This window comes from Lepisma saccharinum, chromosome 15, assembly GCF_977018435.1.
Source record: "Lepisma saccharinum chromosome 15, izLepSacc3.1, whole genome shotgun sequence".
In the NCBI taxonomy this organism is placed as follows: Eukaryota; Metazoa; Arthropoda; class Insecta; order Zygentoma; family Lepismatidae; genus Lepisma; species Lepisma saccharinum.
In genome coordinates this window covers 20,562,149-20,706,327 of record NC_139243.1, presented here as the reverse complement: position 1 = coordinate 20,706,327, position 144,179 = coordinate 20,562,149, and the positions used below count along the sequence as shown (strand labels likewise).

Sequence of the window (144,179 nt, the reverse complement as noted above, 5' to 3'; positions counted from 1 at the left end):
ATAACATTACAGTCAGAGTGTTCAAAACGAGGCAGCAAACACATCATGTTTACATTTGTTCGTTCTTGGATTTCCGCTATCTGACGTGTCTCTTGCAATTGTTGATATTGCATGATACACTAAACGCTTCGTGGTGATGTGGTTAGCACAGCTCGCTTCGGCGCCAGGTGTCTCGGGTTTAAATCCTGGCCTCGACATTGGTGTCATTTGTTACTTCATCATATCATCCTCATCTTCACGATTAGCCAAAGGTGGCAGAAAAGCGAATTAAAATAAACCAAATCAATCAATCAATTATGGAGATATTTTAGAATGAGTAATCTTGAATTTCAGTCTGCCCATTATTTGTCTTGGTCTGTTTATAAATATTGTGAATTACAACATCGGAAGTATAACATTAATGTTTTGGATTTTGCTCAGGCAAGACTCCCAAGTTGTTGTTCTCAAGTCGTCTCTCTTGACGAGGAACGCTAGTGGCAACCTTGCCACGTGCTCCTGGTAGTTATGTCAGAGCAAGCGTTTGCTGTGTTGGGTTGCATACGTACCGGATAGATTTTAAGCGCTTATAGCGTAGAAACCAAGCTCTTTCGAGGTAAACTTTATAGGAAAAAGTTACTTGTTTTTGTGATACCTACCAGCACCCAAGCATTATTGAAAGAGTTTTGCGACAACCTGTATATATATATATATTGAATACTATTACGAAAAAGTGAAACATAAATCTGCATTGGTGAACGTTATAAAAATTGGCAAGTGCATGCTCCCAAATTTACTGCAACACTAGTATTGCAATGAAATTAACGCCAGTCTCTGTCCTGTCTGTTTAAAACTCGTGAGAGATGGTCAGTAATCTCTCACTGAGTGAAATTATTTTCTAATATTATGAAATAAAATACTAATAATAAATCCATAAATATTTTAATATATTTACTCGAATCATTCAACCATAAAAGCAAATCACTTTCTTCAAGAATTGACTTTTCTCTGCCAGCTCTGCTAAATTTTCACTTTCCATCTACTGATTCATACGAGGGGCAGTGGTCAGAAGTAGCGAGCTACTTGTAGCGTCGCAGGAGGTTCATAAAGACAGTCTATTACATGGACATACAGATTATCTAGATTGTAAATTATAGATATCTGCGTAATTTATTTAATTAGTATCTGAATAATTCAGATATCCAGATAACTAACAGCTACGTTTTTTTAGCTGCATCGCTATTTTGGGGAGAAACATGCCTCGTTTGCTGCACCACTGAGAAAAAAGTGCCTCGTTTGCGTCACCCCTGGAACAAATCCTGTGGATATTCCTGGTGTAAGAGACACCAAAATGTCATTAATTGCTGTGTAAGACACAACTTGCAGTGCAAAAATGAGCGATGGATTTTCCACTGCACTGACAAGGGAATAGTGCCAGCAATAAATGGCTCAGTACGTTAACAGCATTGATCATCGTCAGTATGTAGGATCTCACCAGCAAGAAATTATTGTTACAAGAATGAAAGAATTTCTGGAATTACAATTATTTTTGCGATAGTATTTGTTCACAAATTTTAAAATTACAATATGTCTAGAACACTCAGGTTTACACGACAGTTTCCTCAATAATTTTATCATATTTCAAAAAGTATGTACGAGTTATTGACTTTTCTGCAGAAATTACAATTTTCTTTAGTTAATATACGTACATAGTTTTCAAATTTATGCATTTATCCTCCTTTTGCGTCACTTTTCTGTAACTTTTTCTGATCATGACATCATCATGATCATCATCCTTCGCCATTTCCTGCCTCTGGCAGGGTCGGCATAGAAGTCAAGCCTCTCCATTTTTTCCTGGTCTATCACCACTCCTCTCTTTCCACAGTGTTCCAATCTTGTCCTCTTCTCCTAACACTCTCCACTATCTGCTCTTTCCACTGACATCTTGGTCTCCCTCTTAGCCTGATTCCCACTCCTTGTGCATTGTAAGCTCTTACTGGCAGTCTATCTGCACCCACCCTCTTCATGTGTCCGAACCATCTCGTCTGTGCCTGATCTATTCTGTCCTGAAGCTTCACTACACCCACTGTCTGTCGGATCTCCTCATTCCTTATTCTATCCCTTCTAGTCTTCCTCAAAAGACTTAAAAATTTAATCTCCATTGCCTCCATCTTTTTTTGTCTCTCTCTGTCATTGTCCAAGTCTCTGCTCCATACGTAATTATTGGCACATAGTATGTGTTATACGTATATTACCTTCTTGCATTTCATAGGTACATCCTTGTTCCATATTAATCTTCGAACGCTTTGAAATAGTCCACCACCCATTTGCCCTCTTCTGTTTACCTCCTCATCTATTCTTCCACTTCTCTCAATCATGACAATGAGGATGAATGGTTTATTTAATTATTCTCTTATCTATAGTCGCTTTCTGCCACTTTCGGCTAATTGTGAGACGAGGAAGAATGATGAATGATGAGCAAGCAGTGTGGGGAATGGAGGAGCAGGAGGATCCCATCCTCCCAACTTGGCGTCTTTCTTAGTTTTTGTTATGAGTCCATTTTATACATAGATAAGCTGATCGAGACTGGATTTGAGCCACTATGTACCTCCGCTGGGTATCGAACCTGGGGCCCTTTTGTAGTCAAAGGGCTCCAGGTACTTTTCACTCAAAATGCTGTCTTCATATCAGTCTATAACAAATTAAATATTTGTTCTCAAGAAAAATATATTGATGTGAACATAAATACTTAATCCTACAAAATTTTATTTGTGTATAGTTGTAATCATTAATTTGGGTAACACCCTAATTGCAATATTCATATATCAAATTTGAATTGATAAATCACTTGCATAGGTGATTATAGTAAAAATAAATAACTGAAGTAACACAGCTATCAAAATTATCGAATGACTGGAATCATGATAATAAATAACATAATCTATTTACCAGTAGTAGGGGATGTTTAATACTCATATGGTTGTTTTATTTTTTATGCAGAAGTAGCGCAAAAAGTAGCGAAGTAGCGAGTAGGAGTAGCGTAGCGAGCTACTTTTTGGTAAATGTAGTTGTAGCTGTAGCGAAGCTACATTTTGGAAGAGTAGCTGTAGCTAAGCTACTTTTAAAATGTAGAGTTCTGATCACTGACGAGGGGTGGCCAGAAAGTAATTTCCAATTAGTAGGGACATTGATTTTCGCAAACGCGAAAACAGTGAAAAATGGTAATTGCTGCAAAGTTGTGTTTATGAATGTGCAGTTATGTCTGGACATATTTTACGCCCGTTCGAAATATTGAAATAATGTGAATTTGGCATAAAATGCGAATTGTTGGCGTTTTTAGCGATTTTTTTAAAAAATGTCCTAAAACAACGAAAAATTCCATGAAATCCAATAGTAAAAAATAAAAAATTCACAAATTTGAAAAAAATAACAAAAAATCAAGGTCCCTACCGATTAGGCATAAATAAAACAAGAATGTCAGTTGTAATTTATTGCATTAGTAACAGTGAGTCCTAACCTAATTTTCGGCATAATCACCACAGTTGTTCTGGCATTTCTCGTAGCATGGCACTAAATTTTGTATGCCTATGGCATATGTGTCTTACAGCAAAGACTGGAGCTATCTCTACCGCAGTGTAGCTGTCAAATCCTTGTCCTGTCAGAAACCTCTTCCGTTGAACAAAGAGTTGACAGTCGGTACATGCAAGGCCAGGGCTGTACAGGGAGTGGTTCAAGATCTCTCACCTGAAGTGATGCAAAGGGCTCAGCTGTATGGGGTTGTGCACATTTGACTGGCCTTCTGTGAATTGTCTGACCATACTATCAATCACGACGTCCGGTCTGCACCCCTCACACGTTGCTGGTGGCTCTGTGCCAAAGTCTGAGCATGCAAAAATCTGATTACTACACATAGGCTACATCACAGTCGGTGGGAAACTCTATGAGAGCTGCAATCTTTAACCTAGAACTGTCCTAAAACAACTGTACCAGATTACAGCTGCATGCCACTTCTTCATGCCCCCATGTGTGTCTGTCTCCGACCACTAGTGCTGCGTATAGGCACCATTGGAGCTTTTTTCAGGATGCTCCTCGTATATGAACTTTTAGAAGCTGTTATTAACAAAGTGTTCCTGTTTTAATGTGTGGTTAGCTAAATCAAGTACCTATACAATGCAATTCTATAAATTCCTTGCGTTAAATTTCTAATACCTACATAGCCTTTTCATCAGCAATAAAGGTATAACTGCATGTTATCAGTTGCACAGTACTTCACTTGGATATACTGTACTGAAGCAGAAATCCCATTGATAATGTAAGGAAATATGACACTTTCTTTTGTACAATTCAATTGTTTCACTTATATGCAAGAGTTAAGTTGTTTGCTTTACAGAAAGGAGAGAAGTTCCTTTATGCATCAAAAAATGAGTCCGCACTCATGGTTCTTGGAAGCAGAGGGTTCCAAACCTCAGTGGAAATATCAACATATAATACCGAGAATGTATAAGGAGGCTGAAAATTACAAATTGTATTTCTTAATCACTCTTATCTCATTTAGTCGTAACTTTAAAAATAATCAAGTATTTTATTTGAAACTTACTGCATATGATAAAATTCCCTAATCCTTCCCTTGCTTGTGAATTGTAGCTAATTTTCCAAATTCACTATCTTGCTGTTTGAATTCAAATCATAGAGAATAGAGAAATTAAGTCAATTAGAAGATAATATTGGTACTTAACAAATTCATACCTGGATCTGTATGAGTTTATTATTTCATTTGCAAAAACATCGATTTAGTTTAGTTTGTAATTGTCAGGGAAAAATGTAAATTTTGTTCTGGAGAATCTGGAAAAGTCAGGGAATTTCATTTCTGCTTGTTTGTAGCCACCCTATTTAGGCTGAGTCTTGATTAGATTTATACTGGGTGTTTCATAAATAATTGAGGGGTTACAAGAATTTATTGCAAGTAAAGTATTGAACTACGTTAATGAAACCAGTCCACAACGATCGAGGAATGCAAACAGTTTGTGCATGGATGTTTTGTTAAGCTTAGAGTTCATATCCCTGCTGCTAGGCGACACTCAAATCACCCACGTCACTTATGGTGTTTTTTGCAATGTTTTGGTCCCCAAGATCACCAGACCTTACACCGTGTGACTTCTTTTTGTGGGGTTTCATGAAAGGCAGGGTATTTGTCTCACCTATGCTGCGTGATATCGCAGCCCTAAAGGAGCGTATCATCGTAGCAATAGGCAGGGTATTTGTCTCTCACCTATGTTGCATGATATGAAACATCCGGTATATTGGGGAACCGAAACCAATATTACAATTCCTTCATATTCTAAATAAATGCGTGAAGCCATGGTAGTCTGGAGATTTTTCCATTGCTGTTCTTGCGTGAAGAGCTATGGGGTTTCACTAAGCCTCTCCATAGTACAACATACGACCTTTCTGATTTTTTGTTTAGGTATAGAGTTGAACCTGAATTCATGTATCTCACGGTGAAGGGAAAATAATATGTATAACTGAGAATTACTTACAAATCAGATTTAGATGTAGCATAGTCATATAATTAAAATACTGTAATTGTATCTATTTTGAGGAACAAGATATAGTACAGGTTATTTCTGTCATAAAGTGGTAAATTAACGGATCTAAAAGTTTGATTAATTACAGGTAAACAGCTCTTTTTTCCAAATCTGCATATTTTCCCTCTTGGCAGCTGCATTTTGTTCATTAACTACCAAATTTAAAAAAATCGTCTAAAATAACATTTCTTTTACTGATGACTGTGCAAAGTGTGGCGTAAGTGATGCCTAATTCTGCAGCTATTTCAGTTTTATGTTATCGCTATTAATATATGTGATTGTGACATTCACCAAAAAATTCATCATTGACATAAGTCACAAAACATGCATTCTCTTTGTAGTCCAAATTTTGAATCACTTCAGTCCTTTCTCAGTATTTCGATATATACATTGTTTTATCAATGGATATGTCAATTCCAATTTTCCTTTAATGAAGGGCGAGGTTCATTCTGCGGCTGTTCTGCCACCTAACCCCATGTATGTTCATATGTATACTAATGAACAAAAGAGACAGAACTGAAATATTGTGTGTAGTTTTCAAGAAATGGCACGTTAATTGCTACCACGTGGTGCTTGGATATGTATATCCCATCCGTATCGTATCCGTAAGTTAATCATGTGTGTAATCAGATGACTGTAATGGAGTTTGCCATTGAAAAAAAAGTTACAGATTTAGACATTTACTTCACAAAACCTGGACACATGAAGTTCAAAATTTAAATAAAATTACAGAATTTTTTGCAGTAAATTACAGGCAATTTATAGATTATCTGAATGGTAAAATGATCAATAATATTACTGATTGGTTGGTTGATACTGATAGAGTACTGATTATTTTGTCCCATCCCTACTTCAGTGAAATATGGGGAATTTTGTACCAAAAAATTGACATTGTAACTATTGTCTTCAATCAAGGATCTTTTTTACCAGGAATATTCCAATATCTACTGAAAATAATGTGTCAAGATTAAAGAAGCCTATGTTCAATCTACAATGGAAGCAGCATATGCAGCATAATGAGGGATACTTGGATTGCACACAATTGGTAGATGATTTGAAGAAGAAGCCAACTTCTTGTCCTGTATGTGCAGTAGGATTTAAAACTGAACCAGAAGTAGTGCGGCATCTACATAGCCACCCCAAGGTTCAATTCTTCTATTGTCAAATTTGTGGGGAAGATTTTCTTGTGCATTTGGATTTAATGCAACATATTACATCACATGAAATGGCAAAAGGTAAGCGTGGGATGTGTTCAGAGTGTAAATTGTCAATACCTCAGCATTTGGTGAAAAGTCATCGCCGATGCCATTATTTGTTTGATTTTATAAAGTGTGAGCGTGATGATGCTTGAAGATGGCCAAAGTAGTACGTTAATAATGCATTGAAATGCAGATTCAATTAAAAATGGAGATGATTTTGTGAGGAAATTCCATTCTTAAAATATACAAGTTCAAGTATACAATCCTAATTACCATAAAACTGCAATTGTCTAGATGAATAGGGTGAATCTTTTTTATATACACAGAATATTTGTGTGTGATATTTTTTAAATAAGAATAAGGAACATTTTGTTTTCCTTTTAACCATATTGAGGTTTGCAAGCCTTGTTTTATATATATATATATATATATATATATATATATATATATATATATATATATATATATATATATATAAAAATCAAATAAGGTAAAAGGAAACACTCACCGGACAGTAGGAAAATTCAAAATTTTCGCTAATTTATAGCATCATCGGTGTGAGAAGAAACAGAAGACGGAAGACACTTCCGGTTCCGTCTTCTGTTTCTTCTCACACCGATGATGCTATAAATTAGCGAAAATTTTGAATTTTCCTACTGTCCGGTGAGTGTTTCCTTTTACCTTATTTGATTTTTACTTAGCCCTTTTGGCCCTCCTTGCTTTTATCCAATATATATATATATATATATATATATATATATATATATATATATATATATATATATAGTTAATATTCCTTTGCACAAATGGGTACAGAAGCAAGTAAAGTATTTTATTGCTAGGCATGATGTGCACACAATATAAGGATGCACTGTTTGTTTTTTAATATGCATGTCTTTTGTTAAATCACTAAAGGTCATTTCATCTCTGATCATTCACCATTTTGGATCATGACTTTCCACAAGATACTCACAAAAATATTGCCCATTGTGATTGCACCACCTTCAACCACAATAACTGAAGAATAATCGCAAACAGTTTTTGATATAACATTTCAGGAGAATTTATGTTCCCTTCATCAGATATTTATTCTTAATTTGATTAATGATTACTGATGAAGGGAGCGTGTGTTCTCCTGAAACGTATCAAAAATTCTTGCAAGAAACATAGAGTACAAGAGAAATAATAATGATACAAGCAATACATACACACAATAAAAATTTAAGATGTGGTTCTAGAAAATATAATTCATTTAAAAAACATCAAAATATGAATTTTCATTTTTTACGAACACATTTTTAGATAACATTAAAAATTGGGATAAAAATAATATTTCAAATAGTTAATCCTCGCCCTGTAATTTTTAAAATTTTGTATTTTTGTTATTAAATCTATACTTCATGGGGATTTTTAAATTGTATGAATAAGCTTTCAGATATTAAAAAGAAAGTATACTTGGGTTTTAATTCTCAACAGGAAGGAAAATATTTTGTTTTTGGGTACATGTATCTTTACCACATATTTTCATCAGCTGAACTTATAATTTTGAAATCACACATTTGTTATTCACTTGTATGATTTGAGATGAAATTGCTGAAATTGTAAGTGGTTTTGCTTAATATTTACTTGTATTGTTCATTCGTATAATTTTTAATAGAAGCTTATGAACATATTCAAGTGTAGTTTTACAGATGCACTTTTTTATGCTCTGCAGTGTGTTTATGTGGGTATGAACAACATGGTGCTACAAAAAGAATGTGTGATTACGGATAATATACATTTTGTTATTAATTATATTTCTGTGCTCCGTCCATTGTACTCACCTGTATGATTGAGTTGAGGGCCAAACGATAAGTTATTAAATCATAAGTGCAATAATACATGTATGTATTGTAGATTTTTGTGTAACACTGCAAAGTCAAATTGATTATATGTAATTGTTAATAGAATATATACAATTCACTGTGGCATGTAGAGTTTTACAAATGCATTTTTTTCTGAAGTGTTCTATTTTTATATATAAACAACACTGAATATATGAAACAGAATGTGCAATTATACATACACATTCATATTAAATTCTTGTAATAATATACAAGATTATCAATAAAAATTATGAAAGCTTATAATTTATCTTTTCCTCCCCAAAGGTCCAAGAAATCTGTCTCTTGGAAATGTTGAAAAGGACTTGAGGGATTAATTTGACAATATGCAAAGTTGACAACACTTATTTATGACTATTTTAAAGCATTATAGAGTGGTCTGACACATTATTCTAAGTACCTGAAAAACATGCAAGAACAAACACGATGAAGTTTCCATGCCTTACTAGAATTTGAACTTGCCATCACTGATTTTGTAGCACACTAATAATTCCACCATGAGAGCTAGTATCTTTACTCAGATAAACTGTGATTCTTCTACTTAAAGATCCATTGGTTTTGGCAATCACTGGATCATTTACAATCTCCCATTACTATAAAAATACTTAAATCTTATAATTTCCACTCACCTGTCCAATAAATTAACAATGTTGAGTATCAAATACCTTCCGAACCTGTCAGCTTCTGCAACTTCTCAAATGCTCTTGTCCTTACGAACTCTTGAGGGTCTTGCTAACTTTCACTTCAAGAGGGTGTCTACCGGTCATGAAAGCCAAGAAGTCAATAAAAAAATCAAGAAATTATACTTGTGGTCAAGAATTTTTGCTATCACAATGACTGACTGACTTGTTTTATTTAATTCACTTTTCTGCCCTTTCTGGCTAATTGCAAAGATGAGGAAGAATGGTGGTAAAATAAGATGGATATATATATATATATATATATATATATATATATATATATATATATATATATATATATATAGGGACAGCAACATAAGATTATATGGCTGCTAGTCTACCAAATGCAGACCAGGATTTGTTAATTGACTAATTATCTTGTTAAATACAGCTTGAATTTTCATTTTAGCTGGCCTTTTTGTAGCGGTTTTTCATGAAGGATTTATTTTCTTAGAAAAACGAAAAAAATTGTCAAGAATTTTGGTTTTGTTATTTTGGTAGACACAGTGTTCAAGCCACCACATGTCTACAAGTTATTCATGATTCAAGCCATCTGATATATAACATCTGTTGGGAGATTCATAACTAATATTAGGCTCATCCAGAAAGTAAGTTTCCCTGTGGTCGTGCACAAAAAGGAAACATTATTTCATTCAATGATTTATTGCCACAGATACAGCACTTGTCCAGTTACTTGTCAACATAATTCCCGCCAGAATTCAGGCACTTGTCATAGAGTGGGACCAACTTCTGTATACCTGCGTCGTAGAATTCCAGCGCCGAACCTCTTCGTCGCTGTGAAAATGTTGACCGGACAGGAACTTTTTCAGGTGCAAGAACAGGTGGTAATCACTGGGAGCGAGATCCGGGCTGTACGATGGAAGATCGAACACCTCCCAACCGAACCTGTCCAGAAGGGCTGCGGTGTGCCTAGTCATATGCGGCTTCGCATTGTCGAGCAGCAAGAACACCCCGGCTCTGAGATTACTGCGTCGCTTATTCTGAATGGCTCATCGCAATGTCCCCAGTCTTTCACAGTAACAGTTAGTGTTCACAGTCTCACCTCTGGGCAGAAACTCTAGAGCAGAATGCCTTGTCTATCCCAGAACACCGTGAACATCATGTTTCGCGCCAACACAGTCTGTTTGAACTTCATCCTGCATGGAGATCCAATGCATGGGCTGCTGCTTGCTTTCTGGGGTGCTGTATGCAACCCACGTTTCATCCCCTGTGATGATCTGGTTGAGAAAATCGTCATCGTCATGGTAATACTGCAGAAATGTCAGCACCGTGCCCATGCATTTTCCTTTGTGTTTGGGTGTCAGTTTTTGCAGCACCCACCGGGCACACAATTTCCAGAAAGAGGCATTTGGTAACAATGCCGTGCAACAACGACCGAGAAATCTGCGGGAAATGGCTGCTGAGTTCCGTGATCGTGACGATCCTCCAATATGCGCTGCTGCACCTGCTCCACAAGCTCATCCATAACGGCCGCCCACTCCGCTCGTCGTCATGCACATTTTGCCGGTCTTCAGTAAATGTCCTGCTCATGACGTCTGGCCCACACACCTGGCACAGCTGACGATGAATTTCGATCGGCTGTATGTTTCGTGCATTCAAGAACTTGATCACCGAACGAACCTCGCACACGTATGCGGCGGGAGATTGAATAAGAGCCACTATGTTTCATCGCTGCTGCGACGGTACCGAGGACTTTCGGGAGGCATCTTCTAGGACATTCACTAGCCAGGGCATTTGCCTCTCACACATGCCAAAACCGGTTTCAATATGCATGGCTTGCCACCTGTGGGCGAGTGGGAAACTTACTTTCTGGATGCGCCTAATATATATGAGGATGTTTGCTTCGGCCATGTGGATTATTGAGAGAGAGTTTTTGTAAAAATAAAAGATTAAAACCAACAACTATTCAAAGCCACCTCCACCATGTTTTGGTATTCATAACAAAAGTGCATTTCAAAATATGACATGCTACAATCAATCCACTCAGATGTTTTGATTGTAATGTTAAAGAACTACCACACATAAAACTCTGCAAAATGCACCCTTGTCAACAGAGAATTTTTCTAAAGCAGTTTCACTCATTATAGTTTATACACTTAGAATATGGTATCTGTCACCACGAGCAGCAAAAATTTCTTACCAGTTACCTGTTTATAGAAATAAGATTTGTTTCATATTTCACCTACTAGAGCTTTTTTGTTTATATGTATGTTATCTTGAGTATCTACAGTTATAGCACAAGGTACAAACAACACGATCACATTTCACATACAAATTTAAACAAACTCTGTACCTGAGATTCCAGTGATCATAGTGACACCACCAGTGTGCGAATTAACATGGGGGATGCCAGGGATCCCCCCCCCCAATTAATCTTATCGCTGCCAGGGATGTTTTTATCCCCCTTAAAGAAAGTGGAATGATAGGCATACATTTCTTAACTGTACCAAACACAACTGAAAAATTATTCGTGTCCATTGATTGTCAATATATCAAAGATTTCCATTAAATGAGGACTATTCTGCAACTGATCAACATCAAAAAATGTTCATTTCAAGAAATTTCAGTCACTTATAGTGCAGAAAGTATCAAGAATTAGCCTCTTTTAAATAAGATCCTTTGGAATTTCTCGGCTGTTCGGGATTAGGAGAAGTCGGGATCTGACCTCGATAATTCACACCAGTCATTTCCAATTATTATTTTTTATTTTACGGTAAGCCTACCCTTCCGCATATAAAAACATGGATCAGAGGTACCATGAAGGGCAGTAGATTAAGTGATATCTGTTTGATATCTGTGCTTTGTGAAAAAGTACAAAATGACAAAGAACTGTTCATCAACAAAATGGTAGATGTTTATGGAAAGAAGTAAGGCTAATCCAGTTTCTATTTAGATAGAAGAAGTCTCTGAACTTATATACACCACCAAAGTATTTTAAATTCAATTTGAATTCAATTGATTTGTTAAGTAATAAATATAATAGCAATAATAATAACAAAAAACAACAATAATACAAGTTTCTATGACTGAAGGGCAAGATATGAAACCTTACTCTCCAGAAAAAAATCCTGTGGGAGGTCTTGGAGTGGGCATCCCCCCACCCCAAAAAAAGCAAAAAGTTTAATTCTCACAGTGGGCACCACCACCACACAAATTGATGATTGTGTAATCTGGAAGTTTTTACATCGTTAATTATTATCATTTCACAACAAACATTCCAATTTACATTTCATTGTAGCTCCCCAATGATTTTGATTTTGCAACCCAAAAAGGTCGGAAATGTGGTGAAAAGTAAAATTTTAGGTATCTTCTAATCCTTTCATTCGTAAGTAAAAGAAACTTAATATGACTGTGTTAAAAAAAACAAAAAAACAGCACTATTGCCAACAGAATATATATCGATGTAATCAACAGTATAGATCAGGCTTTAATGTTATGGTTCACTAGGTAGAAGAAAAGTTAAAAAATCATAAAAATGTGTTTGTTCCTAGTTTTTCCAATACTTTAGAGTTGGAAGTGGTATGTACGTATTTGTCAGTATGTTATTAACTAATACAAAAATCATGTGCTATGTTCTAACCCACCAAGGATGTGCAAATTTCCATTCCAACAATAAAACGGAGAGAATTGTCATAAACTTTTTAAATCCATTTAAAAAACTGCATACTATATGTCACACACACATACACACACATTTTCTCTCTCCATTCCCCCCCCCCCCCCCCCCCCTGGGCAGCATGATGTGTATCCGATGCTCATTTGTTTTATCCCGCCAGGAACTGATCGCTGATCATTTGTTTCCCAGCCACCAGTTGGAATTGAGAGTGGTATAAATATTCCTGAAAGCTGAGCTTGCATGAATTCATAGTTGTAGGTGAACAATCATCAGCAGAAAGTCTTCATAGTAAGAATTTTAACAGTGACATGCAGTTTCAAGTGCTCTGTAGATGAACATACAGCAGAATCTGTGGTTATGCATTGTATTGTAGCAAGGAGTCTGCCATATGTTTGCAGTATAATATAGTTAGTAAAGATACATGTGTGTCTATTCTCATCTCAGTGTACAAGAGGGCCTCTCTGATGGCACAGCGATTGGGTCGTCGCCTTGTAATCCAGGGGTCCGGATCCCACTTTAACTGTAGGTCCAATTCCAATTAGCCTTACTGTGCATAAAGTGGACTTAAAACACCAACTCAATCAATCAGTGTACAAGACCCAAGCAAATTTCGGAAGTATTCGGAGCAGTGTAGCCTAGTAGCCAGTTTGCAGTACACCAATATGAATACATATATTGACCAGTACAGAAAAGAGCAATTGGTACTCTATCAGCCACATTATAACGTGTTTGTTAGAACCTGTCCTGTTTCCCGTGCTAGTGATGGCTCGACAGTTTTGGTGCCAATGAGAAACTAGGAAAAAGTCATCTGCTGGGCAGCGAGGAGCGAATGGAAGGCAGAAGAGAGGCGCTTACGGAGACGATGTTGCCACTTTGCAGTCTAACTCACGTGTTTTGTGTATGTTTTGTTGAAGAAGCTTGTTTTGTAAGTGTGGTGCTGATTAGTGTGCGTTTTAAAATAACCAGGATGGAATTTATTCTGGTGATATTTGCTTGTGTCCTTTTTGTGTTTAGTGTCATCCTAGCTGGAATGTTCAAGAAGGGGAATTGTGTATATTTGTGCATTTCCGCATATTTTATTCACAGCCTGGCTTTGGCTTTCCCCAGCACGGAGTTCACGTGGTCTGCAGCGGCAATGCCACGTGGTTTCTGCTAGAGAAGCCAGCGATCAGCAAGCGCGGGAAGCAGGACAGGTTGTAACAAACACGGTATAGGCATGTCTATTTATCAGTAAAATTATAGTGCAAAATTCTGGATTTTGTTTTCGTAGGAATGTAATGTCGAAATAAGTAGCTTCTCTTTCAAAAGCCAAACTCACTGCAGTCACCTGGTAAAAAAATAATTCAGATGTTAAATGAACCATTCATGTTCTTCAGCAAAAATTTCCAACTTTATATTGGTACCAGCACAAATTTTATATCAGTCCATCCCTAGCCTCATTCTAGTGAAGCATTCTTGCTAGAGTGGCTTTCTAGGTTTCCTGAGTCTCTATGCATCACAAAAGCATGAATCACATAAAAGTATCTCATCTTCACGTTAAATATGCATCCAAGTATCACTAAATAAATAAAACTAACACTCCCTTATACTTTAACCATTCATGTACGCTCAACCCTATAAACGCAAGTAATTTTTACAAAATCTTCACCTCTTGTGTTGATGTCTGTAGTGGAAATTCAGGAGGCACTTTCGAGGGAAACCTCTCCCGCAGACATTGCACACGAAAGGCTTCTGCCCTGTATGCTGGTGCAGATGGTCCTGCAAGGAAATTTTCTGCGTAAACGTCCGTCCACATATTTTGCAAGCATATGGCTTGAACCCAGAGTGAATTCGTAAGTGTGCGGCCAAGTTTCGCTTATACCTTAGCTTCTTATTGCACAATGGGCAATTAAATGGTTCATCTGATTTTCTCTGCCTGTCACTTTCCGAGAGGAATACATCCAAATTCCCAACTTGATTTGTAAATGTCTGAATATCGTTATGCGACAATTTAGACAGATACTCGGTAGCATTTCCGAAACTGGATTGCATAGCAGATCTGCAAAATTCAGAAAAGCATATACATAAATTAAAAATTCACACGACCTTGAATAAAACCATGCAATACTCATATAGATAAGAAAAATACTAAAAAAAAAGTACTTACAAGTGGTTCTCTTTCCAAAATATGGTGCTTTCACCCTCTTGCTAATTCCTTCTTCAGGCCAATGAGTTTAAAACAACATGACACAACCAAACGTGTCAACCATGGCCGTATTTAGAGGGGACCCCCCCCCCCCTCCAAAACATCCGACATGATGGATTAATAGCAGTTCAGAAACCAAAATCTGAACTCATTTTCAATTATTTTTTTTTGAAGCATCACAATAATACAAGGAGACAATGTTTAAACGATCAAGCTAGAATTTTCATACATTTGGAATTCTGAAACTTGAGTGAAACAGGATTTATTCTCGGAATCGCAGCCCACCCGTGGCCCCTCCATTTTCACTTCTGCTGTCCTCTTTCCAGTGTTGTTCCTGTGTCACAAGGAATATAGACTGAAAATTTACTTATGATTGTCCCAAAATTCCCTTTCCAACTTTTAAATTCCCTGTCAGATAAAGTCGAAAATCCCCCTTGATAGGAGTTCAAACCTAGGTTCTCCAGTTTCATAGCGCATTACGTTCCCGATTGAGGTTACAATCCATGCACCAGGCTACGTTTTTAAAGAGAATAACTGGTTCCACACTTTTCCAAATTCCAAAAATTAAGTTTTAAGGTCAAAGAACAAAAACTTTATGACTAAAATTTTCATCTAAATTTTAGAGCTTTTTTCTTGAAGGTATCTAAAAATTTAATAACAAAGTATAATAATTGCGCATTTCAGTACACACTATGAAACGTAAAGAAGAAAAAAAAGAAACCTTGTGCAGGATATTCACTCATCTGCTGGATTGAGTAAGCCCCCTTAATGATATAATAATGTTAATAGGAATAAAATGGTTTTATTATTATGTAATTGTAATTATTATTGTATAATTATTGTTATTATTTCTATTATTCAAATTTCTGGCATCGCCTATGGGAACAATTATAAATGAACCCTCCCCGAAAATGTTTCCTGCCTATGGCCATGGTGTTAACCATTCGGAGGGCGACCCTCATGAGGGCAGGCCTCACCATCCGAAAGAGGTTGAGGGTATATGAGGGTGAGCCATAAAGTTAAGGGCACGTAAGAGTGAGAGCAAGAACAAGTTGCAAGAGCGGGTGTGAGAAAGATTGATTGAAAATGAACACCTCCGCTCACAACATTTGTTAAGAAAGATTTAACAAATAAGCTTGAATATTGGCTGCACACTAAGGAAAGCTCTGTCATAAACGACCCTGGGTAAAACTTGTTTCCAGCTGTGTGACTGACGTTACTACCACCTCAAATTGCTGCCAGCGTTCAGTCTACTCTTTTCAAGCTTTTAAACATTTTACCCTTCAACCAATGTAGTGCGTCTTTTTAATATTTTAAAATCCTTGGAGAGTCTGAAGAAGGATTTGAAAACAGAGCCACAACATTGTATTTCGGAAAGATATCCATTGCAAATACTTTTAAAATATTTTTCTTATTGTGTAATAATGGTTAAGCAAGCATTCAAGAAAGTGTTCACATAGAATGCAACAAAGTGCAGATAGAAATAGCTTTTCATTACATAACACTGTCCAACAATGGTTTTGTTAAAAGTAAAATTTCAATGGTTCTTTATGTTTTGTCACCTGAGGATTCCGAAAATGAAGTCAGAAATTGTCAATCACCCACCATTTTTTTGTAACAATAAAAATATAATTCTGCATTATTATTGCATCATGCAGTCCATAATAAGCTGATTGGTAGGTAATATTTAATGTTTTTTTATGTCTTTGCTCCAACAATACACTAGTAACTTTAGGCCATTGATGTCTGCATGAATGACAACAATTAAACTAGTTAAACAATCCAACTGAAAAATTTGACAATAATTATCTTTTCAACACAATGCTGTGATTTAACTGTCATATCTACTTCTCATATCAGTAGCAAGTTGTCTGGAGGAAAGAAGCTTTTCCTGAGTGTTTTTCAGTTCCAGTGAGTGTTTTGAAGCAAAGACAGAATCATGTCAAGAAGTTGCATAAACAACATGAACAATTTCTGTTATATCTGTGCTGAGTTGACCTTAAAAGCAAATAGGAGAACATTTACTCCTCGTGTAAAAAGAGCTTATGAGTGGTACTTTGACAATAAGATAGACGATTTTTGATTGATTGATTGAGTTTTTACATGGCTAATTTGCAAAGATGGGTATGAGTGATGAAAATGAATGGACATTCACAAACAACCAAGCCTGAGCGGGTTTCGAACCCGGGACCCTTGGTGTCGTAGCGCGATGTCCTAACCTCTCGGCCACAGGATCCGGCAATAAGATAGACGAAAACAAGAAATGGGCCCCTGATATATGTTGTGCGAACTGTGTAACGCTTTCAAGTGGTTGGCTGAAAGGTTCTCGTCATATGCCTTTTGGAGTTCCTATGATATTGAGGGAACCTAAGGATCATATAACAGACTGCTATTTTTGCTTGACAAATATATCTGGTATAAATTCTAAATCAAGGCATACAGTAAAATATCCATCACTAGAATCAGCAACTCGACTGGTGCCTCATGGACCTGGAGTTCCCATACCTGCTCCACCAGATGACGTAAGTATAACGGAAGAAAGTGAAAGTGTTCCTAACAAATTTAGTGAATTGCATAATGATCCTGATCCTTAATAACTCAAGAGGATCTTAACGTTTTAGTTCGAGATCTAGAGTTAAGTTTTTAGATATGTATGCTGAAGATAAGGACCTTGTTTTCTGTTGTAACATCGATGGTCTATTAGTGTCACTAGGTGATGTCCATAAAAGTCAAGAATGGCGTTTGTGTTTAGACTCTCCGAAAACAAGTTTGAAAGGAGTGCTACTGCACAATGGAAATAAATATCCAAGTATTCCCATAGCATATTCCTATGGCATGAAGGAACGTTATGAAAACATGAAACTATTATTAACAAATATCTAGTACTGTAAATACTCTTGGCAGATATGTGGAGATTTAAAAGTTATTGCTTTCCTCTTAGGATTGCAACTAGGTTACACCAAATTTTGCTGTTTCCTGTGTAAATGGGACAGCAGAGATAGAAAAAATCATTATGTTAAAAGGAACTGGCCGAAGAGAGAGTCACTCATCGCAGGACAGGAGAATGTTGTTCATCCACCACTTGTAAGTACAGACAAAATCTTACTGCCTCCTCTTCACATAAAGCTTGGTCTGATGAAGAATTTTGTAAAAGGAATGGACCGTGAGGGTAGTGGATTTATGTTTCTCAAAGAGAAGTTTCCGCAAATTACTGAGGCGAAACTAAAAGAGGGAATATTTGTTGGCTCTCAAATCAGGAGACTAATGAAAGACAATGATTTTGAAAAGAGCCTAAATGAGCTGGAATTGGCTGCTTGGCAATCTTTCAAGGAAGTTTGCATAAATTTCCTCGGAAACTACAAGTCAGAAAATTACAGAGAACTTGTCAGTAATTTGATTCAGAACTATCATGCTCTGGGGTGTAATATGTCTCTGAAGATACACTTTTTAGACTCCCACCTCGATTTCTTCCCGCAAAACATTGGGACAATGAGCGACGAACATGGAGAACGTTTCCACCAGGAAATTGGTGAAATGGAAAGGTGCTACCAGGAAAAATGGACTCCAAATATGTTGGCAGATTATTGCTGGACACTAAAAAGAGATGTTCCTCAAGCAAAGTACAGCCTAAAATCAAGTTCGAAGACATTCTAGATATGCCATTGTAAATAATATTGCATCGTATCACTATGAGGCTATATAAGACTTGTATGTATCTGATATTTTGTATGTACCCTGTTACTCAAACTTCATGGGTGATGGAAAAATTCTGTAATTAGATTTGAAATCAGCACATCAAATTCAATTAGAATCACCCCCAACTTTTCTTTTAACAGACAAAAACTTCAATTTTGTTGGACAGTGTAATTATCCATAATAAATCAAGTAATTATGCTGTATAAAAAAATTACCATTTAATATTAAACAGTGCATTGTTATGACACAACCTGGGGCATAGCCACGACTTCTTTCTCAGGTGGGACTCAACAGTTCAATGTGATTGAAAAATGTTAGGGGACTCCAGTGAATAGCCTACTGAATTAATAAATTCATATTTCTGCCAGAATGTTTTGAATATATTACACTCGCATAGCAAAAAATGTATTTAAATTTATTGAATTTGCCTCAAATATGGTGTTGTCACTTTAACCAAATAATCAATGTTTTTTGTGTTGTTACGATAGTGAAAATTAATAATATTTACATGACTACATTCTGCAAAATAAATTTGTTTATATTTTTATTTTATTTTACGTCTATCCATGCAGACAAATTTTATGCAATGTGAACAGAACATTTTTCATGTGAAAATAACACTTGAGTAGGTGGTACGTTTCACAACATAGTTCTTTGCAAAATGGTACATTGAGCATACTTCAACTCTGCTAATAACTTTCTTGAAGCTTCACATTTAGTTCCACATTTATTTGTGGTACTCCAAAAAACGTTCTATTCTTCTACATGTATAAAACTGCAAAAGTCCTTACAAATTCGAACCGTGATCAAATATCTTCCAATGAAAGGGAGGTAACGGTAAAGTTCCCCATGCACATTGCCTTTTAGACACATATAGGGGGATGTAAAGGTGGGACCTCAAACATTCTCAATCTCAGCCATTTGTGGAGATGATGTGATCAGCAACATGCTTCAGCCACCTTTACCCTGCAGGGTTGCCCTATGCAGGAAAAATTCCGACCATAGACCACCCAACTTGTGAATCAACTGAGGTCTCATGAATGTCAGTCAGATGGTTTACCAACTGGACCACAGCAGCTCCCTTCAGAAGGATACCAACAGCACATGGTGCTCCCAGATGGTCACCCATTCAAGTAATAACTAATCCTGGTGCCAGGCCCGGATTTCCCAATAGGACTCATACGCCCTGGCATAGAATGGCACTTTGGTAGGGGTGGCACGATTGTTTGTTTTAAATTTATAAGAAATACCTAATTCTCGGATTGCCTCTTTTTTTCTCTCCGGACACACGAATGGAATGACTTAATGTAGTTGTATTGTAAATATAAGTAAACAAAGAATATTTCTTAAGAGAGAAAGGCTAGCAGGGCTCGGAACTAGTTTACTAATTTTTTGTTTTAATTACAGATGTTGTTGTTTCGAATGTACAGTAGGTGTCCGGTAAAAATGGCAAACGGAAAAAATGGCCAAAGTGAAAATTGGAAATGGAAAAATGGCGAAAGTAGAAATCACAAACAGAAAGCAAATGATAAATAATTGATATAAATAATTCATATGTAAATTGTAAAGAACAAAAATATTGATGCTGTGTTTAACAAAATCTATTTTTCCTTTGATTTCGTCACTTCACAATACTGTATTTAATCAGAACAATATTTATTCACCTTTGATTTCGTCACTTTACAATACTGTATTTAATCAGGACAATATTTATTCATCTTTTATATCGTCACTTTACATGCATTTCAACTTTAGGTTATGTGTTACTCCTCGTAAGAAATCCTGCATTGTTCATTTGTTAGCACTGTCGGTATAAATTATCCTAGTTTTCTTCTTTGGCAGTTGTCAAGTATATTGTATGAAATGTTCACTTATACCGTCCAAAATCAAATCATCTAGAGTTTTACGTTCACTTGGATTGCACGGATGTTGGTTTCGAATCTTCATATCATTAGGACACTTTGCTATTGTTACAGCATCGTAATCAGGTGGATGATTATGGTCGTAGGAACACACGTGATTTTGTTTCAATAAATTTGTTTTTAGAATTCGGAGATTTAACAATTTTCATTTTGACAAAGTAAACAATTTCGTCTTTCTGAGAGAAATCAGTGATACAAATTAGTGGGAGGGGGTGGCTAAGGGCTGGCTTGAAGTCTTACTAGTAACAAACACGTGTTATTGGTCAGCAGGTGTACGCAAGGCATAAACTTGTTTTCAGTCAAGATGAAAACCCATGCTATGCTGCACCCCCCGCCCCTTAAGTTTCATGAATCACACATGTTTTGAATTATTTTCAAAGGTTACCTTTTATTAACATGTGATTCTATAGCGACAGTAACTTCTGCCAGAAGAAGTAAAGAAAAAAATGACATGATAATTATTTTTGGAAACATCAAAGAAAATGTATCCATTCAAAGACAAATTAGTGTTAAAAGACACCAAATTATATTAACTTTTAATTTCAAACTGTGAAATGCAAGACATAATTTCTCAAGTTTCATATAAAATCATAATATATTGTATTTGCCATTTTTATTCTCGCCTTTTCTACCGTTGCCATTTTTTCCGATGCCATTTTTACCTAATTTGTACAGTATTGTGCTGAGCCAGGTCGGCGATTGTGGCAAGAACGTGGAGCCTGCTGCTTGCTTTTGAAAGACAACACCGGCTTGGCTGCGTTCCAGGAACGCCGTTCCTTGTTACTGCCGGCATTGGTTGCATATCAAAAGCATGTGATTCACGTTGAATTGTTGAGAATGAACTGTCGGCGCAAGCATTATTAAAGGGGTTTCCCATTGTACTATTCTACTGTTAGTTGCTCGACAATATTATTCAAGAAGTAGGTGCTGCGTCGCATCTCGGGTGTGTCTGTGTCCGACGTGCATTTGTTGGGGTAAGTTTAGAACGTCATTACGCTCATTATGAGTGATCAAATAGCAAGACTAAGTGGGTCACAATACAAAAAGTGAAAGGCAGGAAGCATATCTGAAGAAGGTTCCGAAAATCAGTTCTTTCTTTATACAGAAATGTAATCAGGTAAAAAGTGAGGAAAGTGCCGTTGATGAGCTCAGTGTGTGTTCTGTCCTATCACTTAAATGAAGTAAAAATAAGTCTTCTCTGAAAAATAAGGTAAATGTTAAAATGTAATTTATATAATTTATGTCATATCGCTTTGTTACATTTTTTGTATGTAACTATCATTTAATTAATACTGTATGCCGTTAATAGTAAAAATAGCAATACAGAAAATAATGATCTTTTTTCATTCTTGATAAATGGTATGGGGGGCAGCAGAGCTTATTTGGCCTAGGGGCGGCAAAGAGGCAAATCCGGTCCTGCCTAGTGCTGTTTCACTTTAGTGATCAGACGTGAACCAGTATATTCAGCATGGTGTTTTCATTGGCAACATAAGGTATGTACATATAAATAATCCATGGTGCAACAGCCCTTGAGGGCCTGGGCCTACCTACAGACTGCCAGCCTCTCCCCACATGCCTCAGCAGTGGTGGGCAATCATCCAACCAGTTCCGGGGTGACATGTGGTCAATACAACAAACCCCCAGTCCTTGTAGGTTTCAATAACCGGCTTGCTCATTCATAGCTCTCCAATTTCATCATGATCAGGGCTCGAAATATCCCGGTCGCCATGGCGACTAAAAATTTCAGCTTGGCAACTGTGATCTTTTGCTGTAATATTGCCGTTTTTTAAGTTTCAGTGTACGAAACTTTGAAGATTCTAAGTTCAAAGTTAGCAAATGATTTTTTTATCAACGTTGTGAACATTCCACAGAATAAGTAACTCTTTGTCCCCCAACCTCCCATTTCCCGCTTAATTTAGGGATGTTTTGAATACGGTGATGCTCAGCTTATAGACTGATTCATTTGCTTTATTTTGCTTCACTTTTTGTGCCACTTTTAGCTAATTTTCAAAGATGGTGATGAATAAAGATATGATGAAATTGATGAATGGACACTCAGAAACATCCAAGCTCAATCCGGGACCCCTGGCATCGTAGTGCAATGTGCTAACCACTCCGCCACAGAGGCTGGCTCAGCTTCTTATACTATCCACAATTACTTGGTTTCCTGGCACTTGATTTTCAGAGCTGGCGCCTAGCTCTGAAGAAGATTTTTCGAGCACTGCTCATGATGGTAGAAGGCCACCAATCCTACACACTGGTCGAAATTCCAGGAAAAGTTGTTACGCTTCCCCTGCAAGACTAGAACTTCCACGCATCCCGTAGTCGGACCCCCACACCTTGCACCTTAGACCACACAGGCACTCTGCGGAACATAAGATATGTGTTACATAAAATATATCTGTATGGATAGACATAAAATAAAGCTATATAAACATCATTTTCAGAATTAGCGCAAATTATAATAATGTATTAATTACTACTTACTCCTTTGCTTCCTTTCCATTTAACTGTGAGTCCTCTTCTGACAGACCAAGATCTTCAATATTTTGTCCAGTGCTTTCATTGACACTTGGTAACACATCATCATCTGAATCGTCTGACAAAAATACCAAATCAACCACTTTCACATGTGTACTTTGTGAATTGTCATTAGTTGACACTGGTCCACAATCGAGGTTTCTGGATAAACGTGAAGTTTCACTGCAATAATCACTACTATTTGATTCACTCATATTCGTGCAATTCTCATAATCATAATTATTCTCGACCTTAATCTTGGAAACATCTCCTGTCTCTTCACTACTGCCAATCAACATATTTTGCTTAATATCCCCAACAGAAGTTAATCCTTCTCTACTATTATTATGTATCGTTGAACATAAATACGAAAAAGTATCACCTTGGTTTTCACTTTTATCATTTAAAGATTCACAAAAACCCTCACCAGATTCTTCATCTGACTGATACCTCCTGTCATTTATTAATTTCCGCAACATATTTTTAACCACTCCTTTCTTGAACGAAACGCTATTCACATCACTGCTCGGAACAGGTTTTTTCTTCTTCCTTTCTGATGCTACAGACACAGTAACATCTTTCCCTACATTCAGGATGGTCTGTGAAGGGTTTGGAGATGAAAATTGTACACTGCTGTGTACTGTATTGGTTGTTTTTTCTTTGAGCCTTTGTAATTTCGCAACAGAAAGATCCTTATGTGCCAACAAATGAGTTATTGTATTTTCATTGTTGGTGGACAATGGCTTGTTATTACTCTCAGATTTGATACTGTAGTTGTTTCTTTCCAGTGTCACATCAACTACATCATTTTGAGTTTCCCTTTTGTTCCCATTAACCTAAAATAAAGCAATAAAAACAAAGCATTACAAATCTTCTGAACGAACCATGCAAAAATGTCACACATCAAGCTGATCTGCTCACATCAATCCAACAGTGTCAATTCAGAAATCTGAAGAATTAGTACAAAAAAATAAAATGGTATCAGTTTCATACATCGGAGACACATTTTTACAAAAGAAACTACTTATGGAAATGAGTTTCTCAAAGGTTTCCAACGTTTGTCGAGGTATTTTCTTTCATCGTGGTTTCTATTTGACCGGGAAATCATGTCAGTGTTTCCAACCCCTCTTTTTTTTAAACTATGCTTGCCTAAACTAACCTAACCTTATCGGAATGGTTCGTGGGGCTATCCGTCAGCTACCCGTGTATAATGTACAATTTGCATAGTTGACGAACACGATAGTAGGTATTTTTCGGTGAAGAAGGTTGGAAACACTGATATTCGAAAACAAAACAAGCGATATCATTCGCAAAGTAAGTGATGTCACACCGTTACCAGCGTTCGGTAGCACTTATAAAAATGTGTTATTTTAGTAGAAAAAGTGTGTGTTTTCATGTAAAAAGCATAATGGCACCTTGAACTATGTTCCGCAATACACAATTGGTAAGTACGAACCATGCGAAACACAAAATATCCGATTTTAATGTGTCTCCGATCTATGAAACTGGTACCTAATAAAATAGTTAATATGCAAGTTGAATGAAAAATATCAAGTTACTGACTGAACAAGGTTATAATCAAGTCTCTGCTCTCTTCCGGTCTTCAAAGAATGAAGACCATAAAATTTCACTTGCTTTGTAAATTTTTTAGTGATTAAGCAGACTTTTAGAAATAACATTAAAGCACAAGACAATGGCTATAAGAAAGAAGACATAGCGATATATTTTTCTAACTGGTCAAAAATTGTGCAAAAAAAAAAATGCACACCTTGTTCGTTCGTTGATTTGTTTATTTTACTTCGCATTTTTGGCTAATGGCGAAGATATGATGAAATTGATGCAAGGACACTCGCATAGAACACCCACACTTGGATTGAACCCGAGACCCCTGTCTTGTTCTTTAAACTGACAATTAATCTGAGTAATCTTTCAAGTTTAAAATCTACTTTTGGCCATTTCTGTATGGAGTACGAGAGTTTTAGAGTGCCTATTGCAAGGATAGCTTCCATCTGAGTATTACTTTTGGTACATTTGTGCCTGCCTATTTTGAGAGTTATTAGTGCATTGGTCCTCAGCCTACTCTCTAGACAAATGTTCTTAACTTTTCATTTACTGTCAACCCATATGACTTATCACAATACAGAAGGTTGCCCACGATAAAAATAGTCGACTTTGACTGGACATCGCGAACGACGCATTGAACTGTTATGTCCCGATACAGAGCTGGCTACACTGAGGGCTGTACTAGATAACAGTATCGGTTGAGCATGATCCGTGGAACGATGAAGGTAAAAATTTGTGAACTTTCCGCCGCCCATTATAGTCACTCGGCAATAGTGAAACGGTGCAAAGAAGAGGGTTTAATCGTCAGCAAAGCTGGTGTGGCTCTCATCACCCGACTATGTGCGGTACGTGGTACATGGTCGGCCGGAAATTGTGAGATCACGGCCCCAGCCCACTCGAACCCCCAATACAGTACGCGCCATTAGGACATGAGTGAGACATGACAATCTCCAACGCAGAGAAGTTTGGCTATACGCCAAGGTATCTCAAAAGGCACAGTTTCCAACATCATCCGGAAGCATGTCACAAAGCACACGCGGACACCGCCTCACAGAGCGCCACATCCAGGAGAGGTTCACAAAGGCCAGAAAACTGTATGAAACATACCTTGCAGAGGACAAGTGGAAATGGGTGTGTACCCTGGATGAGGGGTGGCTCTACCTCGATAAGACCAACAGAGTTCGATCCATTTTCTACCGTCCAACAGACCAGAAGAGCAGTTCTGATTTTGTGCTGCAGTGCACGGAAAAGTTTTCCAAGGGATTTCTGGTGGTGGCCGGATACTGCAGTCGGGGAATGCTGCCACTCGTCAAAGTGCCTTGCAACACCAAAGTCAACGCAGCTTCCACGAGAATGTTATGGCCCCTCTGTATGACACACACATCCCCCACCTGTACGGGGACGAAACCACACATGTATGGATCCACATGGACTAGGCCTCCAGCCATACTGCTCGAGCATCCCAGGAAGGAAGGAAGGCAGAAGAGACAGGAATTCGAGTGATCCCATTTTCGTCCATCCCTGTGAAATCCCCGGACGCCTGACCAATGGACTACTGTGGGTTTGGACTCCTCAAACAGGCACTTGCTCGATGCCGTCTCCGTACCTGGCAGGGTCTTGGGAAAGTTGCCAAAGAGGTATGGCGAGACATTCCCCTTCCCATTCTACACAGGAGTTTGCTACAGTGGAAAGTACGCTGTCGGGCGATCGTTCAGGCCCGTGGCCTTCACATCGAACACAATCGGTGGTGGCGCAAAGGCATTTACTAGCCAGTTGCTAGGTTCAAAGTTGACTATTTTTATCATGGGCAACCTTCTGTATTTGAAATCTTAAGTTCATCAAATATTTATTAAAGTTCTCAAGCAAGGTTTATCACTAGAGGTTGGAAGTTGATGAAAAACATTTTTTTGTGAGCCTTAAAAAACAATGCTAAACCTGACATCAGTCCGTCTCCCTTCAGTTAGAACCAGAAAACACTGTTTTTATTTTGCATCTTTTGGTCTTTTTCAGCATTTTTGAGGATTATTTTTCTCATCCCCTGTTGTTTCGTAAATTTTAAATGCATTTACTAGCAAAACTTCCATTTCTAAATTTCCTGACATTGTCCTTTTAGCACGTTCGCCATCAATCAAAAATACGGTCAATGGAAAAGCACAATATTATTCTGAACTGAAATGTTTGGCAATGGATTAAAATATTTTGCATGAAGCCTACTTTGAGTTTTCTTTGCTGAACACTATTATCGCTTTAATCTGTGGTTCTTAAGTAAAATTAATGACAACATTGAAAAAAAAATTATACTCTGGTGTACTCGAAACACAACTGTATTTTCAGATGCTGACTGACTACAGTATCGTGGAAGGGCCCACTCTGAAAGGATATGTATCATTCATACAGAAAAACCTTATAGTGTATTTTATGTAGTGAAGTAATAGAAAAGAAAATTGCATTAGCACTTAATTGCTTATTTTCCTTTGCTTCAGTAGTTTAAACCACCAAAGAATGTGCTTTATCAAATTATTCAACTACTCTCTTTTAATTTATGAAAAAATCAAGCTTTCATTTCCAGAGCAAAAATTATTTTTGGGTCATTTTTCAATAATTTTAATGTCATCTTTTGACATTTTTTAGGTCATCAATTTCCAAGCCATAGTTATTACAATTATGCAATACATTTTATCATAACATTTTTATTGAAATAATAATAAATTATTCAAAGTGATAAATACATCGCATGTACTGCATTGGATTGTGTATTAGCACTTGCTGATTTGTGTTTACACAAAATAAAAAAAATATATAAATCCACACACACACCCAACACAGTGGATGGCTAGACTCTACTTTAAGTCCTTATTGCCTTTTGGTGGTAACAGAGTTAACAACACTGCAGGCTCGTCTTTGTGTTCACATTGTGAATGTGTGTGCTTTGCTCGTTTGCATTCTGTGTGGTGATTGCTTCTTTGCGTTCACGGTGCGTGTGTATGGTGCCCAAAACTTATAGATAGTGTAAAATAAGTTTATCCCCAGTAATAATTTAGTACATCGTTCAAAACCGTGCTTGCAGACAGCCGGCATTTCTTCGGGTAAGTACCTTTTCCTTTTTTCACTTTCTGTTCACGAGCCCCACAAACCATTCACGTTAGCACCAAAAACCATACACGGGTAGCCCCACAAACCATTCACATTAGCTCCAAAAACCATGTACATGTAGCCCCACATACCATTCACGTTAGCTCCAGAAACCATGCACGGGTAGCCCCACGAACCATTCACGATAGCCCCACGAACCATTCACGGGGACGAGGTATGCCTACGAGGTTAGGTTAGGTTCCATTAGCACTCATTTCACCCCTAAATATGTGCTTCATCATCGAAAAATTTCATCAGTACATTCAATTACGCATATCCGGACAACATCGGTTTTTATCGATTTGCTCCTCCAGGTGGCCACGGTGGTTCAGTCGGTAACGCATCTGACTACCATGCTCAAGGTCCCGGGTTCGATCCCCGGCCGGTTCAAATCCGGGAACTTTTCTAACGATGGAAGCGGCCCCGGCGCCCACCCAGCGTCGAATAACGGGTACCTGGGGGAAACCCTGGGGGGTAAAGGTGGTCAGGGGCGTGATGCTGATCATATCACCCCCACTCACGACCGGATCAAGAAAGTGTGGGGCGTTACCCCCATACCCCCTATACGCCTTCATGGCGTGGTGCTAAGCACAGGGGAACACTTTACTTTTTTTTTCTTTTTTTTTTTTTAGGTAATTTTTCCTCGCTTTGGGATTTACGTTGTTGAATTCCTTATATAATAACCTTTCCAACGATATATGACACGTATTCCTTAGGAAAAGGACGTAAAGTAGAGTCTTACCCAGTGGACCACATTGAAAAAAGTAATACTTACCACAGTAGGTTTTTCACTACTGAGGGACATTTCTGTTAAAGATAGCAGCTGAATCAACATGCTTTCTGACTTGTGGCACATATCTCGAAAATCTTGAAAATCTGTTAATTTCTCTTCACAAGACAGACAAATGTTTTTTGGGAGACTGTCATCTTCAGAAATCTGGAAGTAAAATTAATAATTATCCCAATAATAATATGAAAGACAAATACTAAAAGTAGCTGAACTTTCACTAATCAAATGTGTCATGCACAACATTAAGGTGACCAGACGTAATCAGGGTGTCTACCATTTCATGAAAACAAAATTACCCAACTTTTCCAGATTTTCCAAACCACGAAGCAAAATTTTACAATCCAAGTCATTAGGACAATTCTTGTATTTAAATATGTGTATAAGATGGTCACTATAGTTTAGCTTAGAATTCCACTTAACCAAGTCATTAAAAATACTCACTTCACATGTTACAAATAATAACGAGAAGGAAAACTTAACAGAAATTGACTGTATCATAGGAGTATCAGGAGTGAGCTTTTGCAAAATGCTTGCCACATATTGACTAATGGTTAACAGAGATTCAATTTCTGTAAAAAATCAAAACAATTATAGCATAAATAACACATACTAAATAAAAACATAGGGTACCAGTTTCATAGATCGGAGACACATTAAAATCGCATATTTTGTGTTTCGCATGGTTTGTACTTACCAATTGTGTATTGCGGAACATAGTTCAAGGTACCATTATGCTTTTTACATGATAACAAACACAATTTTTAACATTCTGAGTGCTTTTTTTATTCCTTTCTTCGCTTCCGGAAAACACAATATGGCGGACACATCTTGACTCACGTTGTGGGTATGCAGTGTTTCAACCTTCTTCACCGTAAAATACCTACTATCGTGTTAGTCACCGGTGGAAATTATACATTATGCACAGGTAGCTGATGGATAGCCCCACGAAGCATTATGCACGGTAGCTTACCGATTACCCCACGAACCATCTCCGATAAGATTAGGTTAGGTTTGGTTACATTAGGCAAGCATAGTAAAAAAAAGGGGGGTTGAAACACTGACAGGGGCTTACATCATCAAGCATATGCAGCATCTGGTTGTCGTAGGGTAAGCAAATGAAAGCAATGGTAATTGTGCGTCGGTGAGATATTTCTCTTGAAAAATACATGATTTCCAGGTCAAATATATTCCACGATAAAAGAAAATACCTCAAAAAACGTTGTAAACCTTGGAGAAACTCATATCCATAAGTAGTTTCTTGTGTAAAATTGAAGAAATGTGTCTCCGATGTATGAAACTGTTACCAAACATAGTAAAATTTAGTAATATATGTATTAATCCTAATATCTACTAAACACAACCCAAAAATTGCAATAAGAAGATGGTAAAATTGTAAAAAAAAATGAAAATTCCAATAACCACTTAGAATAATAGATTTCTATTAGTTCAAAACATGACCCCTTTTCCTAGAGTATTTACTACAAAATTTTTACTGTAACTACTGGTAATACTCAGTATATCAAACTGAAGTATAGTTTGCCCACAACCAATTTGAAACTTCTTGATTGTTCTATTTTTCTTTGCTGAAAGACCTACTCTTAGTGTTTGGTGCACTACTACTAAAATGTTCATTTTTCCAGAAAAATAGAATTTCGCTGATAAGGTTTTCCAGACAGACAGACACCCTGGTAATGTAAGTCTCTGTCCTGGATTTTTTAAATGTAAAATGGGACTTCAAAATGTTCCTTTTTGTGACAAGGGATAGTAACACTCAGTCATTCACATCTGAATACAGCACAGTTTATATTAGAGGTCTGTATGGTTTCACTGCAGTGGCCCAATAAAAAAAAAAGAAAAAAAGAGAAGGTCAAAGATAGGAAAAGATGGCAAAATGAGGGCTGAAAAAGTACATAATCCCGGCCCCCTTTCGAAAATCCTTAGCACGCCGTTGGACTAAAGTGTCAACTTTCATCGCTCTGTGCACTGGTAAGAAGAAACAGATGGCCAAACAGTTTTTATATTAAAATGTGAACATTTTGCCGTTTCGTTTTGACCAGTGCTTTTCTTTTCGAAAATATGAAAAATGTTCTGCTTTGTTGTTTTAAAAATCTCGTCACCTTATACAATATACAGTGGAATTTCGATTTTAAGTTTTTCAGTGGTCCAAGCTGGAAAAGCTTAAAATGCCAGAACAGCGTGGTCCCTCTAAGACCTTGATAAAATTCAAGTATAATTCCACGTTTTCAAGGTGAACTTTCCAAAAATTCAAGGGTACAAGCACATGATTTTTCTATTTCAGCCTTGCTTATAACCGCCTCTCACCACCCACACACATAAAAAATTCTAATGGAAATCAATTAAACAATATATATACATACATACATAATTTAAGATGTGGAGTTTACATTTTGTTCCGCAACACTCCACCCTTACCGGGCTGCTTCTGGCAGGAAAAACCCAAATAAACAACTAAATAGGCTCGTTAGTCCTGGGTTCCCATCCCGTTCCTCACCAGAGTGCTCGGAACCAAAGAATCGATCATAGGCAAGAACTTACTGAATTAATGTTGCTGGGGGATTGCTGAAAACTCGCAGAAATGGGCTTTATACATTTATTTACAATTTAACAAAACAAGGCTCGGATTCTTCCAATAATTCTCTAATTTACATTATTTACATTCCTCTAACTTGAGCCCCACGGCAGAACTGCCAAGTGGAAGCTAAGCATTGGCAGAACTGCCTCGGGATGCTTTTTCTCATGGGATGCCATGGGGAGGGCTGAAAGTTCAAACCTTATTGGCTCTTTTAAACTACACAGAACCATGGAAGAAACCCAAGCATACAAAATCATACACAATCACAAAAAAGAAACAAAAAAACAAATACTGTTTGTAACAGTATTATACTCCCCTCACCAAAAAAAAAAAAGGCTTACCCAGGTAAGTCTGTGTGTCCAATGTCCTGGTGAGGTTTTACCTGAAATTAAAAATAAACACTAACACCGTCCACTTCACTTCACTGACTTTACACTTTCCGGAATAAGTCTCTCCGAATGTTCCTCACTGCATCCTGTGATCTCTGGAACCGGTGACATCCTAATTCATCATCGTGAAGTCCATTTCCAGGTGTGGCGGTTTGACAATCCATGGCAAGGACGTCCTCTTCCAGGCTGCTTCCTTCTTGTGAGGTTCTGGGATCGAACCTCTTCCCATCCACTCCTAGGGTAGGAGTAATATCCAGCACGTGAATTCGCGGCACTTCTCTGCTTAATTACTACAGAAAGTGCAAACACTCGCAAGTAAATATGTGCCTCCGAATAAAAAGAAACTTTTTACTAATGGAGATTTCTATTAGAACTGTCCCTTTAAAGAAACTATTTTCTAAGGGATACGGCAAAGGAGATAAGACTAATTTGTTATGGTCTACCCAGCTGTTTCCCCCGAAACTCCATGGGGTGTGTCTGGGTCAGCTGAGCGTTCTTCCCGGTGCCTTTCGTTTCCACCAGAAACCGTACGTCACGCTTCGGGCATCTTTTCACCTGGTTGTTCGCTGCTAATGCGATCGAATCCAAGTTTTCTGACCACTTGCTTTGCTCCGTGCAAAACTTGGCTATCGCTCTCTTACCGTCTTAATTGCTGCTTCTGCGAGATCTGCTTGTGGGCGGTATGGATTAATGTACACGGGTTTGCAGTTGATGGTTTTCAGTACTTGACGAAACATGCGGCCACGAAACACACTTCGATTATCACTGGTAAATATCGATGGGAATCCGTAAAGGTGACAATATTTCAATAAAGCATTGGAAATTGTCCTAGCTGTCACTGTTGTCAAAGGTGCCAAGAATATGTGTCTCGTGAAAGAATCTTCAATGAGAAATACGTAGCGATAACGCCCCCTAGAACTGGTCGGAAATGGTCCAAACAAATCTCTGTACAATTTCACTCCTGGGCGTGGCTGATTGCGACTTCTCATGAATCCCATCTTTTTAGAAGAATCTGGATTGTATCTCAAACATTTGAGGCATGATCTGCAGTAATCTCTAACATCAGAGTAAACATTTTTCCACGTAAACTGTTCGAAAATCTTGAACAGAGTCTTAGCTGCTCCTGGATGTGCGGTGTGAACTTCGTCATGGGATATTCGCAGCACTTCCGGTTTCAAGGAATCCAGTGTCCAAACGCGGGAAACATCCCCTTCCCTTCTTCTATGTTTCTGTAGAGAATCCCATCTTCATTCAGGTAAGAAGTGCTCAGATGAAAATCGAAAACATTCTTGTTCAATTTCCCATCCAATTGAACTTCCTCTCCCTTAAGGCACGCAATTAACAAAGACAAATATGGGTCCTTCTGTTGCTCTCTTGCCCATAATCACTTATCTTCCAAGTTTATATTGCCGGCTGTTATTTCGTTTACTTCCAAGTTGCTTGCATTAGGTTCTATATATCACCACGGAGTTCAACAGAAGCGGTGTCAGGGTTGTCTCTCAAAAGATGTTAAAGAAAACAGAGCAATACAATTCTTCATCTTCGCTGTTCCGTCTATCATCACCCGAATTAGCTAGTGCCATTACATCTTCCTTAATGTCAACGAAGGTTACTCTCTCTCGTTCCGTTCCCTGCGCAGCCCAAGTACTGGGACTCGAACCAGAGTCCTCTCTTCCCAGGCAAGTAGGCTTCTTTCTCTTCCTCTTTTCCTGGAACTTGCTGAATTTCTCATTCACATCCTTCTCGAATTCGTGGTGATATTTATATCCACCATCCGGGCATTCAAAACGGAGATAACCTTCATCCTTCAGGTCGCTAATCGGAATATGATCTGCTATTCCTTTTGCTTCCCTCGGTGGTAACCTTTTCTTTTTCCTGACTTTTTCGGCTTTGGGGGTTTGCAACACTTCTTTCTTGCGGTTCTTTTCTATGAGAATGATGGTGAAAGACAAGTTATTACTAGTTTTCTTCTCTTTCTTCCCAACTGTATCAAAAGGAATAATATTGTCCCTTTCATTCAGAAAAGCCCAACCGTTCAACGCAGGTGCAATTAAAATCTTCGCCCTGGCCATAAAATTTCTACCAGCGATCAGGTCATGCTGGGGATTCTCCAAAACAAATAATTTCTCTCTGACCCGTTGACCATAGAAAGTAACATTGAAAAATACGTGTCCCACAGTTGTTGTTTTCCCTTCAGCTAACTGTACATTCAGCTTACTATGACATAATTTCGCCCCCTTTTCTTCCAATTTCCGAAATAAAGACAAACTCATGCAGGATATATTAGCGCCGGTATCCATACACATATGGATGTGAATTCCATTTATTTCTCCAAAAACGAAAGGTTCATGAATTTTACTATTTGACATCTTTATTGTCGAACTACAGACGCGTCTAACTGTCGTGCCCTGTCCATGACGTTCTTTTGACTCCGAAACATTATATTTCCTCGAAGCTTTGTGGAAACTTGCCAGATGTGCAGTTGATTGACAAACGTAACACTTGAGTTCTTTGCCAGACATTCTTGGGTGGTCAGTAGTCTCTTTTGTCTCCCTCGAAACAGCAGGGGTTTCCTTCCCTAACCTAGAATATTTCGCAGGGTCCAGAACACACAACAGATCCTCCCCCGCGGCGCTACTCGCCCCTCTAATGGCCACCAGTCCCTCGGACTGAGGAGATGTGGTGCCTCTCAAGGCAAAGTTAATGATTTCCTGTTCTGTCTCATACTGACGAAACGTAGTGTTTTCCAACATCTCTCCCTGTAGCTTCAAAGCATACTCATGAAGATCTTCCATGCTGTTGAAATTCTCACATCTTAATCTCTCACGATACACAGGATTACATTTACGCCGAATAAAATTAACCTTCTCCTCAACTGTAGCAGTGGATTTTGCCCTCTCGAACCATCTATCTATCTTGCGAATATAGACTGCCAATGACTCGCTCTTTAGCTGAAAGCGAGAATCCAAGAATCGCTCTAATTCTCGTTCGTGATCCAACCCATGAGCAACAAATCCCTGAATTGCACATCTCTTTCAAACAGGTTTGCAAAATGAAAGAAGTCCTTCGCCTCTCCTTTTAATGCTAACGGAAGGTGATACAGCAATAATTCCTCTTCATTTATGCCCAAAAGATCCCTGTATGCATCCAGTTCATCCAAAAAGCTATAAACTTCCATCCCTTTTGTTTCCCCATTAAAAGTCAGTAACTGTACTCTAATGTCGTCTGGAAGAATCCTCAGCCTGTTTGTTACTGTAGCATTGTCTTCTGTACCCATTGTTAGCATAGAACTCGTTTCCCCAATAGCAGACGACAACGTAGACTGAGCCCTTGTCAGCATTTTCACCCTTATTCAGCAACCGTTATTCAGTTTCCCTTTCTTTGCATGTGTCCTTTCACACAAAAAATCCAAGGACGAGACCCCAATAATTCTCTGTTCCGCAACACTCCAGCCTTACCGGGCCACTTCTGGTAGGAAAACCCCAATAAACAACTAAATAGGCTCGTTAGTCCTGGGTTCCCATCCCGTTCCTCACCAGAGCACTCGGAACCAAAGAATCAATCACAGCCAAGAACTTACTGAATTAATGTTGCAGGGTGATTGCTGAAAACTCGCAGAAATGGGCTTTATACATTTATTTACAATTTAACAAAACAAGGCTCGGATTCTTCCAGTAATTCTCTAATTTACGTTATTTACATTCCTCTAACTTGAGCCCCACGGCAGAACTGCCAAGAGGAAGCTAAGCATCGGCAGAACTGCCTCGGGATGCTATTTCTCATGGGAGGCCACTGGAGCCTGAAGATCGCTCTCCCTTCCGCTATCCAGTTCCTAAACACACTCTCCCTGTCCTCTGTCAGAGGCCATATTTATACTTCCTCCCACGTCGCATAGGGGAGGGCTGAAAGTTCAAACCTTATTGGCTCTTTTAAACTACACAGGACCATGGAAGAAACCCAAGCATACAAAACCATACACAATCACAAAAAAACAAATACTGTTTGTAACAATTTGCCATTTCACATACTCAGACTCGAAATGCAGCTACAAACATAAGTCACAAATGTTAAGGGATATACGTATTAATCTACGAAAAATGGCCGAATCAACTTCAAGATATAATATCGTGCAAGAATCTTCCATCTGTCAGATAGATTGTTATGGAAAGGACTGACTGAGAGGTTTCTGGCTTATTTTCCACGCACCTTTCTTTTCCTTCCTCGATGCTAAACTGCAAACAACTTGCCTCAAAGCATTAATAAACATGTATAAATTCACTGGGTTGCAATTTTTCTCGTCTACAGAGAAAAATTCACGTAGAATTCACGCATAATTCCCAGAGCCAATAATGCAAGCATAATTCCCGGTGAGTAGCCAACCTGCAGAAAATATTATAACATCTTGCTATATTAGGACCACTGAGTTTATAATATTGGAAAAATGTAAAATCAATGATACCACTGTGCTCCCATTGTGAAATTCTCGACTTTTCAACGATACCAGCTGACTCCCTCAAGAATAGGAAAAGATTTAAAAGCTTACATTACATTAATACAACGCTCTGGCTTAATATTGATTTTCTGGATGTAGCACATGAGGATAAAATACTGGAGATGAGTATGAAAGTAAGTCTGCAGTAAGATTGCGGAAACAAATTAGGATGTTTGTAAATAGCAGAAAGCATTAATTTACAAAGAATTACATCCAGAAATTCTGTTTGTACAACTGTCCTCCGAAATCTTGAAACATATTGGCAGCAAACGAAAAAATTCAGGGACATAATATTTCTTCACAGCTTACGTCACATGATGTAGTAGCAGCAGTAGTCTGTATCCAAGACAGTAAACAAAATGGGTGCTGGCAAACAAAATATGCACATAGGAGTATACAGAAGGAAAAGTAATTTTCTGTAAAATTTGCAATAAGCATCTGAAGTGTGTGTTAGGAGACATACACAGAAATCAAACAATGTAAAAAAAAATGCTTGTGTATAATAATTAGTTCACAAATAAAAACTCAGTGGCCGCGGTGGCTCAGTCAGTAACGCGTCTGACTACCATGCTAAAGGTCCCGGGTTCGATCCCCGGCCGGTTCAAATCCGGGAACTTTTCTAACGTTGGAAGTGGCCCCGGTGCCCACCCAGCGTCGAATAACATGGGTACCTGGTGGAAACCCTGGGGGGTAAAAGTGGTCAGGGACATGATGTTGATCACATCACCCCCACTCATGACCGGATCAAGAAAGTGTGGGGCGTTACCCCCACACCTTTACAAATAAATACTCAAAACTTTTCATTCTGCAAGAAGATCACTGAAACTGCACAATTGAATCTGTTGCCTTTTTCTAGATGGCAGAACAAAACAGCCACACAGTGTGAAGCATTAATATGGAAAAATATGCAGCAGATAAGTTGTTTTCCAGCTTTGACATGTGCGCTCTGTCCTGTCCATCATCAATAAGATCCAATCCATAATCTTAATTAGGTCCACTTTCCTTTTGTTTTATTGCAATTTCACCATGCTACGAATGCAATTTTTACATGGTTCGATTTCGATCTAGTTCTGTTAACACATACTGCGAAGTTTTAGTGATTACTTAAGATTTTGTTCAATATATAATTTTGTAGTTACGTTAGACAGGTCAGGTTTCGTTCTCTTAGCATTAAATTAAAGTCCCTAAATGCATTCTACTAAGGTTCCGATGTACTTGTACATTCATTCCCACGAGTCTACCATAACTGTCGCTTGTCCATGGGAAGCGCGCATGTATGCGTAAGGTAATTTTTAAGTTGTTTTTTTTTTTTTCAACATAAATAACTTTTTTTCGATTCCAAACAGTGCTCATTACTTTAAGGAAGGAGTAACAGTTTGTTATATCGGAGACACATTAAAATCGGATATTTTGTGTTTTGCATGGTTCGTACTTACAAATTGTGTATTGCGGAACATAGTTCAAGGTGTCATTATGCTTTTTACACAAAAACAAACACAATTTTACACATAGAGAGTAGTTTTTGTTATTCCTTTTTTTGCTTCCGTAACACAATATGCCGGGCACATGTTGACTAGCGTTGTAGGTATGCAGTGTTTCCAACCTTCTTCACCAAAAATACCTACTATCATGTTAGTCACGTGTGCAAATTGTACATTATGCACGGGTAGCTGATGGATAGTCCCACGAATCATTCACAGATAGCCCCACAAACAATTTCCGATAAGGTTAGGTTAGGTTTGGTTAGGCAAGCATAGTTTAAAAAAAGGGGGGTTGGAAACACTGACAGAGGGTTACATCATCAAACGTATGCAGCATCCAGTTCACGTAGCGAAAGCAATGGCACTTGTGCATCGGTGAGATATTTCTCTTGAGAAATACATGATTTCCCAGTGAAATAGATTCCACAATGAAAGAAAATACCTCGACGAACGTTGGAAACAATAGAGAAACTCATTTCCGTAAGTAGTTTCTACTATAAAAATGAAGAAATGTGTCTTCGATATAACGAACTGTTACCAAGAAAGGTAAAACTATCAAAGCCGGGAAACGTCTGTAACTCGATTATTCTGTAATTTTTGACATTCGTACTTACCTATTCTGCATTGCGAAAGATTGTTTAACAAGGAGTTTCGCTTTTTTAACGAAATTATTATCTATTGTCGACACAGCGAGTAATTATTGTTAGTTCTTTTATGCTTCCTGAACACGCAAAATGTCGGGCAAATCTTGACTAGCATTGTCGATATGCTGTGTTTCAAACGGCAAAGCAGTGTTTCAACCTTCTTAACGGAAAAAATTTCGCATAGCCCCAAAAACCATTCTGGATCGTAAAACCATCCACGAATAGCCCCACGCACCATCACCGTAAGGTTAGGTTGGGCAATATAGTGAAAAAAAAAAACTACCCCAAAAACCATTCACGATAGCCCCACGCACCATCACGGTAAGGTTTGAGGTTTGGTTAGGTTGTTTAAGGTTGGACAATATAGTGATAAAACTGTGTGTTTGGAAACACTTACCGGGGATTACGTCATCAGATGCTCACAACATCCGGTTCAAGTACATGGATGGAAATTCAAGCAACAGCTTTCGTGCATCGGACGGACATTATTATAGAAAAATACATGAATTAGCTGCCAAATACATTGAAAAATGCGCGAAAACACTTCTACGACCTTCCGAAATTCCACAGAAACTGAAGTCCGTATAAGTACTTTCTCCTGTAAATTTGAAGAAATCCGTTTCACGGCTTTGAAATTTTTACCAAAAACGGGGCAAAAAAAATAAAAGCAAACAGGGACCAAAAAAACACTGCCACGACTAGCAAAAGTAAATTCCAGAGTAACAGCCTACATATCGCAACATTTCATGTTTGTTCTAAACCATCAGTAAATCCATGTAGTAAATCATTTGAACACTTACTATGAGAGAGAGACAGTTTAATGTTTTCTGGAGAATATCTTCAGATCGACGTCCCTCACAAAATATATGCAACTTTGTTCTACTGTTCACTAAAGGTTTTAAACAAAACCGGCATAACATGGTTAAATTTTCTCGCAACGGCAGTAAACCTGTCACTTGGGTTTGCATGATGACAAGAAGCAATGAACACAAAATATATTATGTCAGCTCTTATCTTCTCATCATCGCTGTGTTTGGTTCCAGAGAAAAGCTTCTTCTGAATTCTGCCATAGGAAACAAAATAACTTATTGCCAATGCATGAAAGTTATAAAATTCCATGTATGCCAGTGTCAATCGTCTGGATCGTCTGTCTGCCAGAAAAAAACATAAACAATTTTTTATCTTCTTCGATGCATGTAAACAATTGAGCACTTATTCGTTTTTGTACAACGTCTTTATGTAAACCATAAAGAGTAAATAGGTGCGAGATCCAGAAAAGTAAATACCGTTTCGATCCCGACGTTTGGAAATATTTTACCGGTTCTTCGGGATACCGAACAGTCGGGAAATTCCAAATGATCGTGTTAAAAATGTAGGGTGTGCGGGATCCCGAAAAGGCGGGAAATTTTCGGGACGGGAAATGTTCAAAATTTCCAAAGGCTCTAGAAATCTTGAAATCTACACGTGATTTTCACTTTGACATTGTTTTTGCATTTCTGGTACAAAAACTAACAATTTCCGATAAATTCCAGACATTTACAATGAAAAAAAGTCGAGAATTTTGAACATTTCCCGTCCCGAAAGTCGAGATTTAAAAAATTTCCCGTCCCGATGTTTCCTTCACTATACGTATCTGGAATTTCTTGAAAATAGCAATCTTTATTCCAGAATGCAAAAGCGGGGATGAAATTTAGGGGTATGTGGGATCCCAAAAAGTCGAGACCGGGACCGGGAAAAATATTTATCGTCCCGACTTTTCGGGATCCCGAGCAGTCGGGAAATACCGAATGGTAATATTTAAAAGTCGTAAATTCTCGACGTTTTCTGCATTGTGTGTGTCTGAAACTTATCGGAAATCGTTAGTTTTTGTTCAAGAAATGCAAAAACAATCACTTAAGTGATTCTGGAAATTTCGAACACTTCCCGTTCCGAAAAAGTCGGGAAATGGCGAATTTTTCCCGTACAGAATGTCGGGATTTTAAAAAAATTCCCGTTCCGACACAAAAAATTCTGTCACGCACACCCCTAGTGAAATTTGACCCACAAGTGATTTCCACAGGCTAGAAGTAATTACTCAGTGATCAGTACAAATTAGCCGATCAAGTATCCAAAAGAACATATATAAAAAGTTACCATTTTGGCATACCGGACAGAGGGAGTATGTGATTTCCCTTCCCATCCCGAATATTTCTCGATCGAAGTCAGGGGCGAATTTGTTCCGTCCCAAACAGAGATTTCTAAAATTTTTCGTCCCGGAAATTTTACCAAGTTTTTGCATTTGATTTTACTATCCTACATCATCCTCAATGACGAGACTAGAATGACGCTTGAAGGGGAACAAGGGGGCAACTTCCCTACTTATGTCATAAGAAAGTATAACAAATCTAAATTCAAACTTACTTTCTTTTAAAAGTTGCAAATGTCGAAAGATGGGGACATAAAACATCAGTTAACTTTTAAAAAATGAAGAAAAAAATACCAAATTTTCTGGGCGACTTGTCTATAGCTCCTGATACTTGAAAACATTTGAGGATTAGTAAAATGCATGCACGGAATCAGTGGCGTACGCAAGGGGGGGTTATTGGGTTTAAACCCCTCCTTGAGCTTTTGAAATATTATGGAAAATGTTGTAGAAAAATTAAAAATGGCTAATTTATCACAGTCAAAGATCTGCGACAGTAATAATAATAATAATTTGAATTATTATTCCAATGTAGAATGGAGAAAAACAACATTCCAAACACAATCTAAGCGGCCACAAAGTTCAATTCTGCAATTCTTTTGCAAAAAGTCGCGCAGTCTCTCGGGAGAATTGTGAAAATTCCTTGCTTCGTCGCAGTGTGCCTACGTTATTGCAAACGTTCTTCCCGGTACTGATTTTGCATCCCCTTGTGAACTCTCAAGTTATGCTGAGTCTACATCCACATCATTAAATAATGTTGAAGAAGTGCTTTGTGAATCACCTAGAAGTGATAAATGTGTTGGAATGTCTATAAACGTACTTTTGAACGAAAACATATACTCAGTGGAATTTAGCAACATCATCCTGGGTGAGTTCCATAGGTAAAGGTATTGTAAATTTCCCCGTGCATATAGCACCGTGCCATGAAGGCACATGTAGTGGTGTGCTGGGGCCCACACATTCTCGATCTCTGCCATTTTGCAGGGGATGTGATCAGCACCATGCTCCGGCAGCCTTTATCCCCAGTGTTGCTCTCAGGTACCCATTGATATGAGGCTGGGTGCGGAGACAAGGCTGGATAAATTCCAACCAATTCCTGGAATCGAACCCGGATCTCTCACGAGGTCGTCAGACTAGACCACCGCGGACCCTTGAATGAGTTTCATATTTTGATTATTTGAATAAATTTCATATATTTGCTTGTTTTTATGGATTTTCTTTACACTTATAATGTCTCACCTATACAAATAACAGTTTACTAGACAATTATTTCGTAACAAAGAAACAAAAAGAAATGTAACTTTGTTCTATTGCTTTCATAAATATATTTATGAAGATCTCTACTACTTAATAATAGTAGTGATATAAGTAGTAACAGCAGCTGCATTAGTAGTATTATTAGTAGTAATTAAACTAATTAATTAATTGTACGTATTATTAATTATTATTACTAATTAATTATTAATTAATTAAAGTGTAATAAAACAATGGTAATGTGAATTTGTAGAAAGGTTTCGAAATAACCCCCCCCCTGATGAAATCCTGCGTACGCTACTGCACGGAATTACAGTGTTAAGTGGGAGAGCGACTGACACCACCAGCTAACCAAATTTATGCTAAAAATCTCCCTCTTTTCTCTTAACATAAAAAATAATAAGAGCACCACTCAGATAGACTCAAGTCAAGATTCAAGCTAACAATTCCCATTTATTTGATTTATTATGCATCCAATGACTACAGGTTTTGTACAATAAGGTACATCAGTGTAGGACATATCATACTAAATATTTGTAACATAATAATAGAATACATATGATTTTATATATATACATACATGGGTGTATGATAACCCTTTTCAAACACTATGATATAATAATTATTAAATTTTAACACTTCAGCTGCCATGGGCATTTTAGTGAATTGCCTATAGCATGCACAGTTGTACCACCAGCGATGAGTGTTCAATTCTCACAATCTAGCTGGAAAAATTCCCAAGTCTAGTTGTCTTGTCCTTCATTGATCTTATTAACCTCGTTTCATAATATTTAGGCATGCTTGCTATTGCTGTTACTCCTGCGCACTAATTTTGCCACCCAGTGATGTAGAAAGTTATACTAATCAGACTACTTTCTAAATTTTGGATGGTCCTTATAACTGAAGTACTTTAGAATAAAAAAAATATTTGTGTAGTTGTAATGAGCTGGAAAGCTGTCACATAAATGATACTGACAAATATGAAATTAATATTTTAATTGTTGATACTAGTAAGATGATATTATTAATCGCACAGAGAATAAATGATTAAATGAAAAAGTTGCACTTCAAATGAATTATTATTACTAATATTATTTGAATTACAAAAGATGATTCCACATCAGGTCAATGTTGAGTCAAAACATTTAGATTGTAATGATAGAATTGTATGTACATATCTTAATCAGTGTCCTCATCCATTCCGCTCGCGCTGCTGCTCCCAGAACTGTCAGATGCTGGTATGGTGGAACTGCCCCTTCTTTGGAGACCGGATGAAAGCAGACCTAGAACTGCTGGTGACAGTGCTCCGGACTTCTTGATTGGGAGTTTTCGGCGCGATGATATTACCGGAGGACGCAAGCAGAATGTGCAGCAAATCATTATTTGTTGCTATGACCTTCCCTGAACTTCCTAATGTCCTTATGTCTTACCTCCTGTACGTCCTCTGACAGCTGCCCGATAGGCAGGATGCAAGACCGAATAATGTCTGCACCATGTACTAAAATCTTGTGAACTGTGACAATTCTCCTTGACTTTGGCTCCGCACTGGATCTACAACTGCCTTGTTCTTCGTCCTTGGGCCACTCTCCTGGAACAACTTCGTAGGATGACCTGGACCACATCCACTGGACGTACCAGGAACACATCCGTATACCTCTGGTGGAAAACTGATTTGATCATTGAGCCACTGTGCGTTACCTCACAAAAATCTGTCTTTATGCCTGTTACTTTTCAACGATCGGGCCCTAATTTTCACACAATACAGTTTAATTACACTGACAATGCGTTCTTCGACTTCTGGAGTACAATCTTGTATCCCCAATCTATCCACAACAAATCTGTACAGTTCTTCGCTTCTGTTTTGGGGAGAAGACTACAGCCATACATCAAACAACTCCCACCTGAACAGGGTGCACTGCGCAATAAAACTATACACTGTTGTAAATCGCGCACCTACGCGCACGTAGTGTTAACCTTTTATGCAAGCGGGAAGTTCGTTACGCAACATGTGCAAATTACACGGGTGTACTATATGGTACTTTTTTTGTAATCCTTTGTCAAGTTTTGACAGGGAATAACATAATACTTTTGTAGCACCATTTTTCACTTAACATTATTGCAAAGAGTACTTATGATATGGCTACACAAACACCCCACACAAACACAGCAGAGATACCCACGTTACCACTACAATGAACGCAGTGAGTTACGAACAATAAATAACAATACAGCACGCGTCTAAACATGAGCTACTCCACGTGCGAACTAAATTCCTCTGCGCGTGGTGCCTAGTGACACGAGATTCATGACCATCTAAACATAACTTCCGGTTCAAAGTCAAATGAAAAACAATCATCACAATTACCCCTGGACATTTCCTAACAGACCTGTGTAGCAGTTAGCCGTGAATACAAGATTCGAAAAATGATTTTTTTCCAGCTAGATTGCGAGAATTGAACACTGTGCAGCAGTTCAAGTGTGTGTATTCTCAAGAGGCCAGTTGGCCTGCTGCCAGTAAAGTGGCCGTTAAATTTGAATTTGCTATATTTTGTAAGGCACTCTGGGCAGATAATTGTAGTCAATTTGGCCTGATGGGATAGTATTTTCATTTACAAGCCCAATATTTATATTATTATTGTTATTTATTCATTTTATTTATTATATTTCATGATTATTGATCATTGTTTCCATAAATGAATTATTTCTATTTTTCTTACAAGAGAGCCGTTGTGGTCTCGTTGTCGACATCCGTGGCAAAGTGGTTAGCAGCACAGCTTAATACAATGCCAGGGGTCCGGGTTCAAACATGGATATTTGTGTTTCAACAAAAATCCAGAGAATTGAGGAAAATGTGAAAACAGGAGACACTAACACTTAGGGGTATTCCTTTTACCCCAAAAAGTTGGTATGGCACCTGACTGCAACGTGGGACACCCAGGTTCGATTCCCCGAGTTGGGTGATCTAAAGTTGGAATTTTTCAGACCTTGTCCACGTATAAAGCGACTACGGAGCTCACCAAGCCGCAAATCAATGGGTACCTGAGGGCAAACCTGGGGGATAAAGGTGGCCAAAGCGTTTTACTGATCACATCACCTCCAAATGGCCGAGATCAAGAATATGTGGGACCATACACCCACATCCTCTAAACGTGCTTTCCTGGCAAGGTGCTACATGCACGGGGAAATTTGCCTTTTTACCTTACCTATTTTTTCTTATATTTATTTGCTTGAATTGGTGTTTTAAGTCCACTTTATGCACAGTAAGGCTAATCGGGACCCTACAGTTTAAAGTGGGATCCGAACCACTATGTGCCTCTACCAGGTATCGAACTTATATTTGTTTGCATATTTACGTATCTTTTATTTATCACATATTTATATAACATTATTCTCATTCATTTAATATTATTTATTGAGCCATAACTTTGTGGTATTGTTAACTCTGCAACAATTAAAGTTAGGTGAAAACAAATGTCACAGTTGTTTTCCTGGTGAAATTCTAGCCCATTTTGATGTCGCACGACCCCCTTCCCATTTACATTTCTGAAGTTGAATTCAAGATGGCTGCCGACCATGTGGGTGACGTCAATGTGGTTCCCCCTTGGCCAGTCAACGATTGGTCATCACCATTTTCACGTTCCATGCCGCAGTGGCCTTGTACTGGGGGTGTTAAGTGACTTATTGAGCCATAACTTTGTGGTATTGTTAACTCTGCAACAATTAAAGTTAGGTGAAAACAAATGTCACAGTTGTTTTCCTGGTGAAATTCTAGCCCATTTTGATATGTCGCACGACCCCTTCCCATTTAAATTTCTGAAGTTGAATTCAAGATGGCGGACATCAAGATGGCTGCCGACCATGCGGGTGACGTCAATGTGGTTCCCCCTTGGCCAGTCAACGATTGGTCATCGCCATTTTCACGTTCCATGCCGCAGTGGCCTTGTACTGAGGGTGTTAAGTGACTTATTGAGCCACCCTGTATATTACAATGAACATTACAGCATAAACTTATTACACACAAAATACTTTTCATGGGGTTTTCTTCCACTTTTTATCACAATATGAATTGTGCAATGCTTCTAATAATTATACAATACTATCTGTTAATAGATTTAATACAATGCTGTAAATAAAATTACAGAAAAAAATAGCATAGTATTTTGATAGGCTTAATTGAGTTTCTGAATCAAATTCTGCACCTTGAACAAACGAGTGACATCATTATGTTCTTCATTTGCAAATTGCCAAGTATGTAGTAACAAAAAAATACAGGAAAACAATAAAAGGAGTAAGTGGTGACAACACTGACGCATCAAATGAAAGCAATTGTAATAATACTACTGTTGATAAATCGCCTCTATGAATGTTCCAGCACATGAAACATTTCAACAATGATAAGCAGGTATCAATCCCTTGAACCGCTGGCTGTCATGTTGGCCTCACGTGGATCAATTAATGGTAGAGTCAAAGAAAAAATTCAATTATCAGACATATTATTGTCAATAATTGGTCATGCATGTACTTACAGGAAATAAGGAAGTAAATAAGACTCCATTACTGAAGAAGAAATGTTGGCCTCCTGGGTACGCCCAGGCGGAGCGTCCATGTAAGCCGTGTAAGCCGGGCTTACACTTCATTAGTTCTAGTAAAATGTATGTAATTATCTGGCAAAAAATTCGTAAACAATTTCAAAGTTCAAATCGGGTCGACACCAGTATTCGAGATCCTGTTTGTTAGATTGCAACACTTCAGCGGCATATGGGATCTCCCGCCTTCTGCTTCTGGAAAGCTGTAAGCCTTCTGAATTTTGCCTTACAAATTTCTGACCGCGAACCAGCAGTGCCTACCGTATCTGGATGGAGAAGAGCAAGGAATATAGGAAGAAGAGCGGCCAAAACCATAGGTCTGTAAACCTACGGCCAGAGGCTTACAGCAGCGTTGCTAACCTCATGTTTAGAAAAAGTGTTGTTCATGGATGTCCACAGTATTTCTTTCCACGAGGGAGGATTAAGCATAATACTTTTTCCAGGGGTGGGGGTAGCTAGGTATATTACCCCATAATAAAGTTGCCTCCTCAAAAGATACAAATTCAACATTTTTATGCAACGCCCTTACAATAATTAACATAATTTGATGCGACTGAAATGAAATTATATGTGTGAAATATATTATTTTATGGTTGACATTCATTTTCCAGGAAAGGCTTCCTCCCCTTGCCCCTTCTGGACATCCAGGTGTCGTTTAAACTCCGTAATTATGCTACATACTACTAAATTATTCTGCGATCTACATATTATTAATATTAATTTGTAACAAAACATAAATATAAATTCGAATGGTTCAACCAACGGGATGAGTTTGACGTTATACGTGAAAAGTTTGAGAAAATTCAACTACCACGAACAGCAGATCCTCTTGTTTTATTTACATCCACAACTTCCAAACGACTTTTTAAACTTGTGCGAGATTTAGCACCATTATGCTTGGGTTGGCTTCACTAGCTAACCGTGAATACGCGCCAGCGAGACCCCGGTCCTGCAAGAGGAGGGAGCTCCAGCGTTCAGCTTTGTCGGGTATGAATGAATGGTTGTTGCCTGCAAAGGAAATTTGAGCCAGTGGTGTTTGAAGGAAGGTTTTTTCAAGGAACAGGGAATTCTGAAGCAAGAAACTAACAGGAAGGGGAAAATGGAGAAACACCTAAAATTGAGCGAGAAACGGTAAAATTAGATATACATTATATGCCAAACGCTTGTTTCTGTTTTTCGCTTGTAGGAGAGCATAAACATTGGAAATATTAAGATCTCTGTTTTTCGTTTATATTTGAACTCAGCTGGTAGTAATTGAGCTAAAGAGTGCAATAACTTTTTCAAAAATTAAAATGTTAGATCAAAACTGAATATGAACCAGTTTTACAAATCTCATATCAAATGTGAAGAAAATATTATTAATTACATTTAATTACATAGTCCGTGGTTTAAACACTCTTCGAACAACGTACGAAAAGCCTGTTTATGGTCTTTCAGGTGCAAGATTTTCTTTTACACTACCCTAAGAAAGCACTTACATCTCCTTTCACAGAAATTTCTGGATAAATCCTTAGAATTAGCGATCATGTGTTTTATATTTTATCTTCTCGTTCCTTTTTTACGAAATATAAGGGAATTTTAAGGCAAGAGAAGGAATTTATTTATGTGCAAAAGGGATATTCCCCTCCAAGTCCGAAACATCAGTGCTTTGAGCAGTGACCGCTTTTGGATATGATTTTTTTCCCCCCTCTTTCATGTGTTGTGTGCGTGGTTAAAGTCTCGCGGTATTTCTTTGCAACTTCCATCCATTGAAAAGCGGGCTGTCGTCCCTCTGATGTGGTGTGATAGTGAACAACAACAACAACTGCATTACGAAAGAAAACGAGTGTGATTGTGTGGTGGGGTGGAGAACTTGTTGAAGACGCCGTTTTCCAGCAAAGGATTTTGCTGCCAAGAAGAAACTAGTGGATGTAGGTAGGCCCACGACTTCTCTAGCAGGCACGGGAACAGAAACAAAAAATAAAGTGCGCCGATTTTGTGATTCGTGGTACAAACTGATACTTGGTTATGCTGTTGTTGGTTGGTTGGTTGATTTGGTGTTTTAAGTACACTTTATGCACAGTAAGGGTAATCGGGACTGGACCTACATTTTAAAGTGGAATCCGAACCACTACGTTCCTCCACCGGGTATCGAACCCGGGACCGGTTATGCTGTTGTAAAAAGTATTCAGAACTTTTCTGTTTCTTCCTGTTTTAGTTTCTTTATTTTTCATTATTCTTCATTTTATCTAACTTTGCATTTTTTTTATGGTTACGTTACTCATTGTGATAGGAATAAAACTGACGTAATTATCAGTTGAAATGTAGGAGATATACAGCCTAGCAAAGAAAACACCAGGCTCAGGGATTTATCCAGAATATTTCATCTGATGTAGTGTAACTTCGTTTTTATGGACTGTAAGGTGAAATTTAGTGCCAAAATTAGGGTTTTGTGAAAAAGTTCAGGGAAGTGTTCTAAAAAAATGGGGGGGGGGGGTCGATGTGTGTGGATAAATCACTGACCCAGCCAAAAAATAAGCACAACGGGAAGTAGCCTTCATAGGATTACACTGTTGGAAATGTCACGCTCCGCCACTGGGTACGCCAACCAAAAAATCTGCTGGTTTGCTAGTAAAGCATATGCTTGTACCACCGGCGGTACATATGGCAGCTAAAGTGTTGATTCAATTGGAAATATTTTCTTAACTTCAATTGTAAGAAATATAAACATGGACAGCAGAATTCACAACCAGCATATTGTTGTATAACCCTCTTGCCATTCCATACGCAGGAGGCAACAGATTGTCATACGTTGACTTTATAACACTGATACCGTGCCAAATTGGTTTAATTTTAAATTCGATCACACCACTCTCATCGTAGTCACAATCATGTTGCCATTCAGTTCACAGCTGTAAAAGCAGTTTCTTTAATTACGTCAAAATTTCAAGACTGATATCCCTAGAGCACCCAAATGGTCCCTCATCATATTCATTCATTTTAGTCCGATTAGTCAAGTTCAAGGATATATGGACACCAATAGTACAAAAAATTGTACTGGTAGTGCTAATGTTCAATTATAAAACATAGATTGCCCAAAGTGGACCAATACGATGAGCAATTTGAGTACATGCATCTTTGAACTTGCCAGTACAATGTGAAAATAAAGAAAATAATGAAATCAATCAACAAACCTTGTAAATAAATTAATTTAGTGTTGGAAAATTTCCATCCACAACCAAAACTACAGGGTGTCAACAAATATTCCCCTCAGTTATTTATCCACACACACCCGCAACCTTTTCCAATTTTCTGTCACTTATGTCCAAGGCATAAGTTTAAGTATATGCTTAGCCTAATTGTTAGCACTCTCACCTTCGGTATGAATGGTCCCAGTGGTGTGGCATGACTTTTTCAAAAGTGTTACCAGCCATCAGACATTATCATCTCCACCCTACCCTGCACCCCCCCCCAAATAAAAACAAGCCTTTGATCTAGATTTTTGTTCATTTCGTTCTTTTTTTGCAATCTGCTCAATGATTTAGCCACAATCACTCCTAGAAAGGACTACCACTCATGAGAGAGTTACCGCAAAAATCCAGTGAATAATGGTCAAACCTTGTCAACCATCTGTTTCTTTGCAAAGAGGTGTAAAGGTGAAGAACCACCACACATTTCTCGGATCAGTTTGACGTTTGAGCAGTGAGGAGATGACAGAATTCCCCTCCTCCAGCAGTGGTAGGGAAGTCCAGATGTATGTACTACTGTGACCAACTTGGTTTTTTGGAGCAAGGTTTGTCCAAATCACGAATCGCATCAAGTACTTATCTTCTCGTCTATTACGTAAATGGTCTCAGTTGTAGTTAAATCCAGCTTTGGCTTTGCAGTCTAGCTCTTGTTGCTTTAGACAAATAGTGTCCCGTTTTAGGCGGGATTTAGTTCTTTTCTGAAAATCCAATGTAACAACACTTGCTGATCCGGTAGGCAGAGTGGCAACTAGGACCCTAAACAAGCATATGAATAACCCCCTAGCACACTTGCCCCAAAGTCTTTTCCCTTGTTCCCTTGCATTGGCACCCTTTCCTCTTGTTCTCTCGAGGGTAGTGGAACGGCCTGCCTCTTCGCCTTTGTCGGCTGCAGAAAAAATGTCCTCTGCAATATACTTTTTTAATTTATTTACATTTTGCTGTTACCTGCGGTAACACCAGTTACGTATTTGCCATGCCTCTGAATGGTCCTGAACCAGCATCGTGAGGACTTGAAAGCCACGGTGGAAGGCTCGGGTTTCGGAAGTCAGAAAACAGCAACTTAGCAGGCTCTGGTCTTCAACATGGTGTTTGCACCATTCTCTTTACCCTTTGTACCCCACAGATGGGAATGCACCTTTCCTCCAGAACAAATAATTCGAACAGGCATTCAATATGACAATTCACGCACCATGGCAGTGCGGTCTAAGGTGTCATGCTTTGGGCTCCAGTTTCGAGTCTCCTGGGGGAAGTGTAACAACTTTTCTCCTGAGATTTCGGCCTGTGTATGGGACCGGTGGCTACCCACCATCATGAGGAAATTGGGGAGATACAAATGAGTAGCATAACACTGTCATGAAAACCTACGACGAATAGGGGTTCGTCGTGCTGCCCACACGTCACCCCCTGACTGGTTGGATGATCGCCCACCTCGGGTGAATGAGCGAATAGGATCACGTGGGAGTGAAGCCAGCAGTCGGTAGGTAGGCTCAATGGGCTGTTGTGCCATGGGTTATTATTCAATACGACAAGACTCATTTCATGCAGCAAACATCAAGGCAATATAACCATCATAGTTTACGGGGGGAACGAAGTAGTGAGTCCCTTTGTTTTTACTTCGCATCCCTGCCCATCCAGTGTGACGTCAACCACAGATAGTTACGCGAAATTCTGCTCTTCAAGGCAGGAAGTATTACATTCTCTTTGGTTCAAGGAGTATACAGTTATTGCAGATCCAAAACCAATGAACTGTCCGAAAACTAACCTGCTCTGTTTCACGTATCAAAAGTGAACTGGTTCCGAATGGGTGTGTTCTTGAAGAAATGAAATTTCGTCACCACACACAAAGCTAAAGCAACATTTTTTTAAGCAAGAAATTCTAAGGATGGATGGTGCGGCAGCTTTCCTCTTGAGTAGCTTGTTCTGTAAGGAAAAATCTCATGCCTCTTTACCACAATTGCCTAAGCATCTGCATCAATTATAACTAACAAGTCCATCTGGATGGATATGCTGGAGTGTGCAATGAGAGGGTATATCGATTTGATATTCACCATGTGACATCATACGTTGCACATGAGATAAACGTAACAATGCTCCTTATGGAGACACCAACCTTTTTATAATCACAAACACCATTTGTAAGCACCCTGTATGAAAGAAAAGTGAATCCCTCAAAATGTTGCAATGTTGGTATATATCAAGTGCACCTTTCCACAAGTCAATTAACTTTATTTAGGGCAATTAAAAAAGAACAGAAAACAATAAAACACCCATATTAATCTGTATACAATTTATTTCCACCAACTGTTTGTAAAATGGACCAGCCATATAAAATTTAAAGTAACTCTGTAAGCTTCTAACAGTTGCCATCCAACACAGTAACAAGGAATGTGATAGGAATCTTAAAAAGTTCATACATACATTATTTATGCTTGTTGCAAGAATATTCCATACAAACCTAAAAAGTGAAATACAAAAATTCATAAATTTTTGTGTTGTAGTGAAAGGCAAGATTTGAAAAACAAAGTGATGCTTTTGTCTGTCTGCAATGGGGAACGGTCCTTACCCTTTTGGTCCTGATTTTATTCTCTCCAAGCGAAAAACCTCAAATAACATTGTATCCAAAGTATCTTAACCAAACTTACACAAATTTCATTCACTGCGTATCATACAAAGCCATGTCATGTATATGATTTTGAACAAATTGAGTTTCAGCACGACTAACAAAATTATAAACATTGGTGCTGGCCTAATTTTTATGTACACAGCTGAAACAGACAATACTTTAAAGCAAATTTGTTCCACCAGACAAAAATTTATTCAATTTACAAGTGCCTATTTTCCATCTGTACAGTAGTAGCAGTTCTAGAAATTATATTAAAAAGGAGCAATCCCCCCCCCCCCTTTTTTTGGCCTTGCATATCTTTGTTTCTCTAATTTCGATGGACATTAGTCACCTGATAGATGTAACCCTCATGATCATTATTAAGAGCTACATGTTTTTTTAAAAAAAAACTTAGCGTCATAACATGGGGCCTGCGGTCAGTTCACCGCTGGAAACAGAGTTTTTGGGAGAAAACTCCTTGTTCATTTCTGTTTCTGTGCTGTGTTGGTAAGAGGCAGTGTTGATATATGAAGGGAAATTTCCTTCGGTGAAGGAAAATCCAGGTCCAATTTTCAGTGAAAAACAAAATTTTATATCAAAATTGCCAGAATTTTTTTTGTCAAGACTTTTGTTTTTTAATTGTTGCTTGCATCTCACCTGGACTCTTGGTCTTGCATGCTTTTCCACAGACCAGATGGGACCCATGTTGCTTGTCACTTGTGGTTTGCCACTTCAGTCTAAAAGCTCCCTAACAGAATTGTTTTGTTACTGAGCACTCGTGGTCCTAACCTTTGTTTTCATTCTTGAACTCCACGTTGTATAAAACTAAGTGTGGGAGCATGGTGATGGGAGAACTGACCTACTACCATCTTTGTAAGTTGGCACTTACTGCTTGTTTTGAACAGATATAAAGTAGGAATGCATAAATATGAAGAACGGTAAGATCCAATCAGGGTTTTATGATAAAAAAAAAATCTTTAGTCCATTTGCCTTAGCAGGGCTGACTGGACGAGTCCAGTGAGAAAATATGGGTGGAATGGATAAGGAAAGCAGGTTCCGTGAAAATCGTCTGTTGCTGGAACAACACTGAAGTTTCACACACACAATAAAGGCACTGGCAAATTACACTAAGAGGGAAGTTAGGAGTTGTAAAAGTAATCACAAACACAAGAGTGAGCGATAATAAAGAAAACAAGTGAATCCATATAAACAAAATACAGATCTGAAACTTAAGTGTTGTTTCGTGGATACTTCTAACTTCTTCCCTTATTGCATGAGGATTCGTCCTCTCCAGCTCGCCTTATCTTCCACGGTTGGACAGTACTTGCTTGTGGAGCATGATGTTGGTCTGGGTTATACCCCACTTCTAAACTCATTCCCAACAAGGAATAGAATATTTCCTTCCCTCTCATGCTATCATAAATATTTTTAATTAATAACCATTTCCAGGATTACAATTTAATTCTAGTGAGAAAGTGATGACTACATTACTGGCATGGCAGATCTTTGCAAAGGAATGTAAATTCTGGAACTGCCATACAAAATTGTACATTTTAATAAAATCTCTCTGCATCTTGTAATAAATATACTTTAAATAGTAGACTTTGTTGCTGTTGTTACTGGAATGACACACTTTGAATTAATTCCTTCAGAGACTGGTTTTACCTCAACTTCCCATTTTGACCAATGTTACCATGAAAAGATGGTAACCCATAGTACAGACTAAAACGAGAAGCTAACTCCTCCTTTAAAAAAAATCCTGCACAAAGTTCCATTCCAATTACACTGGTCTGAACTACAACATTCAGGACTCTTCCCCACTGCCTACAGATGTTGATCTATACACATTGAGAGAACACATGTACATAATATGCTATATAAAACTGCCTATACAAGTGGTTCTCAACCTTTGTGAGACAGCAACCTGATACATTCTTTTTTTAAAAAAGTCAATCTGTGATTGAGAAATCAACAATAGTCGTTAAATCTTTTTTAACTTTATGCATTTATTAATGTGTACTCTGGAAATTAAATATCAATAAATAAATTATAGCATAGTCATAAAGAGTAATAGTTTGATTATAGCTAGGTTTGTTGACAAATATAAAATTAGGTTGAGATTAGTTGTGAATCACTGGATGTACTGAACCTCTCTTGTAGTGGTGTGCCCAAGATTTTCAAAACGGCACTGGCTTACATATACCTTATTTGGTAGTCAGCCCACATTTTGCCATATTCCCTGTATTTGTTCTTTTTTTAGGAATACTTGGCCAAAGGGCCCACCAAGCTCCCCTTTGCTCATGGCTTGGTGTGATTGATGTCAGGGCCCAGTACTGGGTTGCAGCCTGGTGGTTGAGAAACACTTGTCTACACAAGATTGCTTAAACATCCATATTTGTACAACTATAAAAAAACTATACTATAATGTATGAGACAATATATGTGCAATTTAACTAGCGAAAAGGAAGGAATGACATAAGTACTGGTAAACTATACTCTCACGTATAGTGGCAGAACAGCCTCTGCACATAAAATTACTGAATGGTGTGTTTCATTGTACATGTTAGCATTGATCCATAAATGTGTGACCATCATTCAATCTATCGATACAATTATTATACATTGACACTTTTAATATTGTTGTTTTGATAACAAAAACTAGTTTTTCACAAACATGTTTGACAGAATACCACTTTTTTCCCAAAATAATACCAGTACTCTTGTAGATTTGTTATTCAATACAAGGTTTGCACTCTTCATGTTCAATTTAGTACTAGTGAATTAAAAATGGTCAACATGTACTGTTTTGTAAACCAAATATATGAGGTAAAATGGAAGCACAATATCTGTTATGAAAGCAAATGTTATTCCTGGCAAATTTGTGCATACTTTTTGTTATCAGTTTGCTTGTTTTGGGAGAGACTATTTTATATTGTAAAAATATCTTCTAGGAGCATAATTGGAATCTGCTTTGGACATCTGTTAGTTTTGAACAATTTCCACATAAAGGGTGTCCCAAAATTAACGCAGGATTTAAATTGTGCACCATTTTTTCCCCCTGCAGGATTGGCACCATTTGAGGTCCCATGTTGTAGTAAAAACGTTGCTGTTAGTCAATATGGAGCGCTACATGACATGTAAAATTCATTACAAGTGGGCAAATTACCTGACATTTTCGGTAGAAGTGTCCAGAATGAAAGAACTGTGCGACCTCACATCGTGCAATTTTTTTTTCCTCTGGCGATTCATTAAGTCCAAAGTTTATATAACGATAAGAACGATTCCTGAATTTTAGGTGGAAATTCAACGAGTTATTGACGGCATTGAGTTGCAGGTATGCGAAAATGTGATCCAGAATTTTGTCAAAAGAATTCAAGTGTGTCAAATGCATCGTGGATAACATTTGTCAGATATCCTCTTTCACATTTAATAGCAATGTTTACCCTTTCAAATAATGTAACAACTTTGCCAACTAATAAATATATAAAATGTTTTTTTCTTGAATTAAATCTTGTGTTTCTTTTGGGACACCCTTGACATAACATAAATCTATCTGTACGATTGTTAACAGAGTATGAAAACCAAGAATTATGGAAAGATTGATGCAAAAAACGTTGCCAGTACTAACACCTACATAAAAGTTATCAATATTTTACTGATCTGATATATGTGAACTGTTGAGTTAATCCACCTACTTAATCAAAGTTAGTAACGAGCAACTATAATAGGTTTTGCTTTAAAATAACTGCATAGGCATATGCTTCATTTACAAAACTAGGGAACATGAATTGCGACTTTATATTTGAAAAGAAAAAAACACAATGGCTAAGTTTTCCACTAATTACAAATTGTTTATAAAAATACCAGCTGGTTAAATTACCATACAATATTACCAATACACTGTGTCTATGGATTAATCTGTCCTCCCCTCTACTAATAATCAAACAATGGAAGTATGCATGAGATGGTAACATTGTTTCATAGCATATAAGATGGCTAATGTTACTTTTATTATTACAGTATTTATTTCTTGAGAGGATGGACTAGCATGTACTGAAAGGACAAAAATAGTGAACTTTTCAAGTTATAGTTTCATATTATATGCTTTGCTTTTGGCTTGTTTCAAGGTTCAGTTTGTGCTCAGATAGGTTAATCGGGACTGGACACCCAGTTCAAAGTGGGATCCGAGCGACTGCCAAATATGTATCCATCCACCGGGGATTGAACTGAGGGCCTCAATTCATTGAATACATGAATCATCATCATGACTTTAACCCCAAAAATAGTTATTTTTACAACATGACTTATTTCTGGTTTTCCACCAAAAAACTTATTTCTAGAAATTGGCGATAAAATATGAATAATAGTCAATGACATATACAAATATCAATGCTGCAGATGAGTCTTACTGTTAATTATTATTAAATAATAACAATTTCACGAAAGTTGTAATATTACGTGCATGTTCAGGATAAACACAAAGTTGTAAGCAACTTTGTGTATCGTGAGGCATAAAAAATATGTTCCTGAGAATTTTATTTCTCCACACTTTCAGTTCGTTCACTTCAAACAGAAGAGTGTGGATGTCACAAAACATTTACGGCAAGATGTAGAAAAAATATTACCTGCATAATAGCTGAATGATCAAGAAGCGTGAAAACATCAACTTCAAGATTAAATTATATTTGTAACAAGATATACATATATGTTGCAAGTACAATGGTGGGGAAACTACAAATTCAGTGCAATATGATTTGCAAAGCTAGTCTCAGATATTTCATTACAATTAACATAACAAAACACCTGCATTAACAAAAAACTCAGTGCATGAAAAAACAAAGAAATCTACAGTGTACCCTTCAACAAGTCAAACTGCATGTCCCAATGATTTACGAAAAAAAACAAAAACATTTTGCACTAATCCCATATTTGAATAATTTTATTTATCTTTCATGTATCATCAGTAAGTACTGGCTTTGCACATATATTATGAAGTGTCTAAAACATTCTGCTACATACTGTACTCTAAATTACAACTTTTATATTCTATATATATTTCTGAGTTGCTAACTATAAATGTACATAAAAAACTTAATTATGAACATAGTATTCAATATTGGCACTGTTCCACATAAGCATAAGATTTCATAAATTCATTCTTTATTAATTATCGAGTACTCCTTCTTTACATTTCTATATTTCATATATACATATATGTGTAAAAAATGGGACCGAAAATAGGTACATTATGAAATATATATAAAATACACAAATTTGATCTGCAAGTTGTAAAACTTTGGAGACAGGATTTACAAGAAAGAAAAAAAGAATGGCAGTAACATGCAAGTTACTAGCTGAATGTATTTCTATTTCTCACACTTCTACTAACATGCTGTTTGCTTTTTAAACAAGTATAACCCACACAATATTTTAACGAACTTTCTTTTTTTAAAAAAAAAATATTTCACACAGTGCTTTTCACATATGTAACATTCAGTAAGAAAAATGCTGTCTCCGGCACATACTTGTGAAGAAGTTGCAATTTTACTTGAGGGATTTTTTCTCATGCAGGAATGTAACGTGTAAGTTAAAATCTTACACTGATTTTCTATGGTGTACAAAAAGAATTCATATGAATATAGTTAAAACTGAGGTACACGTTTAAAAAAATGTTCAGATGAGATTCAGTATCAAATGCTACTGAGAAAATAGTGCATAATAGAATAGGAATAGAAAACAGACTGTCCCATAGGCTCCTCCAAAAATAATAATTAAGTTACTCAGTGCTTTGTATCTCCTGGCTTTTCTTCAATATTCTTCTTTGAATATAGGAAAAGAGAAACAAACATGTTTTTATAACCACACATATTTTATGCAAATAATACCTTACATACTACCCACATAAAATCATATTGATAAATATTAGCTAAAGTTCAAATCACCAACCCTGAGACCTTCTGTAAACAAAACCACGAGCATGCAGAAAGCATTGCAAACTCATAGAAGTAAAATAATCCACACGAAAATCCAGCGTTGTTACAGGATTCATTACGTAAGGTAAAACAACGGCTAATTTGTAGTATGGGATATGCTGCAGCAAATGACGTTACTTTAACCCAATGTTCTTTCTTTTGTACTTATTGCTTCACCTTTATGGTTAACTCTTTGCACCAGTAATCATTCCCCATAAATTTGGCTTCTTTCTTGCATGTGAATTCAATATATTTTACTTGCATTTTTTAGACAAAATCATATAACATGGTAATGTATATTTCTAAGGTTTGATATAGATAGGAGTGTATTCCAAATTTGTTTGTAGATTTTATGTAAATTGTATCTTATGTAAATAAAATATATAATGGGCATAAACAGCCATATGCAATGCTGTAAGTCCAATAAATATATTGATGATGATGATCAAAACAAGACAAAGAAAGTTCGTAAATTTATTGCGGTTGGAAACATTGACAAGCATCCTAATAACGATTTTTGTTCTGCCAAATATAGTGCACTTTGTAAAATAACTTGGTGACATGGCAAGGCAAGATAAGTGTGAACATTTTGTAGGAATGTGCATTCTAACTTTCAATGAGCTTCGAGATTTGTGTACATAATGATATTTTATAACATTGGTTATTTTCTAAAAATAATCATGTGAACAGCAAGGAAGTAGTGCCACTTACTATATTGCCTGACTTGTCCTTAGAAAAATAACATGGCGAGTTCTATGAATGCAGGAAGGTCTCAGTGTTCTCCCAGCTTGTTTTCAAAGCACCAAAGGAGCAAGAAACAGATTCTACTCAATATTTATGTGACGTTCTGTCAGTGGTATCCTGAGAAACCAGTAAAAGAAGTGGTTAAGTTGGTATCCAAGTGCAGCAGTGTGTCAGTGTCTGCAGTTTTAAGGGTTATGAAAGAGAGAATGACCGGGAGAGTAACAATGTATGCGGCTGCATATTCGCCTGATGTTTTGAGAGCGGGTTCTCACATTCAGAGGATCTTATATAAAATGAATAGGTGAGGCGAACTATGAGTGTAACAGCAGATGATTGCGGTCATGAATCAGCTGACGCGGAGTGATACATCGAATCGGTGAGAAGGTTTGTTTACAGAAGGTCTCAGGGTTGGTGATTTACACTTTACATACACAACTCTTTACCAAAGATATTTATATCACACAATAAATGATACACTGTAATTACTTTGTATAAATTAATTATTACATGTCATGTCTCACCTCTGAGTCAGTGCTTGAAGCAGGAATTGTTAGGTGGGGAAATGTTTGCTCGAAACTTGAGGGTGGGGGTTTCCTATGTATTAGTATGTTTGACAATGAGACAGGCTGATGCTTTGAAATTGTTTTGCCAGTTGGGGGATACTGCCCTCTCCCCTTCTCCCCACACTTCAAGCACTGTCTCAAATTTCAAAATATAAGTATCACACAAGAAATGGAAACATAATATAAGTATCACACAAGAAATGAAAACATAATATAAGTATCACACAAGAAATGAAAATAATATAAGTAGCACACAAGAAATAAAAACATAATAAACAAAACAATACGAATGGATCAAATGCAAACTAAACACAGGATTCTTAGGACATTTTTATAATACAGTGGACTGCTTTTAATTTGAACTTCAATGAGCATGAAAAAGGTTTGAATTATCCAAAATCATGACATAATTAAAGATGATTTCAAGAGGAATAAAATTATGTTCAAATTACTGAGTACTTTGAATTATCCACGTTTGAATTAAAAAGAGTTCACTGTAATAATTCTCTCACTGAGTATTTCTTTTTCATCTCACCCTTTTTCACTGTCACCAGGCAAACGGAACAGAATAACAGAATGTAATGGAGGTAAAAATACATCACACACTAAATAATTATATGTTCTGTCTGAAAACACTGATTCTACAGAGAAAAGAAATTCATATTTGGATTTCATGTGAACACAGTTAAGTATCAGTATTTACGAATCCCTACTTTTGTAGAATCTTGTCTCATAGTGGCAAGGTTGTAAAATCGGCAAATAAGATAAGAGGAAGCAATTTTTCAATATTTTTTTCACTTAATGTGTGTCATATAAAGACCAGATTTGTATCGATGTAGAAGCAGAGATGTCTCATTGGATATCTTGTTTCAATTTTTGAATGTCAAACTAAATAAACATGGGCTATTGGATGTACTATCTTTGTTATACAAATGTTAACTTATTTTGCAAATAAAGAGTACCAATAAAAAATTTACCCATTTTACATCACACAGTGCACTGATTTTATACATATAGCAAACATTTTATGAAAAACTGCTGACAGCTGCATGTCAGTATTTAAATATACAATATAAATAACAAAAAATTTGGTTCTACTGGGTTTTGCTTTGAAAATCTATTTTGAAATTTCACAGATTCCTATAATAAATACAAAAATTACAGAATTGCGTACTTCAGTGTTTCCCAAAGTTTCTTGTTTCACAGTGCCCTTAGTGTTAGGTTGCTTGCCTTAAGTAATAAAAGAAACATACGTAGGTTAAGTCATGGCAACTATTTTTTCTGTCGCAAACAGGGGACAATACGAAAAATCTAAAATCTACGTTTGAAAGTGTATGGAATGTACTTTCGAAAGAAACCACCAGATGGTGTATGTGAACAACGGTGGGGTAGTAAGCACGCACAGTGAGTGACAACGTTCGAAAATGGAGGTCGTGAAGCAGGAGAACGTTCGTACATTAAAATAACAGTTCTCCGCAGCAGAAATACACGGGAATGCCATACAGAGATACAAGAAGCTCTGGGTGTGCTGCCTCATAATAAAACACTGTTGTCCAATATCCTGTGTTCTGCCTCTTCCCTACGACAGTCTCCTGCATCCAGACTTCATCTGGTGTCTTCATTCAAAGGTACATTCCATACACTTTCAAACGTACATCTGAGATTTTTCGTGTTGTCCCCTGTTTGCGAGAAAAAAAAATAGTTGCCATGACTTATGACTTAACCCTCGTACATTTTAAATTCAGAAACATTTTATGTGTAAAAAATAAGGACATTTGGAACAATCATATCATTGATTGTGAATTTTAGTGAAAATATTGGAACATTTCATGGTGCCCCTGCAGGCCAGCCATGGCACCCCCGGGTGACACAGCGCACACTTTGGGAACCACTAACGTACTTAACAAGTTTATGTAGCGAATAATCATGTGGTGAAAAAACATTTCAGTCATATGCAGTTTTTGAAATATAGTGGTAAAGTTATTAGTCAGGTCACTTGTCATGAATAAAACTCTAATTTCAGCCAGTATTACAAATCTGCAGTCATAATTGTTCACCTACTGTCATCTTTATGATAACAATGGGATCAGCATTAGAAATATTGGCTCAAATTTAATCACCAATACCAACATAATATGGCATTTGGGTAACATTTTGGCATGATCCAAATTTCCTGTAAATTATGCAAAGATTGCAATTTTTCATTGCATATACGTCATCACCGTAATGGAAATGGTGTATTTTGCGACTGAATGATGACTGTCGTATTCTGAGTAATGATGTATGCCAGACCTAATTACTGTGTGATATCTATCGTTATTCCATTGTCTCTATTTTTCTCACGTTAATTGTCAATTTATGTCATTGTCCAGATGAAATGGACATAAGTTAATGTATTCTTATTCTGTTAGAAATTACACACTTATAAGGAACTTTTCTCGAGTTACTTCCTACCTTCCCTCTGTGGGACATTAACGAACCTTGCACTCAACAGTGGCGAGGAAGATGGTGGAATCATCAGTTTCTACATACAGTAAAACCTCATTATTCCGGACCCCGATAAGCCAGACTTCACTTAATCCAGACATGCAAAAGGAGGAAGAAAAGAAAAGCAGAATGCAAGGTTTTAAATGTGGCTAGAAGTCAACAAGAGAACTTCCCAAAGAAAAGGCAGTCAACCACTGATTAAATTCTGTTTCCCGCAGAACTTGTACTGTACTGTATAGAGTATTTAGTCCTATGCACTTTTGTTTTGTTGCTATAAATGGAGTTTTAATGCACTTTCTACTGCTTTTTAGGTTATTTCAGTTAATCCGGACTTCCGTTAAACCGGATTAACGAGGTTTTACTGTATTTCCTGAAGCTAACATAAAAGTAAAAGATGAGACCTGGATAGTTTAGAGTTTACTTGCTGAAGCTGGCAAAGAGTTCTTGCAAATCAACAAGAAATAAAAAAACGCTGAAAGAATTACATGAGAAGGACAATGTTATTGTTCAATTGGAAGAGCAAGTGGAAGTTGACAAAGAGCTAATTGTTTTTCAGACGTGTCTCTATAAAATAAAAAAAAAAGTTTCAGTGAAGTAGTGAAGAAAAGTATAAGGAGATTGAAAGATTAAATGTAGCTATTGCACAACCCCAACCACATCTGCAGCTCAGTAGCTTTCAGAGCTTGGCTTTTGTTCTCACTGTTCATTTTCCTCAATGTTTGTTTAAGGGGTTCATTTTCCTCCATTAAGTATTTATCTTCATCTTCCAAAGAAGCAATTCTATCAGACTCATCTTCAGAATCATCATCTTCATCACTGATCTCTCCTCTAGTATTATGATATGCAAGAGCAACATGGAAAGTGTAAGAAAACATGTTGATTTCGATCTAGATGGGAACGATGCTTCAATGGATGACATACAGGATGGGCGGAAACTCCCTTTATACTCCAATAAAATAATATAAAGTTACTTTATCTGGTTGTATATCATCTTATCGGACAATCACACTTACCTTTCGTACAACCTTCCCCAAGCTATGCCTGCTGCCACTGACTACCGTGCTGCCTCCTGGTGGCAGAAAAAAAACATGATTGTGGACACAAGTGGCTTGTGTGTGGATACATGAACATGGAACCACCGGGAAAACATTACAGGATGTAATGAACAACTTTGAGGTTCGTTTTGGCAAACCATCGCTGTCAAGGCCAACATTATTCGGATGGGAGAAGGTGGTGTTTGCTACGGCAAGTGTTCTTGATGCTCCTCGCACTCGAGGCAAACTTGTGCCGCTGTGGAGGCATCGATTGAACGATCACCAATGAAATCAACATGCAAATGTTCTGCAGAGTTAGGCATCCCAAGAACAACAATGCAAAATAATATGAAAAAGGAGTTAAAAGTGAAATGTTTTCATCCTGTGTAACTGGACTTTCCACAAGCAGAAAGAGATGCCAAAACTGGCAACATTATTTTGCAATTTTTCATTGTACAGTAAAATCTCGTTAATCAGGACTAATGGGGGGTATAAGTTGACCGGTTTAACAAAAGTCCAGATTAACTGAAATAACCTAAAAGAACAGTAGAAAGTGTATTAAAACTCAGTTTATAGCAACAAAACACGTTTATTATGGTGTATTTAAAGGGCATAGGCCTAAATACACTATACAGTACAGTATAAAGTCTGCGGGAAACAGAATTTCATCAGAAATTAACTGCCTTTTCTTTGTGAAGTTCTCTTCTTGACTTCTAGCTAAATTTAAAACCTTGCATTTTTTTTTTTTTTGCCTGTCCGGATTAAGTCCAACTTATTGGGGTCCGGAATCACGAGGTTTTACTGTATATACATCATCATTGTAATGTAAATTATGTATTTTGTGAATATTTCATATGGCAAGGTTAAGAGTTTATTTTAGGCCCAATTTTTTTGCTCAGATGTGCAAATAGCAGGGATCGAACATGGGACTTCTTCATTACAAAGCGACAGAGTTATCACTGATGAGGCCTGAATATCCCACATGCAGACTTATTACCATTTTGAAGTAAAGCTTGGATAAATTATTTGGTACAGTAACAATGGAATACTTGTATGTTAACATTTGTAAATACTTTGAATAACTTTACAATTTTTGCAGGTTATCCATATTGGTGGGAATTGCTAGCATATTGAGAATGGCAACATTCAATCCTACTACCATCCTACAAACTTGGTTTGAAGGATGATGATAATCCCTATTGAGACATTTCCTTTACAAAACTAGTACATTATATGTTTAAAGTCATCAAAATAAAATTGAATATGGTTTAATTTTGCACTAAATTATAGAGTGTTTAAAGAAAGATAACATTAGTAATATTATAGATTATTTTACAAATATTCCAATATGTCTACACTGACTGATACTGATCGGTTACTGATTGATCAATCCCATACCTGTCATGAGAGTATGAAATCAGAAATACCAGTCTGTTCTTTTGTGAGTGACAAATTGTACCTTTACTTGCATCAAATGACACATCTCTAGTAAGTACTTGCAAAAAATGTTTTTCCTGAATACATTTCCCTTCAACCATAATACAATATGTAATTATATGATGTTTATTGCACTGATTCTTAGCAGAAATAAAATATTAATATTTAGTGAGCAATAACATTTTACAATATCTTCAGTAGCTGACAAAAATATTTTATGAGTATTAATAATATTTTCTTGTACATTATGAAGTTGCAATATATTATTTACAAGCTTAAATTCTTCTGTTTTTTTTAATGCTTTCCCATTGGCACATAGCTAATATACTATTCTCTGCCATTTAAAATATAACATCGTAATGTTTATATAAAATTACATCTACAGAATTATATTAATACATGGTTCTTATTTGTAACATGATTTACATGGATATGGCATCTGATAGTCAATGTTGGACAAGCCATCAGGTCAGAAAATATTACTGAATACTTACATTAATTATCGCTATATTTCATGGACTAAAGATATTTTAAGTGGTACAATGCAGCCCACCTCTATCATTCTAAATGCTACATTTCCAAATAATAAAGTTTTAGCTAAACTTGTAGTTGATTTTTGTCATGTTTGTATACAAAATAAAATGATAAATTATGTTCCAGGTTAGCAATGATGATACTGATGACTACTAGCTTAAATGGAAGTTTATGTTAGTCAAGTTTCCATACTGGGTACAATGAAGTGATCTACAATCTTTGAGTGAAAAATACTCTCGCCTTTGGTGCGGAGAGTCCTATGTTTGATTCCTGGTAGCAGCTGCAAAAATTTCATTGTAGAGCCAGCATATTGGCAGAAGTGAAGGGCTCTGATTTAGAAAAGCTGTTAAAAGCAGCAATAATAGGACTAAAATAAAATTGCTTGGTAGGTTCTTGGTCTTTGGAGTGCGGAGTGTTTTCTGAGTGGTAGTCTGAAGTAACGGTTTCAGAAATACATGTGTTTTTCCATTCATTTTCCGCCACCTTTTCACTAACTGCAGCAGTTAGGATGAATGATTAGATGAATTCAGGAATTGAACCAAGGATCTTCAGAAGCAAGAGCATCAGTTGACCACTGAACATGCTCATCTACAGGGGTCACTAGATCGACTAAACATTTTTAAAAAAATGATTTCTTTTTTGATTTTAGGACCAATGCTTCTTAGCAAGAATTGTGACATGACATAAGTTTAGAAAGTTCAGAGAGCACCCACCTGAGAAGAGGATATAAACATTTAATATTTATTTATTTTCTTGTAACTTCTCCAATTACAAGTTTCCCTTGAAGAATAGCTTAGAAAACGGTATAGAGATCAGGAAAATTTACACAAAAATCTTGCTCTTAAATACTTGACCAACACAAACTACACTGTGATAAAATGACTGATGGACATTACATATTATGCAAGGTGCTCTCATCTGATGAAATAACTTCTTACAAATTGATATAAACATGGGATTGAAATACTCATCTTCATCACCTTATGAATATTTAACGAAATAAAATGAAAGCACTCAAAATAAAAGTTAACCATAGGACATACCTCAAAACTACAGCACAAACATGTAGTACTAATTGAAAAACCTAGATATTCTATTAATAATAGTATCTGTGCCACTATTAATGCAAATGCACTACGTTTGTTCAAATTTGGCAAGTAATTATTTTAGACTCGTAGTTCATACTACTCCCTCCTAACAATAAATTCCGAATTGTTATCTCGCAAACAATAAACACCAAAGTACAAATAATTATGCAATACAATGCATCTTTGTAAGCAGCTACTGACTATTATTTTGATAATCCAACTACAGCCTTGAGAAACGTGCAGACACAAGCTATTGCCACCTCGCAAATATTCTCAGAAAATTTTATCTAATATACCTTGCTGGTATCTTAAGTTACATAAACGATCCATGTAGGAACTTTCTGTTTAATACACTCACTCACTCACTCACTCTCTCTCTCTCTCTCTCAACACAATTGACTAGCATGTTCAGTCAGATGCCAGAAACACTGGCATTAACATTTCCATAAAGAAAATAACAAGTAAAAATAGAATTAAAACTCGGTGTGGAAAGCAAAAAAATATAGTCAACAATGAAAACTATGAGATTCTAAATTATACAGAATATACAATAATGAAATGTTTGTACAGACAATATAATATATATATTGCACCGTTGTATCTTAAGATCTTAATGTACAATGAGCAAATTTCCAAAACCATTCTTAGAGTATGCAAGACGAACTCAATGAATTCTTTGGCCATAAAGAGAACCGTTATCCTGCTGTGCTGATTTGAGTATGTACACACGGACAACCCATTATTTGAATCCAGAGCAACAGCGGTGCCATTTTGGTGTAAGTAGTGTGAATAGAGAAGCTTACCTGAAGCTCATGAGAAATAACACCACATACCAAGTCGACGCTTCACAGTCCTGTGTACTGAGGTGACCGTTCAACGCTGGTCTCATTGCGTGATGAGCTCAACCTTGAGAAAGGGTTTCGCGATCGTGGTCTCTTAATGCGAGTACGGTCATCTGTGTTGCTCACCTCCCTGGAACATAATAAGCTAGTCACATCTTACTCATTACCAGAGTTCAAAGGTTGATGACGTAAAAAATTCCCAAAAATTAACATGCTTTTAGACATTAAAAATAAAAACGTCGCATAATTGTGAACGAACTGAAATAGGTCAACAATAAGTTTGGTAGTGTAAATAATTGCAGCTGAGCAAGAGGGAAAATGCCAGCTCACTTTTTCTTTAACTTTAGCCAATTTATAGGATGGATTTTCTGACTACGGCTGAGCAGATACTACTTTCAACTGATAACGATACTGACCCTCTTACAGATTTCCACTTATTTCAATACCAATTCAAAGCAGTTCAGCATAGTTGTAAATTTTTTAAGTATTAAGCATATACAGATTTCATTCAAACCATATCATAGCAATCTACCAGTGTTGCTTTAACATTCTCTTAATTTCACATGACATAATCATTTTATCGCAAAATCCACTTCTCAGCACAATGTTGTTGCAAACAAAATTTAAAATATGAGTTTTTCATAATTTCCATGATTATTATTTCTTACAATACCTCTTACAATATTATTTTGCCCCCTCCTGACCCCCTTCCTGTCTTGCAGCCCTATTTCAGACATAATACTCTGGAAGAACTTAAAATGCAAATTACAATGAAAATTTAAAAAATCGAGAAATGGTCTACTATTACGTTTAGCATCATCTTCAAGGTCCTGATAAAAGATGACTCTTCTTAACAACTTCTGAACACTGCCTACACAATGAAAGACTGCCTACACAATGAAAGAAACTTCTTAACACAAAAAATATGTAAATTACCTTGCAATAAGGTTCCATGCTGAGGGAATCTAGGTACTGTCAACGTCATCAGTGTTTCAAAAGCAACAGATCACGTTGCAGAGACAATACCACAGTAAAAGAGTGACAGTGAAAAATCAGGCAAAGCCAGGGCTGGCTCTGTTGGTAGAGCAATGGCACGGCATGCCAAAGACCAGCATTTGAGTCCTGGTCAAACTTGCACAGTACATCTCCTGCATGCACCAAATCAAGGTACAAAATATGTTACAAAGCAACTTTCTGTTGCAAGACTGGTAGCAAATTGTGCATCTACTACATCATGTTTTTGTACACACGAGTGATACACCAATGCAGAAACATAGTGACAAATGCAGGCTTGACCATGACTTGAAACTGAGTCTCTGACATAACATCCCACTGCTCTATGGAGGAACTCGGCCAGTCCCGTTATCTCTTGATTTTCATGACATTGACATTGCAACAGCATTTGCTTTGTGCAGTGACATGGCAATGTCAATGCCAAATGTAACAGATCCGGTTGCAATGTCACTGGCAGATGTACTTTCCACACAGGTAAAATAAACTAAATGAAGACACAAGAGATGCCAGGAATGGTTCAGTAGCTCAGTTGGTAACACACCAACATGCTATACCAGGAGACCTCGGCTCAAGTCCCATTGAGATCGCATTTTCTGTTACACACAGCAACTGTTTGTACAAATTAATTTTATTATAATATCTAACATTATTATTATTTTCAATCAAGCCAATATCTAAAATGCACATACGAACACATACATGCAAACTGATAACTTCTTTCAATAAATGTATCATCACATTTTATTGGGGTTTCTGGCACACAACACTTTCTTAAATCAATATTTTGACTATTTCAAATACATTTTACCTAAGGATGTTAAGTCATGTGCTACAATGCCTGAGTGTAAAAGCAAGTGTTATGTTCCAGAACCAGATGTAAGTTATGCTTTAATTTTGAAAAAGTAATTTTTCTTACTCGAAGAATGGCATGAGATTTATAAGTAGATCCTTATCTGGAGATAGGGCCAAGTCTGGATTGCTCTGGACTAAGTGATTGACAACACACCTCAAGTAGTGTTGCAATCTCCGTCTTCTTTCCTCCACGAATCTAGCATCCTGTGGGAATACAATTAACAGGAATTCAGTTTCAATTAGACACAAGTGTCTAATTACCCTTAATTTAAAGCTACTATATTACAAAATAATACAATAAATGTTACTTTTAAAGTGTTTGATTTCTTGTAAGAACATTTTGGTCTTGTTCCCTGGAACTTATCCACTCTTAAACTACTATGAATATACACAACCTTACATAGCTAGTCAATGAGCGACTAGTGTACAGCTAGTCACGTAAGGTTGAGTGTGTATTTTGGGGATAGACCAATGTGAACCAATAAAGTATCAACATAAAATTTTACAGATACAAATAACCAATGTTTTACTGATCTGGTAAAAAATTGCAAACATTGCATGAACAGTATCAGTGATTCATTAACCTCAAGGTGGCTGCATGGGTTATACCTTTGAAAGCAAACCATGTTTGACTTTTATTATTTAGCATTACTTCTCTGACACTTTTGGCTAATTGTGATAAGAAGAGTGATGATATGTAGAATCTGATGAAGGGATATTCATGCAGAACACACATGCCCAGACCAGGATTCAAACTCAGGACCCCTGGCATAACCACCCTGCCACGGAAGTTGGCAGTAAACTGCATATTTAGACTTTACAAAAGCTAGATACCGTATTTACCCATGTATAATGTGCACTTTTTTCCTAAATTTTTGCTCCCAAGAACTGTGGTGCGTATTATACACGGAATAATTCGGACAGCCAACATGAAACCATACAGGGTAATTCCATGATTTTGTGACACTTGCATTGATTTTTCACGTTTACAGAACCCTATCATGTTACATATCGTCGTACAGTTTAAATTATGTAGTTTCTGAACATGGCAACAGTATTCCATTCAAAATGGTGACCCTAATGTACAATGCAATTGAAATAAGCTCATCACAAAATGAAGGAACGTTCTGATTTTTATGATATTTTGGATGAAAGAAAAGATAAGGAAAAAGAAAATAATAATTAAAATGTATTACTGGCCAAATAATATGACACATATGGAGTGTGTAAATGCCTCAATGGAAGAAATGTTGTGCTGCTAACTGCTGGTTTGAGGGTCCTGAATGTGCATCTTATAAATGTTACGTTAGTCATGGAAAATATATACATTTTGAATTTTGTTTAGAAAAATAGAGAGGAAATTAGCAAAACCACATAAAATTTTAAAAGCCATTTTCCATAATTTTTCACTCTGTAATGTAATGTTCTGCAACACCAAGAAAAAGCAGTGCTGTTCTGGCAGAATTCAAGCATGCACCTACGTGCTTCCATCACATGAGATGCATATCAGCAGTATTTGTTGGGCGAGAAATAATAGAAAATAACTTCCTGAGCATTGAAAATCCATAATATAATTTTGATCTCGCTCTCTACTCTTACAGAATAAATAAGGTGGTTAAAGAGTGAAAGCTTTGGGATGCTAAACACAGTGGAGGGAGAGAGGGGAGGTGGCATGGGTTGGTGACCTATATTCTCCTCGTGGTCCACATAGCAACAAGTGACTCATTGAATAGGTATGATGTCATTCACTTTTAATCGGCATAGCAACAGCTTTACAACCTACAACTAAGAAAGCCATTTCTGGAACCTGGATTATACTGCGCATTATGTACGAGATATAATTTTTTGTCACTTTTCTCCATCAAAAACCACATTAGACACGCACGTGCATTATACACATGTAAATACGGTAAATGAATTATATGTTTACATTCACAAAACCAATAACATATTGGCAGAATTTTGTAAGAAATTTCATGCTATTTAAACATATATCGATGTGGTAAAATTATCGATAATTTTAATGATAAACTAATATGACTATATTGGCCAATACAGATACAGTACCAATTAATCTGTTCCATTCCTAGTAATTTAGTTAGGGTACAGTGAATAGCCAAGTCAGGTTGGGTGTATTTATATATTAGTAGGGGAAGGTTGAAAAAGATGCGACAAAAAGTTGCTACAAGTATAAAAATCACTTAATATTCTAGTATTATTTTGTAATATACAACAGTGGTTATGAAAACTTTTAAGAAGAAAAATTGAGCTACTTGTACTAACAGTTTTTATTTCAATACAAGAGGAGAACCATTAAAGTTTCTTGCAGCTATATTTCATATTTATTTGAGGAGCTTTCATGAGGCTGAATGATTTTATGATGATTGTAATATTATAAACTGTAATATTAAGCTACTGAAAGCTACACACAAAAAAATATATTTGCCTATTTATACTGAAACAAAAATGCTAAAGAGTATGAAGCAATGTACATGAAAGCTACTATATTATTGCTGCTATCACATTAATTTATTAATTTGTTGCTTACAGTGCAGGCCTGATGTCTAATGAGGTAATGGAGTACTTGAAACCTTCACACACAACTACATGTGGCAACCTAAAGTAAACTTGATAAAAGATAAAGACGGTGATTTTCTAGCTGACCCAAGCGATATTCTAAATAGATGGAAGAACTACTTTAATGACCTTTTAAATGTCCATGTAGGAGATAAATCAGAAGTAAATGAAGTACACACAGCAGAACCTTTAGTTCCAGAACCTAACTTGACTGAAGTTACAGATGCCATTAAAAGGCTAAAGAATAACAAAGCACCTGGCATTGATTTAATACCAGCTGAGTTAATTAAATATGGTGGAAATTCATTAATATGTCACATTCATAAATTAATTTGTTTAATATGGAATAAAGAAGAAATCCCTCAACAGTGGAAAGAATCCATAATTGTTCCTGTGTTTAAAAAAGGTGATAAAATGAACTGCAGTAATTACCGTGGAATTTCTCTACTCTCAACAACATATAAAATATTATCTAACATTCTTTTAACAAGACTAACCCCATATGCTAATGAAATTATAGGTGATTATCAATGTGGATTTAAACGTAACAGATCAACTACAGATCAAATTTTCCACATCAGACAGACACTTGAAAAAAAGTGGGAATATAATCAAAATGTCCATCAGCTATTCATTGATTTCAAAAAAGCATATAATTTGGTCAAAAGAGATAAATTATATAATATATTAGTAGAGTTTGGAATACCTAAGAAGCTTGTTAGTATGATAAAAATATGCACCAGTGAAACAGAAAGTAAAATTCGTGTGGGTATTAATATGTCTGACAAATTTACAATTCATGATGGGTTAAAACAAGGAGATGCATTATCTCCATTGCTCTTTAATTTTGCCTTAGAATATGCTGTTAGGAAGGTAAAAGAAACTAAAGAAGGACTAAAATTAAATGGTGTGACTCAGTTGTTAGCATATGCAGATGATGTAGACTTACTGGGGGATGATGTGAATACAATTAAGAATAATGTTAAAATATTTTTCAAAACTGCTAAAGAGATAGGTTTGGAAGTTAACGAAGAGAAAACTAAATACAGAAAATCCTCGTTATTACGATATTGGTTAATACGAAGTACCCTTTCATCCGAAGTTCTTCCCATTCCCCAGCCGATAAGATAGGATTTATAATGTATTGCAGTATGGATAAATCGAAATACGGATAATTTTTAATATGAAGTTGTTTACAAGACCCTTCCGCAAAACTGGTTTCCCTTAATTCGAAGTAGACACCTGCGTAAGTCGACGAGAGAAGATCGAATGTGGAGAGAGCTTGGACGTTATTTTAACTTGACCTTGACATGTTTCCTTGTCCTAAGAGCTGCTGACAACTCGAGGGAAGCAGCCGGAAATGCCCACTGGACATTGACATTCTTTGTCAATGTGCATGGGAGGTCAAGCTTTTTCCCGGTGAATGCGCCACCTTGGAAATATTCACCAGTGCTAGATGAGAAATGAGAGATAAGATCGCAGGAATGTTCCAAATGTCACGTACACAAACTGCATTGCTATTCTTTGCAATAAAGAACCATAGATGGCAGCATGCAAAAGGAACAACGGTTATATGAGGTGATGCATAAAGCAGTTTAGAAAGTGGTTAAGAGATGGCACCACCCAGAACTTATACGATTGTAAATAGAGATAACGGAAAGAGCAGATATGATGAAATAGTGATTGTATATATTAATACTAATTATGAAGAAATAAATAAATAAATTTAACATAATAACAAGATATAAATAAGGAGAAAAAGGGAATTATCATTCAGTATAGGCATAAGTTATTAATATACAAAAGTAAAGAAGTCGAATGGTAATTTCGATTTTGTGTTTTTTTTTCGGTTCCCACAAACTTAGAGTTTCGTGTGGCTTTTGGTTGTTATTTCCCAGGTGTAGCGCCATCTCACGGCAGCACCCAAGCACATTTGGAAGCGCATACACCGTAGCTCCAAGTTAAGGTTAGCGCCGGCTAGGCGGCGATCTTTAACTAACCCCTTTCTCTTTGTTTGTCTGGGGGATTGATTTTATTTCCGTCAATTTGGATCGACAAAGAAAAGGAAGAAGAAATATTATTGATTACAAGAAAGAGAAGCCTTAGCGATTATAAGAAGAAGAAGCCTTATTAATTGCATGAAGAAGGCACCTTAAGAAGAAGATGATATATTAATTAAGAGGCTATAAGAAGAAGATGCCATCTTAAGAAGAAGATGTCATATTAATTATAAGAAGAAGATGCCATATTAATTATAAGAAGAAGATGCCACATTAATTATAAGAAGAAGATGCCATATTAATTATAAGAAGAAGATGCCATATTAATTAAGAGGCCATAAGAAGAAGATGCCATAAGAAGAAGAGGCTGTATTGATTACAAGAAGAAGAAGCATAAAGAAGATTAGCCACAATAGAAGAATAATATTGTATAAAAGGATTTACAAAGATATCAACACTTGTATATAATTATTCAAGAATATAGTACGAATTGTACCCTCCGTAGTGGGTTAAATCTGTTGTTTCTTTTCATATATTCTTAGCGTTAGTAACCTTGGTCTGTGTCCAGAGGTATCTCATTGTCTCTACCCTGTGCTAAGCTGGTAGATGCTTACGTGAGAGGACGTGGCATTGATTAATGGCGACCAACGTGTGGGGCTCGATACAGACCAGAGGTTGAAATAACGCAAAGAATAAGATTTTGGAAAGATAAGTAAAGCGAAAATGGAAGAAGGAAAATATATATGTTGTGGCGAAGAAGGAAATAAGGAAGAAATAATACAGTGTAAGATATGTGAAGAAATGAAACACTGGTTATGTGAAGGAATCCGGAAAGAAAAATATGAGAAGATATGTGAAAGAGGAGAAGGATACGAATGCAAGGAATGCAGGAAAGTAAAGTTAAAGGAAAAGGAAGGAAAGAAAGAAGAACAAAACACGGTGGAGATGTTGATGAAAATGACGATGGAAATAAAAGAAAGTCAAGATCACAACAGCAGAAGGTTGGAAGAGAAAATGGAAGAAAACAGCAAAGAAGTTAAAGAAAGGTTGGAAGAGAAAATAGAAGAAAACAGCAAAGAAGTTAAAGAAAGGTTGGAAGAGAAAATAGAAGAAAACAGCAAAGAAGTTAAAGAAAGGTTGGAAGAGAAAATAGAAGAAAACAGCAAAGAAGTTAAAGAAAGGTTGGAAGAGAAAATGGAAGAAAACAGCAAAGAAGTTAAAGAAAGGTTAGAAGAAAATAATCGAAAAATAGAAGAGATGGCAGAAGTATGTGAAGAAAACAGGAAAGCATTGGAGAGAAAGATAGAAGATATGATAAGGATGTCAGATGAACGACATGAAGAAACCAATAGAAAGATAGAAAAGGAAGTTTCAAGAGTGAATGAAGAATGCCAGCAGAGGAGTACAGGTTTAGAAAACAAAATTTTGGCAAATAAGAAGCAGATAGATATTAACATCTCTAAAATAGATGAAGTGGAAAACAGAGTAGAAGAAATGAAAATTGTGACAGAAGAAACAATAGTAAAAGAAACCTTGAAATTCAGAGAAATGATAATTAGAGAACGACAAGAAGTTAGGGAAGAATTAGAGGAGAGTAATAAGAAGATGCAAACCCTCGAAGGTAAGATCGACAAAGGAAAGCAAGAGAATAAAGTACAATGGAGAGAAATAATACATAAAATAGAGGATATGAGAATACAAGATAAGACAATAGGTTTCAATCGAGAAGGAAATGACGGAAAGGAAGAGTATAAAAAGATCAGAATAAAAAAGGAAAGTAGTAGAGGAAATAATGCATAAAAGGAATCATCAGAGGAAGAAAAGGAAATGGAAAAGTAGTGAAGAAGGGAGCGATAATGGAAGATGGTTGGACAAAATAAACGGAAGTAATTTGGAAGAGGGAAAATATAAAACAAGAATCCCTAAGCCTAATGAGTTACAACACTTGCCCAAGTTTAATGGAAATATATCGGACAAGTGTCCACGAAAATTCCTGAAGGAACTAACAACTAACGTAAAGCTAATGAGGATACCAGGAAATATGATACTGGACCTAATCGACGGATGTTTTGAAAAGTCTGCAGCAGGCTGGTATCAGTTAAATCAGCACAAGTTTGGAACATTCGAAGAGTTTAGTAAAAGATTTTTGGAATATTATTGTAGTGAGGAAATTAAGAAAAGGCAATTGGAGACATTGAAAAGAAAATATATAGATTGGTCCAAGGTTGAGAGTTTGGAAGCACACACATGGGAAACGTTAAGGAGCTTCAGAAATTTGAATGAAAAATGGAACGAGGAAGAGTTGGTTAGACAAGTGATACAAACGCTACCAATATGGACACAAAGAGCGGTGGCTGTAGTAAAAATAAGAAAGGTGGAAGACTTGATAGACTACCTCAGAACAGATGACATGCTGAAGAAGACTCAAAGGTCATGGGATAAGGAAAAGGAAGGTAGATATTATCCTAAGAGGCATCATCCTGAAGAGGAACAACGTCCAGAGCAGAAATTCCGGAAACAAGAATTCGGGATTAGGAACATAGAAGTCAGAAGTGCATATAGAGGCAGAGGAAGAGGATTCTTAGAAGATAACGGAAACGGCAGAAGGCAGAATAATGTTCAGGAAGAGCAAAGAAATTATGATAGAAGGAATACAGGACCGTGGAGAGGAAACCGCGGATATAGAGGAAGAAATGATTATTGGCAAAATGTGAATCGAGGAAACTCAGAAAGAGGGATGGAGATAGAAGAAAGGCAACCTAGAGGAAACAATTACAATTACAGGAACGAGAGGGGAAATCCTGAGATAAATGAAGAGCGAAGAGAAGCAGTGGAATTAGTCAGAAGCCAGGTGCAGAACGAAGTAGGAAATGCTGGATGGCAGCAGTTAAATGAGGAATCGAGGAATGTGGAATCGGTCGAGAGGCTAAACTTGTAGAGCTCTCGCAGCAACTCCCAGGTGTGAGAGCAAAGGAAAATTATGAATATATGAAGGGAGAACATAAGATAAATGAAGAAGGAATTCTGAAGTTATTTTTAATTGGAGAGCCGAGTTTTGAAAACCTAAAACCTGGAAGATCATTGTATGTGGAAGCAGAAATAATTGAAATTAAGGTTAAATGCCTGATCGATTGTGGGAGTGTCGTCGAAGTAATGAGCTATAAATTTTGGCAGAGAATTAAAGAGAAATACCCACAAGCAAAATTAGACGCTTCTGAAAAAGACAAAGTCAGATTAGTTATGGCTGCGGGAAATGAAGACTACAAAATTCAGGGCACGGTACGCATCATGATGAGCATCAGAGGAGCGAATTTCGAAGTAAAATTTCTGGTGATAAAGGGTTTGAGGTGTGATATAATCCTAGGAGTACCTTTCTTAGAAAACTACAATGGGCACATACACATAAAAGAAAAACGGCTAAATCTAGAATCAATGGAGAACATGAAAGTAGATATCCCTATGGAGGATGAAATAAAAGGTTCCGAGAGTGAAATAGGCATTAGGAAGCAAAGTCTTGTATATCAGAAACATGATGCAGTGTATAAGAAGAAAGACTACGATGATATAATGGAAAATGAAAATGTAAAATGTGAATATGAAAAAGAGGTCGAAATAGAGGACCATAAATACAAGGCATCGAAAGAAGAAATACAAGCCAAAGTGGATGAGTGTCATTGGATCTCGGAAAAGGAAAAAGAAAATTTAAGATATATTTTGTTGAGACATAGGGGAATATTTAGCCAACGCCCAGGAGTGACGGATGTATACACCTATAGGATTGAGGTAGACACAGCGAGTCCAATAGTGTCAAAGCAATATCCTATACCCTTTGCAAAGAGAGAAGCTGTAGAAAAGGAATTGAAGAAATGGTTAAGTTGGGGGATAATAGAGAACTCCAATAGCGTACATGTAAGCCCAATGCACGTGGTAGACAAACCGGACGGAGGTGTGAGGCCCGTACTGGATTTAAGGGAGCTAAATAAACACGTGCTACTTCCCAGAAATCAAGTAGAAAGAATAAATGAATTACTACACACTTTTTCAGGCAGCATATACTTCACATCGTTTGATATGACTTTGGGATACTTTCAGGTAGAAATAGAAGAAGAGTCTAGAAAATATACAGCGTTTCGATATGGATCAAGGTTATTTCAATTTAGAAGGCTTCCATATGGTTTAAATTTGTCAGTATCAGCTTTTATGACGGCTCTCAACAGAATATTTAGTATAGAAACAATAGAATGGCTTGCTATATATGTGGATGATATGTGTATACATACAAAAGATTGGGAGACACACATAGAAAAAATAGATTGGGTATTAAGTAAATTGGCAGAAGCAGGATTAACTGTCAAATTGGAAAAATGCTCTTTTGCAAGGAAGGAAATACGTTTCCTAGGTCATGTGGTATCTGGAGGTGAAATAAAGATGTGCCCAGACAAAAATGACGCTATAAGCAAGTTCCCAAGACCAAACACAAGGAAACAACTCCAAAGATTCCTGGGAGTATGTAATTGGCGATCGAAATTTATACACAATTTCGCAAGCAAAGCCAAGCCATTATATGAACTCCTCAGAAAACATATAAAATGGAAATGGGAAGAAGACGAAGAGGAGGCTTTCCAAAGACTTAAGCAAGACCTTATACAAGCACCAGCTATAAGCCAACCTGATTTCGGGAAAATGTTCTTTTTAGGTACCGACGGATCAAACATTGGATTGGGAGCATATCTATTTCAGAAAAACGAATCCAATGAAGATAATGTAATACAATATGCTAGCAGAAGCTTGAAGAACTTTGAAAGAGCGTATACTATAAGTGAGCTAGAGTGTTTGGCGATAATATTTGGAATAGAAAAGTTTTCTGCATATCTGAAAGGCAGGAGATTCAAGGTGGTATGTGATCACAAGAGTCTAGTTTGGCTAAATTCTGCAAGACAGTGGAATGCAAGGCTTACGAGATGGGCGATCTTACTGCAACAGTACAGTTTTGATGTTATAGATATAAAAGGAAAGGAAAACCATGTTGCAGATACTCTAAGCAGAGCACCTTTAAAGGGAAATCAGGAACCAGAGGAAGTGATTAGCCTAGAAATCAACACTATCGCTGAGGAAGAAGTGAATGGTATTAAAGAAGAGGAATGGCGAGTTGGAACAGAGGAAGATGAGGAACTAAGGGAGATTATCAAAGTGTTGGAAGGAGAGGAAGGAAACAAGAAAACAAGGATGTCTAAGATAAAGAAAAGATACAAAGTTATAAATGGCATCGTTTTCCAAGTTAGTTATGAGAATCCGAACCAAGTAAGGATTAGTGTACCACGAACTTTGATAAGAAGAGTACTCGAGATCGTGCATGAAGGATCTGGCCACTTCGGAGTTGACAAAACGCTGAGATTAGCTAGAAGATTTTACGTATGGAAGACTATGAAGAGTGACGTTGTTAACCATGTTAGAAATTGTACAATTTGCATACAAACTAAACCTTCAAAGATAAAATTTAAGAAAGAAGAACTACATATTATCGCTAAATGGCCATTAGATATGGTTTCGATAGATCTAATTGGACCATTAACTAGGTCTAAGGGATGTTTGTACATATTGACATGTGTGGACATATGTAGCAAGTTTATCATGTGCTATCCTTTAAAGAAAGCCACAACCAAAGAGATAGTCAAGAAGTTGGATGAAGGATTTATGAAACATTATGGTAGCCCAAAGAAAATGTTGACAGACAACGGGACTCAATTTACTTCAGAGTATTTCAAGGAGTATCTATATTTTAAAGGGATAAAATTGATTAATGTAACAAGATATCACCCAAGTTCAAATCCAATTGAGCGTTACAATGGAGAGATTGTGAGGTTACTCAGAATGTACTGTCATGATCATCATACAAGGTGGTGTGCAGTAATTAACAGGATAGTTATGTTATTAAATAACTCTATATCAGCTGAGGCGAATATGAGCCCGATAGAGATTTTCTTGGGATATGAGGCAGAGCCGATGATTTTTGATGATTTAGAATGGCCAAAGAAGGTTATGGAAAGAGGAACAAGGAAAGAATTTTTCAATGACTTGTATAACAAAAGAAAGAAGAGGACGTCAAAAGAGGAAGCGAAAGGAAAGAAGATAGAAGTAAAGAGGGGTGATATAGTTTATTGTAAAACACACCCAATAAGTAAGACCATTGACCGTACAATTAAAAAATTGTTTTTCAAATACGAAGGTCTGTATAGTGTATTAGAAACGTTTAGAAACACTATAGTTATACAAGATATGGTGACAAAGGAAGTAAGAAGAGAAAACTTAGATAATGTAAAAAGATATAATTGTACGGAAGACGTTAAACAAATGTTGAAAAGTACACATGAGAAGTGAATAGTAAGAATGGATGTTGAAGAAAATTTTTCCTTGCATACGAAACTTCTCAAAAGGAAAAATTTTTGCCCAGAGGAGGGGAATTTTGTGTCACGTACACAAACTGCATTGCTATTCTTTGCAATAAAGAACCATAGATGGCAGCATGCAAAAGGAACAACGGTTATATGAGGTGATGCATAAAGCAGTTTAGAAAGTGATTAAGAGATGGCACCACCCAGGAGAACTTATACGATTGTAAATAGAGATAACGGAAAGAGCAGATATGATGAAATAGTGATTGTATATATTAATACTAATTATGAAGAAATAAATAAATAAATTTAACATAATAACAAGATATAAATAAGGAGAAAAAGGGAATTATCATTCAGTAATGGCATAAGTTATTAATATACAAAAGTAAAGAAGTCGAATGGTAATTTCGATTTTGTGTTTTTTTTTCGGTTCCCACGAACTTAGAGTTTCATGTGGCTTTTGGTTGTTATTTCCCAGGTGTAGCGCCATCTCACGGCAGCACCCAAGCACATTTGGAAGCGCATACACTGTAGCTCCAAGTTAAGGTTAGCGCCGGCTAGGCGGCGATCTTTAACTAACCCCTTTCTCTTTGTTTGTCTGGGGGATTGATTTTATTTCCGTCAATTTGGATCGACAAAGAAAAGGAAGAAGAAATATTATTGATTACAAGAAAGAGAAGCCTTAGCGATTATAAGAAGAAGAAGCCTTATTAATTGCATGAAGAAGGCACCTTAAGAAGAAGATGATATATTAATTAAGAGGCTATAAGAAGAAGATGCCATCTTAAGAAGAAGATGTCATATTAATTATAAGAAGAAGATGCCATATTAATTATAAGAAGAAGATGCCACATTAATTATAAGAAGAAGATGCCATATTAATTATAAGAAGAAGATGCCATATTAATTAAGAGGCCATAAGAAGAAGATGCCATAAGAAGAAGAGGCTATATTGATTACAAGAAGAAGAAGCATAAAGAAGATTAGCCACAATAGAAGAATAATATTGTATAAAAGGATTTACAAAGATATCAACACTTGTATATAATTATTCAAGAATATAGTACGAATTGTACCCTCCGTAGTGGGTTAAATCTGTTGTTTCTTTTCATATATTCTTAGCGTTAGTAACCTTGGTCTGTGCCCAGAGGTATCTCATTGTCTCTACCCTGTGCTAAGCTGGTAGATGCTTACGTGAGAGGACGTGGCACAAAATACAAGATGCGTGGTGCCTGGAAGTCTCATTCATCTGTCTAGCTCTGAGCTCGAGATACAGAAATTTCCCGTGAGCGAGCAACTTTTGGCCTAGTAGCCGACAACTTCCGGTAACCACTTTCATTACGTATGTTGCAACTCCAGTTTCCCGCTTCATACGTTTCCCAACTGTGCCGGTCATAAAATTTGCCAAAACAGTGTTTTGTTGTCTGAGTGACTTCTCCCCCTTTTTCTATCAGCAAAAAGGAAGGGGGGTCCATTGCTAATTGTTTCGGCCACGATTTTCTTGCTCATGTGCGCACACGGGCTCCTTTCCTTTGGCATCTAAAAAAAAGCAACCAGTTCTGAATACCTTCTTCAAAACGAACACACACCGCATAATAAATAAAAGAAAAGTGACTCCCTTCCTTCTCCTACAACAGCTCATTATCCGCCACTGGTGTGCATGGTAATGTGATAATTGCAGAATTCAGGTCCCTCTTTCTTGTTTGAATGCAGCTGTCTGGATAGGAAATATTGCCGGTATTATTGTCTGTTCCATGGTAAAAGGTAATGCAAGGATCATTTTTCTTTTTCAAACTGCTGATAAAAGTTGGGTCTTCGACACCTGCATTATCTTTAAAACGCCGATGATTTCCCTTCTGCCACCTGCTGCTCTAACTTCCAGCCGGTCTCATTGTGTTTACGCTGCAGCTGGCGGTAGTGTTTAGTCTAGCATCTGGAAAGCTCTCGCTTGCCGATAACTGCAATGACTCAAACAGTGCGAAGGAATAAGCCTCATTGTTTTGAATCTCGCAAAGCCATATAATCCCCGATGTAGGAATACGAGACGAAAAGTTTTGGTGGAGCGAGTGTTTGACCTCCAGAATACTCCTGAAACCTACAATAAATTGTCGATTAATCTGAAAATATGCAAGTTTTGTAAACCTTGTTTTTAGTTCATTTTATGCTGATGAGCTAAGCGGGACTAAATATACAGTTTAAAGTGGGATCCAAACCAGAGTGATTATCAAGTGCGGCACTGTTTAATCTGTCCTAGGATACACATTCGGTGCAAACAGATCGCAAGTTGTGTGTTTACTTTTTCAGTGGATTACAATGCAAGTTGAGGAAGAGTTTGAACTGATCCCAGCAAAGGGGGAGGGGGGGGGGCGAATATGAAGTTAACTGAAGCAAAGAATACGTGACTTTTTTTACGATGTGTTTTAGACAGCCAAACCAGAACGAAATTTACAGCCTCGATTTTTTTTTTTTTTGTTTTGTTTTGTGCCAGGGAAAGGTTGTGTTCTCTCCCAAGAGAATCTTCTCTTACCAGTTAATCCTGTAACGGACAATGTTCTAGTGAACGCGCATAACATCAAATATTCATTCTGTCTCTTGCTCGCGCCAGTGGGACTATTGTCAAGATTCTTCTGAGTTTCACTTCTTGCAATAAACGAGATTGTTTTCCTTTCCATAGGTCTCCGTGCAAACGGGTTTCTTATGAACTAAAATTGTAAGAATTTCGTGGAAGAGCAACGACTTTCAACAATTAAAAGAAAACACCGTTTTTTAAAAGAACGTGCATCCCGTGCATAACCGGTTGTATAACTAGGCAGGATAAATGGTGTTAACCGTCTCCTTGGAATCTTTGTGTCCGCGTAAGCTCCGTGTTCTAATTTTGTGTAACATTTTTTACTTTCTTTAAAACGTACAATATTATTATGTAGTACATATAAAGCTTATTTTCTGAGCTACCACCAAGTATAAAACATCCTTTGTGGGGGTAATTTATACTCTACTTTATTTACACCTGAAAACAGACGCCATCTTGAAAAGTTTGGATAACTCGAAGTCGTCTAATACGAAGTTGCCATTTTTTGGTCCCTTGAACTTCGTATTAACGAGGTTTTCCTGTATATGCTTACAGGCTGAAACCAAGAGTTAGGTAATAATCAAAATCTAATTTTTGATAACTCATTTGAACCAGTTTCCAAGTTCAAATACTTAGGAGTAATAATAACAAATGAAAATTATATTAAAGAGGAAATAAAAAGTAGGCTTAATTCAGGAAATGCATGTTACTTCTCTCTTCATAAACTTTTGTCTTCTCCTTTAATATCTAAGAAACTAAAAGTTAAAATATACAAAACAATAATTTTGCCTGTAGTATTATATGGATGTGAAACTTGGTCCCTTACATTGAAAGAGGAACATAAATTGAGAGTATTTGAAAATAAGATCCTTAGGAAAATCTTTGGACCTAAAAGGGATGAGGAGACAGGTGAGTGGAGAAGGTTACATAATTTAGAACTACATAATTTGTATTCATGTCCAGATATTATTAGAATAATTAAATCAAGAAGACTTAGGTGGGCAGGAAATGTGCCACGAATGGGAGAGGAAAGAGGAGTTTACAGGATTCTTGTTGGGAAACCTGATGGTAAGAGACCTGTAGGAAGGCCAAGATGAAGATGGAGGGACAACGTTGAGATGGATGTAAGGGAAATCGGTAGGGATGGAAAAGAGTACAGGAAAACCTTGTTAATACGAAGTTCAAGGGACCAAAAAATGTCAACTTCGTATTAAACGACTTCGAGTTATCCAAACTTTTCAAGATGGCGCCTGTTTTCAGGTGTAAATAAAGTAGAGTATAAATTACCCCCACAAAGGATGTTTTATACTTGGTGGTAGCTCAGAAAATAAGCTTTATATGTACTATATAATAATATTGTACGTTTTAAAGAAAGTGTAAAAAATGTTACACAAAATGAGAACACGGAGCTTAACGCGGACACAAAGATTCCAAGGAGACTGTTAACACCATTTATCCTGCCTAGTTATACAACCGGTTATGCACGGGATGCATGTCGTGGCAAAAAGTCTTATAAAAAACGGTATTTTCTTTTAATTGTGCAAAGTCGTTGCTCTTCCACGAAATTTTTACAATTTTAGTTCATAAGAAACCCGTTTGCACGGAGACCTACGGAAATGAAAACAATCTCGTTTATGGCCAGAAGTGAAACTTGGAAGAATCTTGACAGTAGTCACACTGGTGCGAGCAAGAGACGGGGAGATAATCGGATAGAATGAATATTGGATTTTATGTGCGTTCACTAGAACATTGTCCGTTACTGGATTAACTGGTAAGAGAAGATTCTTTTGGGAGAGAACACAACCTTTCCCTGGCACAAAACAAAACAAAAAAATTGGGGCTGTAAATTTCGTTCTGGTTCGGCTGCCTAAAACACATCGTAAAAAAAGTCACGTATTCTTTGCTTCAGTTAACTTCATATTCACCCCCCCCCCCCTCCCCCTTTGCAGAGATCAGTTCAAACTCTTCCTCAACTTGCATTGTAATCCACTCTGAAAAAGTGAACACACAACTTGCGATCTGTTTGCACCGAATGTGTATCCTAGGACACATTCCTACATTGAGCATTGTGTGTTTTTTTTTTTTTTTTTAACAGCAGCACGCATATTCCTTCGCACTGGATGAGTCATTGCAGTTATCGGCAAGCGAGAGCTTTCCAGACGCTAGACTAAACACTGGTGCCAGCTGCAGCGTAAACACAATGAGACCGGCTGGAAGTTAGAGCAGCAGGTGGCAGAAGGGAAATCATCGGCATTTTAAAGATAACACAGTTGTCGAAGACTGAACTTTTATCAGTAGTGTGAAAATAAAAATCCTTGCATTACCTTTTAACATGCAACAGACAATAATACGGGCAATATTTCCTATCCAGACGGCTGCATTCAAACAAGAAAGAGGGACCTGAATTCTGCAATTATCACATTACCATGCACACCAGTGGCGGATAATGAGCTGTTGTAGGAGAAGGAAGGGGATCACTTTTCTTTTACTTATCATGAGGTTTTTGTTCGTTTTCAAGAAGGTACTCCCCCACAGTTTGCTGATAGATAAAGGGGAGAAGTCACTCAGACAACAAAACACTGTTTTGGCAAATTTTATGACCGGTACAGTTGGGAGACGTATGAAGCGGGAAACTGGAGTTGCAACATACGTAAGATCGACGTCAACTTTTGCGGGTAACCTAGATGACAACGCATTAAGCGGGTTGACAATCTTTAGTTGTCCTATGCGGCTTTGATTATCTGTAACAGTTTCCTTTTTTTTTTATGAAGTTCTACAGGGCACAAAGAACACGCTTTTAATTAAAGTGGTTACCGGAAGTTGTCGGCTACCAGGCCAAACGTTGCTCGCTCACGGGAAATTGCTGTATCTCGAGCTCAGAGCTAGACAGAAGGGTGAGACTTCCAGGCGCCACGCATCTTGTATTTTGGAACATTCCTGCGATCTTATCTCACATTTCTCATCTAGCACTGGTGAATATTTCCAAGGTGGCGCATTCACCGGGAAAGAGCTTGACCTCCCATGCACAATGACAAAGAATGTCAATGTCCAGCGGGCATTTCGGGCTGCTTCCCTCGAGTTGTCAGCAGCTCTTAGAACAAGGAAAAATGTCAAGGTCAAGTTAAAATAACGTCCAAGCTCTCTCCACATTCGATCTTCTCTTGTCGACTTACGCAGGTGTCTACTTCGAATTAAGCGAAACCAATTATGCGGATGGGTCTTGTAAACAACTTCGTATTAAAAATTATCCGTATTTCGATTTATCCGTACTGAAATACATTATAAATCCTATCTTATCGGCTGGGGAATGGGAAGAACTTCGGATTAAAGGGTACTTCGTATTAACCAATATCGTATTAACGAGGTTTTCCTGTATATAGAACTTGCTCAAGATAGGGACAGATGGAAGGCCTGTGTTGCTGCAGCCATGAACCTTCGGGTTTAAGAAGGCTAGGGAGTTAGTTAGTTATTAGATTATATTGAGAAAGATAGCAACAATATGTTTTAAGTAGGAACTGGAGATCTCCTGGTAACGTACTTCAAACCGATGTTTTAGGGTGATAAGTCATGTTGGATTGACACAAGAGTCCAATGTTTCAAGAACTGACATATATATTTCATCTCTAAGGAATATTACCAAAAATGTTGGAGGGACACTGTTAGAAAACTTGCCACCAGAGATCGCCCACCCCAGATATCAAATCTGGGTCCCTCGCATGGTTGTCAGATGTCCTACCGACTGGACAAATGAAGCTCCAAGATGTAGTAAACTTATGAACAAAATTGTCAAATTAACATACCTTGTTTCCGATAGTTTTTTTAGGAGGGAAATCAAATGTATTAACAACAGCATCCTTCTTCTTAAGTTCCTTGTGCAGTGCATAAAACTGAGCATAACGACGATATATATTCCACTCATCATCACGAATTCGAATGTAGACCTGTAAACAAATGCAAATTTGTTACAGAATACAACTTATGATATGTTAGAAATATTCCCAATCTTAAATCTCTCGCCTATTACGCATCACACTCTACGACATAGATGAAATCAAGGAACTTATGTAGACTCCTTGAAATATTACACCATTCATCAAAACTAAACAAGTTAACTAGAATTAGGGCTGCTTTAGATGGAAGCATCTCCTTTACCATTTTTGCTTGCATAAATGCTGTGTAAATGCTTATAGGAGATAGTACTTTGCACAGAAGAATTTCATGGAACACTTCAGTTAGCTTTTGCGATTACAGTGTATAGTATATATCCAGTACGAGAAGAACATCGAGTTTCTTTACACGGTAACATTTGGCTCATGACATTAATGTTAAGAAAAATGCTAAGTAAAATGCTTTCGTCTAAAGTTGGCCTTACTGTACCATTTTTTTTATTCCTTTCTATTTGATATTTTGTATCAAGTTTTCCAAATCTATTATCTTGAAGACAACATTTCCACTATATTTTGTTTGGCAAGCTACACTAGAGTTAGCAAATTTATTGATAAGAACTGACCTGATACACATGATGCACATCAGAAGAACCGCCGGTCAGAAAAGCTGAAGGAATCCATATGTTAATAAGCGCCCTTGCTGCAGCTCCAAGCGAGCTTGTATCATAATCACTGGTGATGCTGATGTCGTCATCAGAAGTAGCCGCTTCGTCCGGCAGGGGACCGCGAAGATCGATAAGCTCTTCTCTCAATCTGCGAATGCTCGCATCCTTTTGCTGCAGCAGCTTGTGCAGACGCTCATTGAATTCCATCAATTCTCCGTGCATTTCTGCCACCTGAAGTTGGAAAGAAGAGATATAATTATTTGTTGTGACTAAAAAGTTATTCAAAAGTTATTCAAAAGTTGTGGCTCAACTAGCTAGGAACCTCAGTCTTTCAAATTTGGTGCCAATGCTCAGTTGGTCAATGTTCAGTGAGGGCCAACATTTAGCCTTCACACAATTTCCATCACTTGGATCTCTGTGTAAGGGACAAGAGTGCCTGCAGGGTGGGGGTAGATGGTCTGGAAAGAATTCATGTAAGTCAAATGGTAAAATTGTAGCAATATCTTATTACAAATAATGTTGTTTCTGCAATGCACTAATGATATGCAGGATGGAAAACGTTTGGACGGAATGGAGAAGAAAATATTAACAATCCTGACATTCGGGACTGAAAAAATTCTCCATTTATTTACAGATATGGCAAAAATCTCAAAAAACGCACACACTATTTCCCCTTCAAGTCATTGTTTTAGCACTTCTGGAATAAAAAACTGTTAATTTCAAGAAATTTCAGACACTAAACATGCAGAAAATATCAATAATTAACCTCTTTTAAATATGATCCTTTGGATTTTCTCGACTGTTCAGGATTACAAAAAGTCGGGAAATCATTGCCAGAATTTGGGATCTGACCTTGATAATTCAAAACCCATCATTTTCAATTATTACTCTTCTTTTCCAGTACCCTTCAGCATGTAAAAACATGGATCAGAGGTGTCATGATGAACAGTAGATTAAGTGGTCTCTGATATCTGTGCTTTGGGAAAAAGTACAAAAAACAAAGAACAGTTCATCAACAAAGTTGATGTTTAGATGTCCATAGATGTTTATGGAAAGAAAGCAAGGTGAATCCAGTTTCTATATAGGCAGCCGACTGGAGTCTGAAATTGTATACAGTGCCAAAGTATTGTCAATTCAATATGATAATGATGGTGGTGGTGGTGGTAATGATGATAAAAGTTTCTATGACTGAAGGGCAAAATATGAAATCTTACTTTGTCCCCTCTCAGTTAAGGCAGATGCCACAATAGTCAATATGTCCATTCCAGAAGTATTGTATTAACAGGTAAAAGTTCCTGTAAACTTCATGATGAAACACTTGCCTAAGAGTTTTCTTCAAAAAATGTAGACATATGAGAAAGTTCATGGCCGTTACTAACCTGGATAAGTTTCTTTTCATACTCCATGGCCTCGTGGTGATAGTCGGGGAATGGATTTTCACCACTCTTCGGTTGGGCAGCCTCCAGCTTTGCCAGGGCCTCGTGTGCTTGGCTACCATCACGCTTCAGCATTTGAACAGCCCCAACGTACTTCCTCAGTTGATGTTTCAACAACTCGTTCTCTCTGGAAACAACAAATGAACCATGAAAATGTTGGATCTTACCTTTAACCAAATTACTACGAGGGTCATCCAGAAAAAATAAGGAATCTTTACAGAAACTACATACCTGACTCTACTTTCCGACGTATTTGCCGAACCCATTCAAGCACTTATCATAACCAGTTTGTTGATACCATCATTGTACTCGGTTGCTGCCAATGTGACAGTGACAGCATCTATGAGTTTATCAGCCATGGCAAAGTGCAGCAACCAAGTACAATGATGGTATCAACAAACTAGTATCACACTATGATAAGTGCTTGTATGGGTATGGTGAATATGTGGAAAAGTAGAGTAAGGTATGAAGTTTCTGCACCACACATTTTTTACATACATCATTTGTAGTTTGTGTTTTACACCAAAAGGCCCTTATTTTCCTTGATGACCCTCATAGATGTGTAAATTTGCACTTTTCCTTCTACAAATTTTGCATTTCAGTTCCACATTTCTACCAATTAATTCTACATCTGTAAACTTTAGTTATTTGGTAATTTTTTTCTATGATCAAGTGGACTATGTGATGCTCTCCTCCTTGGATAGTATGGCAGCAAATGTTATTGTCTTGTAATCAAGGGGTTTCGGATTGGACTCTAGTTGAGGCACATTGTGCAGTGGTTCACATCCCACTTTACACACTCACAAAAAGAGAGAGGAAAGCTCTCCCTCAAACCTCCTCCATCTCTAAACTGTAGGGTCAGTCCCAATTAGCCTATATCAGCACTTAAAAATAAAATTTCTAAACAATGTCATCAAAAATCAATTCAAATATACACATTACTGTCACTGCTACAACAGATATGTTGATTCCTAGCTATTGCTCATGTAGATCTATTTTTCGTTAATGTTGCAATCAGCATCCCAAACCATTCCACAGAGATCTGCAGACATGAGCATTTGTGCCTCAAATAGGAATGATACAGCAAGAATGGGTAAAGTTCAATTGTTGCCTATCACAGTTCATCTTTTCCTAGGCAAATTCCATTTTGGTAATCTAATGTCATATATTATTAAGGACGTGAATGGATTCTTCATGAGCATTTTAAAGTTCATTTTAATTAGTAAATATTGATATTGTAACAAACATTATAACAAATCCAAATTCTTGACTTTTTCTTCACCTTATTTTCATTTTTCTTAACTTTTATTTATTCAACCCCTATTTAGGTAAAGTTGGAAATTTGCAATTAATAAATTAATATTAATTTAATGAAAAACCCCTATAAAAAGGCCAGTTAAAATGAAAACAACCTATATTTAACAAGAGAATTAGACTTGCTTTATCTATTAATGCATCATGGATTGCACTTGGCAGACTAGGGAGACTGTGGTGCCTGAACTCACAATCAGTATAATATTATGTGGGACTCGTATTCTCGTACCTATATATTTTTGATTGTCCCTTCATCATATTTTTAATTGTCCCTTCATCCATCTTATCTTACCACCATTCATCCTCATCTTCGTGATTAGCCAAAGGGGCAGAAAAGTGAAGTAAAATAAACTAAATCAATCAGTCATTGTAATAGGAAAATTCTTGACCACAAGTATAATTTCTTGACCTACTTGTTGATTTATTTGCTTTTTCTTGACTTTCATGACTGGTAAATTTTATATCAGTATTTTATTACTGTTAGCGGAAAAATCTATTCATCCACACGCACAAAAAAAGTTGAAAAAAGCTCTAAACAACTATGTGATATGAAGGTATCTATGGGGTGTGGATGTAGGGCTCCACATATTTTCAACCTCAGCCATAGTATAGTGGAGATGATAGCATCAGCACTGTTTTGGTCACATTTACGCCCCAAAACCAATGATTAAGAGGCCGGATGAACCCCAGAACTGTTTACGCAGGGACAAAGTCTGAAAAATTCCTACCAGAGATCACCCATCTTGGGAACTGAACCAGTCTCCCGTATGGCAGTCATATGCCCTGCAGTCTGGACCACTGCTGTTTTTGCAAAATTAAAACTGGTTAACACACAACTGGATTCAATACACTACTTTCAAGTACTTGACCACTGTAGTCAACCAGATTCAATCAAAATTAGGGATGGGTTGATATGAAATTTTGGTCAATACCAGTAAAGTACCGACACTGATAAACGATATTCTACTGATCCGATATAAAATTCCAAATGATTCTTGAAGAACCTAATGGTTCTTTCACCTCCTTAAGGCGATCTCCTGCCCTGGTGAAGGTCTGAGAATTTTCCATGTAATTATTAAAAAATAGATATTTTTATTATATAAATAAATAAAAATATAGGTAAAAGTCAATTACTTACGCCATTGTGAGGCTCGGAAAATACGAGAGTTCGACCCGGAAGTGACGTAGGTGGAGAGGGGAAGTAGTTAGGTGGGAGGGAAATAGCCTGTGCCAGTTTCTTGCATTTCATAAGGAAGCAAGACCTGGTAACTACATGGAAGTCAGGGGTATTGGGATTTTATAGTTTTAACCATTTGTAATCTGTATGAATGGATTTTAGTGAACAATGATAATTGATATGGATTTACAAATGGGGACAAGTATTATCTATCTTTCACCATTTCATACCCGAAACCTTTTCCTTGATTGATAAACTTGACATGGCATGGTGGTGATTCATGCCTAGATAGTGCCTGAAGAAGGGGGCGGCTGAACCCCTGAAACGTTGCATATATCGACGTAAGGAGACTCACGTTGGAGTAAGTAATTGACTTTTACCTATATTTTTATTTATTTATATAATAAAATATACATTTTTTAATAATTGTCACAAGTGAGTAATTCGCACAAAATTAAAAATATGAATTTTCCATATAAGCTTATGGGGTTTTTTGGTCACAATTATCTCGAGAATCAGTTGACAAAAAAATTTCAAATTTTAACTGAACACTGAGAAAGGATGTTTCTAGAGAACCACTGATTAATATTTTCATTTTCTGCATGAACGTCCCAAAAATTAATTAATTCATTTCACTCTATTTTCACTTTTCTTGACAGGGCAACCCTGCAGAGAGCCCAGTCGGCTCGTCACGGACCCTCTTTCAAGACTAATGAGCCGGGAGGAGGGGAGGGAGACTTGAGGAGAGCTCACCAGATGTTTTAGAGCTGCCGAAACCAGCTTCATGGCACAGTGCTACGTGCACGGAAAACTTCGCCTTTTTATAGTTTGCAACGGAATTGAAATATTATTTGGTCTAGGAATTAATTCGTGTGCCTGGACAAGAGATGGCGTAACGAGCGTATCGTCCCACAGTTCCGTGTATCCACACATGCGTTGAAAACTCCTGTCAGTGTGCATCGTTCGTAGTATAGGGCAGTTGATTGACGCGTCAACAACAGCATTTTGTAGTCAACTGAACATGGCGCAGTTCGTGCCAGATAAAGTGTTTTTGCGGGGTGTTCTGCTCCATTACTATAACATGCAGAAAAGTGCTACCGAAAGTCATCGTATTTTGGTGGAAGTGTATGGTGACCATGCGCTAGCTGAGCGAACGTGTCAGAAGTGGTTTGCACGGTTTAGAAGTGGTGATTTCGGCCTGGAAGACCAAGAGCGACCTTGACAGCCAAAAAAAAATTGAAGATGAAGAATTGAGAGCATTGCTCGATTAGGATTCGTGTCAAACGCAGGAAGAACTTGCAGAAGCATTAGGCGTTGATCAAACAACAGTTTCCAAATGCCTCAAAGCCATGGGAATGATTCAAAAGATGTCACATTGGGTTCCACAAGAATTGAAAGACAGAGACGTTGAAAGACGAAAAACCATTTGCGAATTGCTGCTTCAAAGACAGAAAAGAAAGGGGTTTTTGCATCGCATTGTTACTGGCGATGAGAAGTGGATCCATTACGAGAACCCGAAACAAAAAAAGGCCTGGGTGAAGCCAGGTGAACCAGGTCCATCACAACCGAAACGAGATTTTCACTGTGCAAAGGTTATGCTGTGCATATGGTGGGATATGAAAGCTGTGGTGTACTATGAGCTGCTGCAACCGGGTGAAACTATTAATGGAGAACGTTATCGACGACAATTAATGCGTTTCAAGCAAGCTCTGGCCAGGAAACGACCAGAATGGGAGAACAGACATGATAAACTTATTTTTCAACATGACAACGCTCGCCCACATGTCGCAAAACTGGTCAAAACCTATTTAGAAAATGTCAGATGGGAAGTTTTACCCCACCTGCTGTATTCACCAGATGTTGCTCCTTCGGACTACTACTTGTTCGATTGCATGAATAACGATTTGATTGGACAGCGGTTCACTTCTTCAGAAGATATCGAAAAATGGGTCTCTGACTGGATCGCTTCAAAGGATGAGGACTTCTTTCGCCACGGAATCCGTAACTTGCCTGACATATGGGCGAAAGTGGTGGCTCGCGATGGACAATATTTTTCTTAAGGTATTTATATATTTTGTGTTTGAACTACAGCTTCAATGTGTGCGTAACAACCGCACGAATTAATTCCTAGACCTAAATATATTGGCATAAATACTTCAATTTTGTGCCTGAAATGTTTCATTGCATTCGTGATAAGAGCTTTCGAAAAGATTGATTTAATTGTTAATTGGTCATAATGTAAAATTGTGTAAAATTCATACATCCACAACCCGAAATTTGGACACTTGGGTCGAGCTGCGTGCGAAGTGGTTAGCATAGCGTGCTAAAACGTCGGGTGCCATGGGTTCGAAACCAGGCTAGAGCATAGGAGTTGTTTGTGAGTGGCCGTTCAACAATTTTATCTAATCCCCATCCTTCAACATTGTCGCAATTATCCAAACGTAGCAGAAAGCGACGAAAAATAACCAAATTAATCAGTCAATCATCGGACACTCAGTTCTAGGATCCAGATCCAGGTACCTGGTTCTACACCGAACTTTACATTGTCGGCCATCCCTAGTATATATGTATTTATACACAAACCTTCCAGTTGGCATAGTGGTATAACGTCAACGCCTTGTAATCAAGGAGTCCCGAGGTCAATACCCGGTGGATGCACATTGTGGTTCGGACCCCACATTAAACTGTAGGCTAGATATCCTTTCTGTGTATAAACCAATTTTTAAAAAAACAACTAGTTATTTATATTTTAAAGTATGGTCCGTATCTACATTCATCTTCATATTTTCGGAACACACTTTACCAATTTCATTCTACCATTTCCAGTCTACAATTTAAAAGCTACCCAGTGAGAAGTGCAAAAGACATGTTGCTTTCTGTTCATCTTCTAAACCTTTTGTGTGTTGTTCTAAACCACCTGCCATGTTCCAACCCTCTTTCTAGTACAAGGTCGTTAGGCGACAGCGACCGCGAGCACCTGCAGTGAGCTCGCCGGCCGGCAGCAGTGGTGCCCTGTCAAGAAAAGTGTAAAAAATGTGAATAAAAATAAATTAATTAATTTTTGGGACGTTGATGCAGAAAATGAAAATATTAATCAGTGGTTGTCTAGAAACATCCTTTCTCGGTGTTCAGTTAAAATTTGAAAATTTTCTGTTGACTGGTTCTCGAGATAATCGTGACCAAAGTTACCCCCATAAGCTTACATGGAAAATGCTCAAACTTTTCACCGGAGTAGGAGATCGCCTTAATAAATGTGCGTTAGGAGATGACTGCAATGCAAAAGAAGCTGCACATCTAGAGATTTACTTTTAAGAAAAATAGTGCATGGAGATAGTATGTTTATATCCATAAAAATTATAACAAAATGACAGAATATTGCACTAAATCGTAAGATATTTATAGATATGGTTGATTTGGTGTTTTAAGTCCACTTTATGCACAGTAAGGCTAATCGGGACTGGACCTACAGTTTAAAGTGGGATCCAAACCACTATGTACCTAAACCTGGTATCGAACCCGGGACCCCTTAATTACAAAGTGACGACGCTACCACTGCACCAACGGGGAGCCCCATATTTATAGATATATTGGATTAGTATAATTATCGGTAATTTTCCCGATACACCGATATGTCTACCGATACAGATAGAGTAACAACTAATCTGCCCCACCCTAATCAAAAAGAAAAAAATGCATATTACAGTAATGTTTTGAGTTTTTTTTCTATAAAAAGTTACCTTGTCAATGCTTGAATCCGAGCTTCCAGCCTTTCTATTTTCTCCACATAATGCTTCCGCTGTTCTTCTGTTTCTGCTTTGAGGCCAGAGTTCAAATCTTGCTCTTGGTCAAGAAGGCTTCTCAATGATCGATTCTGAGCTTCAAGTTCCTCCTTGCGAGACAATACAGTAAGAAGAGCTTGCCGCATCTCGCCTGTTAACAAGGTAAGTACAATGTAACATTAAGCGAAACACCAAATGTAACAGTTGAAATACAATGTGAATTCATAAAGCTTTTATCTCTGGTAGACACAACTATATTATAGCTTACATGAGAGTGAACGGATGGCCTTTGAAATATGGTGAAATTGGAGAATGCTGATCAAATGGATAAGATAGTCAGGCTGAGCCAATACCGACGCAGGGAAGTATCAGCACATTGCAGAATAATTTTATATTTATTCACTGACACGTTTCCAGAGTTTGGGCCTTTAATGGGATCTGCATTACCACTGAGTATAAATGTCCTCAAAATTATGCACAATTAGAAATTTTCATTAACTTTTTGCCAATATTGTGTGTGACAAATGTTATATATTCCAGTGTAATTTTTTTAATATTTTAAAGGAAAACTTAGTAAATTGGTGCATATAATTTGCTGTGCAATACTTGCATATTAACCATAGATTACCTTAAGGGATTTTTCACTGTGAATACTTTCTTTTCGAAAAATGAAAATAAATAACATTATTCCCTAGGGCATTCCCAAAGTTTCTGCATTACTTTTGTTCATAAAAATCTAGGAAGCAAAATTCACTTTGTGGGTCTATGTTCTTCATGACAGAGGCAGTGTATAAATTGGTTGGTAATAATCATAATGTTCGTAATTATTATAATTAATATGTAACTGTGGCTATATAAAAGAATGATTTATGCAAAATTAATGTTTCTTTGAGGTTTAGTGAATGACACTCATACAATAATTGCTTATTCTTTTTTTTATTAATGATGGCAATTTTTGTAATAATTAAAATTAATATATAACTGCACCTATATAAACAACAAAGAAAGCAGTGATTCAATAACAAAATAGTTTCTTTTGCGGCACAGGTAAGTTAGGGTTAATATTGATCAATATTTTGAATAACGTTTTATGGTTACAATCTTCAAGTATCGGTATTGGTGATAATAGGTATTGGAATTAGTTCAAAGTGATATTAGCTCGGCACTAACAGACAAGAGTAACAAAGAAAGATAATCCAACACATGATTCTTCCTGGGAAGAACCCCACAGAAATAATGGTTGCTATAGTTTGATGCTGACCACATCACCTCCACAAATGGCCAAAATTATGAATGTGTGGGGTCCTGACACCACATCCTTTAATGGTACATTGCAATGTGAAGGGGACTGCTTTATCTCTTTTTTAAAAATAAATGTTGTATCTTCAAGTTTGCATGCTAATCAAAGAAATCAGGTTTATTCAACCTGTTACATCACCACCACAAAAAAAGTGTTTTCAGTTTCTAATCCCGATAAGAAAGAAAAATGAAAAAAAAAAATTTAACCCCTTCCCTGTGTTCGGCGTAATATTACGCCCTTGGTCACTGTAGTTTATTCTGTGTTGGGTGTAATATTACGCCCGCAAACATCTCTGACTAAAGTAACCTGCGATGAACGGAATTATAAGTTTTTTGTTGGTGAAACATATGTTTTGCTATTGAAGAAACGACCTTTTATTTAGTCACGATTTTTAATGTCGACAAAGAAGAAGAAGCAGCTCAGAAAGTAAATTGTTTTTGTGTTATGCTGACAAAGTGCAAACGTGAGTTTGTTTGTGTGCCGCGTTTAGTCAGTTGATTTTGTTTTGGTGTTGCGTTATTTGAACTGTTGGTGATTTATTTTTGGTTTTTGAGTTTGTGAGTTTCTAATAGTATTGTCAAACAGGATTGCAAAATATTTTTTTCCTCATACCTATTGAAGATATTGCAATGAAACTTGGCGGACGCATTACGTATAGACCATAGTATTTTTCAAGGTAGATTATAACGGGGTACCTATATCCAGGGCCGGTCCAGAGGGCACCAAAGTTACCAAGAGGGATTTTTCGGAGGGAAATTTCCAGAATTATCCCCGATTTCCCTTTCCTCATACTCGATGTACACATGTGCGTGGTACCATTTGAAAGCCTTGTTCTATTCTGAAGACAAAGACGTATGAACCATGATACTCGGATAAATTGTGCTGAAGCTGTAGCTACTTAAAAATATTACTACGCAAACTCAGAAAAAAAAATTACACAGAACGGGAAACTATTTTGTCAGAAAATTTCACAGGGAAGGGGTTAATGACCTATTCGTTCCTAAGTTGATTTCCTGGACTTTTCCTCATTTTCCAGACCACTGGGAACACTGACTTAATAAAAAGAAGCATCCTTACTATTGTTTTGTTGTGATGACTCGACAATATTCCAACTGTTCTTTGGAGTAGCTTCCTGAGCCTGAAAATCTACAGAATTCGCCTGCATTAACTTCTGTGTGGCAAGCAAGGCAGCAGCTGCAAAATCTGTATCCTACAAATAAAAGGACAAAGTAAGAATTACCAGTATTACACTTAAGTTAACAATGACAGTATTAAAAGCTGCAAAATAATACAGGTGTTGAATTATGTGTCAAATTGATTCAGGGTGGTCACTCTAGGGCCATGATAAAATTCAAGTATAATTCCCTGTTTTCAAGGCGTACTTTCCAAAAATTCAGGAGTACAAGCAGATGTTTTCTCTATTTCAACCTCACGTCTTACCGCCATATTTTACTTAAGGTGTGAAGTTTACATTTGTCATTTCGCATACTCACACTAGAAATGCATCTACAAGCACAAGTCACAAATGTTACGGGATATAGTAATTTACAAAAAAATGTTAATTGTATAACAATTTCAAATTTACCTAATCAACTCCAAAATATATTGTAATAATCTTCTGTATATCAGATAGATTTTTCTCTTCAAAGGACACTAACAAAGCAAACGGATTGAGAGGATACTGTTTTATATTCCATGCAGCTTTCCTTTTCTTCTTCTTCCTCGATAAAAATAAAAGCTAAACTGTGAAAAACTTGAATGGGATTTGGATTAACAAAAGTTGCAATTTTTCAAGTCTAAGGATAAAAATTCAAGCATAATTCCCAGAATTCCCTGTGAGTAGCCACCCTGTGATTTCTTATACAGACAGATTGATATGAATTTTTTGTCCATACCAATACAGTACCAATATAAAATTTATTCATACTAATATTCTATGGATATGATAGTAATTGCAAATGTCCCAAGAAGAATATAAATGGTTCATTAACACCCTCCCCCTAAACCTTTAGCAGACAGGAGCTTCTCCCACATATAGGACTCTTGGAACTGGCGTTCAAGCATGTGCCTTTGAGACAGTTTTTTTTTCCTTTCTTAAAGTATAACAATCTTGAGAGAAGGCAATTGTACAGGGTGGCCCAAAAGTCCCGCACCATAGGTGAATGACGTGAAATGTTTGCAATTTCTTCTTGCAGGTGAACCATGTTGATACTGAAGAGCGGATAGAAGTCACTCCATGAATTGGATGTAAAGGAGCCATGGAATGGGCTCCCCGATCCCCGAATTTGAATCCAATGTACTTTGCAGTGTGGGGCTACCTAAAAGCAAAGATGTACAGTGTGAAAATCAGAGACAAACAGCACCTGTGTGAGCAAATTGCTTCTGAGTGCCATGCTATTTCGCTGGACTTCATGACCTACATCCTGCAAGCGATGGGTGAACACCTACAGTTGTGTTTTGACCAAATATTGTAATACAGCCTATGGTGCACGACTTTTGGGCCACCCTGTACTATCCCGTTGCAAAAAAACAGAATTTGAAGAAGAAAACTGAAATTTCACAACAAAAATTGAAGATTAGGCACACACAGGAGATGTACTACGTAGAAATTTTCAGTGAAAAATCCAGTCTCGACTAGGACTCGAACCTGGGTCTCTGGCATACTGTGCCATTGCTCTACCACTGAGCTACCGAGCCAGCCTGATTTTTCGCTATCCTATTTCAACATTCCCCGTAGCTTCTGCAATAAAGCCATATAAATTAAAAGAATTCTAAAAGGTACTGCCCTTAGGGTCCTACAACATTGTTGATAATAGTTCAATAGTTTATTGCCAAAAAAAAACATTAAATGGATTACACAATACAAAAAAGGAGACAGGTAGTTAAAGAGGGAGTGTTTTCATTCTCTGTAAGAAATACACAGGAGTTTTGTTAATGTTACTGTGAGTATCTATTAACTGCCAACATAAAGAGCTGCTTGCCTGTGGCACATGAGGAGGAGAAATGTCTACTCTGATAAGCATGGGAGACCTTTCCAATAATCAAGTGCATCCTGACAGAACTGAACTTAATGTGCACTAGTGGCGGCTGATGAATTGGGGTTGCTGCAGCTCCCCCAAGCAAATTATATTTTCTTGCCATTAGTGCAAAATTTAATATTTATACTTCCACTATTTAATTTTTGCACAATTGGCAACAAAATATAATTTGTTTTGGGGAAGCTGCAGTCCTGCAGTCTCCCTTCATCAGCCACCACTGATGTGCACATTAAGTTAAGTTCTGTCAGGATGCACTTGATTATTGGAAAGGTCTCCCATGCTTATCAGAGTAGACATTTCTCCTCTTCATGTGCCAAAGGCAAGCAGCTCTTTATGTTGGCAGTTAATAGATACTCACAGTAACATTAACAAAACTCCTGTGTATACGTTTTTACTATTCATTGCCACACTTTGCTATTTCTGGTGTTATTTTCTTAACATCTTTCCATTCCATCCATGTGCTTTGTGCAGTTATAACACCATTAAGCCTTGTTTCCATGATTAAGAAAAACTAAATATGCTGACCAAGGCAGTAATTTATTTTATTAAAAACATAAACTAAACGTAACGTTTCAACCTTCTAGCAAGGTCTTCTTCAGACTCTGTATCAAGTACAAAAGTAACAAGATACAAAAACAGGGCATTATATATACACAAACATTACTCCCTCCAGACTATTTAGAAAGTTGTTTGGAACTTTCTAGCAGGTGACTTTCACTTGCCAACTTCACTTTCACCTAAAAGGCTAAACACAATTACTTCCATATAGAATTTGGTTGGACTTTTAATCTCATGCTCTTTTCCCTTCATTTTTCTTCCTTCTCCTCTCCTCTTTCTCTCTTGTCCTTTCCACTCTTTCTAACATCTTCTTCCATTCTTTGTTTAACTTCAGTCCCCCATTCCAGTTCATTGTGTCTTCTTCACCTTTCTTCTCTATTTCCTTGGCTTCCTTCCATTTTCTCACTATACTGGATCCGCGCTTAGAAGGAACTGTACGGTAAACAAATGCACGTGTATGAATACAGTGTTGCCAACCAATAACTGCAGAATATAGCGAAAAGCGAATTCTCACAGTGTGCAGTGTTCTACATTATATTGTAGAAATTATTTTTATGACTTAGAAGGAACTGTACTGTAAACAAATGCACGTGTATGAATACAGTGTTGCCAACCAATAACTGCAGAATATAGCGAAAAGCGAATTCTCACAGTGTGTAGGGTTCTACATTATATTGTAGAAATGCTTTTTATGGATAATCACCATAATCACAATGTGGACATGTCATACCCTATTTGTTGCTAGTTTTCATAGAATAAAGAATACAAATTTTCCTCCTCACTTCCCTCACAAGAAAAGCCATTTTTTGAATGGCTAGTTCTTTCCGAGTGTTATCTTTGTATATCCGTAGGTTTATTAAATATATATATGTAGTATAAACATATTCACATAACTAGAGTAGTTTTGCATACATTTTTAGAGTTTTCCAAATTTCACGCAAAATGGACAAAAATTGTAAGAGAATTTGAAAAAAAAAATCCAATATCGTGGATCCGCGATTTTCTTTTTTTATGCTATCAAAAAATGAAGTAGACCCTGTCTTGCAATGGACGTAGAGAATATATGTGCAGAATTTCGTCTAATTTACTCAAAAATCGTAAGAGGTTTGACGAATCGAAAATTACCAACGAAATGGAACTTCAGCCACTTTAGTTCTTCCATTTTTTTCAAAATTTTTAAAATCTAGCATCATATTTACAAACAGCGACGTAGAAAACGTTCGAATAGGAACATCTGCAACAATACCACAAGGATTAATACTGCTGTTAAAGAAAATAAATAAACAAACGAAAAATAGGTCACTTCCGTGTCTATTTTTGAATGAAGTCAAATAAGTATGATACTACAGTGCAAATATCTGAAAGCCATTATTGTCACCAATGCAGGACCAAAAAGTTCAAAACAGCTAATTTTAGCAAAAGAATAGGCGGATTGGCAACACTTCTCGTTGAGTTTGCCTGAACAACAGACCCTGCCACGCGCAACAAAATATAGTCCACTTTCTAACTTGCAAGAATACAACATTCCGTCAACACAATTGTAATTATCGTACTCTAAAATTATCATAACCAATATTTAGTATGTAAATGAACTCCAGGTTGGCATAAATACACAAGACGTGACAATTTTTACTCTGGGTACAACACGCATGCGTAAAGGCTGGGCAAGCGGGAGGGAATTTCAATTTGTGCGAGATGGATGTTCGATTTGGCTACGTTAGACACTGCAGCGGGAAACCGTTGAAAAGCGTCGAGAAACAAATTGTATTGAACGTGTTCGCAAAGTTTTGCGAGAAATATCCAACTATGGTTATCCAGGACGTGATGAAATTGACATCTGAGTTTACTGGTGTCTCTGTTAAGAGTGTAAAATATGCGCGCAGCGAGGTTCTAAATAAGGGCATTTTAACAACACCAGGGAAAAAGCGTCAACGTCAAAAGCCTGTGTTACAAGTTCAGTGCGATGAGTTTGCGAGGATCCGTCGTAAGGTTAATCACTTTTTTGGAGAGGAACGAAGCGCCAACAATAAATAAAGTGTTGGTGAGTGTGAATAGTGATCCGGATCTGCCGAACCTTAAGAAAACAAGTTTTCACACACTTCTGAAAGAAATCAGCTTCGAGTTTGTGCAACGCAACAGAAAAAATATTATTGTTGACCGAGAAGACATATTGTTGTGGCGCCGGAACTACCTGAGGAAAATACGCGAATACAGGCGGGAGGGACGAAAGTTGTATTTCCTTGATGAAACGTTTGTGAATGAAGGTCATACTGTTTGTAAGGTGTGGGTAGATTCTGCCCTAAAATCTAAAAAAACAGGCTTTCCTCTCAGGATTAACCACAGGGCTAAGAAACCCGATCGGCAAAGGCACACGCCTTATTGTATTGCATATTGGAGAAAGAAGAGGAACGCTTCTGGGAATCAGATTACATGTGCGACACGATTGTTGACTGACTTGTTATCAATCCAGCTGATAGCAGTAGCTGCGGCACCAACAGTGAAGGGGAGGAATCTATGGAAGGAATCGACTTTCTATCTGACTCTGCTTAGCCAAGTAAAACACTTTTATATCTTCAAATTAAATTCTTAAGTACAGAAGTTCAGCTTATCTTGTGAAAAGTTATAGTTTTCCTTTTTATTTAATTTCTCGTAGCTTGTAACATTGCTTTCGCGCCAACTTTCTCTCACACGTGGTGGAAGCAGCAGAAGCTTAACGATCATCCAATCGCTGAAGCCTGGCGGAGTAATACTTTTGCCCTTGTGTTTACAGTGCAGTCCCTTCTAAGCGCGGAAAAGGTATAGCATTCTCTTCTCCCTTCCTATCTGCTTAGCCTCATCCCACTCTATGTCATGTCCTGTTTCTCTCGTGTGTTTAAATATTGCATTTCTCTCTCTTTTAAGTCGTACATCATCCCTATGTTGTTTCAACCTGTCTTTCAGCCTTTTCTTCGTTTCTCCTATGTACACACTCTGACATTCTTTACATTTCACTTCGTAGATAATCCCTTCCTCCTCCTCTTCTCTGTTTTCCTTTTTCTTGTTTGCATTCCTCGCTATTCCTAAGATGCTTCTCCCTCCCTTCCTGTAAGTTTTAATTCCCACTTTCTTAAGCACTTTGCATATCTTTTCTGTGGTCTTCCCCATACTCCTTATTCCAAACCTTCTCTCTTTTTCTTTCTCTTCCTCTTTTTCTTTCTCTTCCAATTCTTCTATGCCCATTTTCTTCCTTCTTCTGTTTATGTCCAGTCTATCCTGCTTCTCATAGCCATTCTTTTCCAGCTGTTTCCATAGGCTATTTATTTTGCCTTCTTTTTCACATTCTCTCATGCATATTTTCTTGATTCTGTCCTCCATATTCTTTATAAAATTTATTTTTGTCACCTCACTTACATCACTTCTTTTGTGGCAGAATACCCCTGCTGCACACTTCTTCTGATGCCAAGTGGTTTCAATTTCTTGTCCTCTCTTCCTTTTCATCAATATATCTAGAAAGCTTAACTTGTCTTCCTCTTCTATTTCAAGTTCCAATAATATCCCTCTTTCTTCATCTTGTATTTCTTTGGCAAAAATATCAAGCTGCCTCTTCGTTCCCTTCCATATGCCAAAACAATCGTCCACATATCTGCAAAACAGAATTATTTTGTCACCTCCTTTTTCTGTCACTTTCTTTTCCCATTCATTCATAACCAATTCAGCCAATGCTGGGCTTAGACTGGAACCTACATTTAGTCCTTCACTCATTAACATTATTTTATCTCCCATTATACTGTAACCGTTATTCCAAATGGTTTCCAGCGCCTTCACTACCCTTTCACTATCCATTCTCCTATAATTTCTTGTCCCATTCTCTTTTTAATAATGTCCAAAACGTGTCCCCTCTTGATGCTCGGGAACATACTTTTCACGTCTAAGCTAAACATTGTCGTCTTCATCTCATTTAACTTAAGTCCTTTTATGAGGTCTACTACTTGTTCACTGTTCTTAACTGCTCTGCTTTCTTGCTGTGTTACTAACACGTCAATAACTTTCTTTAATTTCTTTTCTAAGGGTTCCAAAATATTGTTTCTGCAGTTCATTACTGGTCTTAACTTTATCTCCTCTTTGTGTATCTTTGGAAAGCCTTTCAAACTTGGTAGTCTTCCTGTCTCCTTTATGCATTTCTTGAATCCACTCCTCCTACAGTCTTTAATGATTCTTTCTTTTATAGTTTGTTCTTCTCCTGTTCCACAAATCTCCTCATATCCATTTTCTTTTAGGTCTTCAAACTTCCTCTCGTACCACTCTTTTTCCATCACCACAATTGCTCCTCCTTTATCTGCCTGCTCTATCACCACATCATTTCTTTTCTTGATTTTCTTCATCCCTTCCCTTTCTTTTTGACTCAAATTATCTACTTTTCCTTGTTTTCCCATTTCTTTCTTCAGTATGGCTGCTGTTCTTCTTCTAATCTTGTCTCTTTCTGGTTCTTCTTTTATATGGAGCACTGCTTCTTCAATATCATATATAACCTCCTCATAATCTACATTTCTTTCTTTAACTTTGAAACCTCTTCCTAGTTTTAAAAAAGCTTCCTCTTCTTTTGTTAGGTCTACATTCCCTATTACCACAACTCTTCTTCCTCTTCTCCTCTTTCTTCTTTCCATCCTAGTCCCTCTCCTTTCTTCTTCAATTTTATTTTCATTTTCTCTCTAAATTTCTCCTGCCAGATTTTCATTTCATGAAATGTATATTCTCTCGTAAATATGGTGAGACCATCTGCAATAGCTTTTTCAATTCTCGTCAGGTTCTCCTTTATTATCTTTATCTCCTTTCTTCTTGCCCTTATTTCATTCCATATCAGTTCTTTTTCCATTTTCTGAACCAATATCCTCCATCTCCTGGTGTTGCAAACCACTCCCTTCTTACTTATTTTTAATCCTTTAGGCACTGTGCCTCTCTCCAAACATTTTCTCAGAAACTTCTCTTGTTCGTCTTTGTGTATTTCTTTCCTCTTCAAGTCCTTCCAGTTGTTAATTTTCCTCATCAGCCTTGGAAAATGTCCAATTATAACACCATTAAGCCTTGTTTCCATGATTATGAAAAACTAAATATGCTGACCAAGGCAGTAATTTATTTTATTAAAAACATAAACTAAACGTAACGTTTCAACCTTCTAGCAAGGTCTTCTTCAGACTCTGTATCAAAAGACTTTTGTACTTCATCATTCTCGCACTGATCCCTGGTTGGCATTTTTAGGGGAAGTTGTCCTATATTCACTCCTAACAACAGCAGCCTAAGTCGGTTTTTAAATTCTGTAGGGAGAGGGTGATCATAGAAACCTCCCATGCCACGAAGACGCGAGAAAAGATTTTCAATTACATCCTGATTCAACCTTGCAGTCAGTAAAAAATTCATATTGTGTTTCTGTTTCATATCCTGATAGAGCCCAAATAATGCGTTGATAGATTGTATCATTCCTTGCTGAAAAGGCAACAATTTTCCATGTCCTTTCACGCGAACACTTTCGATGACCTGCTTCATTTCATTTAACACCTTGGTTTGATGTCCAAGATGCACTCCAAAAGCACTTTTTAATTTAACATCAAAATTCTCTTTAACATATGAATTCATTATGTCAAACCAGTTGTTAATTAATGCGAAAAATTCTGCACTTTCAACTTCATTTGGGAATAAATAACATATAGCACTGCTTGTCCTTATAGAAAATAACTGAGCGGCATAGAATACTCTTTGTCTCTCGCGACCTGATACGCAAATGTGTGCATCCGTTATCGATAAAGGCTAATGAAGTTCACTTTCATTTTTATCTAACACTGACTGTATGACTTTTTTTGTTACGACATTCTGCGATGGCAAGACTAAACCTTTATCAATAAAATGGTTTCTTAGCAATTTAAGCATGTGTGGAGTATCTGCAAATACCCAAATGTTCCGTCCCTTATCATTCGGATTCATAAACGAAGGATGACTCGAAGCGACACCTAATTCTCGCCAAACCCTTATATTTCCACCTCCCAAGTCGGAAACACACGCAACAACTTCATAGCCCGCACTTTGCACTGCTGATATTACTAAATATAAGATCTCCTTAGTCATTTGTGTGTCGAAGTTGTAATATACAGTTTGTTTCCATGGGGCGTACAACCCGCGAACCAGAATGACCTGTAAAAAAAAAAAAAAACTTTCTAAAAACTTGTCATTAAAATGTTGAGTTTCGAGCAATAATTACGGTATTAATACTTGATAATAATCTCATTATGAACTACTAATAAATTTAGTACTTCATCCTGATAACACAGTCTATCGAGATGTGTCTTTCCAAATTTTAATATGTATTTTTCATTCTTAATTATGCTATGTAACACTTTTTTAAGGACTTTAAAGTAGTTTACTTCTATTAGAAAAACTTCAGTCAAAAAATTAACGCTGAGTTTTGGTGAACACACCCTAGCAATTTTATTCATATTTTACCTTATATCTTTTCACATTTCCAACACAGTAAGAATACGCGCACACGCTAACGAAAGATAGAAAAAGATGAAGGTTGCAGCGGAAAAACTCCGCAGTCAATGATGAATGATTTGGATTGATTTGGTGTTTTAAGTCCACTTTATGCACAGTAAGGCTAATCGGGACTGGACCTACAGTTTAAAGTGGGATCCTAACCACTATGTGCATCCACAGGGAATCAAACCAGGGACCACTTGATTGAAAGGTGACGACTCCAGAACTGCGCCATCGGAAAGGCTCTCAATGATGAATGAATGAAAATGATTACTTGCTCATTCGTTATGCTAGAATTTGACTTCTGTTACGTTCTAACATTATATAAATGACTTGTTAATTCTACTTGTAAGTAAAGTAATAAATTATTTACCTGTGCATTCTTGAACGGTCCCATGACAGTGTCACTCTCAGCATCGTACGCAACTTTGGAGTATATATTCATTACGTTGAAGCATAATACGCAGCACTTTTGGTGTGGTTGAAGTGATTCTCCATAACTCTTCATAACATCAATAACACTTTTCAGAAGGCCTGGTCTACACTTGAAACTTTTTGTCCAGTGACGCAAAGTGGAAATGCTTGGAAGAGGGATTTTCATATTTTTCCTCATGTAGGTGTAAGCTTTTCTTGACACATGCCTAAGTGCTAATGCACTTACAATATCACTTCTCGACCACAGTTTCGGTCTGCTTTTGTGGCTAAGAAGACATTCGATTTGGTTGGAGGAAAACACTGGTCGAAGAATTTCCCTTACTTTCTTAGACACATTGAAAGCAGATTGCTTTGATTTGTGAAGTTTTACTAACTGTTGCCTCAAACTTTTATTGCTAATTTGTAAATTCTTCACTTTATGTAATAAACGATTGCATTGTTTCTTTACTTTGTTTACTTTCTTAGCACTTTCATCATGTAGTGTCTGCAGTTTCTTTATTTGTTCTTCAGCACATTTTAATTTCTTTGTCAGCGTTTCGAACTCACTATCTTGTTGCAGATTGGATATATTTCCAGTACTCAAAGTCTCTGAATTATGTGCCATGCAAATTCTTTTGCGAGGAGACAACTCTTCAAGTTTTTCCAATGCTCGCTTTCTAATCTGACGTTTATTGGCACGTCCACTTCGATCAATTATGTCATTTGGCTGTTGCACACTACTACAATTCACCACACAACCAGGCAAATTTAAACTTGGTACAGCGTTTTTATTAAGTTGCGGTCTACAGGCAATGCTCAGCAGTTCTGCTTTTAAGTTCCGTTCGTAATCAGCATCCAGAAAATGCGATGAGCACACTGTCGCTGTTTTGGCGTTAACAGGATCTAACCTCTTACACTTTCAAACCCATATCTTGCACGTAATCGGATCCTTTGGGAACGAAAAGTAGCTTACACCTACAGTATTTCTTGCGTTGTTCGGGCACAAAGCAACAGCACAATTGCACGGTATCTTCCTTAAATGTTATTGTTGTTGCAAAAAAAAATTCTCCACTATCACACAAGTTACAGAAAAGGGAAAAACAAGGCACTTTCACACTCTCGCACAAATGCAGATCCTATAACAAGCGGAAAGGTCAGTGACAGAGTCACCCCTGTCCTATGACAGACGTCAGGGTTGGGACCGCCCACGACCCTCTTTTTTCAGCTTCGGGAGGGAAGACTGCGCTACTTTCTCAACTATATATATACTTACTTTGAGGAGATGGAGGATATTGGTTCAGAAAATGGAAAAAGAACTGATATGGAATGAAATAAGGGCAAGAAGAAAGGAGATAAAGATAATAAAGGAGAACCTGACGAGAATTGAAAAAGCTATTGCAGATGGTCTCACCATATTTACGAGAGAATATACATTTCATGAAATGAAAATCTGGCAGGAGAAATTTAGAGAGAAAATGAAAATAAAATTGAAGAAGAAAGGAGAGGGACTAGGATGGAAAGAAGAAAGAGGAGAAGAGGAAGAAGAGTTGTGGTAATAGGGAATGTAGACCTAACAAAAGAAGAGGAAGCTTTTTTAAAACTAGGAAGAGGTTTCAAAGTTAAAGAAAGAAATGTAGATTATGAGGAGGTTATATATGATATTGAAGAAGCAGTGCTCCATATAAAAGAAGAACCAGAAAGAGACAAGATTAGAAGAAGAACAGCAGCCATACTGAAGAAAGAAATGGGAAAACAAGGAAAAGTAGATAATTTGAGTCAAAAAGAAAGGGAAGGGATGAAGAAAATCAAGAAAAGAAATGATGTGGTGATAGAGCAGGCAGATAAAGGAGGAGCAATTGTGGTGATGGAAAAAGAGTGGTACGAGAGGAAGTTTGAAGACCTAAAAGAAAATGGATATGAGGAGATTTGTGGAACAGGAGAAGAACAAACTATAAAAGAAAGAATCATTAAAGACTGTAGGAGGAGTGGATTCAAGAAATGCATAAAGGAGACAGGAAGACTACCAAGTTTGAAAGGCTTTCCAAAGATACACAAAGAGGAGATAAAGTTAAGACCAGTAATGAACTGCAGAAACAATATTTTGGAACCCTTAGAAAAGAAATTAAAGAAAGTTATTGACGTGTTAGTAACACAGCAAGAAAGCAGAGCAGTTAAGAACAGTGAACAAGTAGTAGACCTCATAAAAGGACTTAAGTTAAATGAGATGAAGACGACAATGTTTAGCTTAGACGTGAAAAGTATGTTCCCGAGCATCAAGAGGGGACACGTTTTGGACATTATTAAAAAGAGAATGGGACAAGAAATTATAGGAGAATGGATAGTGAAAGGGTAGTGAAGGTGCTGGAAACCATTTGGAATAACGGTTACAGTATAATGGGAGATAAAATAATGTTAATGAGTGAAGGACTAAATGTAGGTTCCAGTCTAAGCCCAGCATTGGCTGAATTGGTTATGAATGAATGGGAAAAGAAAGTGACAGAAAAAGGAGGTGACAAAATAATTCTGTTTTGCAGATATGTGGACGATTGTTTTGGCATATGGAAGGGAACGAAGAGGCAGCTTGATATTTTTGCCAAAGAAATACAAGATGAAGAAAGAGGGATATTATTGGAACTTGAAATAGAAGAGGAAGACAAGTTAAGCTTTCTAGATATATTGATGAAAAGGAAGAGAGGACAAGAAATTGAAACCACTTGGCATCAGAAGAAGTGTGCAGCAGGGGTATTCTGCCACAAAAGAAGTGATGTAAGTGAGGTGACAAAAATAAATTTTATAAAGAATATGGAGGACAGAATCAAGAAAATATGCATGAGAGAATGTGAAAAAGAAGGCAAAATAAATAGCCTATGGAAACAGCTGGAAAAGAATGGCTATGAGAAGCAGGATAGACTGGACATAAACAGAAGAAGGAAGAAAATGGGCATAGAAGAATTGGAAGAGAAAGAAAAAGAGGAAGAGAAAGAAAAAGAGAGAAGGTTTGGAATAAGGAGTATGGGGAAGACCACAGAAAAGATATGCAAAGTGCTTAAGAAAGTGGGAATTAAAACTTACAGGAAGGGAGGGAGAAGCATCTTAGGAATAGCGAGGAATGCAAACAAGAAAAAGGAAAACAGAGAAGAGGAGGAGGAAGGGATTATCTACGAAGTGAAATGTAAAGAATGTCAGAGTGTGTACATAGGAGAAACGAAGAAAAGGCTGAAAGACAGGTTGAAACAACATAGGGATGATGTACGACTTAAAAGAGAGAGAAATGCAATATTTAAACACACGAGAGAAACAGGACATGACATAGAGTGGGATGAGGCTAAGCAGATAGGAAGGGAGAAGAGAATGCTAGTGAGAAAATGGAAGGAAGCCAAGGAAATAGAGAAGAAAGGTGAAGAAGACACAATGAACTGGAATGGGGGACTGAAGTTAAACAAAGAATGGAAGAAGATGTTAGAAAGAGTGGAAAGGACAAGAGAGAAAGAGGAGAGGAGAAGGAAGAAAAATGAAGGGAAAAGAGCATGAGATTAAAAGTCCAACCAAATTCTATATGGAAGTAATTGTGTTTAGCCTTTTAGGTGAAAGTGAAGTTGGCAAGTGAAAGTCACCTACTAGAAAGTTCCAAACAACTTTCTAAATAGTCTGGAGAGAGTAATGTTTGTGTATATATAATGCCCTGTTTTTGTATCTTGTTACTTTTGTACTTGATACAGAGTCTGAAGAAGACCTTGCTAGAAGGTTGAAACGTTACGTTTAGTTTATGTTTTTAATAAAATAAATTACTGCCTTGGTCAGCATATTTAGTTTTTGTGCAGTTCTATTAAATAACACATTTCTAGAGTAAATGAAAAACAACAGTTCCGTGAGAGGTTATGTGAGGGAGCTTTCAGATCGGCAGGTGACAAGCAACATGCGTTGTTTGGAAGAAAACCCTCAGTAAACAATGCAACTTTCCTTCAAATTGAAGAGACAAGACAAGCTGCACATGTCAGTCGTCACTTCAGTATGAACCCCTGCTGTCGCTTGTCACCTTGTCCATTTGGGCTGAAATCTCGATAAAATTCTAGATTCCATCCGACACTATAGCCATGCCAGAATTAGCAAGCGCTCTATTCCAGTTCTCTCTTGTGTCGTGAAAGTTGCCTTGCAAAACTTTGCTACTTTTCCTGCCAAGTGTCAGTTCAAACGTCACCCACCCCTCTCTGGGGTGCAGGCATACAGTACAGACGTCAACCAAACATCACAATGATTCCATCTATTTACTACCACTAATAATAATAATACTAATGGGCCATGACCAAACAGCCCGTGAGGGGCAGTGCCTACCTACCGACTGTAGGCATCTAACCAGTTATGGGATGACACATGGTTAGTATGATGAACTCCCGGTCATCATTGTAGGTTTTCTGTGAGCAGGTTATGTTACAAATTCATAGCTCCCCATTTCCTCATGATGGTGAGTGACCACTGGTCCCATACACTGGCCGAAATCTCAGGAAAAGTTGTTACGCTTCCCCCAGGAGAATCAAACCTGCATGCATCCCGTAGCCAGAGCCCAAAGATTACACCTTAGATTGCACAGCCACGGTGCAGGACTCACATATTTATTACTCATATTAAAAATGTGGCATGTGATTTCTTATTTTACTTTTTTCCACATACAGTGTTATCAATAAAATGTTCAAGTAACAGTGAGTTTTACATTGTCTATTCACTAAACGTTGCCTCTGCAAAGTGAAAGTTGCAATATGGCTGCCAAGCATAATGCAAGTTCAAGTGTGCAGTTGTCCTACCTTCCACCTCTCCCCTCCACCTATCTTGCAGATTCAGACAGACAATAAGGGTAGGTGGATTCTGTGGGTGAAATGGTGCTCTATGCAACAGCAGCTGCAAATTCGGACACATCCTAGGCTGCATGGACCTCTCTCTAGTTTGGCTCATGTGTTCTGTCAAGGATACTGTAACCTTCATCCTTAAGCAAAAACAAAGGGTACATGTTATGTAGGGTTCTTTTGAAACAGAAAGTATCAAGCCCTTTGAGGTACGAGAAGCTATATGCTTTAATTGCAGTGCAATACACAGTGCATTACTAATGTGACCAAACGACAATACTAATCACCAGGGAATGGATTTATATGCAGTAAAAATGTGCTAAACATGTAAATACATATTTAGTTACTTTTCATCAAAATATGGAGTTAAATATGTAATTAAAATTGTAGAAATTTACCTTTTTAATAACAAAGATGCTTCACAAGCTACATAAGATACAGTCTTGGTATTGTAACTACTGTATTTACGTGTGTATAATGCGCTTGCGTGTATAATGCACACCCTGGTTTTTGATGGGGAAAAGTGAAACAATTATATCTCATATATAATGCGCAGTACAATCTAGTTTCAAGAAATGGTTTTCATAGTTGTAGGTTGTAGCTGTTGCTATGCCCATCAAGAGTGAATGACATCATATCTGTTCAATGATTCCATTCACCTTTTCTATTTTGACCACAAGGAAAATATCCTCTTGTGTAAATAATGGCATTGCTTTTCTTGGTGTCACAGAACATTACATTACAAAGTGAGAAATTGTGGTACATGACCTTCAAACTTTTATACGTTGTTTTGCTCATTCCTTCTTTACTTTTTCAAAATAAAACTTCAAAATATATACTTTTTAGTGACTAAATAACGTAACATTTATGCGAAGCACATTGAGGACCCTTAAACTAGCAGTTAGCAGCAAAGGATTTCTTCCATTAAGGCATTTGCACACTACATATATATCATATTATTTGGCCAGTAATACATTATAATTATTATTACTTTTCCCTTATCTTTTCTTTCATCCAAAGTATCATAAAAATCAGAACGTTCCTTCATTTTGTGATGAGCTTATTCAACTGCATTTCACATTAGTGTTGCTATCTTGAATGAAATACTGTTGACATATTCAGAAACTGCAGGATTTAAGGTTTAAAACGATATATAACATGATAGGGTTCTGTAAACATGAAAAATCAATACAAGTGTCACAAAATCATGGAATGACTCTGTACGGTTTCATGTTGGCTGTCTGAATTATTCCGTGCATAATACGCACCACAGTTTTTGAGGCCAACAATTTTGAAAAAAAGTGTGCATGATGCATGAGTAAATACGGTATTACCATCTTGAGAGAGAAACCAGAGGCGAATCCCATACCTGTGCCACAAAATCATTGCTTCTAGTGCTGCTGTCAGGAACAGAATTAGTAGTGAGGGTGGGGTTAGAAATGGGCTGCTCAACTTTGGACTCTCTTCCAACGTTTGTAACAACCAGAAGTCGATGCCTGAGCCCTCATTCCCTATTGTTGACAACAATTATAAATGAACAGGAATTTCAAGTGTTTTACAATAGCAAAATTAAACGATTGGGATGTGGGGAAAAAATTGTTCGGATGACAGAAAACTTGTAATTAACACAATTGGAGGGTATAAAAAAAATCATAAACTTTCGTTTGTTTAAAGTTGCTTCGAACTTTGCCAGTTACTCACAAGAAATTCCCCAACTCTTTCAGTCACACGGGAACACATAGTTATTGTGCAAATATGGAGTATACATTGAGAAATGTCTCAAAACATGGAAATATATGTAAAAATAACTAAAATATGAGCCAAAACCTAATATATGTACAAATATGGAATATAAAAACAGAATTTTCAAGTCTACATGCCATGATGTGCAAAGATAATACAAAATATAGCTGCAAATATAATACAAAATATAGCTGAATTGAACTTCTTATATAAATACAAAATGTATGTATTTACATATAAGTCCATTCCCTGGTAATCACAGTTAGCAAAGTGACAAATTGAGAGTGATACGACAAGACTTCTGCATACCTCAGAGTAACTGGGAACTGACAGGGAGTCTTCCTCGGAATGGGCCTCATCTGTCAGACACACTGGAATGAGTTCTCCGACACTTACGTTATTCACTGGAGTTAGTGTCTGAGTTGGCTTCACAGGAATGGACGTTCCTGCTGAGAATCTACAAAAGATACATCAACTATACATGCCAGTTTAATTACACAATTATTATTAATCATTGGTTATGAAGGAGTCTAGGGATAGATCAACTGTACTGACAGGATAGGACAAATATGTACAGAGTCCATCCAGTGGGAAAGGTGACTGATTTTTTTTTGCCATGGAACCACCAGTGCCATCTATGGAGAAGTATATGTACTACGTAGCGACACATTTCGACTTTCTTCCGGCAAAGTTGCAAAGCGCTAGCATCGACAGTCGACACATATGGATCTTGTGACTGACAGTACCTGCTGAATGTTGGTCAGAAACGGAGCAATGGAGCAACATGCCAACATTAAATTCTGTTTCAATTTGGGTAAAAGTGCAACAGAGACATTTCAAATGATTTAAACTGTTTACGGTAGTGAGGCATTGAGCCGTAAGAACGTGTTTAAGTGGTATGCAAGATTTCGTGATGGTCGGGAGAGCATTGAAGAAGATCCACGACCAGGACCATCAGTGACTGTGCAAACTGACGAAAACGTAAAAAAAGTGGCAGAGATTGTACACAAGGATTGTTATGCATCTGCAAGGCTCATCGAGGGTCTCACTGAAATTCTGAAGTCCACAGTCCATGTCATTCTAACCGAAAATTTGGGCAAACGGAAGGTCTGTGCGCGGTTTGTGCACACACACTCGGTGACGAACAAAAACGTTGCAGAGTGGAACACTACAAAGACATGAAACAAGCAGCTGATGTGGATCCAGGATTCATGTTAAGCATTGTAACAGGTGATGAAACATGGTGCTTTCAGTACGAACAACTCACAAATTGAGGCAATTCCGTAACAGGAGTACCAAGACTGCTTCACAAAGTTCTACAAAAGCTTCAGTGCATGTATTGACTAACAAGGTGTCTATTTTGAATAAACGTTATTGTAAACTATCAGTCCAGTCCACAACGTCTTGTCTTTCATTTCTCATTGGTCACCTTTCCCACTAGACGGACTGTGTAATTACACTGATACAGTACCAATACAGGATTCACACCAATTTTGCCAAACCAAAATTCTTAGGGGGTTTTAACTAGGGCTGAACCAATACATTTTCAACCGATAAATACACTGAAGCCGATATTCTCACCCAACCAATACTGATGCTTGAAAATTGTAATAAATAAAAGTTGTTCAAGATATTCATTAATATAATTAGGGTATGAGTATTACATTCCAATTATAAGCATCAATTCATCAAAGTTTTTGCTTCAAAATATTCGAGAATTACATAAGAATACTAAAATATTGGTTATGTAAACACAAAATACAGTTTTTCCACACAATATTGGTGCAAAGTAAATGGAATCTTCACAATTTGCATAATTTCTAGGATAATTATAGTATGTGAAAATGCCAGAAAAGTATGTCAATATTGGTAAATAAAACCCAACTGAAAAAACTGGTATCAACCAATACTGATATATCAACATCAGTATCAGTTCCATCCTAGTTTTAACATGATTTAACTCTATTTTTTAAAATGAAAACATGAAAGCAATGGCTTCAGTTGTAAAAACCATTATTTTTTTTTAAGATACAGCAAACATTTATTATATGATTTTCAAGGGACTGTAGTTAAAGCAAATAGAATGTGGAAAAATGTATAATATACTGGAAAATTTTCTTTACTTCACTGGGGCCAGAAAGGTGCATTTATAATGGTTTCTATTCTATTTTCTTCTTTCTTTACATTGCTTTTCTACATCTTGCGTTAGTCCCAACAATGAAGTGATAGGATGAACACACTGATGCATCCATGCTAGGGTTTTCGAACCAGGCCACGGAGGCTGGTTTCTTATGGTTTCATTCCCTACTTTTGAGAAAGAGAGTATCAGCAGTCATAGTAATTTTCACCACACTAAACTGAAACACTAACAACACTTTGTAGAAATTTAATGACCAGGACTTGAGACCCTTGGATCTTTGGCATGCCATGCCATTCAGCTCCATGCTGGGAGATACCACATTTCACCCCATAATCGTTGCACTGTTGTTGTTTATTCCAGTTCAAAAATTCGTTTATAACCTTCATCACATTGGTACATCAGATAACAAAAGCAATGAAAACAGCACTGAATCATTGGACACACAAGATTTAAATTTTGTAAGTTCGTACTTTGCAAAACTATAGTATATTTTCTCAACTGTAATATTTGACTATATTGCACACATCAACAACTAATGTGGAATGTTAAATATTTTTTCAGTCCGGAAAAATATTCGGTAAACTGTAACGAAGAAATGAAGTGCATTGATTTGGACTACTATTCAATTTTAACATATATTCACGAGTATTCTGTACATCATAATTTTGCACCAAAGACTGTTTAGTAAGAACTATTTTTAACTACCGGTAATACGAGCACAATGGTTACACCTCAGTTTTTTGCTGCAAGAAATATGAGGTGAAATATGGTACTTTTGACACTCTTGTTACCAATAATTAAAATCCTTGATCACGTTGCAGCATCACTGGTTGGGATAATTTCCATGCAGGTGAAACACATTGCGAGATTTAGCTCAGTTCACAGAGAGATGGTATGGTATGCGAAAGATCTGGTCAAACCTGCATTACCACTACAACAGTACTTCTCAATGTGCCAAAACATTCACAGTGCTTGCTTCTGATTCAGTATTCTAACTAATAAATGTAAAGGGCAATACTCATATTCATACAATTTCGAACAATAATAATACTTGAACACTGTAGCACTTAAAAGTAGTGCAGAATAAATCTTAATTTATAAGTAACAGTTGGGCTGAAAAGTTCGTAGGCTAACATAATAAAAAATATTTTTTTGACAAAATTCGATTTTATTATTCAATATAGTTGCCTTTGAGGGCGATACAACGATTATAGCGGTCATACAATTTTTCGATGTCATTTTTATAGTACGATTTCTCTTTAGCCTCAAAATAGGCCTCAGTTTCGGCGATTACCTCTTCATCAGTGCTAAATTTCTTTCCAGCGAGCATTCTTTTAAGGTCTGCAAACAGGAAAAAGTCACTGGGGGCCAGATCTGGAGAATATGGAGGATGGGGAAGCAATTCGTAGTCTAATTCATATAATTTTGCCATCGTTTTCATTGATTTGTGACACGGTGCATTGTCTTGATGAAACAGCACTTTTTTCTTCTTCAAATGGGGCCGTTTTTTCGTGATTTCATCCTTTAAACGCTCCAACAACGCTATGTAATAATCTCAGCTATCTCAATCAACTTCACTTTACGATCATTTAAAATTATTTTGTGGACTTTTTTGATGTTTTCGTCGGCAACAGCCTCTTTGAGGCGTCCACTGCGTGCATCGTCTTCGATGCTCATTTCGCCTCGTTTAAATTTAGCAAACCACTTCTCAACGGTTGATTTTCCTGGTGCAGAGTCCGAATAATGTTTATCAAGCCAAGCCTTGGCTTCAACAATATTTTTTTTCGCCAAAAAGCAATGCTTTATTAACACACGAAATTCTTTTTTATCCATTTTTTCACAATAACAAAAGCTGCTTCACTCACAATGCTATATCTCACGAACTAATTATCCGGCAGCTGTGAAATTTATACACGTATCTTTTGAAGGTTAGTACTAAGTAAAAATCACATGGATTTAATTCTAGTAACGCCATCTATGAGTCAGCCTACGAACTTTTCAGCCCAACTATTATTCCATTGGCAAGTTTGTTGGCCTGGTTCAAATCCCAGTCTTGACATGAGTGTGTGTCCCTTCATCAATTTCATCATATCATCACCAACAGAAAGTACCGTATTGGCCAGAATGTAAGCTGCACATTTTATCCAAATTTCAATTGTCAAAAATTAGGATGAGTCTTATATTCGCGACCTTAAAAAAAATATGACATTTCGTCAAATCATATGCTGTTAAAAATGTGCTGATTTGTCATTTGAAATAACGATAATGCAACAAAAGCATTGTAGAAACTGGCCCCATTGTAGATACAATAATGTTATCCAACAATAGCATTGTTGTTTCTAACTGGAACAATAGCATTGTTGTTTCTAACTGGTCATTGTAGGTGGAGGAGGAGAGGGGAGGTGCCCGACCTCATGCTCTATGAGGAAAACATGGGAGTATTGCAATTGCAGCACACGCGGGCTGTGGCTATTTAGTTTTAAAGTTTTAACGTTTCATGGAGCCATTTTTATTCAGGAAAACAGCATGGTAATATGACGTGCACCTGTTATGGGTGTTAGGTTTTTACTGTTTTAACCACACACACTTAACCAATCCCATATCCTGTACCTAATAAAAGGTCGATGTGGTTATGAATTGAGTATAACCTAAAAGTGAACAGCCTGAAGAAGGGAGCAGTTGCGTCCCAAAATGTAGCAGAAGCAACATAGATACTCGCAAAACGTAAGTTTTTAATATATTTTTAATATTATAATTGTGAGTAATTCGCACAACTTTCATCATTATTAAGATTGTGTTCGTTAAATAAAATATGTACCTACCTAATTATATTTCCCTGAATCTGCCGGTAAATTGTTACCGGTATTTTCATTTCTTCCCTCGGCTTATATTCGGGTATCATCTTTCTTTTTCTTTTCGCTCCTTCAAATTTTAGGGTGCAGCTTATATTCGGGACGGTAAATGCATGCTGTCTGTGGCCACTTATGGAACTAATGCTCAGGAATGAAAAATGGTTTGGAACATGGTACAAATGACACCGGATTTACAACACATTAGAGTAGATGGGAGAGAATAAGTTACCACAGAAGTCAAGTTCCGAGTTGCAGACCACCAAATCTATTCCAGCTTGTAAAATAAAATGGTGAGAAACGGCAGGTACATTAATGAATCTTGCAATACTGCTAACAAACTTTGAGACAAAATTTCAACTCATGACTAAGAAAGAGATGAAGTGGTACAAAAAATTATATAATTCGTTAGCACGCCATGCAAATGAACTATGGATGATATCATATCGATGAGGAAACCTTACCGTAGACTGTATGAATGATTAGCCAAAAGTGGCAGAAATGTGAAATAAATTAGACCAAATCAATCAATCCATTAGCACTTTTATCATTCTCAATCTACTGGAGTTTGGTTTAAAATATTTTCAACTTTCTACATGACAATCAGACTAAATTAGTTGTCTTGTAATCACAAAACTAGTACAAAATTATTTTGCATAATTTCCAGGTTATTTACACCTTGCATAAGTGCCATGTAATATTTTGCAGATCCAACAAGGTACTCCAGTCTCCGAAATAGTAACGCCCAGGATGTGCGATGAGATTCAAACTGATACTTTCAATTAACAATACCATTGATATTAGCCAATATCAGGGGCCTCGACGATGGTAGAGTACTGGTCGAGTCGTCTCCTTGTAATCAGGGAGTCCGGGGTTCGATACCCGGTGGAATCACATAGTGGTTCGGATTCCACTTTAAACTGTAGGTCCAGTCCCAATTAGCCTTACTGTACATAAAGTGGACTTAAAACACCAACTCAATCAATCAATTAGCCACATTAGTGTCAGCCATAAATGTGCACACATAAGTATGTTTCAATAGATTTATTTACCTGCTTTCGTTACTGCCTGAGCTCGAGGACATGATAGAATTAATGGAAGATGAGAATATGTGCCCGTCACGTCTTTCCTTCTCCCACCTTATGTTGGAAGACCACTGTTCTTTGTGATTATCATCCTGAGAAGATGGAATGCTTTTATTTTCACTGTTAACTTTCGCGGAACCACCACTGAAGTTCGCCTGCAGTGCAAGTTGAGTAGGTCTCGAATCACTCCTTCGCATGTTAGACTGCTCATCACCCTCCTCAATATCCGCACAGTCTTTCGTTCCACTCGCTTCTTTCTCGTTTTGCGTCTGAACTTCACTAGCTTCCGCATTCACGAAAGCACTTGTCCTTTGTGACGTGTCATCATCACTCGTCGTGTTGCCTCTGCCCTCCGACTGGCATTTTATATTGTCCGCTATGTGAAGGGATGATTTCCGATCTTGCAACTGGTTGCCGGCAGGAGAAGTTAAACTGGTTGGTGAATTGAGGCAGGTTGGGGGAGCACTTCGGAAGGACGGTAGTACAGGAGATGGAATAGTTGCAGTCTGGTCTTGAAGCTCGTCGTCGTCAAATGAAATTATGTTAGGTGGAACTTTTCTTCTTCTCTTTTCCTTCTTCCTTCGATCTAAAAGAGAAACATAAATAAGGATAATTGAATTTTTCACATGAACAACATTGTTTCAAACATAAACCAAATGGCACAGAAAGAACAAAACAATCAGTCATGTTGCTTTCTCTTATATTTTTCCCCCTCAAGCAGGAAATTCCACAGTGCAGAAAACTCTTCAATCTGTTCATAAAACATGACACTACTATATTCTAGAAGCCAATTTTTCCCCAATTTAATATCTCTGTCGGCAAAACTGTTGATTACAATGTTGATCTTGTGACTGATTCATTAGTTTACAAGTACATAAATAAGCAGCTTAACTTCTATAACTTATAGTTGCTTGATGCTGCGTATTTCTTCTTATAAAAAATTATGGGTGCATCAGCCCTGAGGCTAATTGCCCCTTTTCTAATATAGGGAAAGTAGAACTAATTTGTCAGTGAATTGTAGAAACAAATATTTAAATTCTAACAAACAAGAACAAATCAAAGAACTAAAATCACTAAGTCACTGCTCAAAACCAAGGTTTAAAACTGGTACTAAGCACATGGACAAGATACAACCTTACAAAGGATTCTACTGCCTGTGAGTCCATGGGAGAGCTCCATATATCAGAAAGAATGCAGTTTTCAGGATGTACCATGTGGAAAGGTTTACTTTTGAGGCAATAAGTTCGGGACTAAAAACCAGCTTGAGATTGTGGGTCAACTGTTCAACATTCTTGGCCATTATGGAAGTGATTTCCGAATTCAAGTCTCTTTATTATAGAAGGACCTTTAATGTTATAACATTTCACTGTATGACTAAATGCACATGCTGAAGAGGCTTAATGAATAGTTGTGTGATTTATACTGAATAAATTTCTGTACTATGTTAAACAAATGTCAGTATTTCCCCAGTTTCATCTTCATATTTAGACTGCTAGCTACCATGTGCAAAGATTGGGATTGATCGTTACTTTTTCTTTTATTTAATTAACAGCTGGTATATGTTTTTATATGTACCTGCGTTCTTATTTAATTGTGAAACTGCAGAATATAAGATGAGGTGAGATCTCGTTTAAACAAGAGTCACTGCAATGCAGAATTCCAGGTCTTTGAGGGAAAACTTCCACTGACAACTGAGTTCATATAAAAGTGTTGGTTTAGGTAACCAAGAGAGCAGATCAGACCTGATTTTACAAGAACAAGGAGGACCTTCATCATTGGTGTTTAGACGATTAACAGCAAACTAAAGTGATTGATATGAAATGTAAAAGGTAGCACTTTCTGTAAGTCAGCCCTTGTTGAAATTCCCCATTTTCCATTAGAAAAGTGTTCTGCATGTATGAAATAATCCAAGAACACATCAAATTTCCTAGCAGGCTAAAAAGAGAGATGATGCAGGATACGTGCTAGAACACTCTGTCCTAGTTCTGTCAGGAGATTACTGTTTTGTTACAGAATATCTAAGGTTCAGGGTAGGTCCACAAAGGTAGTTACGCTAATTCTGCATTAACGCAAGTGCCAATGGTGGAAGCTATAGGTGCACATTTGCTGAATTAGAGATTTGATTGAAATGAGTAATGCAATTGCGTATCAATTGTAAATATGTAAATAGAAACAGGATATAATAACACACATGAAGAGGCACATATTTTTGGTAAATAAAAAAGCAAAATTTCGGTACAGAAAATTCAAAAGTGTTAAATAAAATGAAATTTCGCTGTTATAGCGGTGAAAAAGCGGTATATAAAATAACATTTTGGTTTTAAAAATATGAATATAATCCCAAATTTGCTTTAAAAACTACACTTACTACACAAAATAAACATATACCTTCTAATAGCACATTAAATCATTACCAGAATATTAAGTTTATTCCTGTATAAAAGGGTCCATTTTTGCTTCTCAAATATTTACTGCAGAATTAATCAATTTTCCATGAATTGCATAATTCACAGTATACTTCAGACTTCAGAAAGTGTCGCGTCGGTATAAAAACAGTAAATTTCATGCTTAACAGTCTATTTCGCATTTTGCAGTTCATTTCGTGACAAAACAGGGTAGGAAAATACAGCTCACACCTTTCAGAAACACAAAAAATTAACATTACAATGTGTTATTTCACATTTCGTGTTTTCGTCAAAAACGAAATATGCATGCCTCTACCCATCTATTGAGCAAGGTGAAGGATGTTCCAACAAGAATGCCAGATTTAATAACGTGAACAAAAAATTATCTTCATGAAATGGCATATATTTCTACATCATTACAAAGGGTACAAGTTGCCAGTAAAGTATGAAAAACAATATTTGCCTTACGTGCCCACATTTTGCTCTGCATGTATAGTCAATCTATTGATGAAATTACTGATTGTCTTACACAAACTTGCTATTCGATTTGGCCAATGACAAGTCGAATTTCCTCCTTCATTTCTGGTAGGTTCGGGGATTCGTTTCATAAACTGTGATTTCACATACCCCCAAAGGAAGAAGTTGCAGGATGTCAGGTCACATGACCTTGCTCGCCATTGCATGAAAAAACTCGGCCCGGAAATTTGTTGTGCAGCAAGGCTATTGTCTTGTGGAAGGTGTGGCAGGTAGCGCCAACCCAACAACAACAAGACAACAAATAAAAAACAACAGTACTTACATTTATAAGAACAGTGCCACCAAACCCAACAACACCAAGACAATGGCACGATTCAAATCCGGCATTCTTGTTGAGACACCCTTTACATGTCAATTTGAGTTTACCATTCATTTCTGCATTTGGGAATGGAGATGGAAAAAAGTGTCATGTATTTGTGACCCCATTCTAAAGTTCCAGCGATATTAATCTGCTCGCAAGGCAGAGTAGGAAAGCTGAGATTAAAGTTAAAAGGAAGAAAAGATGGTGCAAGGAGGAGTCAATAATAGGGATGGACAATATCGGAAATTTGATATTGCAATATATAGTCAAGAAAATATCGTCACAGACGATACAAAATCATATTTTTTGCATATCGTGATGATATATATGACACAACATATATCACTGACACGATATACATGTAATTTGACAAATTGAAATATCAAACAAAAAAATGTTGCATATGAAACATAATAGTATTGTGGGGGCAAGTCACCTACGCTACAATGAACCCACCCTGCCACACCCAGGGGGGAGGGGGGGAGGGGGCAACCTTCAAATGTTAAAAAGGGAACCCCTATTCTTTATTGCAGATTCGAATTCGACATCCGAAAATACGTAGGTTTTGTCTGACACATTTTGTTCCATTCGTGATAGGATGGCGCCATCCATTCACCTCTCACCATCAGGGTACTTGTTGCGGGTGAGTCCCCTCACCTCTCACCATTGGGGTGCTTGTTGTGAGTGAGACCTCTCACCATCGGGGTGCTTGTTGTGAGTGAAACCTCTCATCATCGGGGTGCTTGTTGTGAGACCTCTCACCATCGGGGTGCTTGTTGTGAGTGAGTCCCCTCACCTCTCACCATTGGGGTGCTTGTTGTGAGTGAGACCTCTCACCATCAGGGTGCTTGTTGTGAGTGAGTCCCCTCACCTCTCACCATCGGGGTGCTTGTTGTGGGTGAGTCCCCTCACCTCTCACCATCGGGGTGCTTGTTGTGAGTCCACTCACCATCGGGTTGATAGATGCAATTATTCCATGCAATGCTCGAAATGATGTCCTCAAACTTCAATGCATTTGTTGACCCGTTATTTAAATGATTGAACACAATGCAGAAGTGTATCTGCATCAATGTGTGTGCAAGCATTTCTTATTCGTTCGATCATGTTTGCGTGGGTTGTTGGCACATCTTGAAAAACACATTCTTTCAGATATCCCTACAATGGCACGATAAACACGTTCATTCAGATATCCCCACAAAAAGAAATCCAGCAACGATCTGGCAGGCTAATGAACCGGACCGCCTCTACCGATCCAACGACCATTGTACATGTGGTTTAATTCCTCCCATGCAACTTTTGCATTATGTGCTGGACAACTGTCATGTTGGAACCACATGTGCTGTCTCACTGCAAGTTTTAAGTCATCAAGCAATGTCGGTAATTCCTCATGCAAAAACGTTCTATATTTGTGCCCTCCAAAGTACCATCAATAACATCGGGACCAATCAGTTTGTCGCCTATGATTCCACACATGTTAACACATTCGGGTCTGGCCTCATAATACAGCATTGTTACCTCTGGTCTGCGGTTTTTCGTTGTTTTTCAAAAAATCATAGAAAAAATATTTTTAATTTGTTTTTATTTATAACATTTTTCTTAAATCTACAAAACTTCCTCTTTTCAATGAACAAAAATTTGTTAAATTTTATTTTCATTTTCAGACGTTTTTTAATATTTTTTTCAGCAATGTTTTGTGAAGAAGAAAAAAGTACAACATTGTAACAAATGTTAATATAGAGATATTTTAAGTTCGTAATCTGGAAATTTCAATAATTAACTACATAAACTATCAATACATCTTTTGAATCTTGCATAAGAATACTTCTTATGTGCACATAACAAAAAATAATTACAAATTACAGGTAATTATCTTTTGTATGAAAAAGTGGCTGCAGGACAGGACCAGACGATGTATCAGTTGGTTCTGCATCATCTGAAAAAATTAAACAAATAAATAAATAAACTAAATAAATAAAATAAATTTTCATTTGACATACACTATACAAAATAATAAATGGAAAAACTAAAAAATACATCAGTGCATGTAGGAGAATCAAGCAAGAGGCAAGATGAATAGACCAAAAAAAATACCTCTTCTCACTTCATTCATAAAATACTAGAGTTTGCAACACTGTTTATATTGTCGACAATAATTATTACGAATATAACCTACCTTCCAAATCTTCAAATTCATCTGCATCATCAAAATCGTCGCTAACTTCAAACTCTGAGGCGGAATCCTCTATGCAGTCTGGATCTAACGACGCCATTCTAAACAATGCACAGTACATCAACCCGACAACAAACAGTCACAGGTGCCAGATAAAAATAGCACATGAGTCACTTAGCGGTCGGAATTTCAACAGAGGGGCTTGAATGAAAACGCGCATGAGACGAAGTACGAGCATAGCCCGTCGTTCAATCGGCAAAGCGATTGTATACCGCAGGACGGGCTATGCCTGTCGTTCGTCCACATTGACTTTAAGTGCACTGCGGGCTATGCCCGTCGTGAGACCCCAATGTGTTAACCGAGCAAGGACGTTGACGTTCAACTTCATGCAACCAATGTGGGTTTCCCACACTGCAATAATGCATATTGTGATGATTAACCTGACCTTGGTTTGTGAAGGTTGACTCGTCGGAGAAAAGTACTCTATGAAAGAACTGCTGGTCAAGTAGTATTTGTTCACGTGCCCATTCACAAAACACCACTCAATTGTGAAAATCATTGCCATGAAGTTCCTGATGCATGGACACATGATACGGATGAAATTTGTGACGTTTCAATATTCTCCAAACACTATTCCGAGAAATTCCTGACTGCAATGATATTACTAGGGTACTCGCCTGGGGATTATGAACCACCGCGACTAGGACTGCAACTTGATTATGCTCTCCAGTGGCAGTTGATCTACGAACCATTTTTTAAAGTTGTACACTTCCTTCGGCACGAAACTGTTTGACAACTTGAACAAACTAAGAACGCGATCGTAGCCTGTAAGGAAAACGTTCCGCATAAAGGGTCACAGCATCGTCGATGTTCCTTCTGCATTCACCATAAACAAGGATCATTTCAATTTATTCTTATATTGATTGAATACCCCAAACTCCACTGACTACAATCACTGACTACTGAGAGCACGAGCACAATGCTTCTAGGCCACAGTATCCCTCATCACACACTTGCCAGCCACTGCAATTGCGAGACACAATCAACACGTTGTGCTTACAGCGCCATCTATCTATCACGAATGGAACAAACTGTGTCGGACAAAACCTACGTATTTTCGAATGTCGAATTCAAATTTGCAATAAAAAATAGGGGTTCCCTTTTAACATTTCAAGGTTGCCCCTGCAACTGTTTCTTGTTGAATGTGTTATAGTTCTTGTACTATAAAGGTTCAATGCATAAAGTGGACTTGCCCCCACAATACTATTATGGTTTCGTACGGAATATTTCTTTGTTCGATGCATATTTCTCGTGATATTTCGATTTGTCAAGTTACATGGGACATTCATGGTGGTTGCGGTAAACGCGGTTTAAAATTACTTACGTGAAATTTAAAAGATTTCGTAATTACGCGTTGCACAATTTAATGGTTCAATCCTATTAAACGCCGTACCCTTTTGTGAATGAAGACAGTGGATCTTCGAAATTAATAGGATTGAACCATTAAATTGTGCAACGCGGAATTACGAAATCTTTTAAATTTCACGTAAGTACATGGGACATATGTTGCCAAAATATCATGACAATACATCATCTAGAATCTACATGATATCGCCTGCACAATATTTTTTCAATATTGAGATATATCGTCTGGACAATATATCGCCCAACACCAGTGAATGCACATGTCAACCTCTGGGCTACACATAATCTTACCAGGGACAGCTGCTGGAATGACTGGTTCGGAACGTGTCAAACCATGATGGCTGGTTATCAAAGGCTCGCTGTTTTCACTGTGTCCTTGGCTTTGGTTCAATTCTGGATTATCAATGCTGATGGCAAAGAGAATAGACCCAAGACCTGAAAGAAACAAGGCAAATATTATTAGTGCATATCTGAACACTAGGCAGTCATCTATACATGAGAAAAATATCTAAACTTCCCACTCAAAGTTCAGAAGACAAATCACATTCATAAATATACTGTATTATAGGGCTCAGCTGACACCACTTGGAACAATACCACTGTTTATACACCTCCCAATCCCCACAGCTAATGATACCAACGTTTGAAAATTGGAAACAATTAAAAGTTGTTCAAAATAGTGATTAATATTAATATTTAAGTATTTCACTGCAATTATATGCACCAATTTACCAATGTTTTCGTTCAAAATATTTACAAAATTCAGTGGACTCTTTTTAATTTGAACTCAAAGAGGACAAGAAGGAAGTTCAAATTATCCAAAATCCGAAGTAACAAAAACATGTATCACACTGGGAATTAAATCTTAAACTACAAATAACAAGAATCCGTGGTGCAACAGCCCATGAGGGCCAGGGCCTACCTACCAACTGCTGGCCTCACTCCCACCTGCCGAGTGGAAGATCACCCAACCAGTTACAGGTTGACGTGTAGTCAGCATGACGGACCCCCAGTCGTCATCGTATGTTTCCATGACCGGGTTATGATAGTCATTCGTACCTCCCCAATTTTCTTGCGATGGTGGGTGGTCACCGGTCCCATACACAGGCCGTAATCCCAGCAGAAAAGTTGTTATGCTACCCCAAGGAGACTCGCACCAGCATGCGTCCTGTAGCTGGAGCCCAAAGCATAATGCCTTAGACTGCACGGCCACAGTGTGGCACTCAAGCTCAGAACTGCTCCCACAAAAGGCAAGAACGCTACCCGTTTGGCTACATGGGAAACCACTGTTGAAATATACATTGATATATTATGGGCCCAGTGGAGGAAGTGATTACCCCATCCCAAAATATCTGAAACTAACATTAATTCATCAATTGAAGTAAATTAGATCTAAAGACAAGAATCAAACCAAAGACACAAGCATTAACCACTAGGCTATCAACAAAGCATACAATTCACATATTTTGAAGAAAGGCACTCACCAGCTGCCATGGTGGGAAGCATACTACTCCTTTCCTCATCCATGAAGAATGCCCAATCCTCATAGAAAATAGAAATGTGGGCTGGGTTACCCACAAGACAATGGAAATATCGCTCCAAGGAGCGTTCATTTAGAGCAGAGCGAAGCCATGCTCTTCCTCGGCCAACATCCGTCCACACATTCTTCAGTAGAAGGTATCTCTCATATTCATGTCGCGTAAGATGTTCACGGACATAATGCCAAAATACTATAAGAAAAAAGCTATGATTACAAACAAGTCAACTTAATATTAAAATTATAACAGGCAGAGCAAATAAGAATAGCCAAGCCAACATTTGATTTTGATTTTTTGATTTTAAAATTTTGGGTGTGTCAGCACTAAGGCTATTTTGCACCCGTCACATTATACGGGGTCCAGCCCCTTATCGTTACACATAACAACTCTAACGTTGCAGAACTAAATTCATAAAATATGAAAACCTTCTGACTTTCGTTAAAAGCTGAGGCTGTAAAGGAGCACTCAGCACAAATAAGGACAAAACACAGGACAACACAAACAAAAATATACTGGCCATGGGGCCAGTCGCCAGAGCCTCGTTAGTCTGCAGTCCAGGGTGTACTACGTGGAAGTGAGGTTGACTATTGGGTGTACTATGTGGAAGTGAGGTTGACTATTGGGTGCACTATGTGGAAGGAGCACCCCTTACACCCTGCCATGCCAACATGTCTGTGAATCAATATGATCTAGGTTTCCACTAATTTTGCCAAAGAAAGTCCCTGATGCATTACACGTATCCAAATAAATTTGCAGACCATACTATAACATGTTCCCTTAAAAGTACTGAGGGTTCCTATTAATACTTTAAATAAAAGTGATGTTTCAAGTCAATTTTCATGGAATTTCAAATCCATTCTATGCTGCTCCAAAATGTTGTTAACTAACTAGGTTTTAATTCAAGGGAATAAAAATTATTGAATATTGGTGAAAATACAACTAAAAATAAATTATAAAACATTTTTACACAAAATCTCCTACCAATAGGCTCATCGAACAGAACAAAGTTTATTTTCATTCTCAAATCCAGTACAGTATGAAAAAACTTTGATTTTCTGACATCTCCTGTATGTATTTTCAAAAATTCTGGGATTTTTCCAGGTCACTCTGAAACATGTGTAGGGAAAAATACACTGCCTAGCTACTTTCATGTTCATTAGCCCTTCACATGTTCCAGAGTCACACTGTTTATACACACATAAGCAGTGTTTTCATATGATTTTTTTTTTTGTAATTTCTCATTTCTTTTTAAACTTTCATCACAATAATAATATATTCATGATGGATGCGGTAAACGTGGTTTAAGAATTTCTCACGTCAAATTTTGTATTTCCGCGTTGCACAATTTAATGGTTATTTCCGATTAATTTCGAAGACACACTGTCTTCATTCACTAAGGGTACGGCATCTGTAGCTGAGAAAGGGGGTTGCCCATCGCTAGGCCTCCTGTCTGGTGGAAGAAACTGTCTTCGAACTGGAAATAGTTGTGGGTGAGGCAGGCTTGTAGGAGGTTGCAGATTTCATCTGTTACAAATGGGGGTGTGCAATTGCTGTGGAGCCATATTCTGGTAGAGTCAAGTGCAAGGCTGATTGGAATGGAGGAGTACATATCAACTACGTCTATGCTGGCTAGCTTACAGTTGTTGGCTTTGACGAAGGAGGTGACATTTGTTTTGCTTCAAGGCTGTTTAGTTTGTCATTGTGCATAGAAGATACAAAAGATATGCCGATGACACCTTAGTCATTTAAAAACAGGAGAAGACTTAAACCATCTCCTAACTGCCCTCAACAACATACATCCTAACATAAAATTCACCGTTGAAAGGGAAGAAAATGGCCGGCTCAATTTTCTCGACCTAAGCATCCGACGACACCAAGACAAATTCATCACGTCCGGGTGCAGGAACCAGGTTTGGGCACACGGTACATCCATACAAAATCCAACCCCGCCCCAAAAAAGCTGGAGTATGGATGAACATCTACAGAAGAGCCTTCACACATAGCTACACAGAAGACAAGCTCCATTATGAAATAGAATGTGTAACTGAAATAGGACTAAACAACGGTTAAACCGAACGTCAGCCCATGTGGTGTGCAAAAACAGAAGCCCAGTTCAGACACCCACGAGACAGAGATAAACCGAACCAAAATCCCAAATCCAAATGGATCACTTTTCCATACCACCCCACCACTTCAGGCAAATTATCCAAGGCCCTTAAACCCTTCAACATCCGACTGGCATATAAACCTGTATCCCAAATCAGAAGAGCATTACCCAACTTCAAGAGATACTACTACATACCCAAACTTGCATCCCTGGTGTCTATAAGGCCACATGCCAATGCCACAACACATTGACAGAACAATCCAAACTGTTCAAGAATGGATTGATGAACACGTAAAAGAGGCCAATAAAGACACACCAAAATCACGCCTTTCTCAACATCTCCACTCCACACACCCACCAATTCCTCCACGTCCATACTTCACCCAACCAGCTCTGTCATAGAAAACACAGTCAAAGAAAACAATGCTATCGTCCAGCAGAAACCAGCGCTGAACCTGGACAATGGACAGGCACACCAGACTTGGCATCCCATCCTCCAAAAGATCCCAGACCAGAACAAGAAAAGATGCAGTGCACATGCTCGACCCCCTCCAGCCATGCCAGGAACAGAAACTGCAACACACTGAGCAGCACGACCCAGCAGACAACTCAGCTTCCCAAAAAACACCCGGCAGCACACACGTAACAACAGAAAGCACAGCAGACAACGCAAGCCAGAACACACACGCCAGTGCTGCCAAACAGGAGAAAATTCAACTATTGCTGCCTGGGAACAAACAAAGCAGTGATGCGGTACCATGCCCACTCCAGACACCGTACCCTTAGTGAATGAAGACAGTCTGACTTCAAAATTAATTGGAAATAACCATTAAATTGTGCAACGTGGAAATAAAAAATTTCACATAACAATAATAATATTTCATAAACATTTCCTGTCTACATCACTTAGAGTTTAAATTTATTGTATTTATTACATAGCACAATATAAGTTATATATTTTGTATTGCACTCCACCTTGTAGTTCCATCATGCTATACTGAAGAGAAAGTACAAGCAATTTAGGTTCATTTTCATTGGCAGATTGATCTGTGATCACTGCTCAATGGCTCAATATAACTATTGGCAGATTGATCTGTGATCACTGCTCAATGGCTCAATATAACTATCTTCTGAGCCTTTTTAATCAAACGTTCTGCCCATGCTTTCTCTTTCCTGATAATTTGATTCAGCAAGGCATACTTGGATCTTCCATTTTTCATTCATGCTGAATGTCAAGTGTTGAGACCAGCCAACACTGCTCTCTGGACTGGAGAACCTTGCTTCTTTCCAAGTAGCTCTTCAATTGTTGTGGCAATTTTTTGAGTTTCCACTATGAATCAAATCCATGACCACTCGCCTGAGAGGCAAGAGTGCTGTTTCACCATGGAGGAATTCATTACATTTTTTCTGCCTTTCTAAACCTGAACAATTAGGATCCACCTGTACACTTGTTTAGATTCACTTTATGCTCATATAGGCTAATTGGGACTGGGCCTACAGTTTAAAGTTGCATCCGAAGTACTGTACAATGTGTATCCACCAGGGATCAAACCCAGGATTTCTTGATTACAAGGTGATATACCGTATTGGCCCGAATATAAGCTGCACATTTTATCCAAATTTCAATTATCAAAAATTAGGATGAGTCTTATATTCGCGATCTTAAAAAAATTACGACATTTTGTTAAATCATATGCTGATTTCTCATTTGAAATAACAATAATGCAACAATAGCACTGTAGAAACTGGCCGCATTGTAGATCCCATAATGTTATCCAACAATACAGGGTTTGAGAGAACCCAACCCACCTGGCAAGTGGGTTTAATCTTTTCTTTGGAGGTTTAATCATTTTTTTTTTCGGGTTTAATGGGTTTTGTCAAGCTTTTATACATAAAATGTGAATACATGTAATATAATTCACATTTGTAATTGCCGCTCAACCTACCCACTGCACTTCTCCGCCCGGTACACCAACTAGCACACCACAACAAACTGCTAAATCATCGTAATGTTTATTTTTTATCCTTTATTCTTTTATGATTTTCTGCTTACCTCTGTTAATTGATTGATTGATTGAGTTGGTGTTTTTAAGTCCACTTTATGCACAGAAAGGCTAATTGGGACTGGACCTACAGTTTAAAGTGGGATCCGAACCACCATGTGCCTCCACCGGGTATCGAACCTGGGACCCCTTGATTACAAGGCAACAACGCTAACACTGCGCCATCGGGGAGGCTCTGCTTAAATCTGTGGATAGCAAGTTTGTATGTTTGAATTGATATTAGCAGATGATGTATCAATAATGGATATATAAGATACATTACGACTTTTGTCAGAAGCATCAAGAGATCAATTGCAGGTGTGTACTATTGTCTTCAGTCACAAGCATAATAAAATAGCGATAGTATATATAGTATTCACCGATAGTAGTTCAGTGACTTTTATTTATTAGAATATATTTCATATGGGGACTGAAAGCAACATATTTTCATTTGCGTAGCTTTCTTCATTTAACAATTCACGCTAGCGCCTCAATGATGGTAGTTACAGAGAAACTGACTTCAGATCTGAGTTCAGTGACTTTTATTTACAGCTTTACTTACAGCTTACATCTACAGCTTAATATAGGCCTATGTAATTTCTTAATAAATTTTAAATGTTTGTATTGGTGTACATATTTCGTTCTACTTCATATCAATATTACAAGTGTTGCACATTTTAGATAGCAAAATTAATCTCGAGTTATAATGACAGTCGTGATCCCATTCTAAGAATTTAAAATGCAATCTTCATTAGTATACACCTCTATGACATTCCTTCATTTCAGAAATCATTGAAATAGCAAAGTTAATGATAAAACCCACTGGGTTTTAAAATGTGTTTTTTTTTCAAGTGTGCCCTGCAATAATAGCATTGTAGTTTGTAACTGGAACAATGGCATTGTTATTTCTAACTGGGCATTGTAAAAACCGTCTGCATTCTTGATAACGTACTCTTTGATTTTATTAAGATTCTGTTTGTTCTTCTCTAAGCTTATACAGGTATTCATTTCTACTGAAGTGGATCTACAGGTTTGTCGCCAATATAAACGATCATGTGGAGAAGAAAGAATCATAAAGCCTGGGAATATGGCCGGTAGTTAACAGAAAGCTACATTTGAAGCAGGTATAACACAATTGTAACTTTAATTTTTCAATAATGATCCTGTATTTTGTATGTACTGTATTTATGATAAAATAAAATATGTACCTACATAATTATATTTCTCTGAATGTGCCGGTAAACGGTTACCGGTATTTTCTTTTCTTCCCTAGGTTTATATTTGGGTATCATCTTTTGTTTTCTATTCGGTCCTTCAAATTTTAGGGTGTGACTTATATTCAGGCCAATACGGTAATTGCTAGTATGCCATCAGAGAGGTTCACCTTATAATTGCTTCACTACAATTTGGGTTCATCAACTGGAATTGAAACCGACCAGTTATCATATTAACCTGTAAATCATGAAATTTATTATTTAAAAGAGTCGAAACAAAATGCAATTCCCTCATCTTTAAAATTAGTGTCTTGCTACCAGTTTTGGAAACAAAGGGGTAAAAAAGGTGTATATTTAGGCAGCAAGACAAAAGAGTTAATAGAAAACTCACCTGGAGGACCTTGTGAATTTCTGCTCAGGTGTAGACTGCTGGATACAATCTCTGTCACCTGTCTGAATAAGCAATTAGCTGTCAAAATCCCAATACAAGAGAACTTTTGTTTCACATTGTACTTAAATTCAACTGATGCATAATGTTTAATAGGTGACTGATACCACATCAAATCACCCAGGGTATGACACCCACCGATTCAAATTTTAATGAAATTCTGTGTATTTATTAATACTACCAAAGTATGAACATTTTTATTCTGTACACCTTAGTTACCAAGAAATTTTGCACAGATTGGTCATTACCAAAGCCATTGTGGTAGTAGCGTGAAATGATTAACAAAAAAACATATATATCAATATAAATTCAAAATATCACTTTGAGACTTCTGTCTTAAGTTCATAGATATGTATGGAAATAACACAATGAACCTTTCTGGGTATTATTGTTTTCATTGCATTAAAGTTTAAATGCTTGTGAATGCATATAATTTGCATTGACTAACAAAAATTATTAACATCTGTAGCCCATATGCTTCAGAGTTGAATGAAGTCCAATTTTACATTTTAAAGTGTCACACACATAACACAACTTTGTTAATACTTTGTATGCATCATACCACACAGTACTTCATAATTCTATGAAATCAGATCACTAAGAATATTTTAATCTAATCACATGTCTAGAACCTTACATTTTAATGTGTGAATGCCACATATGTAACACTGGAATGCCCCTCTTACAAAAAAAAAAAAAATATATATTAGATTAAGCAGACATATGAGATTTCTTCCTTAAGGCTCCGCTGGACCTTTGGCATGCAAATGGGCAAATTTTTTTCAAATTTTCCTCTCCATTCGAAAAACTTCTTGGATATTTCAAAATATGAAACATTACGTCAGCTTAGAATTCCTTCTAGAGCATTGACGTGAATTTTCGTGTAGTTTTCTTTCACTGTTGTCTAGATATTATCAATAGTTTTGTGATTACATAAGTCTATTAAACTATTGATAATATCTAGACAACAGTGAAAGAAAACTACATGAAAATTCACGTCAATGCTCTAGAAGGAATTCTAAGCTAACGTAATGTTTCATATTTTGAAATATCCAAAAAGTTTTTCGAATGGAGAGGAAAATTTGAAAAAATTTGCCCATTTGCATGCCAAAGGTCCAGCCGAGGCTTAACGTATGGGATCACATACGTTACTTTTCCTCTTGCTTTGTAGCAAATTTTATGTTGCATAAAACATACAAATTTATAGATTAAAAAGTTCAATGTAGCTCCTGAGGGTGTGCAGTCAGTCAAGGGTCCTTAAATATCAGTACACGTTAAGAATTACCTTAGTGCCGATCCATTTTTGCTCAGAGGGCGAGATCGTAAGCCATGCTGCAGGACAGCTTCCAACTGTGAGCAGAGCACAGCAATTCTTGTGTCCGACTCAGTGGCAAGCTCAGCTCTGCCTCCAAAGCGTATCTGGCATTGCTTCACTGCATCCAGAAGACATGTTAGTAGCTGCTGCCTCTCCTCAGCACATGACTTCTCCGAGTCTGCTCCCGTAACAAGGGCCATCATTACAGAAAACTAAAACACAAATGCAACAGTTACTTCTAAAAAGTTTTCACAATTTTGTATTGTGTGTTAAACCGTCAATTTTATAAGCTATGTGTAGAAACCTTGATTTTTTTTCTCAAATGTGATAAGGTCGAAAAATGATAATCGGTTAATTTCTGCAAAAATGTGAATAAGTATGTGCAATGACATGGTCTAAACACATGCATTTGAAGTAACAAAAAAGCAAATTGTGCCTTTCTTGTAAATTACAACATATTTTGTGCTTAAAAACGAAAAATAACATGAAAATTCAACGTTTCATGTGTTCTAAGCTTAAGAAAATAAATTGTACAACATTGACACATGTAAAATGCACACATTTTCCAAAATTGTATCCCCCCCCCCCCAGGAAAAAATAAACAAGGTGTGATTTAAGATTGAATAATTCTGACAGCTTCATGAGCAGACATCCGTGGCAGAGTGGTTAGCACATCATGCTATGATGCCAAGGGTCCCGGGTAGGAATCCTGGCCCGGGCATGAATGTTTGTGAGTGTTCCTTCATCAATTTCATTATATCATCATGCATCTCCATCTTCGCAAATTATCCACAAGTGGCACAAAAAACTAAGTAAAATAAAGCCATCAATCATGAAACTATGTATAAATAGATGCTTCCCATGATTTTTAACCTACAATCTCAACATTTTGCAACACAGAAGAAAACAGAAGGGTTCTGGTGGGAGATTGAGCCATAACATCGGTATTTGCTGCACAAGAAATGAAAAATAATTTAAAACTTATGAATCATGAGCAGGCGTATGTCATGACTTATAAATTAAAATACTATGGTAGACTTAAAAAAACAAAACCAGTGAACATATAACGGGAGGTCTATAATTTAAATATATACATGGGTTAGAAATTTAATAGTGGCAACACTGATGTATATACACCATGAAATGGAATTAGTGCTTCTCACTTATAGCACATGTTAGTTTGATACCTAAGCTACCTCCCAGTAAATGGACTCTTCCTTCCAACACTAGGCGCATACGCAGTGATGAGAGGAATAGACAGTGGTCAGAAGTAGCGCTGCTACAGTAGCTAGCTACAAAATTTGTAGCGGTAGCTGTAGCGACGCTACATTTTGAAAATTGTAGTTGTAGCGGTAGCAAAGCTACAAAATTCCTATAGTTGTAGCAAAAATTTCGCTACAGCTACATTTTTCTCAGCATTTTGAGGTAAATTTTGTATGTGGCAACAGTGTTATAAAAAATCGACAATAACCCTTAATTTTGCAGGAGGTTCATAAAGACAAAGTCTATTACATGAAAATACAGATTATCTAGATTGTAGATTATAGATATCTGCATGTTATTTAATTAGTATCTGAATAATTCAGATATGGAGATAACTAACTGACATATATGAATATATTCCAGGTAAGAGCTACGTTTTTTTGAGCTGCATCGCTATTTTGGGGAGAAACATGCCTCGTTTGCTGCACCGCTGGAAAAAGTGCCTCGCTTGCATCACTCCCGGAACAAATCCTGTGGATATCCATCGTGTAAGAGACACCAAAATATCATTAATTGCTGTGTAAAACACAACTTGCAGTGCAAAAACGAGCGATGGATTTTCCACTGCACTGACAAAGGAATAGTGCCAGCAATAAATGGCTCAGTACGTTATGAGCATTGATCATTGTCAGTATTGTTACAAGAATGATTGAGTTTCTGGAATTACAATTATTTTTGCGATAATCTTTGTTCACAAATTTTAAAATTACAATATGTTTAGAACACTCGGGTTTACACGACAGTTTCCTCAATATATTGTATCATATTGTAAAACGTATGTACGAGTTATTGACTTTCCTGCAGAAACGACAATTTTCTTTAGTTAATATACTTCAAATTTATGTATTTTTCCTACTTTTGCATCACTTTTCTGTAACTTTTGCTAATCATGACATCATCATCATTATCCTTCGCAGTTTCCTGTCTCTGACTGGGTTGGCATAGAAGTCAAGCCTCTCCATTATTTCCTGGTCTTCCACCACTCATCTCTTTCCACGGTGTTCCAATCTTGTCCTCTTCTCCTAACACTCTCCACTATCTGCTCTTTCCACCAACATCTTGGCCTCCCCCTTGGCCTTATTCCCACTCCTTGTGCATTATAATCTCTTACTGGTAGTCTTTCTGCATCCATCCTCTTCATGTGCCTGAACCTTCTCATCTGTGCCCGATCTATCCTGTCCTGAAGCTTCACCACACTCACTGTCTGATATCCTCATTCCTTATTCTATCCCTTCTAGTCTTCTCCCATAGACTTCTTAAAAAATTTGATCTCCACTGCCTGCATCTTTTTTTTTTTTTGTCTCTCTATGTCACGTAATTATTAGCACATACTATGTGTTATATATTACCTTCTTGTATTTCATAGGTACATTCCTGTTCCATATTAATCTTCGAACGCTTTGATATAGTCCACCACCCATTTGTCCTCTTCTGTTTACCTCCTCATATATTCTTCAACTTTTCTCAATCATGACAATGAGGATGAATGGTTTATTTAATTATTCTCTTATCTATAGTCGCTTTCTGACACTTTCGGCTAATTGCGAGAACGAAGGAGAATGATGAGCAGTGTGGAGAATGGAGGAGGATCCGATCCTCCTAACTTGGCGTCTTTCCTAGTTTTTGTTTTGAGTCCATTTTATGCATAGATAAGCTGATCAAGACTGGATCCGAGCCACTATGTGCCTCCGCTGGGTATCGAACCTGGAGCCCTTTTGTAAACGAAGGGCCCCAGGTACTTTTCATTCAAATTGCTGCCTTCATATCAGTCTATTAAAAAATGAAATATTTTTTCTAAAGAAAAATATGTTGATGTGAAAATAAATACGCAATCCTACCAAATTTCATTTGTGTATAGTTGTAATCATTAATTTGGGTAACACCCTAATTGCAATATTCATATATCAAATTTGAATTGAAATGCCATTTGCATAGGTATGTTATTCTCAAAAAGTATAGTAAAAATAAGTAACTGAAGTAACACTGCTATCAAAATTATCGAATGACGGGAATCATGATAATAAATAACAATCTATTTACCAGTAGTAGGGGATTTTTTTAATATCCACATCGTTGTTTTTAAGTTTTTTTTATGCAGAAGTAGCGCAAAAGTAGCGAGTAGTGAACACGAGTAGCGCAGCGAGCTACTTTTTGGTAAATGTAGCTGTAGCTGTAGCGAAGCTACATTTTGGAAGAGTTGCTGTAGCTGTTTTGGTTTGAGTTGGTGTTTTAAGTCCACTTTATGCACAGTAACGCTAATCGGGACTGGACCTACAGTTTAAAGTGGGATCCGAACCACTTGTGCCTCCACCGGGTATCAAACCTGGGACCCCTTGATTACAAGGCAATGACGCTATCACTGTGCCATGGGGGAGGCCCTGCTGTAGCTGTAGCGAAGCTACTTTTAAAATGTAGCGTTCCGATCACTGGGAATAGAGTATCATTGAAGTTGGTGGTTTAAAGTTGTGTAGTCAGAACCCCACTAATGTGAAAGTTCTGAAGATTCTCGACGTACCTCCAGGACAGACAGTCAATGCATAGTATTACAACAACTTATTAACTTGTCTGTGGTATTACTGTTCATTTATGGAACATAACCTGCAACCTGCGTTGCTAAAGAAGAAGGGACACTTTCTGCTGAATCCTTCCATCATTTTGCAGGACAAAGCTAGGGTGCATGTAGCGCAACCTGTGGCTGATTTGTTAGATCGATGGGACTGGCAGATGCTCTACCAGCCCCTGTGATTTTGATTTGATCCCTAAGATGAAGCTTCCGAACTGTTCCAGATATTCTTTAGGCAATAGACTGCTCCATTTAAAACATAAACAGAACTGCTACAGAAATACTATGACTTCCACATCGCCTGCAACGGGTTGTACACAGTGCTGGTAACTACATCAAAGGGCTGTAAAAATTTCACAGAGGTATCTCTTTCGTATCATTTGTAAATTAACAGTTGCCACTATTACATTTCCAACCGACGTATATATATTGTTGAATGTCTAATTCAAGTTAATTTACCCCATGCCCATCGGAATTTACAAATCACAACAGGGGTGCAGTAACATTTTTCATTTGGTGGCTACAAAATTCAAGTTCCACACACACATACGCTTATGTATATAGGGTGTAATTGTAATGGCACCCATGGACCACAGAAACGTATACAGGGCATCAAAAGAAACAACTTTTCTTAGTAACATTTTTCTCGATATGTCGTATCAGCACTACAATCATTCAAAGAAGCCCGTTTTGCCGCCTGAATGCTGGCAACCCAACACAACATTTGATCGTATTTCAGACGTCATATCCTGTCGTGAAGTGATGCTCGCCAGGAACACACATATTTTGCAAAAAATGACGTACCTACAATCAGCCACATCATGTACCATAAAACAAAGTGAGGAAATACATTCTGTAACCGAACAGAAAGTGAACCAACGATATGAAAAATGTTTGAAATACAATATATTCAAAATGAAGTGGTAATATCAAATTTTGTCTCAGCCTATGTCAAATATTTGCAAATCTCGTTGCCAAGTTAGCATCTACAGTTTAGTCTATACGCTTAGTCCTTCTGATACTCATTGTCTGTGACACACTGAACAGTTGACAAAATAGAAATGAAAGAACTCAAAATTCCAAAGGTAAGTAACACGTAATGTAATGTATTTTCACATTATACGGCAAGGGACAAAAATGGTTGCTGATTGATTACTGCTTATTGATTAGGTTGTTACTGTTGTTACTGGTTTTACGTGTTTTAACAACCGTTATCAGCACCACAATGTATGTATCAGGATTCTTCATTGCAACACTGCTGTGCACTGTTTCGCTGCAGGAAATGACGTCACATTTGCGATCAATGTTGGGTTGGGTTGCCAGCATTCAGGCAGTAAAACGGACTTTTTTGAACGAATGTAGTGCCGAAATGACGCACCAACAAGAAAAATGTTACGTTTTAATGTTAATTTAATTTTAACAAAATTTCATGGTCTCTCTACCGTCCTTGGTGTCTGTGATGTGTCACTCGCATTTGATTTTGTCCGTTATTGGTAGGTGCAGAAAATTGGCGAAGCCTACAACTTTCTGACATTCCATTAAAATGCAAAAGTAGTCACTTATTTCTCCAACTTTTCATTGTAATTGTGTAGCAGAACATCAAATAGCCATATCCCTAAATTGTCAGAATTAGGCAGAGGTATATTTAGTTGTTCACTTTTGAATGTTAGACAACTTGATAACAAATTTTGTCAAATGATTTTCTGTTAAAAATTAGCTCAGTACAAACTCACTTATTTTGATGTAAAATGTATTTCCTGAACAAAAAATTCATTTTCAAACTTTACCATATAGTTTCAAGAAAATATAACTAATATTTTATAGTGGAAGTGTATAGTTTCTGAAAATTCTATTCGAAAGTGAAGCTCAGTGCTATTCTTCTGAAGCATATTTCTATCTCATAATCCAATCCATTACTTTAGCACTGTGTACCCCCCCCCCCCCCCCGCGAGAATCAGATGATTAATTTCCAAAAACCAAACTTTATCATAATCAACCATTTTACACTCATTTCATGTCCTTAGAAAAGTTTTCTTTGAGACACTGCCATTGAGGAGGTTTGAGAGTGTGAACGATCCCTTTTACAGCATATTTTTGCTGTAGACTTTGGTGATTATCATGTTCGCTGAGATCAGCTCATGTATGATTCCATTAATATTATAATTGTCAGCTCTTTAATTATTTAGTTCTGATTAATTTCTTTGAAGAAATTTTATCATTCTAACTTCCAGGGTTAATTGTGAAAATACTGATCATTGTCCCGTTTTTGAGAGCTGATAGCTGAAATCAATTAATAGAAGGGTCCTTTTGTTTTATTAAAATTGTCAAATTTGGTTTCTTTATCTTTTAAACATTTATTATTACACTTGTAATGGCAATTGTTTGGTTTGATGTTTTAAGTCCACTTTATGCACAGTAAGGCTAATCGGGACTGGACCTACAGTTTAAAGTGGGATCCGAACCACTTGTGCCTCCACCGGGTATCGAACCCGGGACCCCTTGATTACAAGGCAATGACGCTACCACTGCGCCATGGGGAGGCCCCGTAATGGCAATTGTGTAACCGACATGTTCCTATGTGTGTTCTATATTTTCACAGTGATTTCTAGGTGTCAGTCATTAATAAATATCTGGATGATACCATATCCTCATATTTGTACTCTTTACGGTAACAGTCTCGTACATCGGAGACACATTTCTTCAATTTTACACAATAAACTACTTACGGAAATGAGTTTCTCCAAGGTTTACAACGTTCATCAAGGTATTTTCTTTCAATTCAATTCAATGGTCTTTATTCTTGGGCAAGGTTCAGCAAATGCTGATCTACCACCTTTCATCGTGGAATATATTTAACGGGGAAATCATGTATTTTTCAAGAGAAATCTCTCACCGACCGACGCACAATTGCCATTGCTTTCATTTGCTTGCCCTATGACAACCGGATGCTGCGTACGTTTTATGAAGTAAGCCCCTGTCAGTGTTTCAAACCCCCCCCCCTTTTTTTTACTATGTTTGCCTAACGTAACCAAACGTAACCTAACCTTATCGAAAATGGTTCGTGGGGCTCTCCGTGAATGGAACCACTACAGTAGTCAAGATTTGCCCGCCATATTCTGTTATGGAAGAAAAAAAGGAGTCAAAGAAATTACTATGTGAAAAATTGTGGGTTTTTCGTGTAAAAAGCATAATGGCACCTTGAACTATGTTCCGCAATACACAATTGGTAAGTACGAACCATGTGAAACACAAAATATCCAATTTTAATGTGTCTCCGATCTATGAAACAGTTGCCGATGAAATGATTGTCTCATTCCACCTAAAGCACTCTCATATTGCTCCCTAAATAAGGAAGGTTTGAGACATTATGCAAGCCTCCAATTACACAAATTATGCTCAAATACTAATGGCACTACAGCGCAACATTTTGTATCAGTATATCCAATAAATTATCACATGAAATATTTTTTTTTATGCCTTTAAAGTCAAGTTGTAAAATAGCATTTTCCAAAAAGTGTCTCAAAGCTTCCCAGTCTCCCCTACAGCCCGTTCCTGCACCACTGAATCCCAATAAAGGAACTATTCATAAAAAGGGCTATATCCCTGAAAATAAAAGTACTATAAAAGAGAGGGAATTTGCAAATTCATCCTTATCACCACTTATTGATTGATTGAATTAGTTTATTTTACTTCACGTTTTGTGCCTCTTGGCTAATTTGCGAAGATGGGGATGAGTGATGAAATTGATGAATGGACATTCACAAACAACCCAGCCCGACCGGGATTCGAATCCGGGACCCTTGGCATTGCAGCGCGATGTGCTAACCACCCGGCCACAGGTTCGGGCTTATCACCACTTATGGACAAGTGGAAAAGTATTAATATATATCTTAGATAATGTTGTTGCATGTATCCAAGGGATTGCAAGATATAATATATCTGTTGTGTCCTACTTGTATGTAATGTTTCAAGTGTCCTGCACATTCTTCCCGAATGTACCCATTTTGGTACCTCAGATAGAGTTTAAGTGTCCCGCACATTCTTCCCAAATGTACAGATTTCATTACCTCAGATAGAGTTTAAAATTTCCAAACACTTTGTCATTATGTTTGGAGACGATGACATTCTTTTCTTCATGTTTTCAGTTTTTTTTAGAAGAGCAGGCCCCTTCCGCTGTTTTTAAGGTTTTTTAAAAGATATCCTTACCTTTTTAATGTGTTGTGTTTCTCCTATGCAGTCCCATTTACAATCTGCATTTTTAACCTTTTCAAAAGGGCTTTTTATTATTATTATTTTTTTAATTTTGAGGTAAGGGTTTTAGATAAGGGGATCTTCCCTGCATAAATTGAAGGATGCAAAATGGCCTAAAGTGCCGACGCACCCCAAAAAATTTAATTCAATCAATCAAAATATAACTATATCCGAATGTAATAATAATTGAAAAATTAAAAACATACCATCTTTTCAGAAAAAAAAACAACTCCTAAGCAAATGTTGGCTGGATGCACAACGTTTCGAATCCAACTTAAAAGAGGCACTAAACAAGTAGTATTTGCCTGTAAATATTCATCAACACACCTTGTAAACAAGACGACGTAACACAACTTCTTTCAGGAAGAAGCGATAATATATTACACTACAAACAGCTTACGAAATGCCCTTCAGGATGACAGAACTTACCAATTAGATTACAGAGTCCTTGGATACCCACATGATAATATGTTAAAAAATAAAAGTTGGAGCTGTCTTCATCTTGAAATCGAAAAACTAAAATAACATATGCTTTACTAATCGATAAAACATTTTCCACGCATTTACACAAAAAAATACATTACAAAACCTTTTAAGTCAAAAAACATAACTTTCGCTTCTTGTCTGCCTTCCTGAAACGGAAAGTGATGGTGATAATGTGATAATCTATAAAACGTTTTTCTTACTTCGTACGGAAATAAATCCAGGGGGTGCGGAAAGGAAATGTCAAATGGTAGAGATGGGATCGGGAAGGGAAAATCTCGAATTCTATGTATTTCCCAAAGTATTTGCATTAGGGGGTATCGAAAAAAGCAAATTTTTTATGATGCTTTTGGGGTAGAGCGGAAAAGTTGCCTCTATACATAAGTAACTTCTGTTCAAAATATCACCACCCTACGATAATGTCTTCTGTTCTGGCAAGGGACGTGAAATTTCAAAAATTTAGTAAAATCGGCAATTTTTTTTTTTGAAATTTTTTTTCAAATTTCACAGCACTTTGCGGTAGTGTGCAAAAGTTGCACCTATGTATGGTTAATTACAGTGCAAAATTTGGCGCCCCACGGACAATATGTTCTGCTCTGGCAAGGAGCCTGAAATTACCCAAAAATCGACAAATACACTGTTTTTTTCATTATTTAACTAACATTTATTAAACATAAACCAGAATTGTCATACACTCGCATACTATTAGATATAAGAATTAAGTATTCAAAATTAAAAGTACGAAAATGTGTGTTTTGTAGGTAATAATAATGTAAAATATGTGTCTTTAGGTTTTGTACTGTCTCTTGCACCTAAATTCAGGCATGGCCTTTCTCGATTTCAGAGTGCAGCGAATAAATCCATCCCGTTTTTTATGACCACACACTTTCTTTGAGGCCTCCGTAACCAATTTTACTGTTCTTTCCACAGCTTGTGTGTGGCATGGGAACTTTGTAAAAGTCCAGTTAATTGGTATTGGTTCTTTCAACATACTTTTCAAATCTTCTGTAGCAGGGTTGGCATGTTTAAAACAAAAGTGTTTAACACACTTTGTTTTAAACGTT

General features: G+C 37.2%; 4 protein-coding genes across 4 annotated transcripts in view; 1 reads left to right on the top strand and 3 right to left on the bottom strand.

The window, feature by feature from the left end:
• Positions 1–7,163, top strand: part of LOC145999417 (uncharacterized) — a 24,796-nt gene extending 17,633 nt beyond the window's left edge. The window contains exon 4 of the mRNA XM_083136373.1: positions 6,492–7,163. Within this exon, the coding sequence (XP_082992499.1) occupies positions 6,492–6,912 (421 nt within the window). The 3' untranslated portion in view covers positions 6,913–7,163. The remainder of the gene's footprint in view (positions 1–6,491) is intronic.
• Positions 7,164–14,114: 6,951 nt separating this feature from the next.
• LOC145999416 (uncharacterized) lies at positions 14,115–39,526 on the bottom strand. Its single transcript, XM_083136372.1, has 4 exons — positions 39,168–39,526; positions 28,754–28,915; positions 23,251–24,119; positions 14,115–14,998 (listed from the first exon to the last, which is right to left on the bottom strand). Exons 1-4 carry the CDS (start codon positions 39,333–39,335, stop codon positions 14,605–14,607), a joined length of 1,593 nt encoding a protein of 530 aa, XP_082992498.1. The 5' UTR covers positions 39,336–39,526; the 3' UTR covers positions 14,115–14,604.
• A 27,232-nt stretch (positions 39,527–66,758) lies between these two features.
• On the bottom strand, positions 66,759–143,279 carry LOC145999637 (sorting nexin-29-like). Its single transcript, XM_083136734.1, has 14 exons — positions 143,062–143,279; positions 134,526–134,767; positions 133,184–133,245; positions 127,376–127,621; positions 126,183–126,326; positions 119,021–119,639; positions 113,289–113,436; positions 96,962–97,094; positions 94,543–94,735; positions 88,258–88,441; positions 86,837–87,109; positions 86,127–86,267; positions 68,850–68,989; positions 66,759–67,049 (listed from the first exon to the last, which is right to left on the bottom strand). Exons 2-14 carry the CDS (start codon positions 134,756–134,758, stop codon positions 66,923–66,925), a joined length of 2,643 nt encoding a protein of 880 aa, XP_082992860.1. The 5' UTR covers positions 134,759–134,767; positions 143,062–143,279; the 3' UTR covers positions 66,759–66,922.
• Positions 98,767–107,225, bottom strand: LOC145999717 (uncharacterized). The gene is made up of 3 exons (XM_083136997.1): positions 106,358–107,225; positions 104,677–105,261; positions 98,767–98,790 (listed from the first exon to the last, which is right to left on the bottom strand). Exons 1-3 carry the CDS (start codon positions 107,021–107,023, stop codon positions 98,767–98,769), a joined length of 1,275 nt encoding a protein of 424 aa, XP_082993123.1. The 5' UTR covers positions 107,024–107,225.
• Positions 143,280–144,179: the final 900 nt, after the last annotated feature.

Excerpts from the sequence above, each read along its gene's own strand:
- LOC145999416 (XM_083136372.1), bottom strand. The coding sequence starts at position 39,335 with ATGCAAACCCAAGTGACAGGTTTACTGCCGTTGCGAGAAAATTTAACC. Across the intron at positions 24,120-28,753 it reads GTAGTGAAAAACCTACTGTG|GTTAATGGGAACAAAAGGGA; the intron begins GTAAGTATTACT and ends GCTTTATTTTAG. Across the intron at positions 14,999-23,250 it reads AATGGAAAGGAAGCAAAGGA|ATCTGCTATGCAATCCAGTT; the intron begins GTAAGTAGTAAT and ends TGAATTTTGCAG.
- LOC145999717 (XM_083136997.1), bottom strand. The coding sequence starts at position 107,023 with ATGGCACATAATTCAGAGACTTTGAGTACTGGAAATATATCCAATCTG. Across the intron at positions 105,262-106,357 it reads GACCGTTCAAGAATGCACAG|CCTTTATCGATAACGGATGC; the intron begins GTAAATAATTTA and ends GAACTTCATTAG. Across the intron at positions 98,791-104,676 it reads ATCAGTGCGAGAATGATGAA|AGAATGAAAACACTCCCTCT; the intron begins GTACAAAAGTCT and ends TATTTCTTACAG.
- LOC145999637 (XM_083136734.1), bottom strand. The coding sequence starts at position 134,758 with ATGATGGCCCTTGTTACGGGAGCAGACTCGGAGAAGTCATGTGCTGAG. Across the intron at positions 88,442-94,542 it reads CGGATTCAAGCATTGACAAG|AGAGAACGAGTTGTTGAAAC; the intron begins GTAACTTTTTAT and ends TGTTGTTTCCAG. Across the intron at positions 86,268-86,836 it reads ATGTGCATCATGTGTATCAG|GTCTACATTCGAATTCGTGA; the intron begins GTCAGTTCTTAT and ends ATTTGTTTACAG.